Source organism: Chanodichthys erythropterus, chromosome 4 (genome assembly GCF_024489055.1).
Source record: "Chanodichthys erythropterus isolate Z2021 chromosome 4, ASM2448905v1, whole genome shotgun sequence".
In the NCBI taxonomy this organism is placed as follows: domain Eukaryota; kingdom Metazoa; phylum Chordata; class Actinopteri; order Cypriniformes; family Xenocyprididae; genus Chanodichthys; species Chanodichthys erythropterus.
In genome coordinates this window covers 38,880,221-39,024,399 of record NC_090224.1, presented here as the reverse complement: position 1 = coordinate 39,024,399, position 144,179 = coordinate 38,880,221, and the positions used below count along the sequence as shown (strand labels likewise).

Genomic DNA, 144,179 nt, shown 5'->3' with positions numbered 1-144,179 from the left:
GCAGTGGGACAGGCTGTGATTCAGATCGCTGCGGCACTGGGCCTGAAGACCATCAACATCATCAGAGACAGGTACAGAAGGCCTTGAGAGCGGAGGAAACGATGAAGACGTTCTTTGGAATAATCGCATGTGGTATAATGGCTCATATCATGTATCGTATTTCTTGAACTCAGACCAAACTGTGCAGAGCTGATCGATGAGCTTCAGTCACTCGGAGCTGATTATGTCATCACAGAAGAGGAAGTGATGTCATCAGGGTTTCATCGGGTCTTTGAGGTGGGGTATTCTGCTCTTCTGCAACCGTTCGGTTTCTACAGAATTGCTTAAACACAGATATTGCGTTTCTGTAGGAGGTTCCCAAACCTAAACTGGGCCTGAACTGTGTCGGGGGCTTGAGCGGAGGACTTGTGCTGTCCAATCTTGAGTAAGTTTCACACGCACAGTGCAGTTTTATGAGAAATTCAATGTGTTGATGGACATCCTCTTTTATTTCAGTTATGGAGGAACGATGGTCACATACGGAGGGATGGCCAAAAGACCCCTCCAGATCCCTGCTGTGAGTTTATGATGTTCAATAATAATACTGATTAACACAAATCACGTGTAATCAGCAACAGCTGCTATTAATACTTCATCTAAATCTATTAACTAATATAGAGGATTAACAAAGATTATAGAACTTATAGTAGCTACTTTGTGTATACTTTTTAAAAAGTGCACTTGCAGATAATACAATATAATTAAAATTAAAGGCCACTTAAGTGTACTTAAATAGAATATACTTTAATGACAATATTTATTATCATGCTTAAGTGCACTTTTTTTTCACAAGGGATGTGACTCGTATTGTTTTGAATGGGAGAAAGTGTAATATGGCGGAATAAGTCCCGCCTTCTAAATAAGAGCCAATCGCCGACTGGTAAAGTCATCGCGTGACTTCAGCGGCCGTTAGAATCACCGGTTTCTATAGAAACAGTCAGACGCGCGCCTCCGAAGAGACGCGCATTTAGGTCTGCGCATACGCATTAGCTCGATCCAGCCTGAAAAATAGTTTTTTTTTTTTTTTTGTCATGATTCGAGCGTTTAGAAACTAAATTTATGAGCCGGTTGTTGTTAGATTTCATTGGTGATTTCAAATATGAAATTTAATCGTAAGGTTGCCGAACAGTTTTGGAGAATTTGATGTTTCCCCATTCAAAGAGATTGCATGATGCCCAGAATGCCCGAGAGGCGTTTCAAAGATGGCCGCCGAGTGAAATGACTTGTCTTAAAGGGACTTTGAGATTAACTAATCAGTACATAATAGCAAATCTGACAGTTCTTTATTGGCTAATCAATGATTACTGAAAGAGATTATTATCATTAAGAACTACTAACCAATTAAGAATTACCAAGTGTTATGATGTCACTGTCGCGACTGTAAGTGATTTTTTTCAGACTAGTCCCATGTTGACATAATACTTCAAGGCAAGTTGCGATTCTTTTAAAGTTTTGATCCATACGTCCAGTAAAAGTAGTAAATTACAGCAAATAAGTGTAATTTCTGTGGTAATCAACAGCTTAAAGGCGACCTATAATGTAATAATACACAGATCATTTATTATAGCTTGTCAAATTTGCCCCTATTTGGGTGTGAGCAAAACCACGCCGTTTTTGTGTGTGTCCCTTTAAATGCAAATGAGCTCCACTTTCCAGAAGAGGGCGGAGCTTTAACAGCTCAACAACAACAAAGCTGGAGAATCTCACGCAGACAAAATGAGGATTGTCAGTAACGGTGTTCAGCGTTACAGTCGACACTGATGGTTTATGATTGCTCTCAAATGCTGTGAATGCTCTAATATTTTTTTCCAAAATATCACTCGGACAGAAACGCTCCTTTTTTAGCAATCGAGCTTGCCAGGGTCAACTTTAGGCTATCCAAGCTAACGAGACTCTAAATAGTGTTCAGTGCTCATCTGTGCAGCCAGTGACAGAACAGTTAGCATGCTTTGCTCCAACTTTTGCCATGGTGTTAGATGCCATGTTTTCTGGGTTGATAGATGCACAGGAGACCCGATTATAGCAGTTGAACACAGAAAAAGTCACATTTTCATGATATGTCCCCTTTGTATTTAACCCAAAGCATTCCTCAAAAAAACAAAACAAAAATCTGACATATTCTGTTTCCTCCTGAGCAGAAATCCTTCATATTCCACAATGTGACTCTGAAGGGCTTCTGGCTGACCAAGTGGAAAAGACGCCACAGAGAAGGTAAAGCAAAGATATAATGTCAGAGCAGCTGCAGGCCATATGGTTTCACATCTTAATGTTCTGTGATGCGTTTCACCTGCAGATAAAGCCCAGCTGAAGGCCATGTTGGATGCTGTGTGTGACCTCATGAGAGCCGGACAGCTGTCCACACCACACTGCGTCCAGACGCCATTTCAGCACTACACACACGCGCTGCGAGCTACTGTACAATCACACCGCCGCAAACACGTTCTCATCATGTAGACGCTGTGTTCTTCACATTAATGACATAAAACGAGGAACTGTAACAATATAAACGTGTCAGTGGTGCGCTGTTTGCTAACACCACAACAGGAAAAAGCGCAGAAGAAGAACAGACGATCTATGCATAGATATGTTCACATGTAATCTCAACCAGTGTGCAGAAAGACATCAATAAAACAGCTTTAGGATGATCTCATTTAGCGTCACATCTACCTCAGGTCAGTCATTCAGTGTCCACATGTTAGTTCACTAGAGAAATGAACTCTAGAGGAGCATTTCACTACGTATATGCATCATTATATTTACTTTACTTGTTAGTAATGTCTTATTCAATATATGTTTAAATAAATTTGTCATGAAAAGAAGTTATGAACCATGGGTTAACCAATCCCAAAAGTCCTTTGAGGAATGAGTAGACCAAACATGTTATGATTCTTCTTCTCTACGCTACACAACATCACTGACCAGAGCAGAGAATAAAACACACCGGACAGAGATGAGGAATTACACATTTATTTACAAAAACATTTAGTGGTTATTTTAGAAGCATTAAATCATACAGCAACATTTTCGGCCATGTTCACAGTTTCCAGCACAATAAAAGCATGACATTAGACATGTAGAAGTAAAAAAATCACACCTCAAAACTACTCATTTAAATGACATCTGCATGACTGTAATTAACAAGGTCAGTTTAAGTGCCAAGTGTTTCCCTCCATTGAAGTACTTTATGAGGTCTGTGTTGAACTGAGCTCTGTTGTTTTCGGTCATGAATCCTACAATATCCTCTGACTTGCAGCAACATTTTTTTTCTCCAATATTGCAAAACAGGAATACAAAAGTACATCCAAGATCCCTGGGAGTGGCTGAACAACTAATAAAGAGACATTTATTGGCAGTGAGAGCTAAAGTAAGAGTGGGGAAATTATCATGTGACTGATTTAAAGTAGGGATTGCTATAATACTAAGAGATCACTCACATGAAATCGCAGAAGGAAGAAATGAATATGAAGGAGGAAGAAATGTACCTCAGTACTTCAATGATCTGAGACCATTTTTTCATTTGATATATATATAAAAATTAAATATGAATGAGATTTGTGGCTAGGTGCATCTCACAAAATCTATAAAGAACCGGTCATATTTCACCCCAAAAGAAATAAATTGTATATTGTCATTTTCTATATATATATATATACCATTCTTTGCACATTTTTCATGACAGTTAATCATGTTCCCTGGTCCTCATTAACATAATGCAAAAGAATGCTTAATGCAGCAATAAAAACAATGTATTATTTATATTGTGAAGTATTTACAACAAGAAAATTCAAGATGCATTACAAATGCATGAGAAATTAAAGAGTAATGTGGTGAAAATAATACAAAAACAATGCAAATCTATCATTTCTTCTGATATGAAATATGACCTGGACATTTTTTAAGAGAATTTTGAGAAAACATGAAATGATTCTCATACTTAAACAATCTGTCCTCCAAAAGCGATGAAATGTGATAAACCTGACTACATTTTGGCTTCTCGTACAAATGATGTACGAACAACTGCCACTCGAGCGTGTGATGAAAACCACATTAGTGTAAGTGATGGTTTAGGATTCTGTCATGGGAGAGAGGTGCCGTTTGAGCAGCAGCGGAGGACGGGGTGGACCGTGCGCCTGAAGAGTTGAAATATATTCAGATTGTTCATGTTAGGCTCTGAATCCCAGTTCTGCTGTCTTCCCTTTACTCGTGGTCTTTAAGGCACGTGGCGTGACGGGGTGATTGGCATGTGTTGCTGTGGGTCAGTGCTGGACGGATTTAATGACCCACTCCGCACTGGGGTTGAGCTCCAGGAGAGCTTTGATGTACGTCTCTTCATCCAGACATCTCTCCTCTAGACAAACACACAAACACACACGCGTCAGATGCACGGGCTTCTCTTCAGCGGCACGATTCATGCTGATCTTTTCAGGGAAGAATTGTGTTAAGAGTTGACTGATTAGTTGCACATGCATTCAGTATTCAGGCTCATGAGATACTCACTGATGTTTCCTCCCATCTCATAGAGACACAGATCTTCTCTTTTCACTGACAGAGACCTGTAACACACACCAAACCTTCACATCACCACTACTTTACACTTTTCTGGTGCCTGTAGATGTGTGTAAGTGTGTATTAAAGCTGCATGAGTGTGTCCGCTCACCTCTCCTGACTGAGGAAGCGTGTCAGAACATCTGAGGCCTTCAGATCCTCCGTCAGCTGTACGGCCATGGACACCATGGAGAACTGAGGGGCCTGAACCCGTATGAAGCCTCCATCAGCCTGAACACACACACATCTACACTACAGCCAAACACGTACCAGTAAAACACTCTGTCCGGGGATTCCCTAGTGAGAAACTTGGACATTAACCCTGTAAAGCCTGAAAAACTGACTCATTTCATAAACCTTTAGACAAAATGTGTTTCAAGTATCATATTCAATACTTTAGGCTTTTATGGCTCACATAGTCTGATAATATGAAGGAAAAAACAGCTCAAACTGAGCAAAAATATGCAATTTGCTGCAATTATGGACAAAAACTGTAAATCTGAGATTAACATTACAGCAGATACTTACATAAAATGCATACATCAATATCTGCCAATAGTGTGTCTTAGTAAGATGATATTTAAATGCTTATTTTTATGTAGTTTTAAAACACACAAAGATGATTGAGATAAACCTTCATCAAGTAAAGCTGCTTCAGTCCAGCTGAAATATTACTAACAATATCAAAGTTATTCTTACGTTTACTTGATAAAATCAGTGCAGATTTGACAGCAGAAAGACACGAGAAGCACGAGCTGAAGGATGTTCGTACTATAAGACTTTTACTTGATAAAAGAGTCTAAAATATCAATCAGAGGAGACTGGAGGAGATTGTGTGGGACAGGTTTTTCAGATCATTTAGAAATATGAGTATTAATTATGAAACAGTAGCATTATAGGGTTATAACCAATCACATCATGTGTCTGTACCTGCAGGATGTATTTGGTGTTTAGAAACGACACATTTTGAGAGCCTGTCCATGCGATTATAATCATTTAAAATCAAACCGGCTCTGCATGCAGTTGTCCTGTGTGTCCACCGGGTGTCAGAGTGGAGCTGCTGCTGTTTCAGTCACTCACATTCTCAAACTCTGATTCACTCAGCTGGGTGGGAAACACTGACACACACACACATGACTGCAGATGTCTAGCTACACTTGGGTTTGATCCGTGCCTCAGTTCAGTGTAATGGACTGTGTGACTCTCTCTCACCTCAGTGTTCTTCTCCTGTTTGTCAGAGGCTCTCTCGCGGTCGTAGGCCATCTTCTTCAGTAGTTTCTTAACCGCTCTGTCTCGGTTCATCTTCCTCTGGTTCTCCATGTTATGCTTGCGCACCTGGTTCAGGATGAACTTGGGAATCTGAGACACAAAAAGACTCATTTGAGTTAGTCGGACATAACAAATGCAAGATATTACACTTTCCAAGTCACTTCTCAAGTAAATGTATCTTGATTTATTCATCTGTGAGGAGACGCACCGTCCAAAGGAGGTTCTGGTAGCGGATCAGCAGCCTGACGATGTTGGCGGTGCCGGCGGCCATGGCGAACTCCTGCTGCTCGCTGATCTTACTGCGGAAGCCCTTACACATGAAGATGTTGGGCGCCATCACCACTGCAACGTTGTTCAGGGTCATCTTATTCCTGTCCTTACGGTCGATCACTCTCTGGAAGAACTCCATCAGAGCCTGGAACACACGCAAACGAGGTGAAGCGATATGAACGTGGAATAGCGTCACGTGAGGTGTGAACGCGCGCTGTCGTACCTTGAGAGTGTCTCTGTTGGGTTCGGGCAGCAGGAGCACCAGCAGATTGAGCGCCTGGAGCTGCTGTTTCTTAGTGGGCAGCTCTGCTCAGACACAAACACCATCACAACAATCAATTACAACACACTTTATACTCACAGTGAAGTTATGTTCACTTACGGGTAAAAAGAAGTTTACAGTTATATACTGTTAGCAGACAGGATCTGCGATTCAGACGCTTATTTCAATAGATTGCTTTAAAGCAGCAGATTTACAGTATTAAATGTGAAAATCAGCTTCAGTTTCTACTAATGTTATTTTAATGTGATGACCACAAACATTATTTGTTCATCCTTCTGAGATTGTCCCCATTTGTAGATGTAAGAAATCCAACATTTGATATAAAACACTTTTATTTAAAAAATAAAAAAGACATTACCAATATAACCATCAGATGGCAGCAGAGGAGCATTTAGTGGCTCATATCAGCCATTTCCTGTAATATTGTTTCACTCAGTTTCACTTTTGAATAAATATTAAACATTATAAAATCACTAGGTTTAAAAATACATTTTGTCAAAGTGAAGCATGAACAGAGTTCCCACTCTAAGCCAAATTCCCTGACTGTCACTGACTAAAAAGCTGAATTTCCATGACCTATAATGAACGGGAACACTGAGCAGACAAAAATCAGCCTCCTATTTTAAATCCATCCATTTGCAAGCTTTATTTACTTGTACACAGACATTTTTAGTACAAAACTAAGTTAAACACTCGTACACACTACTTCTTTTGCACTTTTACCCATTAAATGCACTTTCATATTTTCTGTACTATTTCAACAGAAATTAATTAATAGTTTTTATGCTTTCAGGGGTTAAACGCTTTAGAGGATTTTCTGTTTCTCATAAATTTCATCATTCAGTCTTTTGATTTCTTCACATTTAGTTTTTGCAGGCCGTCTCAGTCTGTTTGAATCGAGGCTATTTCTGTAAATGGTTGTTATCATTATTTAAATCTGAAATAAATAATTAGTAATGTTGGTAGTTTATCCAATGTGCGTTTATTAATTTATTCATTCTACCATGGTGAGTAAACGAAGGTAACGGCTACGCAAGACCAATTTGAAAATTCTGTGCGACTGCCAAAATGCGACAATCGTGCAGTGAAAAGGCGGCTTACTGTGTCCTACCAGACTTGATAAAGCTACAAGATGACAAAGTCAATCATAATTCACAGCCAATCATAACAGCGTGTGGGCGGGCTCTGTTCGCAGCTGAACAGGAAAACCAAACGAAATTAAACTAAACAAAGTTAAACTATATATTCAAAATACAGTGACCGATACAATCTTTGTCATGAAATACACTTGTTTGAGCTTTGCTTAATATTAAAATGGTTTGAGCTTGAATATCATTTTGCATGACTATAATAGCCACAGAAACAAGAACATTCAAGCTGTAAGTAATAAATACTTTTCTTTGTGCATTCATGTCCTTGTTCCCTCTCTGTGTGACCTGAACTATCAGCTGCAAAATCCCAGAAATATAGAAACCATTTCAAAAACAGAATCCTGCAGTCGTGGTTAGGACAGTCCAAATCTCTTGAAATGTACATGTTCCTGCATGTTTGCCGTAGTTAACATGTACAGGTGACTGCATTTGACTTAAGCTGACGAGCGGGAAGGGAATAAAATGCTGCTGAAAAATAGTCTAACCATAACAATACGCAAAACACGTGAAACAACTCAAAAAATGCGGTATAGAAAAATTACATTTTGATAAATGGAAACTAAAATTTAAAGCGACAAACAAAAATCCCTGATATTCCATGACTTGGACAAAAAAAATATAGAATTCCCTGATTTTCAATGTCTGGAATAGACCTTTTAAAATTCCATGATATTCCAGAAATTCCATGAGCCGTGGGAACCCTGTATGAAGTACTCAAAACATCTCATGAAAAACAATAACTTTTCTTGTGAATGGCTCATAATCAGCCATTTCCTGTAATATTTTTTCACTTTTGAATAAATATTAAACATTATAAAATCACTAGATTTAAAAAAACATTGAGTCAAGGTGAAGTATGAAATACACAATCACATGAAAAACAATAACTTTTCTTGCGAATGAATTACACAGAAAGCGAAAACTCTTGCTTTATAATTGCTTTATAATAATTAAAGTGCGCAATAAATCTTCAATTTATAGTGTGTTGACTGCACTAAAGTGTTCGAACTGAATTTTTCTGAGGAGGAACTGAGAGACACATGTTTTTATGTCATCTTACGTTTGAATAGCTAAATTAACGCTAGGCCTGACTATTTAAATGACTATATTCTGATTATAAACTAAGTATTACACTAGTGATGCTGCTAAAGCTACCTCGAGACACTGAAGATACCGACACCAACAAGTGACATTTCACCGGAAGTTTTCCAGCTGGCTTAAATGATTGAGAAAGTTCCGCGTATATGGTCAAGTATTTCGGAGCATTAAAGAAATAGTTCACCCAAAAATTTTTTTTTTTTTTTTTTTACTAAGAACCATTACACCCCTAAAACACACACAGCGTCATTATGCGACAGGAAACTTGTGCTCCAGACTGTCGTGAACGCGCTCAAAACCGTTTGGCAAGGCGGATTAGAGGTAATTATGCTGTAAATAATGGGTGAGTAAATGAAGAGTTGATGTTAATTTTTGAGTGAATTATCCCTTTAAGCTTCACCGTACAGGGATATGCCGCACACAGAGCGAAGTGTCCGAGCCGTGTCCTGGTGCGGGACTCACTCAGCACAGAGATGAAGGCGTTGAAGTATTCGACGGTCAGCAGAGGGTACGGCAGCTCCCTGATGAACAGCTTCAGCAGACTCGCGGCGTCATGCTGTTTGAGACTCTCCCATGGAAACATGCCTTCATAAAACTTGTGTTCCAGTTCGTGGCAGACTGCCTGGGAAACACACACCAGTAAATAGGTTACAATGATGTAATGACTACAGAAATAACACACGCGAGCATCATCGGCAGCTCGGCGTCTGACCTTGACTCTGGTGGCGGCTCCAGGTATCCGCAAAACACCCTCTGTGTCCAAACCCTGCTCCTCGATGTGGGAGATCAGCTGAAAAACGACAGTTTAAAGTCATTCTCACTCTTCTGGAGCTCACAGTCACTACTGTTCGAAGGTTTGGGGTCAGTAAGATGTTTAATGTTCTCTTCTACTCAAAAATGCAGCACAGGATCAAAAATTTAGAGAAATATTATTACTAGGGCTGTCAAAATTAATGTGTTAACACATTTGATTTTCAGCTTAACGTTTAAAATGATTTAATAACACAATTCATCCTTGAAACATTCAGATTATAGAAAATTACATTTTGATAAATGGAAACTAAAATTTAAAGTGACAAACAAAAATCCCTGATATTCCATGACTTAAATAAATAAATATTTTTATAGAATTCCCTGATTTTCAATGTAAAATTCCATGATATTCCAGAAATTCCATGAGCCGTGGGAACCTTGTATGAAGTACTCAAAACATCTCATGAAAAACAATAACTTTTCTTGTGAATGGCTCATATCAGCCATTTCCTGTAATATTTTTACACTTTTGAAAACATTTTAAACATTATAAAAATCACTAGATTTAAAAAAAACATTTAGTCAAGGTGAAGTATGAAATACACAATCTCATGAAAAACAATAACTTTTCTTGCGAATGAATTACACAGAAAGCGAAAACTTTCGCTTTATAATCACAAGATTCAGGCACACTTGTGAAAACTCACATTTTATTCAATGAATCTAACTAAAGTGCACAATAAATCTTCAATTTTAAGTGTGGTGACTGCACTAAAGTGTGAAACTGAATTTTGCTGAGGACACGTCTCTCGTTACGAACGCCCCTGGTCTCGACTAGTTTGTTTGGTTGGTTTTAGTATCTCTGCTCTCTTACACGCTGCAGTATGAGAGGCACTTTGGCTCCTGGCATCCTCCGTTGGTCCTGATCCAGCAGCGTAGAGAGAGGAACACCGAACAAACCCGACTCTACGGATGACAGAGCAATATTCATGATTCAGTTGCATAAACATGTTAAGCATTTGTCTCCAGCATGTACATGTGTGAATTAAATGGCAGATATCAGAGGCACTGACCTCTCACTTTGACCCTGAGAGCTTTATGGGCCTTCACCTCGATCCCACAGGTGTCGAACAGAGCGCTCATCTCAATGAGGACCAGTCTGCGAACTTTCTTCATGTCCTCAGCGGAGAGATCGCCCACTTTTGTCTGTCCGGTCTTATCCTGAGACACTCTGAAATCCTGCGAAAGACGAGCAACAGAAAGGATTCAGTGGACGCACGGCGCTGTGGCTGGTTGCCAGGGGGTTGCTAGGGTATTCGCAGTGGTTCTGCTATAATATTCTGAGGCCGGATTCACCAAACATTCTCAAGAATAAAAATCTTCTATTTGTTAATAGCTATTGTAATCCCAAAAACATTTATAAAGAATGTTGTAAAGATAAAACCTGATATTTTCATCTTAAAGACAAAACAAGACAGAAATGAGAAAACACTGGAACATTTATTAGTCTCAGTTAATGGCGATCTCAATGCTGTTAGGAATGCAGTTCCACAGACTGACCAGCAGAGGTCACTTTTACTCAATAAGACATGAGTGGTTGTTCACTGATGCTTTAAATCTTTCATTTGACATTTTTGCAATCTAATATATAAACACTGACATTTGCTTTATCCTCAAGCAACCAATCAGAGTGAGCTGCACACACACACACACACACACACGAGTGAACGCTCAGACTGCGCTGGACTCACGGGTAACCTGTCGTCGGCTTCGCTCTGGGGCTGGGTAACCTTTAACCCTTCTTTGTAGATAAGCGCTTGCTCGGAGAACGACACCTCCAGGTTAATGTCCGTCTCTGCATCAGCTCCGCCCCCCGGAGCGTCAGGCCCCGCCCCGTTACCTAACCAAACGATAAACACACAATAACATTTCATGCTGTGAAACTATGACCAACATTTATGGTCACAAACACACAGTTGTGCTGGTGTACTTCAGTGACCTCACATCACTCTCTGCTGATTAAACTAAATCAGGCTAGTCAAAGTCCAGCAATCAAGGACGCCATTATTTGGCAGTTACTGCAAGCGCACGACTTCCACACTATGATGATGTCCTGATGGGTTAAAGACACTTTGATTTCAGTGACGTTTCACATGTAGATGTGAAAGAGTGCTGCATTTAACCCTGCGTTATGAGCAAAGCAGTGTCAAAACAGCACTGGAACGTCACGGCGAGTTGTTTAGCAACAGACAACCAATCATTAACTAAAATAGTGTCTCATGTGCTATTTTAAGATGTTCACATGCTCGGTTTAATTTCAGCAGTGATGTGAAACGCCTTCGGTGATGAATATAAATGTCATTAAAGTTCTAGAAAAACTTTTGAATTTGCTGCTTCTGTTTTTGTTGTAGTATGTTTCAGTGGATTTAAGCATCATTTTCCATAGATGGTGTCCTCAACTGATGCTAAACAGTTAAATAAGAACATTAACCCAATGTTTACAAATGTACAGTGTGAAATCTCAAAACCTTACAGCCAGGATTGATTGCTAACCCAGGGTAAAGTATGAACACTGTAAAACAAGATAGCCCAGCACTAAAAATGACTTTCAAAATTCTCATACGCTTACGAGAAATGACTTTACAACACCTCTATCGTGTTCATTTCCACTAGTCTATAGTTGGCTATCATTTACATTCAGAAAAATGAGCCTGTATCTCTACAGGAGTGTATGATTAGACAGCATCACGTGAGGACGCTGACAGACGCATTTTATATGAAGCAAAATGTTTCATTTTAGTGGTGCTGGATGTTCTAAAGAACAAAAGGAGTGGACATTCCAGCAGTTCCTCTGTGCGTTGCTGTCGATTCGCTCTGCCTTGCAGTTAAACGCTGAATGTTAAATGCATTTTGAGGAATGCCATAAAACACAAGCTTCAACTCATGACACATACCCAGTCCTTCCACTTCCAGTTTACTGCTCCCACTTCTTTCTGTGGATTCCGCCTCATCCTGCTTTGTCAGAAAGCGTGAGGAACAAGAGAAAGAAGCAAACTGTTAGCATGTGTGGTGAATAAATTAACACTGAACCACACACTTACACATTGCACAAAACATGATCCCAGGGGAGAGTGTGATGTCATGTTAAAAACAAATTCATTCAGTGCCATTCATCAGTATGTGTGCAACACACAGAGACCGCACTGAAATCTGGAAATCTTTCAGATTCTGCATTTTAAGGTGACTAATCCAGTGTCAGTAAATCAGTGACACTAATCATGTGACTATTTCTATCAGAGGTTGGAGCAAGTCACAAGTCAGTACATCAAGTCTCGAGTCACACAAACCGAGATAGTTAGAGATCAAGACAAGTCAGAGTACCAAATAACACAAACAAATACTAGCAGCTCAAGTCGAGCCTCGAGTCATTGGTTCTCAAGTCAAAGTCATTTTCAGTATTTAGTCAAGCAAGTCACAAGTCCTTAAAGGTGCCCTAGAACTTTTTTTCACAAGATGTAATATAAGTCTAAGGTGTCCCCTGAATGTGTCTGTGAAGTTTCAGCTCAAAAAAACCTTTTTTAATTCATTTTTTAAATTGTCTATTTTGGGGCATCATTATAAATGAGCCGATTCAGGGTGTGTGGCCCTTTAAATCTCGTGCTCCCCGCCCACGGAGCTCGCGCTTGCCTTGAACAACATAAAGTTCACACAGCTAATATAACCCTCAAATGGATCGTTACAAAGTGTTCGCCATGCATGCGGCGGATTATGTGTTCGTCATGCAGCATGTCTAATCACGTAATTACAGTATTTATTTGGATGTTTACATTTGATTCTGAATGAGTTTGATAGCGCTCCGTGGCTAAAGCTAACATTACACGCTGTTGGAGAGATTTATAAAGAATGAAGTTGTGTTTATGAATTATACAGACTGCAAGTGTTTAAAAATGAAAATAGTGACGGCTCTTGTCTCCGTGAATACAGTAAGAAACGATGGTAACTTTAACCACATTTAACAGTACATTAGCAACATGCTAATAAAACATTTAGAAAGACAATTCACAAATATTACTAAAAATATCATGATATCATGGATCATGTCAGTTATTATTGCTCCATCTGCCATTTTTCGCTGTTGTTCTTGCTTGCTTACCTAGTCTGATGATTCAGCTGTGCAGATCCAGACGTTAATACTGGCTGCCCTTGTCTAATGCCTTGAACATGAGCTGGCATATGCAAATATTGGGGGCGTACATATTAATGATCCCGACTGTTACAGTCTGTGTTATGTTGAGATTCACCTGTTCTTCTGAGGTCTTTTATACAAATGAGATTTACATAAGAAGGAGGAAACAATGGAGTTTGAGACTCACTGTATGTTTTTTCCATGTACTGAACTCTTGTTATTCAACTATGCCGAGGTAAATTCAATTTTCAATTCAATGGCACCTTTAAATTTGCTACTCGAGTCATGTGACTCTAGTCCCCCACCTCTGCTTTCTTTAGACAGTCAAATGTTCTTGCTGTGTGGATCTTCTCAGATCAAGCTGGAGAACATCAAGGTTTGTTCATGCAGCTTCATTTTCACGTTCACTCAATTTTGTCACCAGTTTCTGTTTGGTTCATTTCCAGTGTTGCATCTGCTTCAGTGAATACATCTGACTGCATTTGTGGTCATGGACGTTTTCATGCACCGTTTCCATTACTTTATAAATCGATTATTTAGTGCAGCGTTCAGCAGAAACATAAATCACCGCTCATGGCTTTCCTTAATAAACCTCTCAGAATGGCACAGTAAATGACACTGGTGATTTATCACAGATCCATCAAACTGGAATTTTCTCAGTTATTCATTACACTGTTCTGAAATGTTTATTAACAGGGAACTACTGTGTAATTGGTGACACTGTTAACAGCCTGTAAAAAAATGTCCGAAAGCTCCAGTCATTAGTTGGATGTCCTGCATGAACTTCCTACTGAAGCTTTAACACATTGCAATGCTTTAAACCATTTTTGCCTGTTCTTTAATAACCGCAGCACAGCGACACACACTGATCTGAATTAGTTCACCGATTCAAAATGTCTCTTATTACATTCATCCCAGTCAAGCAAATCATTGTTTGATAGCTTGTTTATGCATCTAACAGAGATGAAAAAGCTCTTCACCATTTGCACTGGTGCAAGTTCAGTTCTTCTTCTCTTCAGAAGGTCTATGTTTAAAAGAATTGCCAATCCATCTTAAGGGGGTCCTATTCTACTTCTTTACATGTTCATCTTTCTTTAGAGTGCGATGTTGCTGTTTGATAATCAAGAAGTTCCTCCAGTTTGAGTTCTTCTCTACATCAATCAGAGTTTTCTTCACAATATTCCTCATTTAAATAATTAATGCGCAGAATAAAGGGGCGGGGCCTGGTTCAGTTAGTTAGTAGTGTGTTGAAACTGGCGGTTATGGTAAGGGGCGGGACATTTCCCAAACACCAATCACAACACACTGCTCCAGCCGACCAATCAGAGCACATTGTGCTTTTCAGAGGGAGGGGCTTCATAGAGACAGGAACTAAACAGAGCGTTACTGACAGACTGGGAAGAGAGGAGCTGCAACAATGGAGAATATGAGGAACATAATCTAGTAGAGCACAAAAACAACTTTGTACTTTTATATATTGAAGGATGAAATTACTTTCTCTTGTAATTGATGCTGTTCATAAAGCTAAATTACACTGAAACTGTAATGCACATGTTCAAACATCTTTGTTCTAGACGTATGGTCATTCATACACACATGACCTGCTGTATTTGGGGAAGGAACAGCATTAATGTGTGGCATTTTGTGATGACTTACTTTACTTTGTGAATCAGGTGATGGTTTAAAGATCTCTCGGACATCTGGGACACTGTACGGTTTGTTCCGCTTGCGCAGCGTCTGTTTGAGCGTTTCCACACGCCTCTCCACGGCGGCCGCTTGCGTTCGGGTCAGAGTAGACAGCAGCACGATGCTGTCCTCGCCTCCTGAAGCGGATTCGTCGAACAGCGTCGCTAGCCCCGCCTCCATCAGCCACGCCTCCTCCTGCTCACCCTCTGCAGAACAGAACATGAAGATATGAAGATAAGCCTGGACATTTCTGACAGCTGATCTGAGGCCATCCAAGATGGTTTTATTTTCATCAGTGATTTAAAACCTCGTATGAATCACACATTATAAATGACATATGTGTCATGATGTGTTATTTTCATCACAGCCGTGGTGAGGAGGAAGGCGTTAATTCAGCTCTGACAGGAAACAGAAATATCTTCCTCTTCCGCTAACTTAGACGCTCCAGGAGTTGAGGAAGTCACAGTTAGCTGTTCCTTTAGGGACCAAACAATTCCTGCTGATGTCATGACCGATCTGTGTCTGTGGTTCTTCCTGTAAGTTAAGCCTATTGTCTTTAAACATGGAGGAATATAAACATACACTGCCTTGTGCAAAGCGTTTAGATTAAAAAAAATTAAAAACGTAGAAAATATTAAACACTTTGCTTAATGGTGGTGCAATATTATATATGTATTAAATCATGACAAATCAAACACATTTTAGAAAAATTAAAAAAAGTGCAAAAGTCTCCTAAGAGCCCACTCTGCAGACAACATGCAAGACTTTTCTCTAAGAAATGATTATTTATTTAAAGGTAAAAGTGAATGTAAGACATGCAATATGAAGCTTAACACTTAAGATCAGGATTCACGCGGACCGTCCGGCTCGAGCGGAGCGGTGTGTGCCAGGAGTCTGTTTTAGTCATGTTTTAATCTTGCTTCACATGGCATGCTGAACTCAGCAGAAAATATGTTGAAAATGGACGAGAAACCCATTTGTCATCACAATCTTCTGCAATAAAGGCTTTTACATGGAGCAACTAAAATAATGTGAATGACTCACCAATGGTTTAAAAACAGCTGCATACCCACCAACACTTCCTATTCAGACTAAACCAACAGCAGGGTCTTTCCATGTCAAATAAAAATAATCATTCCTGAAACCTTCCTGGCTCAAATTTGATTTTACAAACATAAATGATGATAAAAATATATATTAAATGTCATGCATGAATGATTATTGAATATACTATTTAGTGGAGGAGGGTCAAAATGTCAATTTTCACCTGAGATTTGGAGTCAGATTACAGGGTGTTAAAATAACATTAGAATCATTATTTTATTTTTACACAGAGATTGGAAGGTTTATTAGTCAAATCTGTTGACTTTTGCAATCTTTGTTGCATTATAGGTCAATGGTGACAGTTCAAAATGGAAACTTTTTCCTCAAGTCTGCATTCCTATAACTCAAGAAGTATTAAAGATACCTTAATATCCTTTTAGATTTTGGTTTTTAATAAACTTTTTTTTTTTAGTATGTTGATTTTTAAGGTCCTGTATGGTTAAATCCCAGAGATATGGGGATCTCAATGCGGCTCCATGAGTAAATTGTTAAACTTTAACCATTATCAATGGTCGGAAACTTTGCATACATCTGATACTTATTGTATTTAAAGAGGAATGTCTGAAGAACAAATATATAATATAAATAAATATATTTAAATATGTTACAAGTGAAAATGTGCAAAAAACTGTCACTGCTGGCATTTAATGCAACAAAAATAGCTAAAGTCAACAGATTTTACTAATAGACCTACCAATCTGTGTGTACAAATAAAATAATGATGCTGCCATCTTTCTAAAGTCATTTTTACACCCTGTAAATTGCCTCAATCTCAGGTGAAAAAGGTCATTTTGACCCCTCTCAACAAAATAGTGGATTACTCAGTACATATTCATCCATTACGTTTAATATTTTGTTTTTTTTCTTCATTTATGCATGACTTTCACCAGAAAAGAAATGATTAAAATCTAATTTTTTCTGGTTGAGCTGACCCAGCAGTACTATTATCATTTACTAAAACTAAATTGTCATTACTTGAAATAAAATAACTAAATAAAATAACTAAATGAAATAAAATATAACTTAAACTTGTTTTATTTCAGCTAGTTGCTAAGGCAACATTTTTCATATACATTTAAATTTGAAGTATTAAAACAACTAAATAAATGAATATTATTATATAATAAATAAATATTAAATAATAAATAGTATATCAGTGATCGTATAGCTGCGTTGATTAATTATCATCTGAATTTAAATGCGATCGTCCTCCTCATGTAATTAGATTCAATAGCTGTGTTTCCATCCAAAGTTGAGAATTTAACTTATGTGCAAAATTTGAATAGTGCATAAAACATCTGTGAATAAAGCAGCGTTTGCATCACATGTGTTCAAGAGAACAAATCTTCACTTTCTGATAAACTGGCACTAAATATCAGTAATAAAAATGGAAGTTGCTGCAGTAGGAGAAGCCACTGTATTTAATAATTTTAGCATGTAATAAATTACTTGCACCTCAGAGTGCGCAGACCAAATGCAATAAACACAGTCATGTTATCTTGCTTTCGGAGACGGATGGCTGCTGTTTGGGAACGCAGTCGTGTGAGAGACTTCTGGGTGGGAATTGACGATTTGGCTCAGGCATTTCAGAACAACCAAAACAACAGATGCTTTTCAACGAGATCGGTCCACTGATTAGTCCAGTTATGACTTTTTTGATGTGCATCAAGGGATTTATTTGGTTTCCATCATAGTTTATGTGCATGTCTTCTTTTATCCGACTCATTTGAGCGCATTATTATTTAGAATTTATGCATTTACGATATCCCAAAATTCACATAAAAATAGGTGGATGGAAACATGACTAGTGATGATACGGTTGGTCATAATTAAAGGTCATCATGCAGTAATCCAGAAGCTCCGCAGCCGAAACACACTCTCAAGTGTACTGCAGCTGTAGTGCACTCACCGTCAGCCACCTTCAGCTGCACGTCCTCCTGCGTCTCTGCGTCTCCACTGCGCTGGATGATCTCTACCTCTTTGAAGTAGTCCACCATGACCTGCTCGTCCAGAGAGTCCTGGGAGCTGCAGCGCTGGTACGGGGCCTTACCCGAGCCGGAGCCTGACCCCGGAGCCGCCACGGGGCCTTTGGACCTCTGAACATTGTACTGACCGGTTTTGCGGCTGCATCAACAGAGACAGAGAAGAGACAGAGATGTCAAACAAACCAAATCATCATATAATAGGGGTGTAACAGTACATGTATTCATCCCGAACCACCACGAATACAGTCAGTCACAGGTGATTCACACTCCAGTCCAGAAGGGGGCGTGTGTGGTAATGCAATGCTGTTTGCTAACTGCCACGACAAGAAAAAGTGCGAGAAGAACAGACAATCTATGCATAGATATGTTCACGTGTAATCTCTCTGCAGAAAGACATCAATAAAACAGCTGGAGAATAATATCTCACGTAGCGTCACATCTACCTCAGGTCAGTCATTCAGTGTCCACAGCATGTTAGTTCACTAGAGAAATGAACTCTAGAGGAGAATTTCACTAAATATATGCACTTATATATTCATTATATTAACTTTACCTGTTAGTAATGTCTTAATTAATAGTCTTAATAGCTCAGGCAGCCAAACAGACAACAGCAGGGCTTCAGCATGAGCACTTCTCTGTTTGACTTACTCTGTTCTGACAGGAAATGTATTTTTGATGAGGGAAATTGTGCTTTTGAAAAGCCTTTGTGATTGTAATGATGTTTCTGATGATTGATCACCCACTGAACTGAACACCAAGACTGCAAATATCTATCAAAAATAGTTGGTAACACTTTAGTTTGGGGACCAATTCTCACTATGAACTAGTTGTTTATCATCATGCATATTACTAGGATGTTGGCTGTTTATTGGTACTTATAAAGCACATATTAATGTCTTATTCTGCATGATCATATTCTACATCCCTTAATCCTAAACTTAACAACTACCTTACTAACTATTAATAAGCAGTAATTAGGAGTTTATTGAGGCAAAAGTCATAGTTAATAGTGAGAATTGGACTCTAAACTGACCATAATGTTTTTTACAATGTGATTATTATACGGCTCCTCAGGTTCAAATTATTTTTTTGTGAAGCAAAGTTTGCACTAGGGCTTCAACTAATGATTGTTTTGATAATCAATCAATTAATCTGTCCGTTATGTCTTCAATTAATTTGATGACCGTCCATAGAAATGGTTTATTCACAACTGTAATGTGCGTGACTGATGTTTTCCAAGCACAGCGAAGTTGTGATTAATCGATAATCAAATTCGATGACGATTATTATGCATTTTATTGATTAGTTGTTGCATTCCTAAATTGCACGACTTTTTAACTATGTAAAAGCAAGAAAACTGCTTCAGATTTCGTTCATTCATGCTGAGAACATTGAAAGTGGAAGTGCGAGAAACCTTGACTAGCATTGCACTAGTGTGGAATATGACGCTTTGAGTCTTTTCTTCTCATTGGATGAATGACACAGCAGGAATGAAGAGCTCCCGCTGCTTATCCTGCCAACGGGAGACAGGAAGTCCCAAAAACAAGGAAATAAAGATGCTATTGTGAGGCTGATTGCTTGCCTGTTTTCTGGGGCAGGACACGCTCAGCTCGGAGTTTATTCAGGATCAGGATGAACGTATAAATAAAAGCTCAGCACTCTTCACTGCTGCTGGACATGAGAGCTACTTGATGTCGGCAAGCAGTTTTCTGGTTCATATCAGGCTTGTATCCAAAGATTACAGTACACTGAGGATGCAATGAGGGCAGTCGCTCTTGCTCCTCTGGAAAACGGTGACCAAGCAGAAAGTAACTCCAGTTTCTGGGTCACGGCTGCTTTACGTCTGAACCTGCAACTGTGCACTCGTGCATCTTTTGATTTCTGTCAAACATTTACTCTTTAACAAATCCCACTTCTTCACGCTGGTTGAGGTGATTTGCATTTGCAGCTAATAGTGACGTCTGAAATCATTCATTTCAAATACACGGATCTAGAATGAAAGGGGGAAAATCCACGACCTTTCCTCGGTCATAAACGCTGACGTTCATGGTTTAGCTATTAACCCAGGGTTGGAGTCGTGGGGAACTGGGGGAGTGAGCTCTTCTCTCAGTGGACTCTACATGCTAAAGGTCAGACAGAAATGACTGAAACGCTGCAGATAAAGAAAGAGAAAGAGGACGAAAGGGTCAAGCGTCACCGTGTTTCTTGTTTTGCATACACAAACAAAGAGGCAGTCTATAGCAGACAAAACACTAACACATTGTGTGTCCTCACGGCGCTGTACGTGTGAATCGGGACAGAATGATGGTGGTTCGAGTCGAGTCCAGAGGCCAGAAGCAATGCAGGAGTATAAGCTGTTGCTATGACGACCGAGAGTGTACCTGTGGAATGTGGCAGCTTGGAGACCGCGAGAGGCCACGACGTGTTAAAACATGTGCTTTCATGATGAACTGCTGAGATCTGCTCAAATCACACTTAACTTGAATAATGTGATGCGTTTCAAAGCGAAGAAAATGGGATATAATGTAGGACAGGTCTCCGATTTAAATCAATATTGCATATACAGGTTAAATTGACTTGTGTTCCCACTTTTTGGGGGTGTTATTTTTTATCTCCTTTTTAAGTTATAAGGGAATTTGTATCAATAATACTTGTGCGAATACAGTACATAGGTCAAACATCACAGTTTACAGTAGGGCAATTCCACGCAAAGGTCATCTTTACCATGAAAAAAAAAAGTTTTAACCAAAAGAACAAAACCCTTTTTAAATTGTCCATTTAGGTCTGTAATATACTGTATTAATGTGCTCTAACAGAAATTTTAAGAAAATTGCCTTGTTTATCCACAATATATGTGGTAAGCAACAATGCTTAAATTAAATTTTCAACCAACCATATTTCATGCTTTCAAAAAAGGGATCAAAGACCCCATTTTTTAAACTTTATTTTAGCAGTAAGCATTGTGTAGAAAGATGGAGGCATGCCTGAGAAATAAATACACTCATTTAGTCATAACAGCACTGCCTGATGAATTTATAAGAGCTAGAATAAAGAGGTCAGGACGCTTCAGAACTCTGTCACGTCCGTAACGTTTTAAAGATTAAGTTTATGTCATATAACAATTATAAATGCAAATAACTTGAAACTTTATATGCAAAGCTAAATTATGTTTATGCTTATTAGGATCAACAATTCATTTCACTACGTTGCTCTGAACAACCATAATAAGCGTTACGGACGTGACCGTTACGGACGCTTCATATTAAATCCTATGAGTTTGCTTCTTTATATTGCTATCATCTGTTTCAGGCTTACCATATCAGAACATATCCAATAATCGCAATACTCTTTGTGCTTTGTTAGTTTTAATATGAAAAAGGTTTAACTTTCAAATTCAGTCGATTTTATAACAAAATTTAAACAATAGATGTCGCTCTTTAATAGCCTACGGCGCGTGACAGATTAGCTACTGCAGCGCCTGTAAGCGGCGGATCAGGTGCACATGAACCGATCTTCTCTTCCTCTTGCCAGAGAACGAAATATGAACATCAAAAGGTAGGCCTATATGATACAGTACAACTTATAGAAGAGCATTGTGTCTCATAGGACACTTCCCTCGAGAATTGGGATGTCGCGTTACCGGTTGGTTAAAAATGAATAGCCTAGCCTATATTGATCACAATCCGCGCGATCAAGCTGACAAAATGAAAATAATAAGATTGCAATAATTTTGACTTGAAATAAAGTTTGATCATTTTGACTCAAGACTCCGCTTTAAACTCTGAAAACTAGACGAAAAACCGTGTGGTCATTTAGACACAAAACATAAAACTGACATGATTGCGATTGGCAATAGTGTCAATCGGTTCACCTGACTGTGGGGAAAACATGCGATTTTAAACTGCTTTATGATAAACATAAATATTTGTCAATGTATTTTAGCAAGCAGTTCTGTAAGAAGGAAAATCATGGTCTCTAAATTGATTCTTGAACAACGCACATGCTGGTCAACATGAGAAATAGGTCTAATCCATAACCTTTTGCACTACAGAGTATAACGTTACATTTGTATAAAGTTTAGTAAAAACTTGATAAATTGTGGAGTCTTACCATACTGGTATCCCAGATTTCAGTATTTGGTGGTTTAAATGCTTGCTTGAGGTCTCTGTGAAAGTTTTAAAGCAGTTTTAAACCAAGTCTTTTGTGCCGCTTTCAGACCGGTCACATCCGTAACGGAAAACTGTCACATCCGTAACATTGTTTTTTCCTCATTAATGCGAACATGAAAAATTAAATAAAATTATTATTTTATGCTCTGTGGAGAGCCAACCCTTCTTCATTCAGTGGGCAGTATTACTTTTGGTTTGCTCAATGTAATTCACAGAATTCTTAAAAAATATGTTGTCACCCAAATCTTAGTGACTTTTTTTGTCACGTCCGTAACGCTGTATATTTCCCTCATCTAAAATATAAAACAGTTGAATAGACTGACATTTTTCTAATGTCTGGACTCCTTTAGTAAGGGATTATGAATATATAAATAGACGGTTCAATATGTTACTATTAAATGCATTCTTTGAGCGTTTATATTTCAAGTTTTGACTCCAAATGTCACGTCCATAACGCTGGAATTGCCCAGTACTCAATTAAACTAATATTACAATAGTCATACATTTCTAATTTTCCATCTGTTATGTCATCTTGTGTTCATATTATTTATATTTAGTATGCATGCACTAATGTTCATATATGTAGAACGTAACTAGAGCTGTGCGATTAATCGTTAAAAGATGACGATCTCAATTAAAACACCCAGGCTGCGTCCGAAATCGCATACTACATGAGTAGGTACTACATTTGAATTTGAACATACTTCCCGACCGTTAAAACAGTACGTTCTATATAGTATGAATATGGGTAGTATGAATGAAATTCGGACGTACTACATCCGCCATGTTAATGTTGTCACTTGTCATGCGTCGTCACAACAGCGCGAAAATTTAAATATGTCAAAGTATAATCACCTATTTAGCTAGGAAATTTTACCTCAGAATAAAAATACATCTGTGAATATCACAACAGAGGCTGATTTGAAGCAACGAAATTAAGTAATTTATTGTTAAAAATGAATGCATATAAAAATACACAAGAAGCAAAAGACATCAAACAAACTTGAATACATTATATATAAATAAATAATGTGTAGACAGAGAGGGCGAGAGAAATACACAACATAGCCTAAATATTAAATACAATATACAAATAAATACAATGATAATAATATACATATTCTAAAAAAACTACAGCCTATAAACTACTGCCGCCTGAATGTTGCTGTCCGTTAAGTTTTCTAATATCATTAAACTGCTTAACAACGAACGTCTCCGTTAAATAAAACAGTGTTAACAAGCGGATGTAACGTTTATATCGACCTGTTCGTTAGCTTGATGTGCTGTCAGTAATAACATCTTTTTACAGCCAACTCTTAATCTTCTCATTACAGTTTTTAAACTTTCAATAAGTCAGCCGTTTACTTACATAATGTTAAACAAGTGCAATTTAACCACAATAAACACCGTTTTTCCCTGAGGTACTGAAGGACTTGAATGAGCTGCATATCGCCGCTTTCCGCCATTTTCGAATATGAAGAATCCTCTCCTGTGGCATCACGGGATAGCGCAGCGTCCATCGAATGCCTACTACAGAATTCAGGCGGAAGCAGTAGGTCATCCGGGTACTTCTCGCCTACTGTTTTTCGAATACTATGAATTCGGACATACTACTCGCCTCGCATACTGTTTTTCGCATACTATATAGTAGGGAAGTATGCGATTTCGGACGCAGTCCCACACAATCTTATTCCTGAATCCTAAATGACAGCGATTCGGCTCTATGTCTATTAAACCTTAGACAAGTATTATCACAGTGAACATTCGGATCTTTTCATGTTCAGATATTAAACCGCTTCACAAACACGCAGTATCATTATTTCTGTCTTACAATCATTCAGATCATCACAGAAGTACTGGATAAGTTTATAGTTCAGATATAAACACTGATGTCTACGGTAGTGATCAAAATTAAACCAGTTACACCAGTAGGTGGCGACAAGTGACTGAAAATACATTTAAAAAAATGTATTTGTCAATAGAGTGAGTTTTAGAGTTGACTTTAAGAGTGAGTCATCAGCTGTGTTTAAAAACTTCCCTGAGCACTTCCTCTCTTATATATATAAAACAGACCAAGCATATGCCTATAGAATGGTGCAATTTATAAATATAAATAATAAATGAGTTCCATATCTACGGAGCCCCGCACATGACGTGCATATAAATCATCATGTGCATGATTTATATATCGAGGGAAAGAAATAGTAAATCATGCACACGTTTTAGCATACTATTTTCTTCCTGCATGTCATGTCCGGGGCTCCATACATATCAGATTTCAGTGATCAAGGGTTTTTTCCATTTAAAAGGGTTTCAAGGGTTTCACCAGTAGTGGGCGCTCATGCAAAGTAAGCAATGATGTACATCCGAGTAAAAGACATGGAGGGAAGCGAAAGAGCATCAAAAATTTGCCTTCGTCCCAATGTGCATACTATCCATCCTAAATAGTATGTAACATTAGTAATATTTAATACTATTTAGGGCAGATAGGGGGGTTAGTACGCACATTAGGACGCAGGGGTGGACTTAAACACAGCCATGGAATATTTTATTCAAGAGATTTGTTCATCCAGTAATGAAACAAGTCTTTATGAGTGAGTCATTGAATCATTCACTCAAACCGATTTTCAAAAAAATAATTCACATTATTTAAAAAAATTTAAGACTGCAGCAATTAACATTTTGTCTGAATCTCTAGTAAATTACATGCTATTTTGTTTACTTCAGAATCATGGAAGAATCTCCATTTTAAACAAAAACAAGTATGATTCTCAATTAATCCAGAATCATGCATCTCTATATGGAACCGATTTATTTTTCTTCATCTCGTCTCACTACATTCATTAGCAGGTTTCATATTTTGGTTAATAAGGCATGTTATTTTACTTGTTGATAAGTAAGTTAATAGTAAGAAATTCTATATAGTCTTTTGTACTTCTGTATGTGTTCATTAAATGAGAAATTATCATTATGATTAATATTCATTGTGTTTTCTAATTTTCGCCAGGGCTTTTTTTTACCCAAATTTAATAAATAATAAACAGAGCTGCATTTAATGGTAGTAAAGTCACTGAATCACACTCCTCTACAGGAAATAAGTCTCTTTTTGGCTGTGGAATATGAGTTGGGCTTCCTGATCCTATGGGACTCACTGCTGGTGTCTCCATGGGAACGGCTCAAAAAGCTCAGGAGTCGGAGCGTGATCTGAGGAATCACGCCAGTGTAACGCTGATGCGTTAGGACCGCGTAGAGCAACCTTTACTCCATTCAAGAACGACGGAAAAATGTGATGCTCAGGTTATGGTTTATCACATCTGCACAATCAACTCAGCGTTAAACTATCTCTCACAGCCGTCTGAGAGTTTACATGTCTCAGCATGAGCGGAAACTATTTCCAGCCTACTTTTGTTTCTTTGCTTCCTGCAGGAAGAACTCAAAGCTAATTCTCAAGGACAGAACCGATATGCACACGAAACACAATGATATGACTTGATTTCCATGTCACACATCACACATAATCTCAGCTTTTACTGTGATGAAGTAAACTTCTCAAAGCACATCTGTGTGCTGTGTCAATGGAAAAGTGATAAAGGCCAGGCTACGATAGCGCTTGTTGACACTGCTGTATGTATAGTGTCTTATGTTCATTTTTCAGTTCTGACCTGCTGAATGTCCACCGCCCATCACAGACGTCACACACAAAGCATGCCGCGCACTATGAAATATTCATTATGTAATGATGCAGACACACAAGATGGAAAGACAAGCGATGTTTACCATGTCAGCACAGGTTAAACCATCAAACACAACAACACAAAACCAACACACACCCTTCCTCACAGAGATACTCCGACATCATGTGATGATCCCCGGAGCAGTTTGCCTTTAGATACTTTACGTTCATTATAGAGATGCCTAAACTCAACCACATTATGAGTGTACGCACACCGACTGCTCAAAATGAAACGTGCTTTATTTTCTCACAACTTCCATTTTATTTTTTCTAAATTCTGTGTTTTCCATTTTTATGATTTCCGTTATGCATAGCAATAATCTTATCACTTGAATTCATAAAACTTTAACAATGACTTTTCTGAAATTCAGTGTTGTCCATATTTATTTCTCTGAATTGTTTATATATAATTTATTGCAAATTTATCATCAAAAATGGTGGTAATCAAATGAATACATAAAACTTTAATTTAATTTATCGTTTACAAATTAATCAAATGAAATTTTTTGGCAAAAAATGTTGCCCAACAGTTTAAATTTAAACATGGATAAAGAATTGTGTGATTTGTGATATTTCTTAACAAATGTTTTAATAAACTGTATTCTTATTATTAATACTCTGAGATGAAGTACATTCTACTGTACAACACTAATATATTTGTCACAATTTCTTCAAGTTAAACTGAACTTTTATTTTGGCGGGTTGCGGTGAAGATTTGTGTGTGTATCTGTTGATATCTGCAGCCCTATTTATTCATCCAAATTTTGTGCATTCCAGGAATTCCATTTTTATGACTGGATTCTGCGATTCGGGTCCTGTTCTGCCACCTTGAACTTTAACATAAGAGTGCTGAAAGATGCATGAAATGAAATCGATCAATGAGGGTTTGGTGGGGAAATAAATAAGAAAAATACAGCAATGTCGTCACAACACAAAACAATCTTAATACTAAAAAAGTTTACTTATATTGGTAGGCAAAATATAATTTCTTCCTTTGATTTTGAGCTGAAGTATGACAGTCATGTCTCTGTGGGGCACTATTCTCACAAACAGTCTTCTGTTAGATCCAAATATAGAAACTCATTTTTTAAACATGCTTTCATGCTGAATCTAAACCGTCTGCAAACAACTAGCAAAAAGCAGATGCCCGAGCAAACAGCCAAAGGCCAGTTGGCAGAGCCACACACACACACACACACACACACAGAAACCTTCTCCTCAGGCAGCCTGCGCTGCTGTGCTCCGGCCGGCACAATCCACGCGGGAGTTCAGCTCGCAGCTGCGGAGCGAGGAGGACACCTGTGCTCCATCTGAGGACACAAACAACAGCCAGCGTCCCGTTTCACCACCCGCCAGTCACGTCCAGACACATCACTGAGCTGTCTTTTGTTCAGCTTAAAATACCCATGAAATCAAATCTGACTTATTGTTTATGCGTTTAATATAAATTATATAGTTGAACATCATTATTGTTTCATGTTCCTCATAATCTTGAATCAGAATATCTTCCTCTTGCAGCATCTCTTCTCTTCTCTGATGATGAGGGCGGGGCAACCTGTCACTCACATGAGATCCACCAATAGCAAACCACAATCATCCAATCAATTCGCCACAGACTAAATCAAGCCGCGCCCTACATTTGTTCTTGTTTGAGAAGCGTTTCACTCAGATATACCACACAATAGAGAAGACTTGTGTAACTTCCCTTTCATGACGATTTGTTGACTCAAATATGTTGAGAGTGACATCACAAACCCTAAAATTTACATAAACCCCGCCCCCGAGAACACTCAACAAAGGGGGCGGGGCCATGTTGGGCTGCTTTAGAGAAGAGGAAGAGTTGTTGTAGTTGAGTGTTGTTGTCATGCCGTCATTTTACGCCGGACTGCTTCACAAACGAGGGTCAATTCAACACAAAAGATGAACATGACGGCACATGCTAGTGGATGAGTTGAATCAACTCCACAGCAACTACATCAATTTATCCACTAACCATTCAGAAACGTCTAAAAGTTGTAACTTCTTCCTGAGTCTCTCCATCAGTGTCGACTCCGGTTTGAACAATGTAAGGATGAACACTTTCCTCATTTTGGCTGCGTGAGATTCTCCAGCTTTGTTGTTGTTGAGCTGTTAAAGCTCATTTGCATTTAAAGAGACACACACAAAAACGGCGTGTTTTTGCTCACACCCAAATAGGGGCAAATTTGACAAGCTATAATAAATGATCTGTGGGGGATTTTGAGCTGAAACTTCACACAAACATTCTGGGTTTGGTTTGAGGGGACTAAAAGTCATGTGATAAGTCCAGCTTAATAAAAATATTGGTTTTATTGGTTTAAAAAAAAGTAAACAACCCACTCACTTGATATCACTGCTTTATGTCACGTGACACGTCACATTCAAACTTGAAATGGCTTGAAAATTAGATGATAGATAGATAGATAGATAGATAGATAGATAGATAGATAGATAGATAGATAGATAGATAGATAGATAGAGATTTGTTTGTTTTCTTTATGGTTTAAGCAATGCTTTTAACCTGAAAATTGTGTCAACATTAAGAGCAAGTGGAACAAGAATTTACATTCTTTTTTTAAAAATGCAGCAAACACAAAACAGCCTGTAGTAGAAGTGACACGATCTGGTTTAAGAAAGCTCTAAAATACTACACGATCCCTGAAAAGCAGATCTGACCACACAAAAGCTAAAAGCTCAGCATTATTAGGTTTCCAGCTTAACACAAACTCTCCACAGATCTGTCAACCTGATGAAGCCTTTCAGAGACGAACACTAGGCTAGTGAGCTGCCTATCTAGTGACGCTGCGCACTAGGTTTGGAGACACAGCCCTGGGATACGGTTGCCATAAATAGTGCACACTGCTCTGGGTAATAAATGAAGCGATCCTCACCTCACTCCTGGAAACTCCGTTTGCTCTCTACAGCCGGCGGTCAGCACGGCTTCAGTGTTGCTGGTGTACGCGGTTAACACGACACCCTGGTCGTCCTGCGGGCGACTCATCTTCAGCTCCACATTATTGAGGAAGTTTCGGTGTAACTTCGGACTAACTGCCGCTCGACTCACCCCTAACAACTAAATAATAATCAGAGTCATGCAGCTCCACCCCCTGGGCGGCGTCATGGCCAATCCTAGCGTGGCGAAGACTCGGCTAATGAATATTAATCACGTTATGTCACGCTTACCCACCTGATTGGCTGAAATGCATACATTGAATATTAATAACGTTACGTACACATAATGTCCATCGTAGTAGAATTCAATTCGGTGGATGCTGCTCTAAAAAAACTGATGAAGCGTTTCAGTAAACTTCAGTCCCTCAGAGATTAAATCATGTTTATATACTGTTGCACATGATCCCCAGTGATTTACCTCAGCTGATGTGTATTAATTTAATGACCTTGGTTCCATTAATAACATATCTATTAAAAATAACTTATGAATAAAGCAGTATTCTCTCAGTACTATTATTTCATAATTATAAATGGGATAAATGAGAAAGTAAGGCAGGCTGCATTGTTTTGAATGGGAGAAAGTGCAACTCGCAATAGGCGGAATAATTCCCGCCTTCTAAATAAGAGCCAATCGCTGATTGGTAAAGTCATCACGTCACTGCAGCGACCGTTAGGCGCATTAGCTCGATCCAGACTGAAAAAAAAATACCGTTTTTTGTCATGATTCGAGCGTTTAGAAAAAAAAATTTATGAGACAGTTGTTGTCAGATTTTATTGGTGATTTCAAACATGAAATTTAATCGAAAGCTTGGCAAACAGCTTGGAGAATTAGATGTTTCCTCATTCAAAGAGATTGGAGAGCTGGAGAGATTGGAATGCCCGTTTCTAAGATGGCGTCCCAATTTGCGTACTTGTGCACTATGCCGTTTTTAAGTATAAATAGTGCGAGTAGTGCGTTCACACTGAAAATACCAAAATGAAAAAGTACATTTTAAATACCCGGATGATGCACTATTAACGGAAAAAACGAAGTGTGGAATATTGGACACTTCATGCACTCAACTGTCGCAGCTTTAATAACGTAGAGGGGGGGGGGGGGGAAGGGGCATAGACTCTGATGTTAAATGACAAAATAACCTTATACAATTCACGCACTACATGGATGAGTACATAGTGCATAAGTACATAGTGTATAAGTGTATTGTACATTATTTGGGACACAACTTTTGGCTCCGCACAGAATATACACTAACAAGAAGCAAAGAGCTTAGAACCCAAGAGGCGACACTTTGATACTTTTTGGGTAACAGCCACTAGATGCCGCTCCGGTAGCGCGGCCGCCATTATGGACCATTGAATCCTTCACATCTTACACACACAAAATTGGTGAATTTCACTGCCAAATCAGAAGTGCAATAGAACAGTTTCTTAAATTAAGTCACCAGTAAATTGTATGATCCTACAGTAAATGTTGTATTGTCTTATATATATTTTATTTTACCAGTTGTGGAATCCAACCACTAGTTTCTTTGGAAATATCAGCTGCTTTGTTAAAACAAAACGCACATTAAAGCTGAGATCCTGAATGATGACAACACAGAATAAAATACTATCACTAGTGATCATCTAATCCTTTTACACACTTTGTGTTTAAGTCTTCCACTTTTTTCACAAAACCTTTGCTCTCTAGATTCTAGAAACCCAGTCAGTTTGGGTTAAAATTCTTTAAAAGGCTTATAAACACTGAATTATTACCAACATATGAAATTAAATTAAATTAAGGACATGCATCAGAAAAATTGGGAATGTTGGATAATAAATATATGAATATAACAGCTTGATTTTGCAGTGTTGTCTAATGTCCGTTAAAGCAAAAGTGTCCAAAAGTGTGAATTATGGGATAACGGACACAGCAATGCATGCGTTATAAGATCATTACTCCACTAGGTCTGAAATATATTGTTCACTGCAAACATGATGATCTTAAATTTATCATTAATTTACTGTTAATGAATGTGTAAAGTTGTGTAAATACTCAATAAAGTAGGCGAATTACGTTACCTCAGATGGTTGATTGGTTGGATTCCACAACTGGTAAAATCAAACATATATAAGACAATACAACATTTACTGTAGGATCATACAATTTACTGTTGACTTAATTGAAAAACTGTTCTATTGCGCTTCTGATTTGGCAGTGAAATTCGCCAATTTTGGGTGCGTAAGATGTGAAGGATTCAATGGTCCAGTTAGTATTTTCACCCCATAATGGCGGCCGCGCTACCAGAGCGCCATCTAATGGCGTTTAGCCAAAAAGTATCAAAGTGTCGCCTCTTGGGTTCTGAGCTCTTTGGGCTCCGTGGTTTTCCGGTGGAATTAGGCTACTTTTACACTGTTTTTCATGTCCGTGGGTTGAATCAACCCAAAATAACATGATATTTAGTCAATGGAATGCAAATTTTACCAGGGGAGCCCCGCCAAAAGAGCTAATTTTACCCCCGGAACGCAATTTTTACCATGGGACCCCCCCTGAAATGCATTTGGGCTCATTTTGGCCCAGTTTTGAGGAGCAATTGGGTGGATTTTGTTGTGAAAACCTGACTGTACTCTGTAGAAATTGGAGACAAAATGATAACTAGAATATTTTCAATCTCAGACACACCTGGGGATTTTCCAGTCAGAAACACACTTTTCCTGATGTCATTGTTATACAAATGTAGATAAAGTCAAGAGCATTTCACAAAAGCACTGGGCATATCAGAAGATTTGGTGAGTCAATACAAACCTAAAGTTGAAACATGTAAGCGTTTTGTTGGAAGGTTTGAAGTTTGCCTGTAATTTGCCTTTTGTGTGTCAACAAAGTGCCCCAGGGTCAAGATTAAATTACATCCTCCTTCCGGAAAAACGTCCCACAGTGAAGTTCCCATGAGCGCTGATGGCTGCGTTTAGGCCGAGCTGAGAGTGGAGGTACACACAGGTACACTGGACACCATTATTTATTTAGTTTAGTTCCTTAACGCTCTTCCGAACACAATCGCACGTTTCCATTACCATCAGAGCTGTTTGTTCAGCATGTCTGTCACTCTGTGAGCGTCTGCAAGCTGCTGGAGTTGTCATGTGTGAGCATACGGTCCAGTGAAAACAGAAGAGCATGCTTATTTTGATAGCTGATCTGTTATCAGACCGATTCTCAATAATAATGCCTGAGAGAACACTGAGAACGACAGAAAACACACATCGTCTCGTACGGTTTTACGATTGTGTTTATAATAACTAATCATAAACACAATAACTAATTTAAAATAAGTAATTTTTTTTTTTGAAGACAACCATGGTGTGTTAGTGACACAATTAAAATACTGACTAATTAATAATTAAGCATCAATTGCCTTAGGTGAACTGAAAATTTGTAATTTTCTTTTCACCTGATAATGAAGTGCAATAAACTAACAGGGAATGTTCTCAGAACTTTGTTCATGTTCTGGCAAGGTTTTCTCAAAGTTTTGAACAAACGTAACATTTATACAGCGTTCATGGAGCCTTTTTTCCTGAAATGTTTTAGTTGGATGTTCGTCTAACATTTTTTAAATGTTTACTTGTTTCAAAACGTTCAGAGAACATTCAAAAGTAACGTTCGCATAATGTTGAAAGAATGATAAAATGGAATGTTCCCTTAACGTTCACAAAACCAAGTGATTTTAAAACTGGATGTTTTGAACATTCAGAGAACTTTCAGAAAATATATCTGCGAGCAGCGATTATCGGTGTTCAAGCGCTTTTAGGTCTTTAAGCACATGCGTAAAAAGGTATTATGTTTTAATTAGCAAGTAACATCTCGATCATGGAAAATAGAAAAGACCATTGACAGCAAATACAGGCAATTTACCATAGGAAACAGTGATCGAGGTTGAGGCAAAAATCTAGGACTACTTTGCCAAAGTTGGTTTTTGAAATAATCTCCAATATTTAATGAGCGATTCGATGGACAGCGGCGGTCCTAGAGGAAAAGTCGCTCAGAATGAGGAGTTCTACCATGTGGTGTGAATATCGTGTGTGTGTGTGAAAAACTCGCGTGATACACAATCCTATACGCGTGTGAAAAACGTGAAGGCACCCCCTGGTGGCCGATTTCTCTGTACTCTGTAGAAATTGGCCGCCGAGTGAAATCTTTGGCTCAACAAAGAATATCCAAAAATTGTGAATGTTGGACAATAAATATATTGTCCCCCTGGTGGCCGATTTCGTATGAATTTCTAACAGGCCTCTAGTGAGTCAAACAGGCCCAGCGAGTTTCTTTACGATCGTTTTCTGTTAACCTTGTCTGATAGATGCTCAAACTTCATTGGCCGCCACTGGCTGCGTTTTTCAAGAAACGCTAATGTCCTCAAAGACAGTCTTGGCACCTTGGACAAAGACACCACATGCCAATTTTCATGTCAACGTTCATGTCCATGAGACTTTGGGGTTGCGTAGTTATAGTTTTTTTTTTATTATTATTAAGTTTATTTATTTATTTTTTCTGTGTTATAGCGCCACCGAGTGGCCAGTTTCCACTTCCTTTTTCACGTGACCACAGAATGAGCTCTTACACAGGTGTGCTGAGTTTGGTGAAAATATCTCATTCCGATCACAAGTTATAGCCATTTTAGTAAAAGAGGCTCTGCCCACTTTGAACATTTTGGCGGCCCCCAGGGAAATTGAAATTCAAAAATCAACTTTTTTTTTTCTTTTGATAATTATTTACAATCAGACGCCAGAGAATCTTGTTATTTTTTGTTTAGCACTGTCCTGAGTAAGATATTTTACATAAAAGATGTTTACATATAATCCAAAAGACAAAACAATAGCTGAATTTATTAAAATATCCCCATTCATAAGTATGTGAAGCATTGATTCTCAATCCTGTGTGTGGTCACCTGATGATCCACGACTGTTTGTGTGTTTTGTGATGGTTGTTCATGAGTCTCTTGTTTGTCCTGAGCAGTTAAACTGAGCTCTGTTCTTCAGAAAAATCCTCCAGATCCTGCAGATTCATCCGTTTTCAAGCATTTCTGCATATTTGAACCCTTTCCAGCAGTGACTGAATGATTTTGAGATTCATCTTTTCACACTGAGGACGACTGAGGGACTCAAACTCAACTATTACAAAAGGTTCAAACATTCACTGATGCTCCAGAAGGAAACACGACGCATTAAGAGTCGGGGGGTGAAAACTTTTGAACAGGATGAAGATGTCACAATTTTTCTAATTTTGTTTAAATGTCATTGTTTTTCATTTAGTACTGCCCTTCGGAAGCAACAGAAGATACTTCCATGTTTCCCGGAAGACAAATTTAAGTACAATTTAACTTAATATTTTAATTCAAAAGTTTTCACCCCCCGACTCTTAATGCATCGTGTTTCCAAAATATGCTTGAAAACTGAAGAATCTGCAGGATCTGGAGGATTTTTCTGAAGAACAGAGCTCAGTTTAACTGCTCAGGACAAACAAGAGACTCATGAACAACCATCACAAAACACAAAAACAGTCGTGGATCATCAGGTAACCACACACAGGATTGAGAATCAGTGCTTCACACACTTATGAATGGGGTTATTTTAATAAATTCAGCTATTGTTTTGTCTTGTGAACTAAATGCAAACATCTTTTATGTAAAATATCTTACTCAGGACAGTGCTAAACAAAAAATAACATGCATTTTATGTGATCTCTCTTATTTTGTTAAAATTATTCACATTTTCACAGATTCTGCAAGTGGTTCACATACTTTTTCATACAACTGTATATGTTTAGTTGAAAGTATGTGAGTAGTTTGCATACAGACTGACAATGTAGTGAGTACGGACATGCTACTGTACATGCACCAGGTTGAAATCGTCATGTGACCTCCAACATCCGTCATGATGCGATTCGCTGCCATTTACAAATGTGATGGATGTGACAATAATAACCATTAACCGCAGGGAGCATTCAGATATGCACTGGGTGCTCAGCAGAAGTACTGTAGCTCATCAGGGTGCTTGCCAAATAACGTTGTATAAATACAGCACATTTGGACTCTTTTTTTTATATTTACTTATTTTTATATGTATGCGTTTTAATATAGTCTTCCAGTCTCAGTGATCTGCTCTGTTCGTGTTCCTCCTTCAATGTGCATCTGTGAGATCTATTTGGATTATTTTGGCTAATGCATTTGGTCTGTTTTTTAGGTGCAGTGAGTTTTTGGTGTTCTTCAGTTAGGCCAGATGTGACATCTTGGACAACATGAATCAGTGCAATATTTTGACAAAACCCCAGTGTTTACAATCGTCAGTAGGTCAATCTATCAATTTCTTATTTATAATTGATTGATCGTGGGAAAAACACAGAACTAAAGGCACATTTGACCTGAGGTTGAGACTCGTTCAGCTCTTCAGCTGTGATGCTGCCCTCTAGTGTTCACAGCTCACATTCTGACAGCAGGAAACAGTGAGATTACAGCTTCTACAGATCTTCTTATCTATATCCATTCTTATCTATATCCGTTTTTCAGTCAGAAGCCACAACATGGTCAGTTTTAGAGAGTAACAGGTCAGTTTTATCATAATGGTGCGTCGCTGAGTCCTTATCATACTTAATAGGCTTAAATATATTTGTGGCTGTCCACATCATAACCCTCATGACACGAGCTCTGAAGCTACATGTGATCACAGCATTTGTTGGGTGTTGTGGTTCGAGGGTGTGTGTTATTGCTGTATCAGCTCTATAGATGCTCTAGCTTCAAATTCAGGGCAGATTTAGGAGAGATGTCACCATCATCATCATCATCATGGACAGTTCAGAAATGCTCTGAGCTCTTGAGTAAATACGCTACAGCATTACCAGCATCACTACAGGCACTTTCCACAGCGAGGAAACAAAATAGAGCTTCAAACTCTAAATAATGAGGTTAAACATTGTATTTGACATTGGTTTGCCATTTTTGCAACCCTGTTAACAACATTTCTGACGTGTCTAAATACAGTTAAAATCCTGATTTGTTTGATTTCATTATTTTCAAGTGATAACCCTTAAATATGTGTACATTTTAAATAAACATATGGTAACACTTTACTATAAGTCTTCTGTGTTAACATGCGCTGTTAACCAGCGTAAACAAATAATGAACGACTGTATCTTTATTAACTAACATTAACAAAATAAATGCTGTAAAATATATTGACACCTTTTAGTTCATGTTAACTAATGCAGTAACTAATGTTAACAAGTGAGACTTTATTGTAAAGTGTTATCAAATATATGAACGCAGTCCTATGTTATTGGTTCTAATAAAATATATATTTTATAATGAGTGGTAACCGGGTTAAGTAAAGGGTTTAGATTTTAATTAAATTAAGCTAGTTATAGAGACTAAGTGTTTGTACTTACTGAAAACTATTTGTCCTGTAGTTGTACTATTTTTGTATAATTTTTCTTTAATAACATGTGTAACTGTGTTGAATGTTTGAGCTTAATGAATGCAGACAGCTGTAGAATTAGTGAAAAAATGGAATTAGATTATTTATTTGACTTCCTGTCACGCTGCAGAAACAGTCCAAATGATTCACTTCCTGTGTGTCACAATTTTATGGAACACTCCATTTTTTTAATAGGGGGAACATTATGTTGTAACAGGGTTGCCTGCTCAGTTAAGGACACAGCTATTGTACACATTTTTGGTCATTACATTAAGTTCATTTCAAATATCTTTTTCTATACTGAATTGAATTTCAGTGACATAATCATTGTATTATTTGTGAAGAGCAACCCTTTTTTTGTGTAAAGTGGAAAGTGCGTTCACTAGATATGGCCATTAACAACAGTTAGACTCAAACTCAACAGTGCAACACATCACATCACAAAAGAGTAAAGCTTCGCAGATTCACATCACAAGGAAGACGGCTGAAATATATAAACAGCACAGTGCGTTCAGCTCAAACGTAGAAATCTTTCTGCTCTGCTCGAGGAAACGGCGCTTCTCATTTCTCAGGATGAAATGGATACAGGCCGGCTGAAGAATAGACTGAAATGTTATCTGTTAATAGCAGAGGTGTCAGTGCTGGAGCTGCTCGACACATGCTGCAGCGCTAGATCTGCTGGTTTTCATGCATTTTCAATGAGCGTTTTTTTTTTTTGGTGCTGTTTTTGCAGACTTTTCTTGTTGATAGAGTATGTGCGACACCTTTCGTGAAGTTTACATGTAGTTAGCACATTTCATTAACATCATCAAATACATTAATGTTTGTAATGATGTCCGACAATCAATTCAATTGTATTTACAGTTTCAGCCAGAGAAGAAGTCATAGTTATTTCACACAAACACTGCTGTAAAGAAAAAGCTTTGGTAATAATATGTCGATATTTGAAGTATTTGTCTGAATGCTGTTGCGGTATATAACAATAGGCCTATATCAAAACAAGTGTTGTTGATAGTAAAGAAACATGGACAAACACACTTTACATTCATAACATCTTTGACTCAAACAGCCAGAAGTGTCTAAATAGTTTTTGCGCCACTGTACATAAACCTAATTTTCTAGATGATCCCAGCAGAATCACAGAGAATAGAAAAGCCCGGCGTACTCACCAGAGCTGCAGGTAGCACACCAGTTTGGTCACCATGACCTCAGGCCGGGGTCAGAGGGCTTTTTGACCCCTGTATAGCAGCATGTAGTGAGCACAGTCCACACGCACCTGACCTGCTTCCAAACGCCCTCCCCTTCGCTCCGCCTATGCATAATCTTTTTAAATGTTTAATGAAATTTTGACACCAAGAGAGAACCCTCAGTCACAGGATGCCACAGAACCTGAACACAGACTGCATTGCGTGCAAGAGTTCTTTGCTATTTTACTTTTTCTCAACTTTATGTTGAATCAATCATTTAATAGCTGCTTGAATGTATAAACCCTCTGAAAGACCTGAATGTGTGTGGAATCTCTTCATATGTAGATATATATATATATATATATATATATATATATATATATCTCGGGTGCTGAGATCACCAAATACACCATATAATGGACACTTTCCACCATAACTATCCTGAGGCGGTGGCGTGTTCCTGAGGAACTGCTAATACTTCATGCACTTAATCCAACCCGATTAGAGGACAGCAGCTGTTCAGGATTAGAACAAACTATAACTGCATCTATAGTTCCCTTCTAAAACTTGTTCAGGTCACATTTCACCACAAAATCAATAGAAAAACAAGCCTATTTCAGTGCCTGTAGATCTTTTGCATTGTGACAGTAAAGAGTTCAACTTTGATGTGGAACTTCAACGCTGCGTCATGCCATTGGCGCTATGGGAAAGCTCCTGCATGAGCCGGTGTCTGAAGCATGTGTGTAAACACAATCTGATTGGCTGAACGTTTTGACGTGGCGACATAGTGATTCTCAACCTTTTTTGAGTAATGGACCCCCATCATATTTGGAACCATCTTCAAGGACCCCAGAATAAAATTGACTCATTGGTATCATTAATGACTTTGTGACGACCAAATGTAATAGACTATAATTTACTACTACGTTAGTTGATTTGTCCTATATTTAGTCATAGTTATATTATACATATATTAACTTATTTTATGGGAACATGTCAAATGTCAATATATACAAAAATTCATATTCAGATATTTTATAAGGACCCCCTGGCTTTATGTCAAGGACCACTAGGGGTCCACGGACCCCTGGTTGAGAAACACTGCCGTAACATGACAATGAGACTACCAGCCATAGCCTGTTTAGAAAGTCAGACTGGTAACCTGAAGGTTGCGGGTTCAATTCTCAATACCAGCAGGAAAATGTAGGTGGGGCAGTATTCCACCCTCACTACTGAGGTCCCCTGAGCAAGTCGCCAGCTTCTTTGTCTTCAGAAGTCACGTTTGTTGAGCATGTGTCTGTTCCTGTGTTTGTGTCTTTAGTCAGGAGTTAGAGAATCTATGTCAGCACTAAAGTACAGGAGATGTGTGACGCTGTGCCCTTGCTTCATTACAGCCGACAACTCAGACAACATGCGCGTGATGTGTATGGGTGAGGATCATGCTAGGTCAGTCCTTGAGGGGGCTAACTGTGTTCAATGCGATAAGTTCAGCTTGCGTAAGCTCCGATCACACTTGACTCCTCCTGAGAGATGAGAGTCAAGTGCCTGTACCCTATGGCTCGGGTCTCACTGCTGCCGAGTCAGTGCGGCATTTTAGGCCATAGGGATCGCAGGGCGAGTTAGCAGAGTTTGAGACTTGTGACAACACTCTCGCACTCACCACTTTGCGGATTATCTTCTCCCCTGCTGGTGCATCATTGAGGAGGAAACCTGCATTACCTACTAAACCACGCAGAGTAAGGTTATCTCATTGGTTAGGCATGCGGCAGCAGGTCAGGCTGGTTTGTTTCTTCACACCATGGCAGTTCTGCAGCTGACCTGCTAAAAGAGTTGGATCAGGGTGAGGGGATTAGTCCCGAGGCAGTTCAAGAGCTCTGCTGGGTCACAGATCTTGCACTTTGTCTGAACAAGCAGACTGTCTGTGCCATTGGCCGTTCTATGGCTGCTTTGGTCACCATGGAGCAGCATCTGTGGCTCAATCTAATCTTGACACCCTGATTTCGCCCTCCGGCCTGTTCAGTGACGCAGTTAACACCCTTATCGACAGGTATCAGGAGGCAAAATGTCAGCTGGTGGCATTCAAGGAGCTAATCCCTTGCCTTGTCCAGGAGCCCACAGCGTCAACTAGTTGGGCTTGACCAGGGCCAAGGACCCGCCAAGGATCTCCTCGAGGGCAGCCAAGAAGAAAACCTGATGCCTCTTGGCCCTGGTCTCTGAGAGCAACCCCTCCCAAGGGAGATCTGTGCACACCATGCCATCTTGTGCCTGACTTCCTTCGAGGCTCTCAGGGGGCATCTCTACTGATACCGCCACAGCAGGTAAGGTAGGGACGTCTAACGGGCTATCCATCTCCTACTCTCGGTCAGTTTGGTTGGTCCCTGCCAGTCAGCTGTTTCAGGGCCTTGAGCAGGTCAGACTTTGCAGCGTGGCAACTACTGCCCATTGTATCTCAGTACCGTAAAGAAATATTACAGGATTCAGTTTCCTTTCCGTCCGTCTTGTTTCATGGTGTAGTAACAACTATCGTGTGTTAGGAAATGGGGAAACAATTTCTAGAGCAGGAGCTGCACTGTCTTATGGCCATACAAAGTGTACCCCTCCCAGACAGAGATGTAGGGTTCTACTGGTGCTACTTCTTTGTACTCAAAAAGGATGTCCGGTTTTAGATATTTGAGGCCTGAATTGTACTCCTCTGAGTTCAAAATGCTAAACATCAAACTCATGTCACAAGTTCAATTTGAGGACTGGTTTGAGACAATAGATCTAAAGAAAGCATATTTTCACATCAAGATATTGCCAGAAAACAGGAAGCTCCTCAGGTTTGCTTTCGTGGGGTGAAGCATACCAGTACATTTCTTTCAGCCTAGCCTTGTCCCCACAAACCTTCACCAAATGCATTGATGCTTTAGCTCCTCTGCAACTCCAGGGCATTTGTGTACTCAACAACATAGATGACTTAATGCACAGCATCAAGATGTCATGCTTGCCCACATAAAGAGTTTGGGACTCGGGACTTGGGACTTGAGGTTTGGTTAAACCTCAAGAAGAGTGTGCTTTCTCCAAATCAGAGAACAACTTTTCTAGGGGTAGTGTGGGATTCAACCACGATGGAGGCACATATGTCACCTGCATGTGTAAACTCGAACCTAACCTTCAGGCTAGGCCAGAAACTTTCAGTGTTAGAAGTACAAAGAGTGCTTGGTCTCATGGCAGCAGTGACTAAAGTTATTCCATGGTTCTGCTGCATACGAGACCGTTCCAGTTCTGGCTCAAGAGCAAGGGTTTTCGTCCTCTGAATTATCCTTCCAGGGTTGTAAGGGTCATGCGGAACTATGTGCTCTTCAGCAGTGAAAGAGGCCACGGTTCCTAATCAATTGCCTCGAGCTGAGGGCGGTTTTTCTAGCTCTGAAACTCTTCCTCCCACAGCTGAGGGTCTAACATGTGTTGATCTGCACGGACAACACTACAGTAGTCTCGTACATCAATCACCAGGCTGGGCTGCATTTTTACATTCTGGAACAAAAGAGTGTGGGAGCAGATATCCTGTCGAGGCAGGGGCTAATGCCCGGAGAATGGCCACTCCATTCTCAAATGGTGGAGTCCATACGGCAGAGGTACTGCTTAAAGGAAGTGGATTTGTTTGCCTCCAAGGAGTCAACCCACTGTCCTCTCTGGTTCGCTCTTACACCTCCTGCTGCCCTGTTGTTGGATCTCATGGTACAGATGTGGCCAAGGCTTTTCCTCCATTATCTCTGCTCGAAAGAGTTCTAGCAAGGGTTTGCCAAAGCCGAGTTCACCTTCTTTTAGTGGCTCTGCTGCAGCTGGCTCAAGTTTGGTTCGTAGGCCTAGTGTCTCTCCTAGACGGCATCCCATAGGAGATCCCCATACAGAAAGATCTTCTATTTCAAGTTCTGGGGATGATATTTCACCCCCGGCCAGAGATTTGGAAACTTTGGGTCTCCCTGAGGGGCACCAGCTCACAGATTCTGGTGTCTTGGCTGAGGTCACTGAGACAATACTCAATTCTAAAGATTCGCTCACCAGGAAGTTGTATTCCCTGAAATGGCAGCTGTTTGTTTCATGGTTTGAGCAATGTTATATTGGCATGTAAGTACAGACACCATCATATTACAGGCATAGGAGTCTAAATCAAATCCATTGGATTATTGTGGGAATTTGTTGAGAGAAGATTTCACCACACAAAGTTAGAAAGGCCACCAAAACGACATGGTTTACTGGATTTTTTTTATCAGCAGTTTCAAAACAAATCCATAATGCAAAATATTGTGTATAGGAATAACAAAACCATTTCAAACTACACCATGATGTAAAAAAGAAAATACAGTACAAAACCGAAAATATTCATCCCTGTACATATTCCACAGTGTGTCAGAAATTTTGAAGATCTGCAGGATGAACAAAATTATTTCTGAAGAGTCGGTAAGCCAGGAGTTGTCCACCAAAAATCATCATCAATAAACCAGAGCCTACAGGAAGAGAAGACAGATGTACAGTCATCATTAGACAGCTTTGAGAATGTGTTCAATACAAGATGATTTCACACTGATTTTAACATCTGTCACTAAAGTGGTGACATTCTCCCAATCTGATGTCTAATTGATATTGTGTGATGATAAACTACATGACAGAGGCTAAAATGATCGGTTTCTCTGTCAAAACTGAAAGCTTTTCCAAAAAGGAGAGCTTACCGAGAGCAATCCACCAGTGCTCTGTTGAGGGAAAATCAGCCATAACTGAAACCAGAATAACAGACAAAACAGGATGAAGAACAGCTGACATATACTTTCAAATATACAATGAAAACAAGGTGACATTTCAGAGAAAAAAGATCAAAATGAAAAACTAAGTGTGCACACCCTTTTATTATTGGGTATGTGACTGTATTCAGAATGAACTAATAATCAGCACAACTAAATCAACAGAAGAATGATGATATCCTGATATGATTTATCTTTGATTCATTGTTTACGTCACAAAAAAACGGGTGTGTAGACTTTTTATATTGCATAGGTTGTAATTTGTACATTAATCGTACAAAAGTTCTGATATAATTTACAGCAGTGGCCAAAAGTGATGTTGGGCATAGAAAAATTGACATCATTTTATAAGTCTGTTACGTAGTTGTGCTTGGAGTAGATTGTTTTTATTTGTGATAACAACATCATTTTTGGTCAGGCTGTCATACAAAGAAATTATGAACACATGCAAAAACAAGAAAGAACCAACTAAATATTAATAACTGATTATGTTGTAGTTAATGTACGCTTTTTGCTGTCAGCTTATTGTTTTTTTTTGTTTGTTTTTTTGCATAATAAAATAAAACCTGTAGCTGTAGTTTGCCTTTTTTGGCCAAATAATTTAGTTGAATAAATACCTTAACAATTTTTTATTCTTTCCTTATTTAAAAAATATAAAATATTTTAATCACTTTATCAATTTTTGCTGAAACACGCTCTCAAATAAAGATAATGAGATTAATAAAGAGATTATTTATACTGTACATTATTATACCACACAAATTAAGCATTAAGTAGAAAAATGCTCCAGAAGTCCTAATATTTCTTGCCTGGTCACTGACCATCACACCACAGTAATCCATTAAATCCGTCCAAGGTGGACTTTCAAGATGTTCACACGGGACATGTATTCCATTTGCAGTATTTTTAGATGTTGGTTTATGCACATGTGCATCAGACAGACATTATAGCCTCTCTGTGTTCTTCAGTGTCTCAGTAAGTGTGTTTTGGTGAGGTGTGTCGCCTGTAGACTGCAGACTCACAACAACATGAAGCTGCTACTTCAAGCTTGATTATAGAAATTTTATAACAGAATTTAAGTACAACCCAGGGTCACAATTCATTATATTGGCCTTGTTAAACATACTTTATCACTGAGCATTATTATGTCATTTTCTAGAGCTGCAACTCCAGTCCATAGATTAAAAAAAAAGACATAATTCTCTGTATTCACAAATCATTCAAACTCCACAGTACCGGTCATTCACTGTTATATACAGTAAAAAGAGCTTGTTTTACAGTAGAGGCTGACAGTGGTGAAGATGTTTTTTCCACTAATGGATGTTATTCAGTAGAGTTTGAGGCTCTCAGCACTGACTGACACACACACAGTTTATCTCATATGTTAATGCTGTTCCATGAGTATGAACTTCTGCTAATGCATTACCAAAGTAATTCACATGAATGGATTCGTCTCCATGTAAACATTGTCAGAAGCAGTGTTGGGTAAAGTTACTTTTAAAAGTACACATTTCAATATTGCATTACTCCCTAAATAGTAACTAATTGTGTTAGTTACTTTTTATGGAAAGTAATGAGCTAAGTTACTTTTGCGTTAATTTTTTCACCTGGGCTGGGCTTGCTTGTTTTTTTTGTTTGTTTGTTTGTTTTAAAGAAAAAAAGTTCTATTTTTGGCTCTTTCACACCAAAAGTGAAATGAATAAGCCTCAGGGTGAAGGAAATGCAAATTCATACACATACATGCGGCAGCCATTGTAAGTCTGCAAGACCGAAAGTGCATAGAAGTGTGCCATTTGGGATCCAGCCTTACTTTCAGCAATAGAAACCAAAAAAATAAAACACAAATATGATGTTTATCTAAAGCGATGTTTCCTTATTCGTATGGTTGAATTGGATCATCGAAGGCCAGCAGCAAAGACAAAATTGAAGTAAAAAAAGAAGTAAAAAGCTTGCACCTGTCAGTTTTCTTTCCTTTAGTACCTTAGACATTAAAAAATTTGCTAGGATTTTTTTTGTGAACATCCCTTCTACGTAAACAGATAACTTAGACATGACAGCTTAAGTTACTCACAGTCAGTAGATGAAGTTACTGCCATCGGACTGTGGAATGTAAATCTCATTTAACCAAACCTCTTTCCAGACACCTTGGCATTGGTGTATATAATCAGTATATGAATTCTAATTTACATTAGAGGCATTTAAGCTGATTCTAGTTAATAACAAATAATCTTTCATTTATTTGTTGTTTATTTGTTTGGTTGATGCATTATAACCGTAAGGGACCTGCCAACTTATATTTACATAGACATAAGTGACACCAGGTATAAATCAAATGAAACAGTAATAAATAAAAATGGGTTTTTGCAATTTAATATAAAAGGATGTAACAAAAATAAACCAGAAATTTGACGGGAATGACGGGAAAAATGGTCAGTGCGCACGGCGCATGATCTAAAAGGGTTGTCCCTAGCCTCTTCTGGGCATAACATGCAATAAACAAATCAGTCTCATCTCCCATTCCCTTTAAAAGCCAGTTGTGATTCATGATTTACATGGCGGAATTTGCAAGTGGAAAAACGGAATGCTTCTCTAGCAAGGAAACTTTCTTCATCGTACCCAAGAAATTTGGTGGGTTGCAGCCAATCTTAGATCTGCGAGCGTTGAACCAGACCCTGCACAAGCTCCTGTTCAAAATGCTGACACAGAAGCACATTCTAAGGCTAATTCACTCTAGCAGACGCGAGATCTATTGTGTGCACACAGGGACCTGGTGCTTGAGCATCTCAGCTGTCGGACTCACCAGGGAGCATGCTGAACTGAAACTCATTCAGGGGAAAACAGTGGTTCCACTGAAATTTTCAGGCTCCTGGGGCATATGGCACAGAGGTCAGGTTCCAGAGGTCAGTGTGCCAAATTTTGCCCTGCCTCTGAGAAAGAAGGTCCTTCTTCAGAGGAACTTGCCTGGAAGGAGCTGTCACGAGAAGCGTGAGCTCCGAGGACCAAGTCCGGTTGGGCCAGTAAGGTTCAATCAGCAGGATTTGTTCTCCCTAACCTTACAGAGTGTTTGTGCAATCAGGCTCACTGGGAGGAATACGTACTTGCAAAAAACCCCGGAGCCAGCTATGTGCCAGGGAATCTGTTCTAAGCGGAGCTTCGGAAAGGGCATACCACAGATTGAGGACTCCTCGTTCAGGTTGATGCGTATGAGGCACTGGCTCAGACTCGAGTGCCAAGATGGGCATGGTGCTGCAGCACACATCGCGTGGCCATCGCTCCGATCTGTCGCCACACCTTCAGTCATTGAACGGCCTTGCATTTCTACGGGCAGGGGTTCCCCTAGAACAGGGGTAGGCAAGTTCAGTCCTAGAGAGCCTGCAGAGTTTAGCTCCAACCTTAATCAAATACACCCGAACAAGCTAATCAAGCTCTTCGGGATTACTAAGGCTAAAGGCAGGTGAGGGTTTTTTTCAGGGTTGGAGCTAAACTCTGCAGGACAGCAGCTCTCTTGCCTACCCCTGCCCTAGAACAAGTGTTGCAGCATGTTGTTGTCACAACAGTGTCCAATACAAGCGTAAGTGCTATATGCAATGGGTTCGCAGCTTCGGGACCCTGGACAGGGCCTTGACTACATCAACTGCCTCTAGTTGCTGGCTGTATTGCTGGTCCTGCAGAGGTTTTGACCGTTGATCCATGGCAAGCATGTGTTAGTCTGGACTGGCAACAGTTGCAAATATAAATCACCAGGGTAGTGTTCGCTCACGTTGCACTTCAACTTGCCTTCCATCTCCTCCTTTGGAGTCTGCAGCGACTGAATGTCACTCATATTTTAGGCAACCTCAATCAAACAGCAGATGCATTTTCGTGACAGGTGATGCTCCGTGGAGAGAGGAGACTCCATCCCCAGGCGTTCCAGCTGATTTAGAGTCAATTCAACGAAGCACAGGTAGATCTGCTCGCTTCCCAGGAGTCCTCAATCTGTGGTATGCCCTTTCCGAAGCTCCGCTTAGAACAGATTCCCTGGCACATAGCTGGCTCCGGGGTTTTTTGCAAGTACGTATTCCTCCCAGTGAGCCTGATTGCACAAACACTCTGTAAGGTTAGGGAGAACAAATCCTGCTGATTGAACCTTACTGGCCCAACCGGACTTGGTCCTCGGAGCTCACGCTTCTCGTGACAGCTCCTTCCAGGCAAGTTCCTCTGAAGAAGGACCTTCTTTCTCAGAGGCAGGGCAAAATTTGGCACCCTGACCTCTGGAACCTGGACAGGATGCGAAAGACCACCAGCGGTGATAGACACTATCACTCAAGCCAGTGCCCCCTCTATGAGACGGCTCTATATTTTGAAGTGCCATCTTTTCACTAGTTGATGTTCTTCCTGAGGCAAAGACCCACAGAGGTGTGCTATTGGGTCAGTGCTTTCCATCTTACAGGAGAGGTAATGTGGCAGAGATCACATTAAAGGGATCAGGGATCAAGTTGTGTACTTGCGAGTGCTCCATCATATCGAGGCAGACCCAGAGTGCATGTCCTGCACATTTATTTGGACTGCATGGAGAGCTTTGATGCTCTGACCAGCTCTTTGTCTGTTCTGAGGGAAAATAGAAGGAGAAGGCTGTCTCCAAACAAAGGATTGCTCATTAGATTGTGGATGCCATTTCTTTGGTATTCCAAACCCAGGGTGTGCAGTGCCCCCCAGGAGTGTTAGCACATTTCACCAGGGGCAGTGCATCCTCCTGGCTGCTAGCGAATGGCGCCTCTCTGGCAGACATCTGTAAAGCGGTGGGCTGTGCTACACCTAATACAGTCGCAAGATTTTATAAAAAGTTGAGCCAGTTTCGTCCCAAGGGTTATTAGGTACAAACGGGTAATTTTCGGGAAACTGGCTAGGTGTAACGCTTGCACATAGCACGTTCCTCTCCCTGAGGTGATAACATGCACTCTTTTGTCCACGTTAGTTCCCCATGTCCGGCTAACCTTGGATGCCTTGTACTTAGGCCCCATGTCTTCCCCTGGGCCATGTCCTCTTTGGCGGTGCTGCTGCTGCTGCTGCTGCTGCAAAACCTCCAAACCTTGTAACACAGTTTAGATGGTTGTGGCATTTTGTAAAGGGATCCCTATTGTCACTACATCAACACAACTTCAAAGTGAGTGACAGATAGGAAATGTCTTGGTTACTGTTGTAACCTCCATTACCTGATGGCTAGGACACTGTGTTGGTTCCTCAGCACAAACCTGAATGAGTGTTGCAAGCCATCTCCTTTTATACCAATATGTCCAGGGGTGTGGCATGCAAATTCTGCTAGCTCATTCTCATTGGCCTTTTCAAGTATCAGAGGTGTTTGGGGCTCCCAAGTGTGACCCCTAGTGTCATCAACACAACATCTCATTTCCTCCACCAGGGAACGGAGGTTACAACAGTAACCAAGATGTTTTCATGTCTTTTATTTTGAATTTCTCATAGTCATGGTTCCTGCTTATGTCATGTGATTCCCTTGCCCCTCATGTGATCGTGTCATGTGCGTCCTTCTGTTTAGCTTTCATTGGTTCATAGTGTTTATTGCTTTCAATTGTAACTTATGTTATTAGTCCTTTAGTACAGAGCCCTCATGTTTTCTTGTTCCTAAGCTTTGTTTATCTGTATATCGGCCGTTCAGTCCATGGTTCATGTTTCAAGTTTAGTTCATGGTTCACGTTCGAGTTTTGTTCATGGTTATTTGTAGTGGTCGACCAATATATTCGATGTATTGGCCGATGTTTGGCATTTTTTAAATATTGGCATCGGCCATTAAGTTAAGCGAGACTTTTATTTTGACAGAGCTGAGATAGAACTGTTAAACAAAGAAAGTAAACTGTATATGAAAAAGTATTATAGCATTGGCTATAAAAAAGGCAAACACTATAATACTTTCTCATTTGATGGATGGATGCACTTTCTTGAGCTTCATACTTGTTGGTCCCGTTCACTGTCATTATAAAGCTTGGATGCACCAGGATATTTATTAATATAACTCTGATTGTGTTCATCTGAAAGAAGAGTCATATACACCTAGGATGGCTTGAAGGTGAGTAAAGCTTGGGGTAATTTTCATTTGAAAGTGAACTAATCCTTTAAATGTCCTAATTAAACTAAGGCCTAATCCTGGCTTAATCTAAACCCTGTTTGTGAAACCAGGCCTATATGTTCTCACCAGCGACGGTCAGTCCCACGTGCAGCAGTGTGACAGTGATGGCGTAGTCCCACACCCATTCCTCCACGATCCACGCGAATATCAGACCGCCCAGAACGTACGTCACCTCTGTGGAGATCACACTCACTGCACAACAAACACACAAACACATCTGAAAGACAACTGCCAACATGTTTAATTATGCACATTATACAGAAGTAGTATAAGAAGCCTACCTAAATATTTCGGACTTTGCCATGATGGTTGAGTCGTGTAGTCAAAAGGAGCTAACAAGCTGTCAACCTCCTCCACCCTGATGACAACAAATAAACACCCAAACAGCTTGATTTACTTCTGTAGCACCTCTTTAGTTCAGATCAAGAATGTGAATTTGTTATAGTGTTAATGGTATTTACTACTCTTGGCATAGGACATATGCATCAAAAACTGATCCTGCTCCATTACAGTGAATATCACTGGAGATTCATGCCTATTCTAATGTTGCATAGATCACAAAATAGGACCTTTCGGTCTTTTTTATGAAGATGTGTGTTAAATGATCACTGCAACTTAAATAAATGCATGGTTGTGAGTTAAAAATTCTAATTTATTGTTTTAATTAAACCTTTTCAGTTGCAAACATTATTTTGTAGAGTTCTGTTGACATAATAATGTTGATCATTACATCAGCTTAAAATCGTCTGTAATTTAAACTTACATTTCTGCATTAATTGGCTTAAAAAGACTTAATGAAATTGTCTTGATAACTAAGGATTTCTAATTTCCAACATGCTTCGCACAGGACTGGATAAAGAGAATAAATGTTGAAATTAAGTATTAATTTAATTGTTTTTAGTGAAGGGAAAGACCTGTTAGTGTTTAATGCTGTTATGTTTGACATTTAAAAGAGTTTTTGTGATGTTGAAGTGTTTGTGGTTACCATTATGCTGAAGTGTAGATATATGAAAGTAAACACTGTTGACTCTATAATCAATGACTGCACTAATGTCAGTGACAAGTACTATCTTACTTGCTCGTTAAATGAGTTATGTTAGTGTTTGCAATGATAGCTGTTGATTGAACCTGAAATAGATTAGGCCTAATTGGTTCCAGGGCTACAACTCTGGTAGTTGAAGTGACTTAAGTTTGTTGAGTAATCGACTACAAATTATCAAGTTAATCTAACTCAATGTAGCTTGTTGGCTGAACGTAAATTGAGTTGTAATAACTCAAATAAATTGATGCAAATGTAAAAAAATGTATTTTTTTAGTTGAGCCAACATCCAGTGCACTCTAAAAATGTTGGGTTGTTTTAACCCATGTTTGGGTCAAATATGGACAAACCCAACGGTCCATATTTGACCCAAACTTGGGTTAAAACAACCCAGCATTTTGTTTAGAGTGTATATAGAACTCATGGGTTTTTGACTCAAACGCTTTCTGCCAGAAAGTTATAAAATATAAAATTAAAACGTTATAAAATATGTTTACAAGCTGTTTGATTAATAAAATTTAATTTAAATTAAAAAACTAAAACAAAATTAGTAAAGTAAATCCATACTAAATCAATAAAATGATCCCATGATGTGAATTTTTTATATGAAGTGTCTGACGGAACCCTTTATGGTTCCATATAGAACATTTTCTTCTAAAAGTGTGGGACCTCATTAGTGTGGGATCCTAAATTCCATGTATTTTATCCAATGTCAAAAGTGAGGAGCAAATCTTTTTTGTGCTCATATAATAAAAATAATTTGTAAAGTTTGTACCATTAGGGGGTTCTGTAGACTATCGTTCTGTGGTTTACAAAGCGGGAAGCATTAAGGAACATTTTTTTTGTGCACCTGGATGTTTTAAAAAATAGATTGTAGGAACATTTCCTAAATTATTGTTCACATAGAACCCCACAGAACCGAAGATTTTACATCACATATAACCCGACGCGGTAGCAAAATTGTTTGGTACAAAAATGTCCAAACCTTTAAATGTTTTAAATATAACATGAACCGCATAGGCCCAACAACATGCTAATAAATAACATGATATTCATGGTTTGAATATGAGAAATTACTATTTTGTGAATGCATACAGAACAGCAGCAGTGATTTACATAAAACAATCCCTGGGATAACATTACCGCTGAGATCCACTGACGTAGACTATTTTTTTTCTGTACAGGAAGTCAGATGCATCACCACATAAGAGAGAGAGCGAGAGAGAGAGAGGAAGTTGTGCCTCTCAGTGTGGAGAATCTCACCTGAGAATGCCGATGCAGAGACTGACCACAATATAGTACACCGAGTAGAAGCACACCATACACATCAACAGGTTTTGAAGAACGACCTGTCAATAAGCACACAACAACACAAATGGACTCAGTGCGTTTCAGTGATGGGAAATATTTCTACACGAGTTAGTCCTAGTTTTGTTAGCATTATTGTTTCTGCAGTGTCAAACATGTTCTATTGTTCATAGAAGCCTGAATTACTCATCTATAAGGAGTCACTCGTTCACAGAATAGCTCCATTAAGAGTCGTCTCAAACTAATGCATGCAGACATGTGGCTACTGTTCTGAGTGAACTAAGCTTCTGCACCAAACGCAGATGATACGACTTTACCCAGGGGTCATGGATCTTGCTGTTGATTGGCAGCTGGCCATGGCGTTTGATCAGAGTGGTCCCACAGCACCGGCAACAGTAGTCCAACAACATGAATGGCCGGCGATTCTTTGATCGACGCTAGCAGGTAGCATAACACTGAATCTGCGCATCTGTCATGGCTGCTCTTAATAGGATTAGCAACTCTGTAAAACGCTTCCGTAAATCTCTTCAGGATAAAGCCCACCGTCAGGCCTGGGCTACGCTAACTAATTGCCCACACACACTTAAAATACTCCTCGTCGAGTAAGGCTGTGTTAGAATACTCGCATTAGCACCCGGCTAACACAGGATATTGTGTTGAATCTGTTCTTTAGCATTGCTAATTTATGAGCGCATTTAGAAATGGTGCAGATTTCAGATAAACACCAACTGGAACACATGCACACAATTAAGGCCTACTTGTTTGAAAACCCAGTCATTCATGTTAGGAAACACCTTTTGGATCATTTTTAAAAAGTGAACATGATGAAATTTAAGGAAGAATTTGATTAAATAAAGGAAATTCTAATGGCAAAAAATTATAACATACACTGTTGGGTTAAAAACAACCCAAGTTGGGTTGAAAATGGACAAACCCAGCGATTGGGTTGTTTTAACCCAGTGATTGGATTGTTTTAACCCAGCAATTGGGCTGTTTTAACCCAGCGATTGGGTTTTTTAACCCAACAATTGGGTTGTTTTAAGCCAGCGATTGGGCTGTTTTAAGCCAGCGACTTTTTTGTTTTTTAACCCTGCGATTGGGTTGTTTTAACCCAGTGAATGGGCTGTTTTAACCCAGAGATTGGGCTGTTTTAACCCAGCGATTGGGTTGTTTTAAGCCAGCGATTGGGCTCTTTTAACCCAGCGATTGTGTTGTTTTAACCCTGCAGTTGGGCTGTTTTAACCCAGCAATTGGGTTGTTTTAACCCTGCGATTGGGTTGATTTAACCCAACGACTTTTTTGTATTTTAACCCAGCAATTGGGCTGTTTTAACCCAGCGATTGGGTTTTTTAACCCAGCAATTGGGTTGTTTTAAGCCAGCGATTGGGCTGTTTTAAGCCAGAGATTGGCTGTTTTAACCCAGCGACTTTTTTGTTTTTTAACCCTGCGATTGGGTTGTTTTAACCCAGTGAATGGGCTGTTTTAACCCAGAGATTGGGTTGTTTTAACCCTGCGATTGGGTTGTTTTAACCCAGTGAATGGGCTGTTTTAACCTAGAGATTGGGCTGTTTTAACCCAGCGATTGGGTTGTTTTAAGCCAGCGATTGGGCTCTTTTAACCCAGCGATTGTGTTGTTTTAACCCTGCAGTTGGGCTGTTTTAACCCAGCGATTGGGTTGTTTTAACCCAGCGATTGGGTTGATTTAACCAAGTGATTGGGTAGTTTTAACCCAGCGATTGGGTTGTTTTAACCCAGTGAATGGATTGTTTTAGCCCAGTGATTGGGTTGTTTTAACCCAGCGTTTGTGTTGTTTTAACCCAGTGAATGGGTTGTTTTAACCCAGCAATTGGGTTGTTTTAACCCTGCGATTGGGTTGATTTAACCCAACGACTTTTTTGTTTTTTAACCCAGCAATTGGGCTGTTTTAACCCAGCGATTGGTTTTTTTAACCCAGCAATTGGGTTGTTTTAAGCCAGCGATTGGGCTGTTTTAAGCCAGAGATTGGCTGTTTTAACCCAGCGACTTTTTTGTTTTTTAACCCTGCGATTGGGTTGTTTTAGCCCAGTGAATGGGCTGTTTTAACCCAGAGATTGGGTTGTTTTAACCCTGCGATTGGGTTGTTTTAACCCAGTTAATGTGCTGTTTTAACCTAGAGATTGGGCTGTTTTAACCCAGCGATTGGGTTGTTTTAAGCCAGCGATTGGGCTCTTTTAACCCAGCGATTGTGTTGTTTTAACCCTGCAGTTGGGCTGTTTTAACCCAGCGATTGGGTTGTTTTAACCCAGCAATTGGGTTGTTTTAACCCAGCGATTGGGTTGATTTAACCAAGTGATTGGGTAGTTTTAACCCAGCGATTGGGTTGTTTTAACCCAGTGAATGGATTGTTTTAGCCCAGTGATTGGGTTGTTTTAACCCAGCGTTTGTGTTGTTTTAACCCAGTGAATGGGTTGTTTTAACCCAGCGATTAGGTTGTTTTAACCCAGGGATTGGGTAGTTTTAACTCAGCGATTGGGTTGTTTTAACCCAGTGAATGGGTTGTTTTAACCCAGTGAATAGATTGTTTTAACTCAGCAGTTGGGTTAAATGTTTGCCCTATCTGCTGGGTTGTTTTAACTCAAATATTGCTTAAATTTACTGTGTTGCTGGCTTAAAATGAACCCAAAGTATGTTGGAAATTAACATTTAAGATAAACAAAGGTGCAACACTCACTCTTACAGAGCTCAAACTTTATTAATTAATTAACATTTATTAATACGTTTAGTAAATTAACATTATTAATACGTTTATTGAATAATAATTAAACAATAAAGATTTATTAAATTGCTTGTTAATAAATGTTTACCTTTTGATTATTATTGTTGCCTCTAGTAATCATGTGTCTGATTTTTAATTTCCAACATATTTTGGGTTCATTTTAAGTCAGCCATATAGTCATTTTTAATCAATAGTTGAGTTAAATAAAACTACTCAGCAGGTTGGGCAAACATTTAACCCAACCGCTGTGTTAAAACAACCCAATCGCTGGATCTGTCCATTTTCAACCCAACTTGGGTTGTTTTTAACCCAGCATTTTTGTGTTCAGTTGTGGTTGGAGCTGAACTCTTCAGGACACTGGCCCTTTAAGAGCAGGATTGGACACCTCTGACATAGAAGAACCATTTTTGGTTCCCCAAAGAAGCTTTCAGTGATCAGTTCTTAAAAGAACCATTTTCTTAAAATCTAAAGAACCTTTTTCCACTATAAAGGATCTTTTGTGTAATGGAGAGCGTTTCTTCATGGAACCATCAATGCCAATAAAGAACCTTTATTTTTAAGAGTGAAGGGTAAGGTAATAAAGTTGCTTATAGATGAAGAAATATATTTCAAGATTAGTTGACAAGCTTCAAATTTCAGTGCTGATGACGATCTTCTATGATCAGTGCATAAGAAATGTAATCTGTAGAGATTCAATAAGAGGTCCAGCGCTAAACCTGATGTGTGTATAGTGTGGCTGTGATTAGCCTGCGTCTTTTTGACCTTTGAACTCAATTTGCAACATACATTCCGTATGTTAGCATTTGCTGTTTGTATATTTGACACGTGACACTGCACTACTGGAAGTGGCAAAACTAAAACCAAAACCACATACTGCAGCTCCAGTCCACACGGACCAAACTGCTTTAATAAATCAGAAAACAAAATATTCACATCTCTAGTGGATTACCAGATAAATAACATGTTTGATCAGATCAAGTGTGGATGACAATATTGGATTGCACTAATAAATAGCAGTTTCAACTACAACAAATTGCTTAATAAAATTATTAAACCCATCTCTAGATGGCTTCATAGGGTAACCTAATAACACGGCCGGTTTATTTGATCAGTTTGTCATTTAGTGTTTGAGCCAAAGAAGTAAAGATAAAATGATTGCTTTAAAAGTGTCAGCAACATTTACGTGTTGTGAACGCAAACAGAAGTGTGAAATATTCATAAAAACTGTTCAAACACACTCATTTAAAGATTGGACTAGAATATAATTCAGTATATTTTCGTTAAGTGTTGATCTAGTTCAGTTAACATATTGTTATATAGTCTATTGTTGTGTACAGCTGAATATAGTGTGTTTCTTTAGTATAACTCAATATTTTTGTTGATCTAAAGCTAAACAATAATATTCAGTATAGTTTAATGTATTTCTAGTAGGCTATTTTGTTGTTTTGAATGTTCAGAAATAATGTTTTCATAACTTAACTTAGCAAAACATGTTTTAACCCAGACATTGGATTGTTTTAACCCCTGCGATTGGACTGTTTTAACCCAGTGATTGGGTTGTTTTAACCCAGCGACTGGGTTGTTTTAACCCAGCAATTGGATTGTTTTAACCCAGAGATTGGGCTGTTTTAACCCAGCGATTGGGTTGTTTTAACCCAGCGACTGGGTTGTTTTAACCCAGCAATTGGATTGTTTTAACCCAGCGAATGGGCTGTTTTAACCCAGCGACTGGGTTGTTTTAACCCAGCAACTGAATTGTTTTAACCCAGCAAATGGATTGTTTTAACCCAGCGACTGCGTTGTTTTAACCCAGCAATTGGGTTGTTTTAACCCAGCAATTGAGTTATTTTAACCCAGCAATTGGATTGTTTTAACCCAGTGATTGGGTTGTTTTAACCCAGCAATTGGATTGTTTTAACCCAGCGATTGGGCTATTTTAACCCAGTGATTGGGCTGTTTTAACCCAGCGATTGAATTGTTTTAACCCAGCGATTGGGCTGTTATAACCCACTGACTGGGTTGTTTTAACCCAGCGATTGGATTGTTTTAACCCAGCGACTGGGTTTTTTAACCCCGCGAATGGGCTATTTTAACCTAGCGATTGAGCTGTTTTAACCCAGCAGTTGGATTGTTTTAACTCAGCGGCTTGTTTAACCCAGCAATTGGGCAGTGGGCAGTTTTAACCCCTGCGATTGGGCTATTTTAACCTAGCGATTGAGCTGTTTAAACCCAGCAGTTGGTTTGTTTTAACCCAGCGACTGTTTTTTTTTTTAACCCTGCAGTTGGATTGTTTTAACCCAGAGATTGGACTGTTTTAACCCAGTGATTAGGTAGTTTTAACCCAGCGATTGTTTTTTTTTAACCCAGCAGTTGGATTGTTTTAACCCAGCGATTGGGTTGTTTTAACCCCTGCGATTGGGCTTTTTTAACCTAGTGATTGGATTGTTTTAACCCAGTGACTGGGTTTTTTTAACTCAGCGATTGGGTTGTTTTAACCTAGTGAATGGATTCTTTTAACCCAGCGATTGGGCTGTTTTAACCCAGTGATTAGATTGTTTTAACCCAGCCATTGGGTTGTTTTAACCCCTGCGATCGGGCCATTTTTACCTAGCGATTGAGCTGTTTTAACCCAGCAGTTGGATTGTTTTTTTTAACCCAGTGATTGGGCTATTTTAACCTAGCGATTGGGTTGTTTTAACCCAGTGATTAGATTGTTTTAACCCAGCCATTGGGTTGTTTTAACCCAGTGATTAGATTGTTTTAACCCAGCCATTGGGTTGGGTTGTATTGTTATATAGTCTATTGTTGTGTACAGCTGAATATAGTGTGTTTCTTTAGTATAACTCAATATTTTTGTTGATCTAAAGCTAAACAATAATATTCAGTATAGTTTAATGTAGTTCTAGTAGGTTATTTTGTTGTTTTGAATGTTCAGAAATAATGTTTTCATAACTTAACTTAGCAAAACATGTTTTTGTTAGCAGGGCTGTTGTTTAGTGTGCTATATAGTGTAGTAGGCTATAGGCTACAGCAGTGTGTGTTGTTCAGTGCAGACAGCATCACATTTCTCCATCTCCCTCAATCAAACCACACTTATCACTCGACAGCTCGATTGTTTGTATTTACTGAGGCGTTTATGCGCATTTTAGACGGCTCGGTCGCATGCAGGAATTTATTTTTAGTAACAAAACAGCAATGGCGATGTTTTCCGCCATCAGACCCCCTCTCTGCACCTCAGAAGCCGCTCGGGCAGCGTTGAGAGCAGGCTGGAGCGACACCGTCGAGATCCGTCGGGATTCTTTCAGCGCAAAACTTTCGATATTGTCATGATGGGCGAGTGTGAAGCGCGACGGCTGTGCGCATGCGCACTGGAGTCCGCCTGGCCAATTTCTCAGTACTCGTGGGAGAATTTGGGTAAGAAACAGACAAATTAAAACAATCGCACGCTAGGATAAACTGCTCGTGTAGCATTTTATATTGTGTAATAAACCTTGTTAGACTTTCGCGGGAGGTTTAATGTGACGGAATAATAATGAAAGTTAGATATAAAGTAGAAAACGCCTGGACGTGTCATCAATAATATGAGCAGCAGGAAGAGAGAGAGACACAGAGTATGAAATAAAGAATAACGCTAATGAATGACTCTCAAAATAGCCGCAGTCGATAGAAAGGATCAAAGTGTTCATGATAGCACGAATAAAGCGTGTATTTGTGAGTCTGAGGGGAATAATGTAAAGCAGGAGTGTGTAAATGCAGGAACTGATCGTGCGAAACAAAACATGTCTCGATCAGCTCCTCGATCAGCTCAATCATTCACTTTAAATGTCATTGATCAGCAATAATGACGCGATTCGCAGGCCTGTGTCTTTCAATTATATAGTGAATATAATTCCTGCTCCGCCATTTTGAGAAACTGCCTTTAAAACACATTAAAGAAAGTGTTTAATATGTGATTCTGTGCGTCTCAAATGTGTCATGATCGCTCGCCGTCGTCGATATTTGAGGGAAAATAACACAATTTCACCGCATTCAGAGGAAACTATTGTAATGCAATAGAGAAATGCACATAAAACAATAAATAAACGCGATTAATAGAAAAAAAACCCGGTGCGTTAAAACTCGAGGTGGAAAATTAGCATGCGTTTTATTTTATTATTATCATCATTATCGTCGTCGTCTGCAAATTTAAAATATACAAATCTACAAATAAAAAAAATAATAATAAATGAAATAGCATTAGTAAAAATAAAACTGTTAGGTGTGAAAATATTGTACTTCACACTAAAAAAGTAAAGCATTTGCTCTGAGATTGTAAACATTCGTTCAGAAAATGTACTTAGTTTAATTATATAACATAATAAATACCTATAAATATCAAATACAGCTGCGAAAATCGTTTCATGTGCAGATGTATGACAGTTATTCAACTGTGACTTTAGTATTTAATGCTAAACGATGTTAAAATGAGTCTGAAAATGTTGTAATATGTGACATTATTGCTTGATTTTATTGTTGAATTGAAAGTTTCCAGCGCTGCGGATGGACGCGGGCGGCAGCGGCCTCTGGCGGCGGCGGCGGGAGCGACACTCGTGCTGTAGGCCTCATGCGGCACTGACACAAACTCGAGTTAAACTGGCCTAGTGTGCTCTAAACACTGCCTGATCTGAGTATATCTGTGTGTCCTGCCTGATCAGCTTCTTATTAAGCTATAGACACAGGAGTGACTGATGAGAAGAAACAATACTTCTTCATCTAATATTTTTTTTATATTAAAATGAGATTGCAAATGTGTACTATCTAATTGCACAAAAACAGTGCAATGCATTAGCTGTTAAACCAGTTCTGGACTAAAAAAAAAAAAAAAAGAAAACATAAAGCTTTCTAATTGTTAACTGGGATTGCTTTAGAAAAAATCCTTAAAGAATAACCTGTGAAATAATGTCAAGTGTTGTTTTAAATGATTTTTCATTAGTATATGGATGAAAAATATGTCTGGGCTGCATTTTACCCCAAAATCTAATGGGAAAAAGACATTTAATGCTGATTAAATTGTCATGAATCTCCATTTGCACACACAAACAAACATGCAAACAGCATTATAGCTACTAAACCAGCATTTAGTGTGTTTATATGAATTACAAAATCGACAGTGTGGTGTTTATACTGTGAGGTGTTGTCTGGCGTTTCAGGTTAGCTGTGTGCGGGTGTGATGGAGTCGTCGGGCCCGAGCACAGCCGCTCCAGAGTTTGATGTGTACGGAGCCATGGACTGGAAGGACGGAGTGGGAACACTGCCTGGCAGCGAGCTCAAGGTGAGGGAACACATACTAAACAGCCTGCAAACTGCATTCAGTCTTTACAGTAGCTATAGTGATATAATCATCTCACCTGTAGTGTGTGTTGTAGGGCTGCACGATCTGGTCAAAAAATATAATTGCGATTTTTCTGGTTAAAATCACGGTTTGCAATTTAAAATGCATTTTTTTAAGACATATAAATATATATATGAACACCCAGTTTGTTGTGCTAGTTTTGGCATTTGGTGCTTATATGACTAATAATAATTAATATGATTATTATTATTGCTAAATAAAAATATTAAACAAAATAAGAATTATTATTGCATTATATAATAGTATTATTGTAATAACACTTTCATTATTAAAAGTTAAAAAAAAAGTATTGAAGAATAAATATAACATTATAAAAATAAAAGTAAAAATAATATATTTATTTTACAAAAGACTGCTCATAATTTATTATAAAAGTCTAAGAATTTATTATAAAATATTATTAAGATAAAAATCTGTATGCAAAATCCCCCCCAAAAATAATAAAAAAAAAAAATATAAAAATACATACACTGCCCTTCAAAAGTTTGCAAACGCTCTAGAAAAGTGGAGTTTTGGACAATATTGGCATGAACCCTTTTTAATTTGTGATAATTTTTCACTGATAAGGGGTAACACAAACTATGAAAACATATTTTATTACATAAACAGTTTATACATAGACAAAACTTAAATTTTTGATGCATCAAAATATCCAGCATTAGCAGCTATCTGACCTAAACTGGGTTCTGATTGGTTCATTGTATTCTAAACTTAATTGCCAATCAATTGTTGAAGCTATTAAGATTTTTTTGTAGAAAAATTTTCTACAAACCTGGGCCAAGTTTAATCCAGTAACACACAGCATGTCTGACTTTGACATGAATATATTGCCATTATTATGTAATCAAAACGCAAATTATTATTGCTGGTCTTCAATGATAATGTCAAGTTACTGTAATGTATTTGCACCAAAAAATGATAAGGATTTAAGCTGATATCGTCCAAAACCACACTTTGCCAGGGATGTTTCCAAACTTTGGAGGGCAGTGTATAAAGTTCTTTAGAGAGAAGTATTATTTTCCTACTTTTTACCCAAGATAGGATGAAGTGAGCATTGCTAAGCACTAAACACGCCAGTTTCATTCATACTGGAAGCCAGAGGGCGCTCTCACATATGCCTCACAGACAGTGTTGCCAAGTCCGTGGTTTTCCCGCAGAATTGGGCTACTTTAACACTGTTGCCGCGGGTCGTTTTTCATGTCTGCTGGTTGAAGCGAGTCCAAATAACATGATATTTACCCCCGGAACGTGGATTTTACCACTGAAACATGATTGGGCAAGTTTTTGTTTTGTTTTGAAAACCTGGCAACCCTGATCACAGAAGTAATAACGTACGATTTCCAGAAAATCCCTAATAGAGCTATCGCTGTAGCTGAATAAAAAGATGATAGAAACACTTCGATTAAACATGTCTGCCACAATATATGATGCATTTGACTTCCCGGGTATTTTCATAATAATAAAGTGTATTTATAATTCAATGCTAATCAACATATCACTGTATAGAATACTGTAAAATAATATATTGTCTGAAGCACATCAGCTCACAGAAGGAAGTTATTTGAGCACTCGACTGACGTTATGAAGCGAGTAAAAACATGTTATTACAAGTTTGATGTGTGTCGCTTTTTCACATGCATTTATTACTGATCATCACAGAGCCATATTTATTAAAAAAAAGCACAAATGGCCATTTCAGTTTAACCTTGAGTCGTGCAGCCCTATAGATTCAGCAGTGCAGATGCGTGCAATGAGCGTCTCTGTTGTGTGTGTGTGTGTGTGTGTGTGTGTCAGTTCCGGGTGAATGAGTTTGGGGTCCTGGAGGTCATAACGGACGAGATGGAGGAGGAGAGGGGCAAGAAAGCTCACGCCACCACCACATGGAGCGTCCCCACGGCTCAAGAGGGTAAACGCACAATAATACACTCGCGTTTGGTGTTCAGAGCCCCTTCCCTAAGCCCCGCCCCCTCGGCTACTGTCTCTAACTCGGACGAGTTTTACACAAAAACATCCCACAGCTGCAGATTCACTACATTGAAATGAACGGATGTTATTCTCAAACGGGCTGGAATTAATTGTGAGATTTTTATCTGCTAAATTACACAGAAATGGGATTAAAAATGGCACAGACTCAAAGTCAGATGCTTCTCACAGTCTCCGGAAAGAGAAAAGACAGCTGATCGTGAACACGTTCACTACAATACAATATACACAACACCTGACTCATTACATACATGCAGTGATGTTCAGTTCAAGGTCTATTTCAAGTGCAAACATTAAAACAGGAAGCTGGAAGTACACTAAGGGTTTGTTCACACCTGTAGTTCGGTTCAGTTGGTTCTGTTGGTCCAGATCAAAACATAAAATGAGTCCCGGATCACTTTGCAAACCTACAGATACAAAACAAAAATCAGCTTTTATGGCACACATGATCATTCTGTCCTGTTTAGGGTCACATCTTGTGACATCACATCCTGTTTATGGTTAATTTAGATGCCTTTTGTTTGGAAGCGAGTCTCGGTCCACTTGTTTGGTTCAGATGACAGCGTTCACACTTCATGAAATGGACTAACAGAGCAATCTAACCATCCACATGTGAACACAAGCTTAAAGTGCAAAATAATATAACTGCTAACCTGCAATTATTCTCTTAAAGTGCTACTTCAGTCTGATTTAACCAATGTAAATTAGTGTTGTCGGGACAAATGAATGTGTTTAGGTTGATTCAGTGATGTTAAATAATATTTTTGACTTAAAACCATTTGGATGTAAGTGTATAAGTATGATGTTAAATTCACATAAAGAAAGCTAAGTATATTTGCAGCATAAAAACGATCAAAATAGCAGTTTACTGAGAATACCCCAGTGAAAAAATACTACAAGCTAAGTATACTACACATACATTTACATATTTATGTACTAAATAAAAATACCCTGCAATTGTACTTTTGGTATAGTAAACTGATATACTTAAAAGTCTGCTAATTTTGTACTTTAATTGCGCAGTAATAGTGCTGAGGTCCAACTAAAGATATACTGAAGGATAAAGTGGAACTACTGCAAGTGTACTTTAGGTACACTTTCAATATCTTACATTTAAAGATCGATATTGTACAGTGATCATACAATCCTTATTAATAGTGATTATGGTTGCAAAATTCCAGGAGTTTTCAAAGCTGGAAACTTTCCATGGGAATTAAGGGGAATATATGGGAACAGGAATTTATGTGAATAAACAGGGAATTTGCAAAATTGCAGGTTAGCCTATAACAGGGTACTTAAATGTAGTTGAAAAAAACATCTTGCAGCATGATTTCGTTTAAAACAAACAGATTTAATGTAACTTCCGTTGAATTTTTCCCCTGCACATTCCTCAGTCACAGTCACACATTCACACTTCTCACTGCAGGGATATTGGGGACACACCCCCTGCATGCACTGTGCATCCCCCAGTCCATAACATGCACATTTGATCAAAAATACAGAAAAAAGCAGTAATATTGTGAAACATAACTACAATTTAAAATAATGTTTTTTTTTTTTTTTTTTGTTTTTTTTTTTAATATACATTAAAATATAATTTAATCCTGTGACCAAAGATGAATTTTCAGCATCATTTCTCCAGTCATCAGTGTCACATGATCCTTCAGAAATCATTCTGACATGCTAATTTGATACTCTGTTATCAATGTTGGAAACAGTTGTGCTGCTTAATATTTTTTATAACTTGTGATACTTTTTCAGGATTCTTTGATAAATAAAAATTTAAAGAACAGCATTTATTTAAAACAGAAATATTTTGTAACAATATACACTACTGTTCAAAATTTTGGGGTCAGTAAATTTTTTCTTTCGTTTTTGAAAGAAATTAATACTTTTATTCAGCAAGGATGTGTGAAATTGTGAAGTTGACATTGTTAGAAAAGATTTCTATTTTGAATAAAATTCGAATAAAATTTTGAATAAAAACTCTGTATTAATCAGCGAATCCTGAAAAAAGTATCACAGTTTCCAAAAAAATATTCAGCAGCACAACCGTTTCCAACATTGATAATAACTGAGTATCAAATCAGCATATTAGAATGATTTCTGAAGGATCATGTGACACTGAAATAAATAACAATTGCTGCAATAAAAATATATTTATTTTACATATTTACTACATTAGAATTAATTGAATGCAAAAAATAAATAACTGTTATTTCATGTTTTGACTAAACAAAATGTTTTTATATGATACATTTTATATAAATGTTATAAATTTAAATAAAGTTCCCAAAATTTCCAATTAATTCTCATACATTCCCGTAAATTCCCATAAATTCCTGTTAAGTTTCCAAATTGGAATATTTCCAAAAAGTTAAGTTCCTCCGGAAAGTTTCTGCTACTTTGCAATCCTAATAATCCTAATAAAATACTTTTTAGGAATAATATTAAGAATTGTACGTTGTGCAATAAAGAAATACTCCAAATAAATTCCAAATAAACTCCAAATATTATTTAGTCTTAAGTTAATATGTTAATGGATTTGAATTATACTTAGTTTGAAATAAATGTATTTTAAATAGATTTTGGTGTATTTTTTGCTAAAAAGTGGGATAAAGTGTATAAACATAAGTTCACTGGTAGTGTAGTTCACATAGTTGCAATAGAAAAGAAAAACGTTCTTAGTTGTGTTACACTTAAAGTACACTTTTATAAACTAAATAGTAGTACAGCCACTATACTACTAGTATATTGGTATTAGTTTACTCACTACATAAAGCATACTTGGAAAATATTCTTGAACTTTACTTACGTTTGCTTAATAAAATGAAGTTTTGTAAGGGCTGTGACATTCATTGACACCGGAGCAGATGTGGAGCTGTTAATAATGAAGAAAACGTCTCGGTTACAAAGGTAACCCTCGTTCCCTGAAGGAGGGAACGGAGACGTACGTCGGACAGACCGACGAATAGGAATCTCGCTAGAGAGGCCAATCTACTTCGAGTGTAACTAAACGAGCCAATGCACATTGGCATGCAATCATATGCATCAGCTGCTCGCCTCGCAGCGCGGGTATATAATGAGCAGCAGGTGCGTTGCATCTTCAGGTTTTCGCTGAGGAGCCGAACCGGATAGGCGGCAGCATCAGCGGGGTACAGCGACTGTGGCGACGGGACGTACGTCTCCGTTCCCTCCTTCAGGGAACGAGGGTTACCTTTGTAACCGAGACGTTCCCATTCAGTCGGTCACGTTCGACGTACGTCGGACAGACCGACGAATAGGAATCCCTACCAAAGCGCCACAGGAGCTGCCCCCTTCCAGCGCTCTGTTGTAAGCCACCTGAACCCCCTTGCCTGAGGATGGTGGGACAGGGCTAACACAGAGAGAGTCGATCACTGCTGTTCCCCAAAACCCATTCAGTGAGACTATTGGATAACGCTGGGAAAGCGTACCCTTCGCTGGGAAGGAACGCTGCGGAAGCCACATCCTTCCCCGAAGGAGTTATGTGGAGAAGTACATATGGACTAACCCTGAAGGGCTGTGCTACATATGGAAGAGCTGGGGTGACTCCAACCCGATGAAGGGTAGGTTCTCCCAGAGGGAAAGACACGGGCTTCGTTTAGGAGCAACCGTGGAACCAACCATATGGGATCCCCGTAGGGTCACACATATGGAACCCAGCCTAAACCCGGTTCTCAAGGATACAACGGAGTATAGGCCTGGCGCCAGACGCTCCGCCACGTCGGCTGCCGAAGGGATATCGGAGGACTCGACAGGGTCTGCCTTGTAGGGACTCTCTGGAGAAAAGAAGCGCATGTAGCGCAGCAAGCCGACACTAAGCCGGGGCCTCTCCGTGCCTCTGACCTGTGGCGAGAACATGGGAGGAGACCGGCTCGACACGAAGGCTATAGTATCTAGCGAACGTGTTAGGTGTCGCCCAGCCCGCAGCTCTACAAATGTCTGTCAGCGAGGCGCCACGAGCCAGCGCCCAGGAGGATGCGACACCTCTCGTGGAGTGAGCATGCAACCTGAGCGGGCAGGGCACACCCTGAGCTTGGTAAGCCAGGGCGATGGCATCCACTATCCAGTGGGCCATCCTCTGCTTGGAGACAGCCTTTCCCTTCTGCTGGCCTCCATAACAGACAAGAGCTGGTCTGAGGTCCTGAGGCTTTAGGTTCTGTCTATGTACAGTCGCAAAGCGCGGACTGGACAGAGTAAAGCCAGGGCTGGGTCTGCCTCCTCCGAGGGCAGCGCTTGCAGGCTCACCACCTGGTCCCTGAAGGGAGTGGTAGGAACCTTGGGCACATAGCCAGGCCGGGGTCTTAGTACCACGTGGCTATCACCCGGCCCGAACTCCAGGCATGATTCGTCGACCGAAAATGACTGCAGGTCCCCTACCCTCTTGACGGAGGCCAATGCCACCAGCAGCAAAGTCTTCATAGACAGAATCTTTAAGTCTGCTGACAGCAAAGGCTCAAAGGGAGCAATCTGAAGTGCTCTCAGCACCAGAGTGAGGTCCCAAGAGGGTATGGAGAGGGGATGAGAAGGATTTAACCGTCTCGCCCCCCCTAAGGAACCTGATGACCAGGTCGTGCTGACCAACAGATTTGCCATCTAAGTGGTCGTGGTAAGCGGATATAGCACCAGTATGGACTTTTGAGGGTGGAGGGGGGACAGCCTACGCTCCAACCCTACTGCAAGAAGGAAAGCACGACTCTGATCGAGCATCTTCGGGGGTCTTCCCGGCGAGAAGAGCACCACTCGACGAACAGGTTCCACTTTGGAGGCGTAAGCACGTCTCGTAGACAGTGCACGTGCCGAAGTGATGGTGTTAAGTACCTCAGGGGGTAAGTCACCTAGAACCTCCGCATCCCGTCCAAGGGACCAGACATGGAGTTTCCAGAGGTCTGGACGCGGGTGCCAAAGAGTGCCCCGTCTCTGAGAAAGAAGGTCTTTCCTCAGAGGGATGGGCCAGGGAGGGGCTGTCGCGAGGAGTGAGAGTTCTGGGAACCAGGTCCGGTTGGGCCAGTAAGGCGCAACTAACAAGACCTGCTCCTCGTCCTCCCTGACTTTGCACAGGGTCTGTGCAAGTAGGCTCACTGGGGGAAACGCATATTTGCGCAGGTCCCGGGGCCAGCTGTGAGCCAGTGCATCTGTCCCGAGTGTCCCCTCGGTCAGAGAGTAAAACAACTGGCAGTGGGAGGTTTCTGGTGAGGCAAACAGGTCTACCTGAGCCTTTCCGAATTCTCTCCAGATCAGCTGAACCACCTGGGGGTGGAGTCGCCACTCTCCTGGCAGCGCAGCTCGTGATAGCTCGTCGGCCACACGGTTGAGCACACCGGAGACATGAATGGCGCGAAGCGACCTCAGATGCTTCCGACTCCACAGGAGGAGATGGCGGGCGAGTTGTGACATGCGACGGGAGCGTAGACCACCTTGACGGTTGATGTACGCAACGGTCGCAGTGTTGTCCATACGGACCAGTACATGCTTGCCCTGAAGCAGGCCTTTGAGGCGGCTCAGAGCAAGGCGTACTGCCAGCAACTCGAGGCAATTGATGTGCCAATGCAGATGGGGTCCCGTCCAAACCCCTGAGACTGCATGCCCGTATTACGTGGCACCCCAGCCGGTGGCAGAAGCATCTGTGAACACCACAGCATGCCGGGACACCTGTTCTAGGGGCACTCCTGCCCGAAGAAACAAGGGGTCCGACCACTGACTGAAGGTTCGGCGGCACTCCTGAGTGATTGGCACCCGGAATGTGCCGCACTGCCACGCCCATCTCGGGACTCGGCCGTGAAGCCAGTGCTGAAGCGGTCTCATATGAAGCAGACCGAGCGGTGTTACAGCCGCAGCAGCCGCCATATGCCCCAGGAGCCTCTGAAAGAACTTCAGTGGGACTGCTGTCCTGCCATTGAATGTATTCAGGCAGTTCAACACTGACCAAGCACGTTCCTCTGTGAGGCGTGCTATCTGCTCGACCGAATCCAACTCCATACCGAGAAAAGAGATCCTCTGCACCGGGGCGAGTTTGCTCTTTTCCCAGTTGACCTGAAGCCCCAACTGGCTGAGGTGTCTGAGCACCAAATCCCTGTGTTTGCACAACTGATCCCGGGACTGTGCTAGAATGAGCCAGTCGTCGAGATAGTTGAGAATGCGAACACCCCGTTCTCTCATGGGAACAAGGGCTCCCTCCACGACTTTCGTGAAGACGCGGGGAGACAGGGCCAGCCCGAAGGGTAGGACTCTGTACTGATATGCTCGACCTTCAAACGCGAATCTCAGGAATGGCCTGTGTCGCGGAAGAATTGAAACATGGAAGTACGCGTCCTTCAGGTCAATCGCTGCAAACCAATCTCGGGGACGGATGCACTCGAAAATGCGTTTCTGCGTGAGCATTTTGAATGGTAGCTTGTGGAGGCTCCGATTCAAAACTCGCAGGTCCAAGATCGGTCGTAACCCGCCGCTTTTCCTGGGTACAATGAAGTAGGGGCTGTAGAACCCCGACCTCAAATCGGCTGGAGGGACCGGCTCTATCGCGTCCTTCGCCAGTAGGACTGCGATCTCCGCCCGCAGGACAGGGGCATCTTTCACTGTAGTGAAGAGGACGTCCCTGAACTTGGGGGGGGGAGCCGGGCGAACTGAATCGCAAAGCCGACCCTGATGGTCCGAAGGAGCCAGCGAGACGGACTGGGGAGCGCTAACCCGGCTCGCAGAGACCGTACAAGCAGGACCAAAGGGACCACCGGTGTACCCGCAGCAGGGCAGCGAGGTGGAACACAGGGACGCGGCTCGGGGGGCTCTCTTTGTGAGGCGGCCCGAAGCGGCGTCACAGTGTGCTAGGCAACACTTACCTGGCTCCACGGATGGACAGAGGGAGCAGTCGAGGCTTTGGCTGCCCGCTGCTCGCTGCTGTCCGCTGGCGACAGAAGAGGGGGATGAGAGTGGTGAGGTTTTTCTCCTCCCACTGCTCTCCAAACCCTCTTCAGACCTGGAAATGGAGGAACTGCTCTTTAAAATTTGGGTACCGCTGCCTCTTGGGTCAGTGGCGGAACAGAAACAAACCCAATAAAGGATTTACCACCTGGCCCTCCTCCAGGGGTGGAAGAGCAGCCCCACCCATCTCTGGGTCGCCCGTCTCAGGGGTGATTCTCACCAACCAGTTAAACAGCTGCAGAGACGGGAGGCGTCATCTCCCCGCAATGGATACAGCAGAGCCTGCTGGGCCGGAGTTTCTTGCAGGGGACGACACCCTTGGCGACGAGCAGACTGAGGGGCGGCCCAAGAGGAACTCAATGGTTTGTCATGGGAAGCTCCCCTATCCGCTACTAACTGAGGAGAACCGCTGGGCTCAGTCCTCGACAGTGTCACCGAAAGGCCACCTCGTAAGATGGGAGCATTGAGAAAGCATTTAGCTTGACAACCTCTCACACCTCACAAGGTAAGCCAGGGGGCACTTCTGGACCACGGAGGTGGACATCGTCTGGCTGAGGGCCTGCGCCGTGACTTTGATCACGGTTAGTCAACAAGCGCAGCTCAACCCCAGCACAGAACTACCCTCATGCAAAAAGAGTGCCTTGGCCTCACATGCAGGGTGGGTGTGGTCTGTGTACAGCCACCCCATCCAAGAGGGTAGTGAGAGAGGAAAAACTTATGCAGATTGGCACCTTTGGCATTCCATATTTATGGCACCAATATACCCCCATACTGCCAAGTTTTCCATGCACATCTGGAAGACCCAGGAAAGCATGGCTGTAAACTCTGAATCTGAGTCAGCATAAGCACACACCATTACAGTGGGCAGCGTCACCCTCATTTCCAGAGCATAACAGCACTCTCTCCGATGCTGCAATCGACGTCTGTCCCTCAGCTGGAGCTCTGAATGAAATGCTAGGTTCCCCTATGAAAAGGACCAGCAATCCAATCCAGAAACTGCACAGCTTGCAATGCGCTAGAGAGGGAGGGGCCCTAGGGGGTTGGTTCCCCGAAGGAACCCCTCAACCTCATGTCACCCAAGCCATATCAGCAAAGTAGACCTCTTCTGGTGCACCAGAGAGGGCGCTACAATGGAGATTACGCAAGGGAACCGCGCATCTAGAGCGCCGAGCGAGCGCTGGGTTGCCGTGACAACCCGCGCTGCAGCCCGGTACACGACACGCAGAGGAGCGAGAGGTTTGCTCTCGCTGATCTCCGCGGTCTCCCAGAGTGTCGGGCAGAGCCGCGGCTGTGCTTTTACACACAAGCGGCAGCTGGCCAACAACAGAGGGGACTCAAGCTTCCCGGAGAAAGAAGAGTCACGACCGGCGTGTCGACGTGATCATGTTCTCATATGAAAACATGAACACCCACGAACATCATTTCAGCACGCGCCCAGACATGCGAAACGGTGATCGTGGCCGTCAGTGAGGACAGGAACGATCGCATCCAGAAACACAAGTAGGATGTCGTCTTTAAAAAGACGCGAATCTACTTGTGTAAGCTCTTTCAGGGACTTTACTCTTTTAGAAGTGCTGAAGCACGCAGGGGAACGGCCACCGCAACACAGACAGAGATTGTGTGCAGCCTGTCATGTGCTTTCTCTCTCTTTGAAGGCGCTCACTCTTACCAGCCGTAAAAACGGCTTTTCAGCGCTCAAAAGCGCACCGTACCGGCCGTGAGAACAGCCTTCTGACTCTGTCAAACAGCTATTTGCTCAAAAACGGCAAACGAAACAGAAAAAGAGAGGACGTCGACCCCGCTGCTGTGCTGTTCGCCCGCACTCGGAAAAAAAGAGAAGTTCAACCAAAAGCTTGACTCGTCTTCTAGCAGACATTAGCTTGCAGAGAACAGGAACAACACCGTTCGGCTCCGAAGCGAAAAGCTGAAGATGCAACGCACCTGCTGCTCATTATATACCCGCGCTGCGAGGCGAGCAGCTGATGCATATGATTGCATGCCAATGTGCATTGGCTCGTTTAGTTACACTCGAAGTAGATTGGCCTCTCTAGCGAGATTCCTATTCGTCGGTCTGTCCGACGTACGTCGAACGTGACCGACTGAATGGGAACAGTAATTGTGTAGATAAAGCTTTAAATTTAATTTCTTTAAAAAATGATTCCATGTGTTTTTAAATGATCATGCACATACAAACAATCAGCATGATCGATACTTAATCAACATTTAGCTTTGCTTTTCTGGAGTAAAGAGTTTTCAAGTTCCTTTGGGAATGATTCAAGATTCATTTAACCTAAAACTATCCAAACGCACATTTAGACTTTCATTTGAAACAGGCACAGGCTCGTCTGATTGGTCAGTAATGTTAGGCTCGGCCAGTCGGTTGTGATGTGAATGATTTCCCTGCAGGATGATTGTGAAGTTTCTCTGTGTTGTCTTCATTTTTCTCAGCTCTGACCGAGCCGCCCGTCTCGAAGGAGGAGACGTCGTGGGCCCAGCGCGGCCTGGTGTGTGTGCGCTGTAACAGGAAGGGCTCCGTGGTGGACTTCCTGTCTAATGGACTTCACTGCAGTGAGCGCTGTCTGCAGCAGGAGCAGCAGGAGTAAGTCGAGCATCACTGGTACTGCAGATCACACTTAAGGACTTAAAACCAGACTTAAAAACCGTTCTCAATGGTAAAGAACAGCAGAATGGTTAGTTTTTATCCAAAACTTTTACAGCTCTCTTATAAAGTGATTTTATTATCTTAAGAGTTGTGCCACCTATAAATCATCAACTAATAAAACAATATTCAATATGTGAAAAACATCATCAGCACCAGCTGTCAAAAATGGCTTAAAATATGCTTAAAATTATTTAAATTCAACTTTACAAAATTCAACAACTTTTTTTACGTGACTTTTAAAAGTTAGAGAGGAGTCCAAAGTAAAGCCAAGATATGTAAACTCGTTAACAATGTCAAGCTCCTCCCCTCTCAGGAACACATGTCATCTCTGCTAACTGTTTTGTAAACATCAAACACACGGTTTTCTTTGTATCCAGTAATAAACCTGATTTGAGCCAATCCTGAACACTGGTTATAGCAGAGGTCAAAGTAAACGAATATCTTAAACATCAGTACATCATCTGAACATTTACATCTTTACATACTTCAGGTAAATCATTCATTTAAAGTGAAAATAAAAATGGTCCCAAGATAGAGCCTTGTGGAACCCCTTTGGGGCAAACAAGAAGATTTAGTGCCATCATCAGGGCCAGGTTTTCCCAACAAAACCCGCCCAATTACTCCTCAAAACTAGCCCAATTGCATTCCCACAGTAAAAAATCACGTTCTGGGGGTTAAATATCAAGTTTTTTGAGGTCAATTCAATCAGCGGAGACCCGCGGCAACAGTGTAAAAGTAGCCCAATTCTGCGGGAAAACCACGGGCTTGGCAACACTGACCATCGTTTCCTATTTAAAAGATATGATTTTATCCAATGTGTTGCCTTTTCAGAAAAATTAACATTTGTTAATTTAGATAAAAGAACCTGGTGTCAAATATCTTCATAAGATCTAAAAAAACAAAAAAACAAAAAACAAAAACACTCTTATCTAGTAAGCCTTTAACTTTTTCAGCAAACACACAGTTAGCTGATTCTGTTGAATAATTACTATGAAATCCAGATCTAATACTGCCTCATATTAAAAAAAGCATGTAAAATAATATGCAGTATTATTTAATGATAAATATTTCAAACAGCAGCATGCTGAATTATAGTCACATGACCTTCTTATTACAGTAAGTGGCATTCAGTTAGGTTGGAAATATAACAGTTAGTGTTTTACTGTACTTCTGTGTAAAAACATCCTGAAATTTGCAGCTCTGGTCAAATGAGTCAAGAGGGAAATTACAGGCAATATGGCTTCCGGAACATTTATTCATGAAAAGGGAGGTCATCTTGAGTGCATTGCATTGTTGTACACACAAGATTCCCACAGTCATGGAAAACCTCGAAATGTCAGGGAAATTTGAAAGTCATGGAAATATTCCACGGCAAGTCAACTCGATAACATCTGTTTGTGAGTTCAGGGAAGCGCTCGCTGAACTGAGAGATGTTGAAGCTGAGAGCGGTTTCTCGTTTAGTTGGAGAAAAGTTGCTCACAAATATTTTTTTTATAACTGCAAAAATTGATACCTGGCATAGATGGAAATCTGCACTGTAAACCCAGTGGGATTTCTCCCTAATATCTGCAATCACAAACAACCGGAGAAGTCACGGAGCGTCAGAATGAGCAGGAGCCCTGCTGCAGTATTTCAGTGTTCTCTGTTCTCAGCCATTAGAGGTCATGCACAACAGTGATTTAGTGTTTTTAGGCATGAAGTCAAATTCCCATAACCGCGATAAAGACATGTTTGGTAATGCATTTATTTGCGAGTATTTTTTGCAAGCATACAGTTTTCACAATGTGCATCGCACACATAATGCATGCTTTCTTCGCTTTACATGCGTCTCTGTTGCTGTAACGCTCGTCGTGTTGTGTTTTCCAGTCAGATGTAAAAAGGTTCAAGATTATTTGCTGTGAGCTTAACTTAGAACCGCCTGAGACTTGTGGGATGAATGTATTTTTTGCTGTCTGTTCTTAAACATAGGCCTGGAGGAGGTTTCAGACAGTCTTTCAGTTGGTTTATTTATACATTTATATATTAATACACTTAGAAAGCTTTAAGCTTCGGTTACACCAAGCATGTGTAACACACTGTTATCCCTTGAATATAGACTGTTGTATATCCTTTCATTAAAGGGTTAGTTAACACAAAAATGAGAATTCTGTCATTAATTACTCTCCCTCATGCTGTTCCACACCTGTAAGACCTTCGTTCATCTTCAGAACACAAATTAAGATATTTTTGATGAAATCCGATGGCTCCGTGAGGCCTGAGCACTGACATTTCCTCTCTCAAGATCCATTAATGTACTAAAAACATATTTAAATCAGTTCATGTGAGTAAAGTAGTTCAATATTAATATTATAAAATATTTTTGGTGCACCAAAAAAACTAAATAATGACTTATTTAGTGATGGCCGATATCAAAACACTGCTTCAGGAAGCTTCAGAGCATTATGAATCTTTTGTGTCGAATCATGATTCGGATCGCGTGTCAAACTGCTGAAATCACGTAACTTTGGTGATCCGAATCATGATTCGATAAGATTCATAACGCTCCGAATCTTCCTGAAGCAGTGTTTTGAAATCGGCCATCACTAAATAAGTCGTTATTTTGTTTTTTTGGCGCACCAAAAATATTCTCGTGGCTTTATAATATTAATATTAAACCACTGTACTCACATGACCTGATTTAAATGTGTTTTTAGTACATTAATGGATCTTGAGAGAGGAAATGTCATTGCTGGCTATGCAGGCCTCACTGAGCCATCGGATTTCATCAAAAATATCTTAATTTGTGTTCTGAAGATGAATGAAGGTCTTACGGGTGTGGAACGACATGAGGGTGAGTAATTGATGACATTATTTTAATTTTTGGGTGAACTAACCCTTTAGACGTTATTATTAGGACTAAAATAAGTAAAAATTATACTTATTGAGGATTTATGGAAGAATTCATACTTGAATTAAGAGAAATTTTGCTTATTTGTATGCTTTTTTTATATTACAATTAAAATGTTAAAATATTTTTTTCTGACACAAAAACACATGTTATTAAACAGAGATATTTATCACATTTGTGGTAGAGCTGGTGCAACTGTTTGCAAAAAATCAGAATGCGTATATACTGTCTTAAGAAAGAGGCCACAGGATGTTGTGAAAGGGGTTTTCCTGTTCTCACACACTCTTAACCTGAGAATGAATGCAAAGTTATTGAATGAGACAACTCTGTGTGAGATAAACATCACATGTGTAATGAAGACGAGCACTATACCACAGCCACTACACACACACACACACGAGATTATTTTGAACATTATTTTCTTATTCTTGATATCTGCAGGACATGTCTCAGATCAAACAGTGTGGTTATTCAGACTAAAGTAGCTCAGCTTCTATACATTCAAAAGATCTAATAAAGTTAAAACATTTAATAAAGTAGTCTTTTAAAATAGCAGTTTTATATTATGCTGCTGTAATGTTCCTATCATTGACTCACAGGGAGCTGAAGAGAGAAAGCTCCAGGACGAACGGAGAGGTGCTCGGGAGGAAGAGATCCCGCCTGACGGAGAGACCCACTGAAGACGTGGACAGCTCCATAGAGGTCGCTGAGGAGGACGACGAGGACTATGTCAGTTTACTTACTTTTGCTCTTCTTTCCATTTTGAAATTCTTAGTGGTGTTTTTATAGAAGGTAGGAGAGAGAGAGGTCATTGTGTTAACATTTTAACAGTATGTAGTGTATAAAACAAGTTATCATAATGTAAACATGTGCCTTTTAATACACAGTTTGTGGTACTCACACACAGTGCTCTGTGCAGTCAGTATTAGGCCGATGATCATAAAAAACAGCTTTTCCATTTCCAACATGAAATGACTGAAAAAGATGTCAGGGTGAAGTTTGTTTCTGTTCTGTGAGCCACTGCTGGTGAATAAGCAGATTTCACTCTAGATTCCTGTTTTGATGTGTGTAACAGGAAGAGAAAGAAAGCAGGCGGCCAGCACGCGGGGCTACGAGAGGCCGCAGGAAACGCCGAGGAGACGCAGCGCTGCTCAGATACAGTGAGACACACACACACACACTCGCTTATGGCCAGCAGATGGCTTTGATACTTCCAGGTGAGAGTCACGTGTGCTCTATGACACCTGTGATTGTTTCCCATGATGCAGCGGTTCCGTATGGAGGCAAGAAGAAGGCATGGTGTTGGGCCTCGTACCTGGAGCAGGAGAGAGCCATCGCTGCTCCAAGTAAACTGTTCAAAGAGGTGAGACAACACACGCTCGTAGTCGATGTCGCTATTATTAAATGAAATTCCCTTTTGATTGCACCCTCACACACACATAAATATGTAAATAAACTCACACCCAGCTGGAAAAATTTTTTTTAAGAATGTTCTACCAATACAGAAAACGTGAAAAAGGACAACCTATTAAGTTACTTTCTCTGCAAGCAACAATCTGCTCAGATTTCACTCCCCTCGTGACGTAGGAAGGGGATCTTATTATAATATTAGCGCTCCTTAATCTGCACGTTTCCACAGTTCCACGCTTTTCACAAGCAACATCGGTGATGAGTTGAATCAACTCCACAGCAACTACATCAATTTATCCACTAACCATTCAGAAACGTCTAAAAGTTGTAACTTCTTCCTGAGTCTCTCCATCAGTGTCGACTCCGGTTTGAACAATGTAAGGCTGAACACTTTCCTCATTTTTGTTGTTGTTGAGCTGTTAAAGCTCCGCCTTCTTCTGGAAAGCGGAGCTCATTTGCATTTAAAGAGACACACACAAAAACGGCGTGTTTTTGCTCACACCCAAATAGGGGCAAATTTGACAAGCGATAATAAATGATCTGTGGGGGATTTTGAGCTGAAACTTCACAGACACATTCTGGGAGACTTATTACATCTCGTCATTATAGGATCCCTTTAAAAAACAGCCTCTGGTTTTCCTAACTGTGTCCCACAGCTTTAGCAGGCGTTATGCTTTTTTTGCTAAACTTGCAGGCTTGTCTTCAAGTGACCAACTGCCACTTCCTGCTTGTACAACGGCAGCAAGCACAATGACAAAACAAAGTTCTTCAAAACAAGAGTCAGAGAAAATTACGCATTTTTATATTTAGGAAGAAACTAAGCGAAATCAGATACTAGTAACACTTCTGTGGATATAACAGACACCAGAGCGTCTCAAGTGAAAGCTGGGTGTTTTTCAGCTGTCTAAAAACACTTTGGCTTGAGGCTGCAACATATTTTGTACCAGAATGATCAGTCATCTGTATTAGCGAACATTTGTGTGCTGGTGCATCTGTGTAAGGAGTGTGTAACTCTGTGTGTGTGCAGTATCAGTCATTACCGCAGTGTAAGAACGGCTTCAGGGTTGGCATGAGACTGGAGGGTATCGACCCTGAACACCCGTCCATGTACTGCGTCCTCACCATCGCTGAGGTAACGACATATCCTGGCCAGAGCGTGTCAGTGTTGATTTAAAGTCACGTTACTTTTCACAGAATCACTTTCATCCATCGTTCGGTTGACTTGTGCATATTTTCAGGTGTTGGGACATCGAATCAGACTGCATTTTGACAAATACTCCGACTGCTATGACTTCTGGATAAATTCCAACTCTCCTGACATCCACCCTGTGGGATGGTGTGAGAAAACCGGACACAAGTTGTATCCACCGAAAGGCAAGAGACACCCAGAATTCAATCCAAGTGTTCCAAGTCAGAGTAAATCCCATGATTCCAACAGAGCAGAAAACAAAAGATGCTCTTGTTACTTTATCTTGGAATTTAGGTCAGGAAAGATGTTTTTGAATTAGTCCTAAATATGTTCTTTTTTTCAGTGTTTTCTCTTGTTCTTGAACTAGTTTTGATATTCTGATCATTGATACTCTGTCTCTCGTTCCTCACATGACCTGTGTTTGTGTGTCTGTAGGGATGAAGGATGAAGAGTTTAGCTGGTCCTCCTACATCAAGCTAAATAAAATACAGACGGCACCCAAAGCCCTCTTTCATAATCAGAACATGGTGAGTGAGTGTGTCACATGACTCCAGATGAATCCTCATGACATTTATCTAATTTTCCCCTAGATGGCGCTGTTTCACTTCATTTAATAAAGCACTTACACTAGGCCAAATGAAAAACAATGACACCTTACATTAAACACTTTTTCTATTATTGAACAGTAATTTGTCACAGCTGCAAGTGAAACAGAATGCTCAATTAGAACCGGACTTGATTTTAACATCAGGATTTGATTGTAGATATTAGATATTATTTAATAACATTGTCATTTATAAGCAGGAGCAAGTGATTACAGTTGAACTGATGTGTTGGTTGTGTTTTTCAGACAGTGACGCCGTCAGGGTTTAGGGTTGGTATGAAGTTGGAGGCCATCGATAAGAAGAATCCCTCGTTCATCTGTGTTGCCACGGTTACCGACATGGTGGATAGTCGATTCCTGGTGCACTTTGACAACTGGGATGAAAGTTATGACTACTGGTAAATTCACAGCGACGTGTCTTTGAATTAGTGTGTTTATGCGAGGATCCTGCTGTGCTTTTATCTTTGAAAAGGAGATAATTTTATGACAATGTATTTTTATCGAAACATGCACTAACTTGCTTAAAGCAAATGCACAAAAACCTTTAAGAAAGCTTATGCTTTTATATGACCACATAAATGCTTTTTAAGAGCAGATTCCTGAAATTCTAACCCTAAACCAGTAAATGTTGTTTCAGTAAAGCACTAAAAGTGATTTTTACTCACTATCCCTAAAGCAGGATATTATTCCAGTCATTCATACAATTGAAATTCTGCAAATATCACTCAGTTTTGGCCTTTCTCTTAATTTACCCACAGAATCACCACAATCACTCTATAAAAATATAAAAAAATATTAATAATTCAGGACATTTAGTATGGAGACATCAAGTATGGAGAAACTCACATCTTTTGAAACCACGTGGTGCAAAACCAACATGAAAACATCATATTTTAATTTTAATGTAAGCATCATTTGGGTAGAGTTATTTTTTTATTCTATGTAACTCCTGCAAACACATAAATTTGATGAAATTCTGATGAAATTGATGAAACTGAACAGGCGTAAATCTATCAAATGACAAAGTTGAGTGTCGTGTTAATTATCAGTCATAAGTCATGAGGACACAAATGGGGCACATTCTCATTCTTAGAAGTGACCCAGTTATTCTGTGTGTGTGTGTGTGTGTGTGTGTGTAGAGCAGGCAGAGTGCTTTTAACTGCTCATCTATTACTCAGGAGGAGGAGGATTGAACCACCGGCACAAACTCTCTCCTGTCTGACTGTGTCTTCAGCTCAGTTCAGATCAGATCTGACAGCTCTGTGCTCTGAGCCAGTAAACAGCACGTCTTCTCTGAGCATTATGGGCCCACAACTCTTCCCAAACATCTCATCCTCACATATGTTTCAGTTTATTCAAACACAGTTTGAATAGTTCAGAAGAAACTGTTCTGGCACATAATTCTGTTATCCCATCGTACCATCAGATGTTAGTGTCCGTGAGCGATCTGATAACAGATTGTTAGATCACTCATTCTCAACTAGCTTGCTTCAGGACCAAGTAGAAACCCAACAGTCATTGCCACTAATGTTTATCCTACAAAACTACAACAAAATGCCATAAAATCCAATACTGAAATTTATTGAAGCAAGTCAAATTATTGAAAAGCACCAACAGCATTTAAAGCCTCTAATTCTCATCAGATCACGTAAATGATGGTTCTGTCTAAAGAACTATGAAGTAAACATGTGTAAACAGCAATATTTCTCCTAATGTGCTCACTTTTACACTAAACGCCCTAATGAATGTTGTTCACCTGCGCAATGTGAACACAAATAACCCGGAGCGGGTATGGAATGGATGCGTCTCGTTATCCTATTGGAATCGATTAATTACACACACCGATCATGAGACAATAAGAGACACGAGACAATAACTCACTGGAAAAGAAGTATTTGTGATGCCTACATTTAATGGAGACAGTCTTCCACATCAGCAACAAGAGACACATTTCTCTTTTTGTTGCTCATGATTGTTTGGTTATTATTTATCATCATTGTTTTGTAAATAGTTTTTTGGTTCGTGACCCACCAGTGCAGACGGAATGCAATGCATATTTTTTTTTTTTATTACAAAAATATGATTTTTTCCCCAAAATGTACATTTAAAGAGCTCAATTTTTATGAAGAAAACTTTTTTTTTTCAAAATGCATGACATTTTGCACTTGTGTATTTCTTCTTTCCTGCAGGTGTGATGCAACAAGTCCTTATATTCATCCGGTTGGCTGGTGTCAGGAGAACGGCAGAACGCTCACCACTCCTCCAGGTGATGAAACTCTCTGACATCACACTCAACGCGGTTATCACAAATATATTATTGTTTTTTTTCCCTCAAATATATTCAGATTAGAAACACTTTTATGCAGCTGCTCCAGAAGCACTAGAACAACAGTCATATATTGGCTCTTATCACACAGCTCTCTGGAATACTGGATTCTGATTGACCAGTCACAGCAGTCAGCATTGAAATATTAAATGATTCAAAATGAGCAAAAATTGAGTACCAGTAGAGTTCTGGTGTTGTATTTCGTTCCTCCTGCAGAAACTCAAAGCGTATAGTGAATGATGGAATCGAGTCGGCCTCCCTACACTCCCTGAATGCTCTGAATGTTTTGGAATACATTACTACAGTAATTGTTGTATTTAACATATTTTCCTATTTGATTATATCATGCTGCGTTCAAGCCATCTCATAATTACCATAATTGCAAGATGGCAACCCGTGACATTCTACTCGGATCCGTTCACATCCTCGGGCTGGGAATGATGCGTTTCTATGGCAACACTATCAATGACAAAATGGATTTGCAGTGGTCAGTGGGTACAAGTCAGAACTCTTGTGCACGTTGTAATTATGAGTTCTACAAGGACATGAATGTTTTCGCTTTCAGAATTTTGCAATTAAGGTAAATTCCAACATTGTTTCATCCCAATGTTTCATGGGACAAGTAGTTCATTCCTTGGTAAAAGATGTCCACGTGATTGCTCATCAGCTTCTAAGTTCAGTAGGCATTTTGAGGACTGTCCCATTGTCACAATTATCCCACAGTGCACTGTAAAAACCAGTTAAGAAATACCAGCATGCTTTCTTCAGTCTCTGAACCGACAGCATTGAAGGAAGACTGCATATGTAACTAGATTGAACCGTTTGTAGAAAAACTTAGATGTTGGCTTGACAAAGCCGTATGAAAGTTTGAAAGTTTTATAGGCTTTAAGTTTAATGAAGTGGAAAGAGAAAGAAAGACATTGATAGCATGTATTAACATTGTTAGCATGAATTAGCATGTTGTTAACCTGTTTTACCACATTGTTAACATGACTTAACACTTTACTAATAGGAATTAGCAATGTTAAAAGCATTATTTAACATTTGGTTAGCATGAATTAGCATTTTGTTAGCATGTTGATAACATGAATTAACCTTTTATTAGCATGATTTAACATTTTTATAGTATGTTTTACCATGTTTGTTAGCATGAATTAGCATGGTGTTAGCATGTTTTAACATATCGTTAACATTAATTAGCATGTTGTTAGCATTATTTAGCATTCTCCTAGCATGTTTTGCCATGTTAACATGAATTAACATGTTTTGATAGGATGTTTTAACACATTGCTAGCATAAATTTGCATTTTGTTAGCATGATTTAACATGTTAGCACGTTTTAACATGTTAGCAGGAATTACAGGAATTTTGCTAACATTATATAACATTTATCATTTTTTAATATGTTGCTAACATGTTTTAACATGTTGATAGCATGAATTATCATGCTGTTAACATGTTTTAGCATGCTTCTAACATGAATTATTATAATGTTAAATCATGTTAGTAATATGTTGTAGCATTTTTTTGTATGTTGACATGAATTAGCATGCTTTGCTAACATGTTTAACACATTGATAGTATTAATTAGAATGTTTGCTAGCTAGCATGTTACTAGCATAAATTAGCATGTTGACATGAATTAGCATGTTTAGCACATTGATGGCATATTTTAGCACACGTTGCTAGCATTACTTAGCATGTTGCTAGCATGTTTAACACGTTGATAGCATTAATTAGCATGTTTGCTAGCTAGCATGTTTTAACATGCTTGCATAAATTAGCATGTTGTTAGCATGTTTTAGTATGTTGACATGAATTAGCATGTTGACATGAATTAGAATGTTTAGCACATTGATGGCATGTTTTAGCACGTTGCTAGCATTTTTAACACATTGATAGCATTAATTAGCATATAGATAGCATGTTTTAGCATTTTGTTAGCATAAATTAGCATGTTTGCTAGCATAAATTAGCATATAGCTAGCATGTTTTAGCATTTTGCTAGCATAAATTAGAATGTTTGCTAGCATAAATTAGCATGTTGCTAGCATGTTTTAGCACTCTGCTGGCATGAATTAGCATTTTGTCCTAGGATAGTCGTTAAGCTTTGCCAGTGACAGACAGCTTAAATACTCTATAAGTCTTATTGTACAACAGTTCTGATCCCTCAATGAAAGTCTGTGGGACTTTTTCATAGTTTTGATTGTAGGTCGGATCAGTTGGAGAAGATACAGCACACTGAGTCAGATCAGTCTGAAGGTCTGCGCCGAGTTTGGTGGTTGAAGCTTGAAAGCTCTAGGAGGAGGTCCTGTTTAAGTTGTAGTTTCAGAAGAAGAAGGAGCTTGAATAGTAGATCAGTATATTGTCTTTGTCAAAGTAACACAATGACTTCATCTCCTCTTTCTGTGCTGCAGGATACCCTGATGAGAAGAACTTCTCCTGGGAGAAATACTTGGCAGAGACCAGCTCATTACCAGCTCCTGCTCGAGCCTTCAAAGTGGTGAGTGTGTATGTGTGTGTGTGAGAGTGTGTGTGTGTTGCCAAACATCACCAGCTCCTCCGAGAGACCCCTGGCTCTGAGTGCTGTCATGCTGAAACATCTGTCTGAACAAGTCTCTCTCTCTCTCTCTTCAGAAACCTCCTCACAGTTTTCAGCCGAATATGAAGTTGGAGGTGGTCGACAAGAGGAATCCTGTCCTGATCCGAGTGGCCACAGTGGTTGATACGGACGACCATCGTCTCCGGGTGAGAAACCTCACATGACTAAACATCCTGGTGCGGCGCTATTTTACAGATTGTGCCCTACATAGGGACTGAACATGATCTGCTCCCTTTGGATCAGAGCGTTCCTCGTCATGTATCTTCATCACTCTAATGATGAGTGAGGATGGAGTGCTGATTCAGCTCACGGGCGATCCCGTGACCGCGTCTGATCTCTCCGCCGTCTGTTTGGGAGTTTAGAAGCAATCAGGATGAGTCATCCGTGCTTCTCCTTTCCCGTGGGCTGGAGGGAAGCTTTGCTCCATATAGAAACATGATCTCTCAGTCCTCTGGCGCTCTGATGGAGCTGAAAACGCTCTTCATGCACACGAGTATGTGTAATATGTGGAGATTTTTGCGGTTGTTATTTTCCGGTCGTCACTTCTCTGCTGTCAGAGGCAGCGCTGAATGAGTCAATTCAACATCACAGCATTGGATTCGATTCACAATACCGAAAAATGACTCAGCTGGTGATGCGTGTTTATTGTGTGTATTTTTGGGAAACTATTTTTTCACTCCACACAAATCATTTAAATTTAAATCAAACATAAATTATAGTGGCATTCATTATAATCGTGTCACCCGTGACTAACGAAATGAGCTTTACAAATAAACTTATTCAGCACAAATCCAAATATGTACGTTTTGCGCGCTTGACGTCAATATATTTTGTCACAGCATGGTTCAGAGGATTTAAAAAAAAAAAAAAGTGATTTATATTCTGTAAAATATGGTTATTTATTGGTAAACTAGCAGAACTGCAGGGTTTTTCAAAATGTTCAGAGCAAGACTCAGTTTATTCTGGCTAGGCCAAGAACAATTCACGGCTGTTCACACTGAGTGAGCAACAAAACCACTTGAAGTCGTTCATTTTTAATGAGTATTGGCTTTGAGAGTTGGTTTGAGGCAACATGAGCGACCGAGCGATGCGAACGTTCACTTCTGACTAATGTGCCATGAGTGTGCAGACATTATTCCTGTAAGCCTCAGTGAGAGAGATCCTCTGTTATTCATCAGTAAGACATTGCAACACACTTCATTTTATTTAAAGAGGTCATGAACTGTGTTGTTTTATTGTTGCATAATGTTTCCTGGCATGCACTTAAAATGTTAGTATGTTTTTACATCAAAAATTGTCATAATTCAGAAATAAAAGGCATTTTAGCCTCTGATTTGAGTGCTCTGTTTTAAGGGGCGTGTCTCTGTGAGACTTCAGTGTAAACGCCCACTGCTGTGATTGGCTGACATCTTTGCATATGAAATAGCTGAGTATTACTCTCTCTCTCTTTCAACATGTTTTTACTATTACAGCTCTCAAGGTTCACTAATCGTTAAAAAGTGCTGCATTATATTGAGATCGTGGCATGAAAGGTTGCAGTGATGAACACTGCAGTCGATCACAGACGTGTTGTTGAGATCATGAAAGCAGTGATCTCGTCATTCTGCACACTAACGAATGCTTTCATCATAACTAACAGTGCAAACACGATGTAAATAAGAGATTTGTTGAATAAAACGGGAGTTTTGACGCGAGTCCAGAACTCAGTCACTGATAAACTCAGACTGTTTGATTGACAGCTCCAGCGATTGTAAAGGGAGCGTTCTCTGATCGCTGTTTAAATAACAGATTATTTTCATCCTACTAAGAGAATCAAGGTGAAGTTGAGCGTTTAGTCACTGGTTTGGTTTACTGACACACAGACAAAGATCATGTGACTGTACATGAATCATTAATATCAGATCAGGCATTAGAATGAACTCAGTTACTGACATGTTGTTGCATTACTGTCAAGTTCATGTCGTAAAAGTCTGTTTGCGTCGAAATGCGATTGATTTACACAGTGATTTTCCACAGTGAAATGAACCGAACACAAATAAGGTAATGTTATTTTAGTCCTGTATCACTCTTCTCTCCTCCTCATCTCACTAACACACCAGTGGGCGGGGCTAATGATGCAGTGATGAAGTAGGCGTTGATTTCTTCTGTGGAGGCGGAGTTTCACCATCTATAGACACATTCCAGGATCAGTCGTTCTCTGGATCTGGTGTCAATAAAAGCTCTTATTGGACTAACAAGGGATGTTGAAAATTATTTTAATATGCAAAACTGTTACCAAATCACAGCTGTGGGCGTTTCTTCCAACTCTTGAATGAGACATGTCCATCAAAACTGAGTGTTTGAAAGAGAGGGTCAAAAACAGGAGAGAAAATGGCTTATTACTTCAAAATTAGGGTGTTTTTTGATGTAAAAATAACATTATAAGTGGACTCAAGAGAACATAATTCATTTTTTAAATGCAGTCCATGACCCTTTTAACCATTACCAAAAAATAAAATTGATTTAGGGCCCTGAGAATCTGCTGCAACCGCTCGAGTGTAATTGCACTTGTTGGTTCCAAGGGGGCAGCAGAATCCACACACATCACTGACACTGACTGAGAGAAGTAACAGATGCCTGTCTCACACTCACAGAGAGCTGTCAGATCTTACTCTCACACCCATCATTCGTGATCCTCCACAGAGAGAGAGAAGACTTTCGCCCTTCAGTCTTTCTCTTACACGCACAATCAATACTTGGTTTACACGAGTCCGTCTTGTTCCCGTGTTAAAGCCGTATAGTGGACGACCTCTCTCATCACCTGTGTTCGCTGACATTCACCGCAGCTCCGGTGCCGTGAACTGGATGGATTTGTTGGATTCCCACTGCGTTTCAGAATCCTCCATCAATATTTCCTGAAGCTGCTGTAATTGACTTTGAGGAAAAAGACCTTTACTTCCAAGACTTTGATGGTTCCCTGAAACGCCCTCGACTTTCCCACAGGACAGAGACGAGAGGTTTTGATTTTCTGGCATGTCTAAAACCCTTACAGTGTATCTGTGGACACTTGGATAGTTTAAATAGCTTAAATAGTCTTAAATCCAGGCTGTATAAAACTAAAAGATCTAAAATCTTAGATACCCTGAATTGCATAGAGTTAAGCCTGATAACATTTTTTAAGTCTAAACTTTAAAACCACAATTGAACACCACAGAATGAGTAGATCTTGAGCATCAAACCCTAAAGATACAGAAAATGTACAATAAAAAGTAAAAAAAAAAAGTGCACTGTGAACCAGAGTTATTATCTCTGATTAAAACTAAAACCATAAAAAATCAATTACTTGAAATAATATAAACATTAACTGAAATAAAATAAAATATTAAAAAAAAACGTATTTTAATTCAGCTAGTTGCCAAGCCAACGTGTCTCATGTTGTATTTCAATTTAAAGTAAAATACAAAAACAACTTAAACTACAAACTTGAGAACTATATAGACAAATCTAACAAAATTACTAAAACTTTAACGCCCTGAACCCCTTCATTTTTGGGTCACAATTGGTACCTTCACGTGGCTGAAGCCTTGATTTTTTTTTTAATAATTTTTTTTTTAATATTTTTGATTATTATTTAGAATTTTGAGGGGATTTTTTGATACTATGCAATATCTATACAATTTTTATGAGTTATTTTTATTATTATTTTTCAAAAAATGCAATATTTCAGATTAACATAGAGTGAAGGCCTTTAACATATTCAAATCATTTCCATGATTTTTGCATGCGTTCACTTATCTAATGTCACAAAAGTCACCAAGTTTCATCCAATTCCGATACAGCCAAAAAATATAAAAATTCAAAACGTAAAATTTTTTTGGTCAGTTCTGACCGAAGAGGCCCAGAGGGTACTAAACTTACAAATATAAATATACAAATAAAATCTAATTAAAAATATTAACAAAAACTATAATGGTATCTCAGTGATGCTAAAATAACACTGGTGTGATCGAAGCGAGATGTGGTGAAATATATCAATGAATTCAGAATGATTTAGTCATGGATGAAGGTGTGGAAAAAGACTGCAAGGAGATTAACAAGAGAGCGACTGTTAGAATGCAAATGAAACATTTCTTTATCTCAAACTGCGAATCACAGTATCCAGTCTGGTCAGGATGGGCGGCACAAAGCCAGTCCACATGATGACTGTCAGCTGTGCAGTGAACACCACTAAAAACACTGCTCGCCTTTAGCCCGTCCCTGTTCCTGCTCCCCGGCTGATTTCCCAGGAACCCGTTTTATCAAATTCCCGGAGACATGCTGTCATTTAAGGGCTGTTGCTCTTTTCTTCTCATTGTTGTGATCTCAGCAGCTCTTTTTAAAGAGTTCTGAGCATCTAAAACTCAATATGACCAGATCACCCTGCCAGCAGTCTGCGCTCTGCCAATGCTCCTTTAAGATTCCAGCTCGACAATAACGTCTCTAGAGATGTGCTTTGCAATATGAAGATAATCTTCTCAAGGGACTTTGAAATGCTACTAGCCCGGCTGTTCCTGCTTTCATCCGAGTGCCGTGGGGTGTTTTGTGCCTCATACAAGAATAAGATCTTTATTTATCACCACACATCCTGCTCTGTGGGCATTTGTAGTGAGTTCCAGGCAATTTCACCAGAGAAAGACACTGCAGGAGCAATTCCTCCTGGAGTAACCAAGTGCATTTATTAAGGGCATGATGTTGACAGCTCATGTGGGGATCAAACCCAACTAACTCACAGCCTTAACCACTACACCACACCACACATGCTCTCCATCAAATGCCTCACTTACTCTCTCACACGTCTCTCTGATCTTGGGCACTTCAGGTGAATTTAACCACCACTGCACTACAGACACTATCAAAGCAACTGCTGAAAGGGTTTTCATTTTCAGTGTTTTCCAGCTAACTAAACTCTGCTCTAAGAATGTTTGGCTGATGTTTCCATTAGGTTATAAAAACGTTATTTCTGAATGTTCTCTGAACGTTCAAAATGTCCAGCTTTCGAAAAAATGCTTTAAATTTTTTTCTTGGTTATGTGAGTGTTAAGAGAACATTCCATTTTACAAACATCATGGGAATGTTACCTTTGAATGCATTGTATGCGTTTCTCTTTTTTTGCATTGTAAAAGAGTTGTGAACCTATCAGAGTGACCTGCATTGCTCTTTTTTAGGTTCATTTTGATGGCTGGACGGATGAATATGATTACTGGATAGATGCAGATAGCCCAGATATTCATCCTGCCGGCTGGTGCGCCAAAACTGGACATCCACTGCAGCCTCCAATCAGTGAGTACAGACACACCACCATCGTCCTTCCCATGACACGTTAATTAGCAATACTATGAGGCCTTAATATTCCAGTGACAACGTTGTGGATTGTGAGCCAATCAGAAGAGAGTGTGGGCGGAGTCTCTCTGCAAGCACACTGCACTCGCAACCAAATCAATCCAAAATCACAGCCAATCAGAAGAGCGTGTGGGCGGAGTCTCTCTGCAAGCACACTGCACTTGCAACCAAATCAATCAACAATCACAGCCAATCAGAAGAGCGTGTGGGCGGAGTCTCTCTGCAAGCACACTGCACTCGCAACCAAATCAATCCAAAATCACAGCCAATCAGAAGAGCGTGTGGGCGGAGTCTATCTGCAAGCTCACTGCACTCGCAACCAAATCAATCCAAAATCACAGCCAATCAGAAGAGCGTGTGGGCGGAGTCTCTCTGCAAGCACACTGCACTTGCAACCAAATCAATCAACAATCACAGCCAATCAGAAGAGAGTGTGGGCGGAGTCTTTCTGCAAGCACACTGCACTCGCAACCAAATCAATCAACAATCACAGCCAATCAGAAGAGAGTATGGGCGGAGTCTCTCTGCAAGCTCACTGCACTTGCAACCAAATAAATCCAAAATCACAGCCAATCAGAGGAGAGTGTGGGCGGAGTCTCTCTGCAAGCACACTGCACTCGCAACCAAATCAATCAACAATCACAGCCAATCAGAAGAGAGTGTGGGCGGAGTCTTTCTGCAAGCACACTGCACTCGCAACCAAATCAATCAACAATCACAGCCAATCAGAAGAGCGTGTGGGCGGAGTCTCTCTGCAAGCACACTGCACTCGCAACCAAATCAATCCAAAATCACAGCCAATCAGAAGAGAGTGTGGGCGGAGTCTCTCTGCAAGCACACTGCACTCGCAACCAAATCAATCCAAAATCACAGCCAATCAGAGGAGAGTGTGGGCGGAGTCTATCTGCAAGCACACTGCACTCGCAACCAAATCAATCCAAAATCACAGCCAATCAGAAGAGAGGGTGGGCGGAGTCTCTCTGCAAGCACACTGCACTCACAACCAAATCAATCCAAAATCACAGCCAATCAGAAGAGAGTGTGGGCGGAGTCTCTCTGCAAGCACACTGCACTCGCAACCAAATCAATCCAAAATCACAGCCAATCAGAAGAGAGTGTGGGCGGAGTCTATCTGCAAACACACTGCACTCGCAACCAAATCAATCCAAAATCACAGCCAATCAGAAGAGAGTGTGGGCGGAGTCTCTCTGCAAGCGCACTGCACTTACAACCAAATCAATCCAAAATCACAGCCAATCAGAAGAGAGTGTGGGCGGAGTCTATCTGCAAGCACACTGCACTCGCAACCAAATCAATCCAAAATCACATCCAATCAGAAGAGAGTATGGGCGGAGTCTCTCTGCAAGCACACTGCACTCTTGACCAAATCAATCCAAAATCACATCCAATCAGAAGAGAGTGTGGGCGGAGTCTCTCTGCAAGCACACTGCACTCGCGACCAAATCAATCCAAAATCACAGCCAATCAGAAGAGAGTGTGGGCGGAGTCTCTCTGCAAGCACACTGCACTCGCGACCAAATCAATCAAAAATCACAGCCAATCAGAAGAGAGTGTGGGCGGAGTCTATCTGCAAGCACACTGCACTCGCAACCAAATCAATCCAAAATCACAGCCAATCAGAAGAGAGTGTGGGCGGAGTCTCTCTGCAAGCACACTGCACTCTTGACCAAATCAATCCAAAATCACAGCCAATCAGAAGAGAGTGTGGGCGGAGTCTATCTGCAAGCACACTGCACTCGCAACCAAATCAATCAAAAATCACAGCCAATCAGAAGAGAGTGTGGGCGGAGTCTATCTGCAAGCACACTGCACTCGCAACCAAATCAATCAAAAATCACAGCCAATCAGAAGAGAGTGTGGGCGGAGTCTCTCTGCAAGCACACTGCACTTGCAACCAAATCAATCCAAAATCACAGCCAATCAGAAGAGAGTGTGGGCGGAGTCTCTCTGCAAGCACACTGCACTTGCAACCAAATCAATCCAAAATCACATCCAATCAGAAGAGAGTGTGGGCGGAGTCTCTCTGCAAGCACACTGAACTCGCAACCAAATCAATCCAAAATCACAGCCAATCAGAAGAGAGTGTGGGCGGAGTCTCTCTGCAAGCACACTGCACTTGCAACCAAATCAATCCAAAATCACATCCAATCAGAAGAGAGTGTGGGCGGAGTCTCTCTGCAAGCACACTGCACTCGCAACCAAATCAATCAAAAATCACAGCCAATCAGAAGAGAGTGTGGGCGGAGTCTATCTGCAAGCACACTGCACTCGCAACCAAATCAATCCAAAATCACAGCCAATCAGAAGAGAGTGTGGGCGGAGTCTCTCTGCAAGCAGACTGCACTCTTGACCAAATCAATCCAAAATCACATCCAATCAGAAGAGAGTGTGGGCGGAGTCTCTCTGCAAGCACACTGCACTCTTGACCAAATCAATCCAAAATCACATCCAATCAGAAGAGAGTGTGGGCGGAGTCTCTCTGCAAGCACACTGAACTCGCAACCAAATCAATCCAAAATCACAGCCAATCAGAAGAGAGTGTGGGCGGAGTCTCTCTGCAAGCACACTGCACTCGCAACCAAATCAATCAGAAATCACAGCCAATCAGAAGAGAGTGTGGGCGGAGTCTATCTGCAAGCACACTGAACTCGCAACCAAATCAATCCAAAATCACAGCCAATCAGAAGAGAGTGTGGGCGGAGTCTATCTGCAAGCACACTGCACTCGCAAACAAATCAATCAACAATCACAGCCAATCAGAAGAGAGTGTGGGCGGAGTCTCTCTGCAAGCACACTGAACTCGCAACCAAATCAATCCAAAATCACAGCCAATCAGAAGAGAGTGTGGGCGGAGTCTATCTGCAAGCACACTGCACTCGCAAACAAATCAATCAACAATCACAGCCAATCAGAAGAGAGTGTGGGCGGAGTCTATCTGCAAGCACACTGAACTCGCAACCAAATCAATCAACAATCACAGCCAATCAGAAGAGAGTGTGGGCGGAGTCTCTCTGCAAGCACACTGCACTCGCAACCAAATCAATCAGAAATCACAGCCAATCAGAAGAGAGTGTGGGCGGAGTCTATCTGCAAGCACACTGCACTCGCAAACAAATCAATCAACAATCACAGCCAATCAGAAGAGAGTGTGGGCGGAGTCTATCTGCAAGCACACTGCACTCGCAACCAAATCAATCAGAAATCACAGCCAATCAGAAGAGTGTGGGCGGAGTCTATCTGCAAGCACACTGCACTCGCAACCAAATCAATCAGAAATCACAGCCAATCAGAAGAGAGTGTGGGCGGAGTCTATCTGCAAGCACACTGCACTCGCAAACAAATCAATCAACAATCACAGCCAATCAGAAGAGAGTGTGGGCGGAGTCTCTCTGCAAGCACACTGAACTCGCAAACAAATCAATCAACAATCACAGCCAATCAGAAGAGAGTGTGGGCGGAGTCTATCTGCAAGCACACTGCACTCGCAACCAAATCAATCAGAAATCACAGCCAATCAGAAGAGTGTGGGCGGAGTCTATCTGCAAGCACACTGCACTCGCAACCAAATCAATCAGAAATCACAGCCAATCAGAAGAGAGTGTGGGCGGAGTCTATCTGCAAGCACACTGCACTCGCAAACAAATCAATCAACAATCACAGCCAATCAGAAGAGAGTGTGGGCGGAGTCTCTCTGCAAGCACACTGAACTCGCAAACAAATCAATCAACAATCACAGCCAATCAGAAGAGAGTGTGGGCGGAGTCTATCTGCAAGCACACTGAACTCGCAACCAAATCAATCAACAATCACAGCCAATCAGAAGAGAGTGTGGGCGGAGTCTATCTGCAAGCACACTGCACTCGCAACCAAATCAATCCAAAATCACAGCCAATCAGAAGAGAGTGTGGGCGGAGTCTCTCTGCAAGCACACTGCACTCGCAACCAAATCAATCAACAATACATACTGAGTGACTGAAATTATCTTCCATAAAAACATTTGTTTGCTCACATTTAGTTCACAGTTTGAACATTCTTGTCTCCTTTAATTTATTTGAATTATCATTCAGTACAGCTATGAAGGTCACGCAAAATGATATTCAAACTCACATTAAATTCTTTTAACATTAAATAAACATTAAATAACATTAAATCAGTACCTGAGAGATTATCATCATCATAGCTTGTATGTTGTTCCAGCTGCTACATTACAGAAATAAAAACGGTTTCTGAAATAGAATCACCAGCTCTCGCTGTCACAGCTGGTTAGAACAAAAACTCTGTTTAACATGGAAAGATGCCTTTCATCACACGTCACTGTGTCTCATCGCGTCTGAGAAGGAAGTGCTGAACACAGACTATTCAATACTGCAAATATCAATAAATAGTTGTGTCTACTTAATATATTAGTGTTTTATGGACTTAATATATACTGTGTCTTTTTATTTCTGAATTCACCGTGCCTCTAATTCTCTGTCTGTGTGAAGCGTGGAGATGCTGCTTCATAAATGTGATCCCAATACGAGCTTCAGTTTCCTGTCATAAGCGCTCTTCCTTCAATATTTCTTTCAAAAAAACAACAAAACAAGACACTAAGATTAGTTTTTTTGCATAGTATGTATAACGCAGTGCAAACGTTCGGCTTTTTTACACTGATGTTTTTAGATTTTCAGAGTGCTGGCAGTTGTCAAGAGCGAGTTTCAGCGATTCAGTCAAAACTGTAAATGTTCAGATAATGGCCGCTCTAACAGCCCTCTGTATCATCTGTAAACAGACCGACTGCCTCAAACCCTCTAAATGACAGCCATTTTCCTCGTTGTTTCACGGAGAATTGTCGCCGAGAGAGCGAGGAGGAATTATGTGGATATAATAGAGGGATGGAGGTCTAACAGACCTCTCGCTTCCTCTCCTGTCAGTGTCTTCTATTAGCTCCGGAGGATGCTGGGAAAATGCTGTTGAACAATAAGCTTTTCTTCAGTCAGTCTGGCTGATAATCTTCCTCTCGTTCCCTTCCTCTGTGTCCATGGAAACGGATCGGAGCAATGTTTAGAAATCAGCAACGGGCATCAGGATGTGACCGACTTACTGAGAGAGGAACAAAATGAGTGTGAGAAAAGAGAGAAAACCCAGTATATCAGTTTTTGTGTCTATATATTCTTTAAACATGAATCTATATCTAAATGTATATGTTATACTCTATTAATACTTTTATGTGACATTTATCTCACGCTCTTCACTAACCGTTTTAATTAAACTAACTTCTGATTATATCTTATTAAGGGCAATATTTTTATCACACAATAAATATTGTAATTTTTATATTCTTTGTTTAGATTGTCCAATCACAGTTGACAGCTGTGGGATTCTTATAAAGGGCCTTCATCTTTGTTGTATTGTATTTATATATTCTTGTAATTGACTCTCACTGTATGTGTAAGCTGATTTTGCGGTTTCCAGAGTGCGGATGATATATAATATATGTGTGTGTGTGTGTTCATAGCTCCTCAGGACATGTTTGAGACGTCGGAGCAGGGCGGCTGTCCCACGGCAGGCTGTAAGGGAGTGGGTCACATCAAAGGAGCCCGCTACTCTGGACACCACAGGTGTGTGTGTGTGTGTCCTGTCTTCAGCATCATTGCAGTCTAAAGCCTGTTTATACATATATACACACTAGGGGTGTAACAGTACACAAACATGATGGTTCGGTACGTACCATATAAACATTGAACATAAACAGATGCTCAACCGAAATTGAATGAATCACGAGATCAAACCTCTTTCTGTAAAAATTTGGACTAAACCACTCAATTCATATGGATTAGTTTTACAATCTCTTTATGAACTTTTTGAAGCGTGAAAGATTAAGTTGCAAAGGCAGTCTATAGAGGGAGCTCAGATTTCATCTTCATCTTTGTTCTGAAGATGAACGAAAGTCTCACAGGTGTGGAACGAGTAATTAATGACATTATTTTCATTTTTGGGTGAACTAACCCTTTAAATTCTCTTATCATTTCTGTCCCTCCATTGATTGCCCGCATGACCAATATTTTCAAGCTTTAAAAAGTTCATAAAAACATCATAAATGTAATACTTATGAATAAAGGGGTTTAATCTGAATCTTATGAAGGAATACAATCACTTTATATGAACATTTAATTTGGGATTTATTCACATAGAGCCCATCAAATATGGTTAACAGAAGCTCAGCTGTACTTGTGTGACATGCAAGAACCTCACCGTGTCTCGCGTATGAAGTAAGCATGTCTGAAAATCCCTGAATATCATTTCCAGCAGCGTATAATTGCTCAGGTTTACTGGACTGGAGCTTTCTGTTCCCAGATCAGTTCAGAGCACAGCTATCAGCCTGAGGAGAGGTGTTGGACGTCACTGATGTTTCTATTTTTAAAGTCAGTCTGAGAATAATCTCCCAGAGGGCAGGAAAATCCTTACTGATCAAAACATCGCTTTACCCAATCAAACATGCTTCGTATGTGTAATTTGTACCCTGAGGCAGAAGTTCTAAACTTTCTGTCAGACAAACCCCTGAAAATATTATAGACGTAAAATATTTTCTTGGAAGGAGCTGCAGTCTGACCGAATATGATTGGTTCACTGAATGTAAAAACAAAATGTAATCAAAAAGAACTTTGTGATATCGACTTGAATTTCATACTCAGTATGTTTGTCTTGTTTTCCAGAACAAATATTTCAACATTTTTGTGTCATTTTACTACTCAAGTAAATGTATCTTGACTTAAAATCTAAAATATTTTTTTTATTGATTATAAAAAATGGTCCAAATTAAGTGAGTTTATGCTTAAAACAAGAAAAAAAAACACCTGCCAATGGGGTCATAAAAAAAACTTTTCCATTAGAATTTTTCATTTTTTGTTTAATTTTCTGACATTTATTGGCATGTATTTTGTCTAGTTTTAAGCTTCAACTCACTCAATTGACTTCATATCTTCAGTCATTTTGCTTCTCCAGTAAAAGATTTAAGAATGTTTATATATTTGTGCACAAAATTACTGAGGAAGAACATAACTTTTTGCAGCAAAGCAGCTACTAAACTCCAATGATAGCGAGTCGTGTGTAAACCGACCGTGCGTTCTGGTGTTTCAGTGCTGTGGGCTGCCCGTATTCTGATATCAACCTTAATAAGGACTCGGTTCTGCCGGATCGCTTGAGCGGAGAGATGCCGGGAACCGGAGTGGGTCGTCCCCGCAGAGCAGAACCCAACGCAGAGATTCCAGCCGACGCGAATGAGTAAGTGTTCAGTTCTCAGAGGGAAGCTCTTTAAATATTTAAAATGATGGAAAACTCCTTGAATAATAGTTTGATGTACAGTACTGTGAGACATGCAACTCCCGCTACAGCCAACCCTAACTGACCGGGAAATATGGATGATTGTGACACTAAAAACATTTCTTGCTTTAAAGGGTTAGTTCACCCAAAAATGAAAATAATGTCATTAATTACTCACCTTCATGTCGTTCCACACCCGTAAGAGCACAAATTAAGATATTTTTGATGAAATCCGATGGCTCAGTGAGGCCTGCATAGCTAGCAATGACATTTCCTCTCTCAAGATCCATTAATGTACTAAAAACATATTTAAATCAGTTCATGTGAGTACAGTGGTTCAATATTAATATTATAAAACCATGAGCATATTTTTGGTGCGCCAAAAACAAAAAAATAACGACTTATATAGTGATGGCCGATTTCAAAACACTGCTTCAGGAAGCTTCAGAGCGTTATGAATCAGTTCTATTTTAGCATGTTTGCTAGCATGAATTAGCATTTTGCTCGTATGTTGTTAGCATATCTTAGCATGTTTGCTAGCAATAATTAGCATGTTTGCTAGCTTGTTTTAGCACATTGTTAGAAAGAAACTTGAAAATGTTGAATAAGTGGACTGTAAAATGCGGCACAAAGGTGTAACATGCCACTGAATTATATTCTGTGAGTTTAAATGGGTGCATTCATTCATTTACTATAAGGTGAGCTCAGTAAAGAGTAACACATGCTCTTGCAAACAAATTAGCATAAATTAGCATATCCACACTTTTGCTTATCACGTCATGTCAGCCACACCTGTGCTGTCTGAGATAACGCTTTTGCACACCTGTAGTGATGCTCATTTATCACCGTCTCTCCAGCAAACCCGTCACCTCTGCCCCATCTCACCCGGAGAAACCCAGCACGGCAACCGTCGCCATGGAAACGACAGTAAAGAAGCCTGTTGTCACAGAGACCAAGCGAAGGTTAGAATCACTCACTCTCTTGGTGGAAGAAAGTCAAACTTTTATATTGTTTTTCAGTGACTTTTAATAAGTACAACAATGACGATTTTACAGTTTAACTAATAAACAAATAATTACACAGTATATTACAGTAATGAGAATGTGTAATAAAACATAATGCTCCTAACAAGGGCTTAATTGTCTGTATGCTAAATGAAGATCTGAATGTGCTCTCGACAGATTCGCTCTGACACACACATGCAAATGAACGTGAAACAGCTGTTCTCGACACGTCTAACAACTGATTCACTGTTTACTGAGAGTCCATCATGACCTGTTAGTCAAAGCACACGATCCGCTGCGGTCCGTACTATCAAGACAACATCTCTGAAGATACACTGGCTTATTTATTCTGAGATTGCATTTCTCCTGTTCAGCTGTTCAGAAATAGCCTTGAGGATTTTCTGTTTACTTTACAGAAAGGATTTGCATAATGAGCTATATATTACACAAGAAATATATGCAGAATCATCCCTCAGCTCAAAATATATGTGCCGATTCTGCTCAACAGATGATCCGTGAGTCTTCCCAGAAACATCGTCTAGTGAGCCCTTCAAAGCCATTGGCTGTGTCTGAAATGGAATACTAATGCACTACATACTGTGCAGTGTACATTTTATACTGCCTACAGAATCTGAAACTAGGCGAGCGCATACTGTTGTCACATGACTGTGTGTTGCGTGTTTAACTCATGTTCAGTTTTTATATTGTAATTGTTAAATTTTCCAAGGATCAGCATTCTCCCCTAAAAGTGATCAGGCAGACCAAACCGTTAGTTGTAGAGACTTGAAACTTTGAGGGCTGGTAGTACTCAAACCATTTACAACGTCACCGAGGCTCAACCCGATTGGCCTGACGGGGGCGCTACAGCGCTCAGAAGTATGAAATCCCTCATAACTCCTAAACCGTTAGTCACAGACTCAAGTGTCTTATATCGTTGGAACTCTTGGCTTGAGGATGGGACTTTTCAGGTATTTAAAAACCCACTTTTGCAAACTACTCCCAGGTTTTTGGCCAGATTGGAACCAAACCAGTGCAGTGAGATTTTCTGGAGTCTGATTGTAAATAATTATAAAAAAAACGTTGAAATTCCAATTCACGGCCTCTTAAGGGCTGCCAAAACATTCAAAGTGGGCGGAGACACTTTTACTAAAATGGCTATAACTTGTGAACAGAATAAGATATTTTCACCAAACTAGGCACACCTGTGTAGGAGCTCATTCTGTGGTCACGTGAAAAATGACGCAGCGACTGGCCACTTTGTGGCGCTATAACACAACAAAAAAAACCATGAAAACGGCTATAACTACTTCATCGTTTGTCCGATCGACTTGACAAATGGCATGCAGTGTCTTTGTCCGAAGTGCCATGACTGTCTGAGGACATTGATGCGTCTTGAAAAACATGTCCGCCATCGGCCACTGAAGTTTGAGCAGCTACCAGACAAGGTTAATGAAAGCCGATTGGAACGAAACTCACTGGGTCTGTTTGACTCATGGCCCTAGAGGCCGGTGAGAAATTCAAAAGAAATCGGCCACTGGGGGCCTTCACATTTTTCACATGTGTAAAGGATTATGTATCGCACAATTTTTCACGCTCGTCCGCAACATTCATACTGCATGGTAGAACTCCTCTTTCTGAGCAACTTTGCCTCTAGGACCGCCGCTGTCCATCGAATTGGTTGAATATTGGAGATTATTTCAAAAACCAACTGGAACGTTTTTTTTTTTTTTCTGAAACTTTTTAGTTGGACATTCATTTTTTTTTTTTTTTTTTTTAATGTTACTACTTATTCCAGAACGTTCAGAAAACATTCAAAAGTAACACTTCTATTATGTTTGCAAAATGATACAATGGAATATTTCCTAATGGAATGCTTTTAGAACATTTTTAAAACTGGATGTTTTGAACATTCAGAGAACACTGAGAAATAACGTTTTCGTAACTTAAGGAAAAGTTATTAGAACACAAGTTATCTGGGATGCTGTTCTGAACACAGCCACCGTCATATATCCCATACTACCTCTCTGATGATGTCATGATGATATCCTCCCACAGGGTTGGCCGGCCCTGTAAAGTACGGAAGGTGGAGGAACTGCCGCAGGAAGAGGAAGTGGAGAGCGAGGTGTCATCAGTTACTGAAACCAAAGGTAGATCTACACCACCCTCAATATATCGTCATATTATATTTGCATGCATAAACTATTATTTTATAGGTTAAATCAGGTGGAAGTTTCTCTTTAAAGGGGACCTATAACGCTCCTTTCACAAGATGTAATATCAGTCTCTGGTGTCTCCAGAATGTGTGTGTGAAGTTTCAGCTCAAAATGCCCCTATTTGGGCGTGAGCAAAAACACGCCGTTTTTGTGTGTGTCCCTTTAAATGCAAATGAGCTGCTGCTCCAGAAGAGGGCGGAGCTTTAACAGCTCAACAACAACAAAGCTGGAGAATCTCACGCAGCCAAAATGAGGAAAGTGTTCAGCCTTACATTGTTCAAACCGGAGTCGACACTGATGGAGAGACTCAGGAAGAAGTTACAACTTTTAGACGTTTCTGAATGGTTAGTGGATAAATTGATGTAGTTGCTGTGGAGTTGATTCAACTCATCCACTAGCATGTGTCGTCATGTTCATCTTTTGTGTTGAATTGACCCTCGTTTGTGAAGCAGTCCGGTGTAAAATGACGGCATGTCAACAACACTCGACTACAACAACTCTTCCTCTTCTCTAAAGCAGCCCAACATGGCCACACCCCCTTTGTTGTGTTTTCTCAGGGGCGGGGTTTATGCAAATTTTAGGGTTTGTGATGTCACTAACCCAGGAAGAAGCTCGTTGAAGTCCCTACCAGCCATTAAAAAGCGATTTCTGTAAAAGAAAATATCTCTCTTTGCATTGAACTTTGAACGTCGTAACTTTGCAGATGTTGTTTATGATCAAACAGCAACATTACACACTAACTAAAGTTAAAAAAGTCAAATCATAATCAACAAACCCTTTAAGGTAACAGTTAGTGGAGAATGCCCAGAATCAGTGTCTGAAGCATTGAAACGCAATGTTGATGTTGTGATTCATATTTGCAGATGAACTAAAATCATGTCTTTCTGCGATGACTCACTCCATCTCTCTATCTGCCTTCCTGTTTCTTGCTGGGATTGTGTCTCCTTCCAGAAGGATTGGTCTCTCCCTCTTCCTCTGTGACTGCTTCTCTAAAGGTTCAGCGACAGTCACTAATGAGGAAGAGGGCTGGATTCAAACAGCAGGGTCTTTGTTCCTCAGCTTAAAAGCTTTTTAACTCCATCCGGTCATGGGCGTTAAAGGCAGTCGGAGAGTGAAAGATGTGAGGCTGTACTCGGAAGCATCGTGGGCGTTGCGAGGGATAATCTTCAGGGGCTTGAGCCACATATAATTGTAACGTAAGAAAAAATGATGAACCGTTAATGAAGAAGTTTATTGCAGCTTAGCAGTGTCAGAGTACTTGAAGCGCCTTGGGTTCAGCAGAATCTGGATAAACACCGAACAAACTCAAACCCCAAAAAAGTGTTGACTTTTATCTTCTCCATGATAAATCAAACTCTTTTAGCTGGTGTGTTTATTCTACCGAAAGCAGATAAAAGTGGAATCAAATTTTAGGCCGGGGGACTGTAATTTCTTACTCTTTATTCATTCCGGATCATGTTGTATGTTTAGAGTGGGTTTTAAGGCAGTGGAGATGCCCGAGCCTGCTGGAGTGTGGTGGGAAAGTGCCAGTGAGCACAGATGTGTTGATGATGAATGTGATTACGGACTAGAAACCTTTAGATTAAGCCATAAATGTGTTGGACTGAACTGGCCAGGAGCAGGAGCCTCTTAACACATATGAGAATATTTGGAAACACTTCAGTATGGGGAACACATATTCACTCTTAACTACAATTTATGCCTCAATAAACTCTTAATTTACTGCTTATTAATAGTTAGCTAGGTATTGGGTAGGATTAAGGGATGTAGAATATGGTCCTAAAAACACTAAACTGTTTATAATACTCAGTAATATTATCGATTTAACTGCACTGACACTATCAAATGAGAACAAATTTGAACTGGATAATGACACTAACTTTGCAACAGCGACACTGTTAAAGAACTGATCTTAATCAACACTGAACTGAACTGATGTGAATAATGACTCTGTTTTCTGTTTTAGAGCTGCTTTACTGCATTTGTTTTTTATAATTGATGAATTTTGGAACGCTTAACACTGTTATTTTCCTGTTTATTACTATGAAGCTGCTTTGAAACAATCTGTGTTGTATAAAGCACTAGATAAATAATGTGACTTTTGCACTGGCATCCCATAATGCACTGAGAATGAGAAGCATACAGATACTCATCGCTCAGTAATGTAATTATATGAAACAAACACACTGCAGAGACATAACCTGATATCTGCAGTCTCGCTGCCACTTCATTTGTCTTTTTGAGTTTCATGTCTTTTTTAACTTTTTCACTAGAAAACATTCGAGGAGGATTTATGAGAATTTGATCCAGGTTTAAAAGACTGCAAGAACAAACATACGTCATTTCCACTTAGATATCTAGATGCATGGTTTTTATGAATTCCCTTGAGGAAGTGCTTTTATTACAGCTAATGACATGGATAGGGCCATTATCCGAGACATTTATGTGTTTATATAACAGACATCAGATGGTGCCCACTGGCTATGTGCTCCGCTAATTCATGTCAGAAACTGAGCAGCCAAAGCCTCATAACTGCAGTAATTATCCAGAATTGACTGCACTCGCTCACCTCAATGTCATTACATGAGCGCTACTTACACTGAAGCACAAGCATGTTTTCTTGCGAAGTCGTGAAGGACTAAATATAAGGGTGCTTTCACACCTGAAACCAGAGTTTGATTGCGTCCCCTTCCTCTGCCCCCGCTGGATTGTGTTCACACTGTATTTTTGTGCCAGAACCAAGGTACATTTGCATCATCGAAGTGGAAGCTGTTGCTATGTAACGACGACTGAAAAATGGATAGCGTTGTTCATCTCACTTTTATACTTTTGTTTTTGATCCTTTGAATTGGTTCAAAGCGTCAACACAGAACGTCACTTGTATCTGTCTGCAGCGAAAGTATTGCAAAGGTTACACTGAAGGGCGATTGCACTCATATTAACAGTGAGTTCAAATTAAGCGTACATCCACACACTTTGTCCGTGTGCAGCCCAATTTTTGTGTCCGAACAGATGACAGTGCATGTGTAAGGTGAATGTTTAGATGGAATAGTCCACTAGGTGGCAGTACACACAGTTATGTACTGTGCAATAGTCGAGAAGAGTGTGGAAAGAACAATATAAAACAGTAAACATAGCAGCATATCCTTCTCCATCGTTTTTGTTTTGGTTCTTGATCTAAACTTTGCATGCAGTGGCGGATCCACTACTCTTCTTCTTCTATCATTCCGAGTGAATGTCCTGTAAACTCGGTGCTTCTAACATTAGGCCCTGTCTCCACCTGGTATTAAGGTTTTGGTTGATCGAATCACAATTTGACAATGCTAAATACAGGTGTAAATGGGGTGTAAAACATTCTGAGTTGTCCACTTTTTGACCACTTCTAGAGGTATTTGAAAACGCATTCAACCGGATTGCTTTAGCAGTGTAGACTCTCAGGTGGTCAAATGTGTTCGAACAGCCGCAAAAGACCATCTGCGCTCCACCTACTAACCTAATGCATAAACATTATGGGAAGCGCTCTAGCCAGATGGGATTTAACTTTGTCAGCTGAAGACCAAAGTTTGGTTTGAAGATGAGAAATGTACGAAGCACAAGGTTCTCACACCATTCCTGAATTTTAACATGCGCACAGCGTTCGGCTGGTTTTGCGGCTGTCAGAACAGATACGAAAGCTGATGCTCTCTGAGTGTTTTTCTGTCGTCTCCGGGCAGGTTCATTTGTAAATTGTGCAAGCTTATTCGTCCATTAGATTGAAAGATCTGAAAAAACCCTTACATGTAAATCAGGACAGAAGTGGTTGAAAGTGGACAAAAGAGACACCAGGTGTAAACGGGTATGTGTCTCCCTTGTCTACTTGTGATCCAATTGACCAAAACGCATCTTAATACCAGGTGGAAAAAGGGCCTAAGATACACAGATATGCTGTTGTGAGCCTGAAAGATATTCTGCTGCTGCATGAATCCAGAAGCAGATCTAGGCAGGTGGAGCTGGGGAGGTGGAGGAGTTCAGAGGAACTCCAGACTATTTAAATGTTGAGCAAGCAATCTCATTGGCTGCAGAATCACCAAAGGGGCCAATCAGCCATGTGGTAATAGTGAGATAGCTTTCAGATTGCATTAAGGAGCTGCGCCATCATCGGTTTCATGACTGAACTAGATATTTAACCCTTATGTTATGTTGGGGATGTTTTCATCCACTATGGGGTGATTTTGAGTCTTAATTTAGCCACAACTTTCTCTGTCTTTCAGCAAATGGAATGATTTTTGGTGACAAATCTTATTTTGATATATATTTTGGGAAAATGCTTTGAAAATGTTCAAAACCTCAAAAATACACTGTGGGCAAATTCACTACCCTTTCATTATGTTCGTGGCTGAAAACATCCACTGAATTAAACTGCTGTAAAAATGTATCAGATAAATATTTTTTGCATAAATCTGTTAATCAACTTCATATTTTCAAGGTAAGTGCGCAAAGGTCTTACTCTCTCTCTCTCTCACACACACACACACACACACACACTATAATATGCTGTTATACTCCATATAATTCCATATAAAAGCCAGTAACTAAGCTTTTTTTCACAGGCCTATCTAAAGGTTTAATGGCGCCACCTGGTGATCAACTGTAAAAATGAGAAATTTTACCTCTTCCCAACAGGGAAAACCCCCACCAATCAAGAATGCATGATTTTATGGTGTCATGGCTTTGCAATCAAAAAATTTCGTTATAATGGAGGTCAATGGGGCAAAAACAGCCACAAACAATAAATGAGGAAGAAAAAATGTAAATCTGATGCTGCACAAAAACTAACAATGCATCAAAACCAATGTTGTTACTAATCTTTGACATGTTCAAGACTGTGATAAAAGGTTAAAAAAAATCCAGTCCACAATCACTTTTTATATTGAAAATAAGTTATTTTGTGTTTTTTCCCCCCAAATCAGTGACATCATTTATAAACTTGACAATAAAAAAGTAAAAATCTTGATTTTTTTTTTTTTTTTTTTAAACATTTAGTAGTTTTGATCAGGACAGAGGTTGATTAACAGATTTATGCAAAAAAAATTGAAAAAAAATATTTATCTGATACATTTTTACAGCAGTTTAATTTAGTGGATGTTTTCAGCCACGAACTTAAGAAAAGGGTAGTGAATTTGAACAATGCACAAGGGTTAAGAGTGCTAAAAAACCTCCTTACCTGTATTTAAATGCTGCATTAGCACCCCTTGGCTAATTTATAGAAGATCACAACTTACTTCTTATTCGATGTAAGTGCATAATAACCTTGTCTTCAGATATTTATTTTCCTGAATTGATATTATCTTGAGACAACCTAGCTTTCTTAAATGGTTCTGGGCTGTGTTTCCCAAAAACAACATGAGCTAAGTTGGTCTTCTCTGGCTGTGGTCTTCACAATCAACTCGGGCTCACGATGCTTTTAGGAAACGCAGCCTTGTTCCTTTTTGTTTCTACTTCAAAGAAGGGCTCTGTCAGAGTGAATTAGCCATGAAAGGCCAGCAGTGGGGGAGAGTGTTATCTCCGAGTCTAACCTCCAGCGCGGAGCACGACGGCTCATGAGTGCTGTGCGTGCCGCTCTAAAGTGGACCAGTTGAGAAGCTGACGAATTTAAATGGCTTTTGGCACTGCAGGAAGGCTACTTTATTCATAAGGCTGTTCCGAACAAAAGAAATAATAGCAACCTCCACAAGGTGAAGTGCACGAATGAAGGAAGTGATTTTGTAATTTCTGAACAAGGTAGTGGATTACTGGTTTACCACAATTTGCTCTAACAAACATCACTCTACAATGAAACCAATTAGACCTGCCACTGAATATGATGTCATCAATAATAATGAATCATTGCTCGTTTGTCACGTATAGCGTGGTATTAGTCAGATGCATGACGCAGGTTTCAAACATTGTTACTTTTATTGAAGATCAATCCAATGGGAGAAACGCATTGACATTTCAAAACATAAGATGAGAAATGACAATGAACAGAACAAGGAGAATAATTCAATTCAGTTCAATTCAAAAGCTTTATTGTCTAGCCCCACAGGGGTAGAAAATTGTCTTCAGACAAGGCTCAACAAAAACAGAACACACAACATTAATTTAAAAAGTAACAACTCATCTTAAACTGCTTTTTAAAATATCAATGGCTGTCGGAATGAAGGTCTTCCTATACTTAGCCTTTTTAATCAAGGGTACTTTGTACCGTCTACCTGATGGAAGTACTGGAAATGAACTATAAAGGGGATGAGAAGTATCTGCCAGAATAGCGGAAGTTTTTCTTTTTACTGCAGCAGTATAGAGATCAGACAGAGAAGCTTGTTTCTCACCAATAATTTTACCGGCCATGTTTATAATCCTTAAAAGTTTGTTCTTGCATTTAATAAATACACAGTAGCAAACAAGAGAACTAAATGAGACACAGGTGTAACTAATAAGTGACCATGGTAAGAAATGGAGGAATAAGTAAGGAGCCAAACTTTAAAAACAGAAAACTTTTTATGTGTTTTGGCTGTTCATTTACACGAAAAACAGCATTTTGGGGGACTGAAAATGCACATGTTTGAAAGTGAGTTTCAAAGTGCAATTTTTTGAAAATGATACTATGTAAGTGTAAACTACAAAAACGCGAATATGTGAAAAAAGTAACGCCATGCGCATGCGTATTACGTGTTCAGTCTATAGGCATTAGTGTTTCTTTACAAAGGGACATTGCCAACTACTGGCCTGGCAGCAGAACACAGCATTTTGCAGGACTTTTATCCTCCTCCCTTTGTGTTGGCGGACCAAGAGAAGCTAAACTTGCTTTGCCCAGTAAGGGCTCTTGAGTGTTCTTCAGTGGCGTGAGACTGGCCAGCTGCTGGTATGCTTTGGTTCACCCAGGCAGGGTTCCCCGGCTTCCAAGCAGACATTTTTAAGTAAATGGATCGTTTAGGCTATCTCTATGGCCTATGAGGCCCGTGACCTTCCTTTGCCTCTGGCTGTGAGGCGAACTCTACTAGAAGTATGGTGGCTTTACTTTCAGGGGTTTCCCTCCAAGAGGTTTGTGATGCGGTGGACTTCTGGCATGCCTGTGAGTGACTTGCTTCAGCCAATCAGAAGCTGACACTGTTGTGTTTCAGGTATTCTTTATTGCAGGGTGACGTTGAACCAGTGACATTGGAGTTTGTTGAACATGTGCTTCAGACGCAGTCACGATGGAGCGCTCCCATAGCATCATAACTCAGACGCAGCGTCCTGTTCCCTTCTCAGGGAACCATGGTTACAGTCACAACAGAGTTGTTTTCTTCCAGGAATGAAATAATTAATACGCAGAATAAAGGGGCGGGGCCTGGTTGAGTCAGTAGTGTGTTGAAACAGGCGGTTATGGTAAGAGGTGGAATATTTCCCAAACACCAATCACAACACACTGCTCCAGCTGACCAATCAGTGCTTTTCAGAAGGCGGGGCTTCATAGAGACAGGAACTAAACAGAGCGTTACTGACAGATTGGGAAGAGAGGAGCTGCAACAATGGAGAATATGAGGAGAATAATCAACATTGAATCTAGTAGAGCACAAAAACAACATCAAGACTTTGTAAAAGAGCATAAAATGGCCTCTTTAATAAATTTTCTGTCTCTCTCTCTCTCTCTCTCTCTCTCTCTCTCTCAGAGTTGACTCTTCAGCAGGCTTTGCACCAATCTGTATTCATGCCATGTTCCAGCCCATCTCCCAGCATGCCTCACTGCTGGGATCAGCACAGCAAGCTGCTTCCAACAGTGGCGGGCATCACGGCCAGTAAAGTGGCAGCGTGGAGCGTAGATGAGGTACATAGATCTCCATATCCCACCTGCTTTTCAGTTACGCTTTCTTGCAAGTTTTGTTTTAGGTCAGCTGATTTGCTTTGGACCCCGCTGTTGTAAACTGCAGTGCTGTACCTCCTCTAATCCTCATTGTTATTCTGTAGGTGATTGAGTTTATCCAAGGACTCCCAGGCTGCAAGGAACAAGTGCGCACCTTCAGAGAGGAGGTAAACTATTCCCTTTAATCATGAGTGGAATTAGAATGACTGAATCCTCGAGGAAATGCATAACCATAACCATCATGAGGTTTGGCAGCTGGAGTAACTGGAGCATTTAAGGAACAGAATCTCATGGTGCATAAGGAAGAGAGAGCATGATGGGATATGTCAGAGGATCTCATTGAAACCATTTATAGGCATGTCAAGTCATCCCACGTCACAGCATCATGCCTGTTTACCACTAACAAGAATGTTAAACAGGCCAGAGGGCTGGTGCTTTAAATAATCCTGTTCTCACTCTGTTTTCTCTGAGCTGCTGTCTATCTGCTCTTCCTCCTCTTATTTTCCATCTCTCTCTCCTCCTGTTCTCTTCTGCCTCTTTTTTGTGCAAATGGGAGCTGCATTAATGAGTCCTGTTGTGCATTGGGGTCCAAAAGTCTCAGAACACTATTGAAAATTTCACTTTATATTCTTTTGTATTATGAAACCGTTTATTTTGGTCCACTGGTGTTTTCGCAAGAATGCTGATAGGAGTGTATGATGTTTGTCCAATTTGCATACAAAAATTTGCAAAATCAGGCAGAGTAGCTGGTAATATTGAATCTAAAATGGAAGTTACTTAACATTAAGAACTTCTTGTTTATTGAACTGAAAATAAAATAATACATTGGATAAACTTAGAGCAAGTTTATACCTCTAGAGAGCTCAAATGTGAGATTAATCATGACAATCTTATTCCTAAATTACAGCGATTTGTCTCTATGTCTATTAAACCTTTGTCAAGTACGATCACAGCGAACATTCAGATCTGATCCATAGAGAGTCGTTGTCATGTATAGATATGAAACAGTCTTTTCAAACACACAGTATCAATATTTCTGTCTTACAATAATTCAGATTATCACAGAAGTACTGGGGTAAAATTTTATAGTTCAGATAAAAACACTGAAATAGAAAATAACTCGACGCTTCAAATAAAGATTGCATCAATTACATCATTACACCAGTAGGTGGAGACAAGTGACTGTTAAAAATGTATTTGTTACTGAATCATTCATTCAAGAGATTCGTTCAAAAACACTGATTCATCCAGTAATGAAACAAGTGAAGTCTTTATGTAGGAGTCGTTGAATCATTCACTCAAACGATTAAAAAAAAAAAAAAAAATCAAATTAGTTTTATTTTTATACAGACTGCAACAATTAACATTTTGTCAGAACCTCTAATAAACATGTTATTTTGTTTAGTTCTCTATTCAGAATCATGGGAGAATCATGATCTCTGTTTTAAACAAAATAATCATGATTCTCAATTTTTCCAGAATCGTGCAGCTCTAGAATCTGCAGATATATAATATATACTGGTCAATATGGCATATTTAATTATGCATCCTCATTTCTATGCGTTCCAATTTCAAAAACAGTATCCATTTTTAATTCTGCAAATGATATTTTGATGCCTAAATTAACTTGTAGCATTTTAAGGGATTTTTTTTTTTTTTTTTAAGAGTTTTAATTTCGATTTATTTAAACAAATTATTACTTTAATATTGCCCATTAATCAGTCATCATTAGCTGGAATTGTAATATTGGTGTATCCCTAGTTATGGATTATCTGATCTACAGTAGTCAACATTTGAAGTGGATCAAAAAAGAAGAAGGTTTTAGGACTTTGATGAAAGGTTTTGATCCACTTCAAATGTTGACTACAGTAAAGATGAAGAGAAAATAATCAAATGAGATGAAGCACTTTTGATTTGTGCAGTATAGGATTATACAAGTCCACATTAACACATTATTATTATTATTATTATTATTATTATTATATATAAATCATTTTCCATTGAATTCCCAGCAAAAAGAACTACATGGTGATGTGTAATCGCCAAATAAACAAAAATGAGATCTTTCAGCAACCAGTAGTTTGACACTCTGCTCTAACACTGTTGTAGAGAAAGACCTTGAAATGACAAAAGAATCACGTGAGAAATGCATCTTCAGCACTAACAGCTGTGTGTGTGTTTATCAGCTGACCTATTGATGTTTGTTTCAGCAAATCGACGGAGAGGCCTTCCTGTTACTGACTCAGGTGGACCTGGTGAAGATCCTCAGCATTAAACTAGGACCTGCGCTGAAGATCTACAACTCCATCCTGATGTTTAAAACCACAGAGAACTCGGCCTGCAACGAACTCTGACCCGTGGAGCCGAGAGCGATCATTAGCGCTTCAGTCCAAGGGCTCGTCATGAAGATTCATACAGTATACGCGACACTATGGAGAACAAGATGTAGATTAGGTCACAATGAGCAGGTTGAACACTTACAATAACATTCAGAATTCATTTAGACAAGTACTTCTCTGCACCATCATTTATAAACCTATATGTATGCGCTTATTAAGTCACATGACGGTGTCGGTGAGAATGTATATTTTGCTGAAGGGTTATCGGAGCACTTTTCTGAATTCAGGTGCTAAACAAATGCAGCTACATGCACTGAAGAGCCGCACAGTTTCTGTTTCCAGGTAGAGTTTCTCTTAAAACTGATATTTCTCTCCTTTAATTCATAGCTGTAGATCATTTAAGGAATATCCCTGCACTTCATCATCTTTCCTGAAAATGCTTCCATTCGAGTCAGTCTCTGTCATGATCAGATGATCTGAACGATCATCTTTACAGAGCATGTGAAGTCAAAGAGCCAATCGAATGAACTCGGCAGAGCAAGTGTGAGGTTAGAAAATAAGACGTTTTGCAAAATCCATCATCAACACCAGTGAATGATTGATAAACACACCGATCCTCTTTGATTTTCTTGTGCTGTGATGTCATATTAATGCATCATGTGACAGTCCTTCTCTTGTTCATTACGACTGCAGTCTCTAGTCATGCAGTGTGTAAAGTATAAAGGCCAATTCATTTTTTTGTTCTCTCTCTTTTTTGTTTTGAGACGATGGATGTAGAGATGGAGGACGGAGGGTAAAGCTACACTCAAGGCACAAATAAACATTGCGAGAGCCATATTTGGTATTTTGTAATAATAGAATGTAACTTAATACTCAGAACGCCTTCATGTGCACAGTATAAAAGTGTCATTGTCCTTTAATATTCAGACATGAGTATTCATTTTCTTTCTGTTGCTGAGGCATGCAGCATTAAATACAGTTTAATTCAAGTTTAATACTATTTAAAATGAAGTGTTGAGCGTATGTCAGTGTGGACACGTTTGTTAAATCTGAACCGTTGTATAGTGTTGAAAGCCTGGTTTTACTCACTCTTGAGCCGTATGATTTCCCATATTCAGAACTCATTTATCATGAACATTTTTTCTTCTTGTCATGGGAGCTTATAATGAACGTTTTTTTGGGGATTTAAAATGAAGAATAAAGTCGTGTAAATAAGGAATGATTTAGTGTGGATGTGCAGCACTGGTGGATGGACTACTATAAACGTCACTGAAATTCATTTGCAAATAAACTTGATGATCCAAAGCTCTGTGCCAACACTGGTCTCTTTAATGTTTGCATAATTTAGATTAAAATGTGTTGTTTGCTGCTGGTTTTAATGATTTGATTTCATTAGTATACTATACTGCAGAATACCACTGATTGATTTCAAAATCCCCCACAGATCATTTATTAGAGCTTGTCAAATTTGCCTCTAATGGGTGTGAGCAAAAACAAGCCATTTTTTTTAGTGTGTGCCTTTAAATGCAAATGAGCTGCTGCTCCAGAAGAGGGCGGAGCTTTAACAGCTCAACAACAACAAAGCTGGAGAATCTCACGCAGCCAAAATGAGGAAAGTGTTCAGCCTTACATTGTTCAAACCGGAGTCGACACTGATGGAGAGACTCAGGAAGAAGTTACAACTTTTAGACGTTTCTGAATGGTTAGTGGATAAATTGATGTAGTTGCTGTGGAGTTGATTCAACTCATCCACTAGCATGTGCCGTCATGTTCATCTTTTGTGTTGAATTGACCCTCGTTTGTGAAGCAGTCCGGCGTAAAATGACGGCATGACAACAACACTCGACTACAACAACTCTTCCTCTTCTCTAAAGCAGCCCAACATGGCCCCGCCCCCTTTGTTGTGTGTTCTCGGGGGCGGGGTTTATGTAAATTTTAGGGTTTGTGATGTCACTAACCCATGAAGAAGCTCGTTGTAGTCCTTAAACAGATTTCTGTAAAAGAAAATATCTCGCGTTGCATTGAACTTTGAGCGTGCTGCTTAGTCTACACAAATTTGGATACAAATGTGAAACCCTATTTTTTATTTTTAATCACTCTTAAAATGCGTTAAAATGACCTCCAAAAAATCTGGTTCTGGGAGAACAGATAACAGTCTGTAATAAAACCCTGAGAGAACAAGCATTGTGAGCTCACTGAACTCGATCTGAACCAGTATGAATTTGTTTGGTTTTGTGAACATGAAACACTCTGAAACTCAGAGTTTGTTCAGCTAGCTTCAGGGAACTTACTCAGACAAAAGCTGAAAGAAAATAACTGCAAACGAAATGTGACAGCTGGAGCCACTTAAACATGAGCCCACATCGAAGAGAGGAAGATCTAATTTCTGATGCAAAATGCCATTTAGTGTAACACTGCAGGAATCTAGTAGCTCCTACTTGCATCATACAGTCATGTCTACACTTACCAATGACTCATTTTGTGTTGTGTTGAGATGTTGAACAGACCTCGGCTGCCAAATGGATCATGAAACAGGCGACAGACTTTCATACACCAGTTCTATCTTAACATCGTCAAGTAACGCATGTTTCACACAGAATTTATCCAGTTTGTTTGAGAAAATGTTGTCTCTGCTATTGTAAACAGTTCCAAAAGAAGCCAAAGCATCAAGCGTTGCGTGTCATCAAACAAGTCATGGAGACATTTTATAAAACATATTGTTCTGGTCTTGGCTTCTGATTGGTCAGTAGAAGAATTTGTAACATAACAACAGCTATGATGTGAAATACCCAGCACAGCACCCAGATCAGTATTGTTGTCAGTGCATTTGCTTAATAAAATGTGTCAATGACAATTAGTAACCTTAATATTTTCAGTAAATGTTTTATGAAATCAATAAACAGTAAATGCTGTCGAGGCTCTTGGCTCTCAGGTCAGGTGATACGCTCACGTTTGCTTTGTGGCGTATGCAAATTAATAAGAGGATAATGTAGATCAGATCTGTGCTCACGGTGAGTTTTCTGCCACACTGATTTATTAATAATCACACATGCATTAAATCATAACAGTCTGTGTGACATAATAAGGCATGAAACTGAAACAATAACAGATGAATTTGTATATTAACATGAGCAACTTCAAATATATATATAGTTACATATTCAGTGGCATAGCAAGGGTTTTTGTCCAATAATCGAAAATTAAGCATCAAAACAGATTGGAAATATGATGCTTCCGTTTGACTGCAAAACACCTTAAATGGATTTGCTCCATTATGGATTTATAGGTATTCATCATTGCATTATTAATTGTAAAATCTGATATACAAACCTGATTCCAAAAAAGTTGGGACACTGTACAAATTGTGAATAAAAACAGAATGCAATGATGTGCAAGTTTCAAATTTCAATATTTTATTCAGAATTTTATTCAGATGACATATCAAATGTTTAAACTGAGCAAATGTATCATTTTAAGGGAAAAATAAGTCGATTTTAAATTTCATGGCATCAACACATCTCAAAAAAGTTGGGACAAGGCCATGTTTACCACTGTGTGGCATCCCCTCTTCTTTTTATAACAGTCTGCAAACGTCTGGGGACTGAGGAGACAAGTTGCTCAAGTTTAGGAATAGGAATGTTTTCCCATTCTTGTCTAATACAGGCTTCTAGTTGCTCAACTGTCTTAGGTCTTCTTTGTCGCATCTTCCTCTTTATGATGCTCCAAATGTTTTCTATGGGTGAAAGATCTGGACTGCAGGCTGCCCATTTCAGTACCCGGATCCTTCTTCTATGCAGCCGTGATGTTGTAATTGATGCAGTATGTGGTCTGGCATTGTCATGTTGGAAAATGCAAGGTCTTCCCTGAAAGAGACGACGTCTGGATGGGAGCATATGTTGTTCTAGAACTTGGATATACCTTTCAGCATTGACGGTGCCTTTCCAGATGTGTAAGCTGCCCATGCCACACGCACTCATGCAACCCCATACCATCAGAGATGCAGCTTCTGAACTGAGCGCTGATAACAACTTGGGTTGTCCTTGTCCTCTTTAGTCCGGATGACATGGTGTCCCAGTTTTCCAAAAAGAACTTCAATTTTTGATTCGTCTGACCACAGAACAGTTTTCCACTTTGCCACAGTCCATTTTAAATGAGCCTTGGCCCAGAGAAAACGCCTGCGCTTCTGGATCATGTTTAGATATGGCTTCTTTTTTGACCTATAGAGTTTTAGCCGGCAACGGCGAATGGCACGGTGGATTGTGTTTTCTGGAAGTATTCCTGAGCCCATGTTGTGATTTCCATTACAGTAGCATTCCTGTATGTGATGCAGTGCTGTCTAAGGGCCTGAAGATCACGGGCATCCAGTACGGTTTTCCGGCCTTGATCCTTACGCACAGAGATTGTTTCAGATTCTCTGAATCTTTGGATGATATTATGCACTGTAGATGATGATAACTTCAAACTCTTTGCAATGTTTCTCTGAGAAACTCCTTTCTGATATTGCTCCAGTATTTTTGGCCGCAGCGTTGGGGGAATTGGTGATCCTCTGCCCATCTTGACTTCTGAGAGACACTGCCACTCTGAGAGGCTCTTTTTATACACAATCATGTTGCCAATTGACCTAATAAGTTGCAAATTGGTCCTCCAGCTATTCCTTATGTGTACATTTAACTTTTCCGGCCTCTTATTGCTACCTGTCCCAACTTTTTTGGAATGTGTAGCTCTCATGAAATCCAAAATGAGACAATATTTGGCATGACATTTCAAAATGTCTCACTTTCAACATTTGATATGTTATCTATATTCTATTGTGAATAAAATATACGTTTATGAGATTTGTAAATTATTGCATTCCTTTTTTATTCACAATTTGTACAGTGTCCCAACTTTTTTGGAATCGGGTTTGTAAATGGATTGAGGAGAGTTATACATAAAAAAGCAGTGTGGGTCATTTAAATGCTGGAGACAACACCATATCACAAAATATACTAAAAAAAGAAACATTGATTTCCTTTTTCCTACTAGGCCTCATTCAGCACAGACACGGAGCAGACAGCCCATAGTAACTGTGAACTTGTTTTCCTTCTCCAGCGTCACGGCAACATGCTTCAGCGTCACCATGGAGACCTCACATTCGAAATCTTAATGTTCTGAAAAGCTTCCCGTGACATTCTGTGTGCTCAATCATATTCAAATATGTGCTAGAGAGCTTTATTATCACTGTATGATTTATTATTGTCTGAAGATGGGTTTTGTTACATTTATGGCAAAATTTGAAAGCTGTGATTGCCAGAACTTTACAGTAAAAATATATAATGACAATGTTACAGGCGTTATGGGATGCTGACTGTATTTAATGTCACTAAATGATACATTTTTTATTTACTGTCTGATCTGCACTATTAAGTGCTGTAAAATAACTAATGATGAAGGAGAACAATGGAAGGATACGTGATGACATTATGTCATTATTTTGGTTTTGTTTTTGTGCACAAAAAGTATTCTCGTCTCTTCATAACATTAAGGTTGATCCACTGCAGTCACATGACTGTTTTAACGATGTCTTTAGTTCCTTTCTGGACCTTGAAAGTGTTGATTATAGAGATTGAGTCATAAACCTCTTGGATTTCATCAAAAAGGTCTTACGGGTGTGGAACTACATGAGGGTGAGTAATTAATGATTTATGTTGTTGTTGTTGTTGTTAAACCTACTAATATTTGAACAGTTAATCTTTTTTCCGTATGTTAACATTTGTTGTCAGACGAGAAGTGTCTCCCACTGTTTTGTAATGGATATGGAAAATATGACTGGCCTTTTCAGACTGGAAGCAGATGGTATTCCATGGCTGGTGTTCCGCTGGAGCAGAAGATGTTTTGAGAAGAGAGGTCCCGATGTCTGATCATGAGACACAGATGTGACGAGAACTGACGCTGCCTCAGACCAGATCCGTCCGTTCACACTGCAGCACAAATATCTCAGCACAGAAAAGAGCAAGAGAGGGAGAAGAATCATTTAGATATGTCCGATGAAAGCCTATCAGATCTAGGGGGAATTCAGGTTGATTGGGACACATTTTCCTCGTCATCTCAATGGCAAAAAGAGTCCCAATCAACCTGAATTCACCCTACAGTAAATCTTCTTTATCTCATGTTCTTTATTTCATAATGTAGAGTCTTTGTTATATGAATATATTAAGCACTATAAGAGGCCATGTGGTTGACTTTTCCATAATCTGATATACCTGGAGTGAACTATCCGTTAGTATTCCGACACATCTCAGTGCTCAGCGGCCACATGCAGCTCCAGATGTGACTAATCACTCCAAGAATCATCGCATGGCTGGTTTCATGCTGCTACTATATTCATTTGGGTACTTGTGAAGCATCTAGTGGTGATTTATATGTTGCTAGCAAGATAATAATTATAATAAATTTGTTGGAATACTTGTCTACTTTTGAATGGCCATTAATGGAGAAAGATTCAGTTTCACCCTACCTGAAACACACACTTCGGCTATGTTCAGGCTGCAGGTAAATCAGTGATCAATTGAGATTTGTGTGTCTAGACATAACTAACTGCATGGGTTGCTTTGGTAATGATGTAGTAGGGGTATCTGTCTGTGACGAGGCTTTCCAAACAGATGCAGGAAAAATGGAGGTGCATCATCTCACTCTCTAAATAAGTGCCCTGTTGAGTCGCGGTGCAGAACTCAAGAAAACCTCAGCGATGGAGGAGACTGTGTATATATTGTGATGTTTTGTGCTCGGACATACCGCTTGAATACCATATGAATTTTGGGGTGTAACGGTACATGTGTTCGTCCCGAATCGTCACAGTATGAACGTCGCGGTTTGGTGCATACAATCAGATGATGAACACAGTCAGTCACAGGCGATCCACACTCCAGTCCAGAAGGGGGCGCATGCGGTAATGCAATGCTGTTTGCTAACCGCCACAACAGGAAAAAGAGCAGAAGAAGAACAGCGCCTGTGCAAATAACATGAGCGCCTGAAAACATAGTCCACTACATAGTGTGCATGTTCCCAAATGCGTCTTTCCGAGCTCACGGACAAAGGAGAATACTTTGAAGGGATCAAAAAGGAGCGGAACATGGAAAATAAAGTATAGGTATATTAATGGTGCCACCTGGTGATCAACAGTAAAAATGACAAATTTGACCTCTTCCCAACAGGGAAAACCATCAACAATCAGAATGCATGATTTTATGGTGTCATGGCTTTGCAATCAAAACATGTCGTTATAATGGAAGTCAATGGGGCAAAAACAGCCACGAACAGTAAATGAGGGAGAAAAAAATTTTTAAATCTGATGCTGCACAGAAACTAACAATGCATCAAAACCAATGTTGTTACTAATCTTTGACATGCCTAAGACTGCGATAAAAGGTAATAAAATATCCATTCCACAATCACTTTTTTTCATATATGAGCTTGGCAATTAAAGGGTGTTTTTACATTTAGCAGTTTTATCAGGACTGAGATTGATTAATAGGTTTATGCAAAAAAAAATTGAAAAAAATATTTATCTGATACATTTTTACAGCAGTTTAATTTAGTGGATGTTTTCATCCCGAACATAACGAAAGGGTAGTGAATTTGCCCACAGTGTATTGTTGAGTTTTTTTTAATTTTCAAAGCATTTTCCCAAAATATGTTTCAAAATTAGATTTGTCACCAAAAAGCATTCCATTTGCTGAATCATAGAGTTGTGGCCAAATTAAGACTCAACAACACCCCATAGTGGATGAAAACATCCCCAACATAACACAAGGGTTAAGTAAATTAAGTATAGTTTATTGAGGCAAAAGTCATACATCATAGTGAGAATTGGACTAAAGTGTGAGCGTATCGAACCGTGACCCCAAAACCAATACCGAACCATGACTTCTGTGTACCGTTACACCCTTAGTATGAATACTTCCGGCATTTCCGTCACCAGTTTTGATGCTATCGGCGTGTGTCGCGTTAAGAGTGACGCAAGACCAGTTAAAATCCGGTTTGAGCAGGCAGAGCGTCCAGACTGAGATGCATCTGTAAAGATCTGATTGGAATTCCAATTCAAATCACCTCCAAATTGAATCAAATTTGAAGAAAAAAAAATCTGATTTTATGTTTTTTTTTGCTGTCCAGACTTTCAAAAACCCATCTGGATAAAATCAGGATATGCAATAAATCATATTTTTGCTGGCAGTCTGAACATGGCCCATATTCCAGTGGTCGTGGATGGGTTGGTGTGTGTTGAGGCAGTGTGAACTAGTCTTCTGTTTATGTTTAACAAGCTCCCACAAACACCTTTTCAAGGGTTTTATCTGTCACGTGTGTTGGCTTGAAACGTAAGATACCGCTGGAGCATGTGCTGAGCTGATGAAGGGAAATCCATCTGCTGTCTGAATTACCCTGATCTGGACTCAAACATTATGTAAAAGAGATTCAGAGATTCAACACAGAGTTATCAGCACAGTATAATTCCTGCACTTTACATAATCTTAACTCATTATAAGTGGAGCATTTACCCATAATTACCTAAAAACCTGACTAATTGTATGTACAGTATGTGTGTTTCTAATGCAAGAAGCATATGAGCATATCTGGCATTCATGACGGCATCAGGCTTTCCTCAGCGCTCTTTTGAGATGATCGTCTTTTCATGAATAATTAAATGCGAGAGCAAATACCAAAATCCTGCTTCAATGCCAGGTGGGATTCTTGATATTTCCCCCTCCATCATGTGCAGAAAAGCTCTCATTAAGAGAAGAACGTGCCTATTTTTAGACTCTCTTTGACTATAGTGATCACACCTACGCTGTCTGCGGCGTCAGATTCATCCTCCACTGCTCTCAGACTCACGTCTCTATCCACCTTCTGTAACGCTGGCTGAATTACACGCTTGTGTAGAAAATGAAGCTGTTGTTGTAAAGTGCTACAAACCCAAAGGTTTAGCACACGTTTTCCCAACAATTATCTTGTCATCTAGTCTTGGCACTTAAGTAGCAAAGAATTTCTGTGCTTGAAGGAGCATTTCACTCTTAAATTATATCATCATCTACTCATTTCTTTCCATGGAGCACAAAAGGAGATGTTGGGCAGAACGTATAAGTAAAAGTATCATGAGTATCAAAAGTATCAGTGTTATGTGAAGAACTGATCTAGATATTGTTATAGCTACACTGAACATTTACTCCTCCACCGTAGCTTTCAAACGTTATTCACACAGTTTGTATACTCACACTTGGCACCTCATGTTTAGTTGTGATATAGGTGGGAAATCATCACCGGGTCATTTTTCACAGGGGCGATTAATTTCTCCTTATTTACCAACCCGATGTGGCAGACGACTTGTGTTGGACTCACTTTTGACAATAAAAGGCATTGTTTTTGAAGATTTAAGATTTGAGAATCCCAGAAGATGAGAAGATTATCATGGAAAAGCAAATTTATGTCTATTCTTCTATCATAAGCTAGACTCTTAAAAATAAAGGTTCTTCCCATGAAGAACCTTTAACATCCATGAAAACTTTCCGTTCCACAAATGGTTCTTTATAGTGGAAAAAGTTCTTATTTTATTATTATTAAAGGGCTGGTTGATTATGATTTGACTTTTTTAACTTTAGTTAGTGTGTAATGTTGCTGTTTGATCATAAACAACATCTGCAAAGTTACGACGCTCAAAGTTCAATGCAAAGGAAGATATTTTCTGTTTAAGGACTACAACAAACGGCTGGTAGGGACTACAACGAGCTTCTTCCTGGGTTAGTGACATCACAAACCCCAAATTTACATAAACCCCGCCCCCGAGAACACACAACAAAGGGGGCGGGGCCATGTTGGGCTGCTTTAGAGAAGAGGAAGAGTTGTTGTAGTCGAGTGTTGTTGTCATGCCGTCATTTTACGCCGGACTGCTTCACAAACGAGGGTCAATTCAACACAAAAGATGAACATGACGGCACATGCTAGTGGATGAGTTGAATCAACTCCACAGCAACTACATCAATTTATCCACTAACCATTCAGAAACGTCTAAAAGTTGTAACTTCTTCCTGAGTCTCTCCATCAGTGTCGACTCCGGTTTGAACAATGTAAGGCTGAACACTTTCCTCATTTTGGCTTCGTGAGATTCTCCAGCTTTGTTGTTGTTGAGCTGTTAAAGCTCCGCCCTCTTCTGGAGCAGCAGCTCATTTGCATTTAAAGGGACACACACAAAAACGGCGTGTTTTTGCTCACACCCAAATAGAGGCAAATTTGACAAGCGATAATAAATGATCTGTGGGGGATTTTGAGCTGAAACTTCACAGACACATTCTGGAGATGCCAGAGACTTATATTACATCTTGTGAAAGAGGCATTACAGATCTCTTTAAAATGTTCTTCACACTAAGAAAAAATGGTTCTTTTAAGAACTGTTTGCTGAAAGATTCTCTGGGGAACCAAAAACAGATCTTCAATGGCGCTGTGAAAAACCTTGTTTTAGTATCTTTATTTTCAACAGAGCTATAGTTATCATTATAGCTATTGTCCTTGGTGTGAGCGGCCCTTTATAGTGTGTGTGGATGTACTGTACTCACCTGAAACATCACTGAAAAACACATGAATACAGCAGGAATATGTATTACACTACACAAGCTCCTGCTGCCTACGCTCCGCTTGAATAAAATATTCATCAGACACAGGCTATGCATGCTATGAGATCCTGTTCATGAGCAGAATTCAGCAATGCTTTCATGGATACCAAGAATACTGATGTCAAACTTTTGTTTATTCCGTCTTGTTTAAGAGTAGGGATAAGGGCCTGTGTTAAAAAAAGCAAAGAAAACTCATCCCAGATGTGCAGATTTCCTTCTGAGATAGCATGTGTGTACAGATGTTTGAAGAGAGGACAAAACATGTCATTTTAACAGCACTAAACTGCGAGATCTGCTCCATCCAGTAGGTTTATTAGACGCAGGTCTCCCTCTCAAAGACTGTACAGCGATCCATTATTTTCTAAACAGCTCATTGTTTCTCAGTTAACCACAGTGTCAATCAAATAAAGGTGAGATAGAGAAGAGAGTGGCAGGAAGACAAACACACAGACAATTACTGTAATTCATCATTGAAATTAAACAATGTCTCGTGGGTAATGCGGTTTTCACTTTGCTGTCTGTCAGTTCTTTCTGTCTGTCCCAGTCCAGTCGTTCAGTCGACATCCAAACGCTCTTTCCCGAAAGCAAGTAATGAGTGTTCCACTCGTGGTGTGCTGTAGTGCTACGATCTAACCTTTATCTCCACAGTGAAATCTCATTTGGCCAGACAGTGATTCATCATTCAGCTCATAAACGGCTGTTGAGATACGCCACAATTTAACGAGATAACAAAACATCAAAAAATAAATCTTTAAAAGCTGTTAATGAATTAGATAAATATCTTATCACCACAAAAGGGTGTCAAATAAAGAAGTTTTAAGAGAAAATAGCACATGTTGTCTGTTAGAGAGTGAGAGCGAGGAGAGATTGTATATTAATGTGTGTGAGAGAGAAAGCCTGTGAACTCAGCTATGCACAGCATAAACACAGGAAACCAGACAGATGCCGACATCTGTAGTCTTTTAGATAACGGATTTTAGTACATTAACTCCTGAACCGCCATGTGCAGGAGGAACTACTGCCCAAGAAAACCCTGTCAACAGATTGTGTGAATTTTACTGAAAATAAAGAAGTGTCTAATTCAGTAATTGACTTTCCCAAAGCTTAAAGGATTAGTTCAGTTCAGAATTATTTTATTCATTTTATTCATTTATTCAGAATTATTTACTCACCCCTATCCATCATCCAAGATGTTCATGTCAATGAAGGTTTTTGAGGAAAACATTCCAGGATTTTTTTCCATATAGTGGACTTCACTGGGGTTCAACTGAAGAAAGAAAGACATGAACATCTTGGATGACATGAGGGTGAATAAATTATCAAGAAATTTTTATTCTGAAGTGAACTAAACCTTTAAAAGAAAGAAGTGATTGTGTGTGTGTTCCTCTGACCTTTTGTTTTCTTTGTTATCTGTAATCTACTGATTTAAAATGGTCTTTCAGCTGCGGACAAACAAGCTAGACACAGTTTACATTCTAACACTACAACTTTTTGTCTCAGAATAGAAAATAAAAATATAAATGTAAGATATTTTAGATTATTTTTCTTTTTAAAATAAATTGGCTTAAACAAAGTGGGGGCCCGGGTTAATTTTGAGGTCTGCTAGTGGTACAAATGTGACATTGAAAATAGGCTATATAATCCCATATGTATGCACGATTAATCATTAACAGATGGTGATCTCAATTCAAACACACACACGATTTTATTCCTAAATGGCAATGATTCGGCTATGTCTATTAAACCTTTGAAATTATGATCATCCAGAATATTTAAACCTGCTTTGCGCTGCCGCTGAGCCAGAGAGAGTCGCGGTCATAAGCTATGTCTGAAACAGCTTCACAAACAGTATTTCTGTGTTGCAAACATTAAATAACAATGAAAGTACTGGGATGAACGTTTATAGTTTACATATAAACACTGACATCAAAATGAGATTAAAAAAATATAGAATCTATTACATTGTTATGCCAGTAGATGGCGACCAGTGACTGTTAAAACGTATTTGATGTGTCAATTAATGATTCATTCAAGAGATTCGTTCAAAAACTCTGGACGAAACAGGTCTTCATTTATTAATTTCAAACGATTTTTATATTATGAATTCATTTAGCGTAGTAACTTGATTATGTCTGTTTCGTCTGTATCATCAGTGAGCTTTTATGAGGTTTTACGCATGCGCAGAAAGGGGAATTTGGCTTTTTCTGATGTTTCAGTGTGGATAAGAAACGTTTGGAAAACACTTCCAAAAGTTTCTTATCTATTGAGCCCCACATATGACATGCAGGAAAAAATAGTAGGCTAAATCATGAGCATGATTTATTAATTTATTCCCTCAATTTGCTAAATCATGTGCTCTATTTATAAATCGAGGGAACGAAATAGTAAATTGTGAGCACGATTTAGCAAATCAAATCAAGGAAATGAAATAGTGAAATAGTAAATAGTGCGCATGATTTAGTTAATTGAGGGAACGAAATAGTAAAACGTAAATACAATGAAATTGTAAATCGTGTGCATGATTGAAATAGTAAATCGTGGAAACTAAATAGTAAATCAAGGGAATGAAATAGTAAATTGTGGAAACTAAATAGTAAATCAAGGGAATGAAATAGTAAATTGTGGAAACTAAATAGTGAATCGAGGGAAAGAAATAGTAAATAGTGCGCATGATTTAGAAAATTGAGGGAACGAAATAGTAAATCGTAAATACATTGAAATTGTAAATCGTGTGCACAATTGAAACAGTAAATCGTGGTAACTAAATAGTAAATCAAGGGGACGAAATAGTAAATCGTGGAAACTAAATAAATCGAGGGAACGAAATAGTAAATTGTGGAAACAAAATAGTAAATCGTGGAAACGAAATACTAAATCGAGGGAATGAAGTAGTAAATCGTGGAAACTAAATAGTAAATCGAGGGAACAAAATAGTAAATCGAGGGAACGAAATAGTAAATTGTGGAAACAAAATAGTAAATCATGGAAATGAAATACTAAATCGAGGGAATTAAATAGTAAATTGTGGAAACTAAAAAGTAAATTGAGGGAACAAAATAGTAAATTGTGGAAACAAAATAGTAAATCGTGGAAATGAAATGCTAAATCGAGGGAATGAAATAGTAAACAGTGGAAACTAAATAGTAAATCGAGGGAACAAAATAGTAAATTGTGGAAACGAAATACTAAATCGAGGGAATGAAATAGTAAATCGTGGAAACTAAATAGTAAATCGAGGGAATGAAATAGTAAATCGTGGAAACTAAATAGTAAATCGAGGAAATGAAATAGTAAATCGTGGAAACTAAATAGTAAATTGTGGAAACGAAATAGTAAATTGTGGAAATGAAATAGTAAATCGAGGGAACGAAATAGTAAATTGTGGAAAAAAAAAGTAAATCGAGGAAATGAAATAGTAAATCGTGGAAACTAAATAGTAAATCGAGGGAACAAAATAGTAAATTGTGGAAACAAAATAGTAAATTGTGGAAACAAAATAGTAAATTGTGGAAACGAAATAGTAAATTGTGGAAACGAAATAGTAAATCGAGGGAATGAAATAGTAAATTGTGGAAACAAAATAGTAAATTGTGGAAACGAAATACTAAATCGAGGGAATGAAATAGTAAATCGTGGAAACTAAACAGTAAATCGAGGGAATGGATGGTTGTGGTTTGCTATTGGAGGATCTCATTTGATTGACAGGTTGCCCCGCCCTCGTCATCAGAGAAGAGATGCTGCAAGAGGGAGGAGATATTCTGATTCAAGATTATGAGACACATTAATTTTAAAAAATAATGTGCACAAATAAATTATTTAGAACAAATACTGTAATGTTCCATAAAAGAAGAAGAAGAAAAAATGTGTCCATTTTGATTTCATTGCGCATGGGGTAAGCTATTGAGACGAAATTAAATATGAGTAGTTGGATCCAAATAGTGTGGTGTTATTAAACTTACTCGTGTCATCGAAATCCCCCTCCAGCTCAATCAGAGTTCTAGACCCTGTCAGTGTCTGTACAGTCTCAGCTCACTCCTTCACTCAACCTGTTATATCGCTGAGCGAGACTATATTTCAAACAAAGTGCATCTTCAGTAATAAAAGCTGCACACATGGAGAGATTCTGATGACAGCAGCTGTGCTTGTTTAAATACTCTGTACGTGTAGCCTACAGAAATATTTACATCCAAGAAATGATCGTGTCAGTGTTGTGTTGCTCTAACATACTGTGTTTGCGAGATTTCTTTTCAATCCCACACAAATTAATTATTAAAAATCGCACGCTCTCTCTCTCTCCCTCTGTCAATGTGCGTCATCTGGAATGGCGTCACGTGGGAGTACAAAGGCGAAGCTCGCGCGCTCTGCCCATTACAAACGATTCGACCCTCGGTCTCGAGGAGATACTTCACAACGCGTTTATTATTTAATGCAATAATGCAACCATATATGAGTGACTTTTATCGACACGACCTCGTCTGTTTGATAGGATTATTCAAACATCTGAGGGAAATCAGGGAAATCCCGCTCGCCTTTGAATTGTTTATTGTGGATTTATAGACGAGGAAAGACGTTCGACTGGAGGGACTGAAAGAAAAACAAGAAAAAGAAGAGAAACTTTTTTCGTTTTGACACATTCTCATTCAGACCGCATTTTCTGCCTGCTTAAGAATCGTGAAGTTTGTCTCGAGCGCGTATCCAGCTGCTGGCGCGCGCTGGGTTGAGATGGAGAGGACGCGCGCGCTCAGATGGAAGTTTTCTCTCCAAACATCCAAACACAGAGAATCCGATGGACTGAATTATGAAACTACAAAAAAACAGCTTTTAAAGCAAAGTATTAGTTAAATCGTCCTCTACGGTGGAGCGGAAATATGATGATGATCGTGAGATCTACTTGTGCGTAATGGACACATAACACCAGGAGGAGGATCTCAGCAGACAGGTGTGTATTATTGCTCAGTAAACATCAGCTTTATCATCCACTGCATCGCAAATCAGTACAAAAATCTGGATCTGGTGGTCGTTTTTTGTGAATTACATGGATTGTTCGTCATTACGCGCAGACTTCAGATGTATTTCTTCACGTCTCCAGTGTTTTTCTTGGTTCTGTTTATGATGCGATAAAGGAAATGTTCAGCAGGTTTGTTAAAGGTCAGTATCTCTCCATCAGATGAGCAGATGAACACAAGACCAATATTGGAGAGCATATGTATGATCGATATGATCATTGAGCTGCAGAGGACTTTATTACTTCTGCCACCCACACACACACACACACACACACTGAGCTGTGCTTATGAACAGCAGATGATCGTGGGTAGTCATATATATATATATATATATATATATATATATATATATATATATATATATATATATATGTATATATATATATATAGATATATATATACATTCATACAGGAATCTCGTCACAATCAAGACAATCTCTCAATATATTCTTTGATTCTAACTCAGAACAAAATAAAAAAAGAAAAGTATACACACTTATAATTATACACATATTTACAAATGTATGGATACATTTTAGGGGTTATTAGCGACACCGGTGGCCATTAAGTGAACTGCAGCAGAACTTATTGCTTATGTAACCGTGATTCAAGACTCCGATATACTCATGGCGAAGTTATTTTTGTTATTCACTTAGAAGTAAATAGAAGTTGGAAGTACCTTTGCAGCGATATACTGTTAACGAACATCTCAACTCCACCCACATTTAGATTAATATACAAATATGTGCTGCACGCTTTCCTCTCAATAACAAAATAAACACATCAAAAATGAGAAAACAGCAGTTCAGAAAGCATCTGATCATACTGATGCGAATATGTTTGAACCAGCTCTGAGATTCAGGTGTCATGTCGACAAAATTACATATTATAGTTTGATTATAAAGTATATGAGACTATAGACTATATAGATCAGGCTACGTGAGACTATAGTTTTAATTATTTCCTTGTATGACATGAATCAGCATTATCCTGAACATTGTATAAGCATTAGTTTCATGTGCGATTGAACTGAAGAGAGTCTCTCGGGAGCGTAAACGTCACATCCTTTTGATTTTCCTGGCAAAACTGGTCCGAGTTCTTCACATAAAATCAGTCTAGACAACCAAGGAAGGTCTTGGATTTTATGTTTCGTTAGGTGCTGTTCACATTGACATTAATACATGGAAATTCTTACATATAGCCACTTTAAAAATATTGCATGTTTTTGTATTAGAACAATGAAGCAATGTTTTAATAAAGCCCTAAATATATTATATCTAGGCCATAGAAACATCTGTTTCAGGGTTCAGCACAAAACATCTCTTTGTCTAAATTACTTTGCTTTGCTTTTTCTTTTTCTTTTTTTTACACAGTTTTTAGCATGAAATGAAAATTAACCCTATTTCTTAATCCACCATTTTCCTCACTTTTCCGGCAGCATTAAAGGGATATTTCACCCAAAACTGAAAATCCTGTCATCATTTACTCACCCTCAAGTTCTTTCTTTCTTCTGCTGAACACAAAAGAATGTTGGTAACCAGACAGTTGATTACTCATGTTCTTCAAAATATCTTCTTTTGTGTTCAGCAGAAGAAAGAAAGAACTTGAGGGTGAGTAAATGATGACAGGATTTTCAGTTTTGGGTGAAATATCCCTTTGAGACGAGAGGCGTCTTGTTGGATTTTGTTTAGTTTTTGTAATCGTTTAGACTCTGTTACTGACGATAGCGAGCGGTGGAGGCTCTGGAACAGTTTTTCTGTTAGAGAGTTCATAACAGTCTCAGTTGTGAAGTGTCTCACCATTGTGCTGCTCTAGGCGAGATCGGCATGTCTAGAAACAGCCTTGAGAAAGCTTAGGAAACTACTCTAATCTTACATTACTACAACAAGGCCAATACAAGAGCTCACTGGCAATTATCATACTGAATGAGATTTTGTTTTTCAGTGCAATAACCGTCTTAATTTTATCATGTTCTTGTGGTATAGCTTGACAGTAGACCTGCTTTAACAGTATTTTGGTGGAAAATTGCTTCTTGTTACAAAACTGGTAAAATGCTATAGCTTTCTATCCACAAAAATATTACTGATTTTAAAAAACAATCCAAATTACTGAAATCTCAGCCACTCAAAACACTTTATTATGAGCCGCTTCTTCAGTTTACAACACAGCACAGCTTCAGTTGGGTTTAAATGTGAAATATTTTCAGCCTGTAAATCCTTTAATTAAACTGGTTCATGTTGTTTGATTAGGGTTGGAGCTAAACTCTGCAGGACAGTAGATCTCCAGGAGCGGGGCTGAAGATCCATGTTTCAAAATATGATTTCTGATCATGAGTTACACATTTGTTTGTCAAATGCACAACTATGACAGCTTTGTAATATTTCACCTGACCAGCAGAGGACTGTATGGATTCTGTCACCTTTACACTCTTTTAAACTTATGTCTGTTTCACACTGCAAGTGTCATATTTTTCCTTCATATTTGCACACTGGAAAAAAAAACACATGCTGCTCAAAACACAAATGTGCATTAAAAGCACAGCCAGTATTGCCATCTATTAGAACTGTTCAATTAAAATGTGAACTTTGACTATTCATTGAACTTAAGATAAAAATGCACATTCAAATGCAAAAGATGGAAGGACGATTTTTTTGTTAGATGTTATATTTTTAAATCATTATTTTGGTTTAATTTTGCATTTTCTTGTCAGCTAAATCAGTAAAAATTACAAAATTAACATTTTTGAAGCTGTGTGTTGTAAAGTGTAGTGTAGTGGTTCACAACCAGGGGGAGAAATAAAATAGGACAAAACTAAATTTTAAATTAGCTAAAACAACTAATATTTGAAATATTTCTTATTTTAATATTTTCAATTCTCAACAACTGTTTGAACTATGAAGTAGTCTAATTTTCAAAATGTGATTTCTAGAACTGGAAAAATCGTATAAATATTTGGGCATTTTGTAGCAAATATAAATGTTTCTAGTTCTGCCAAGGTCTCAAATATTTTATCAAAAAGAAAATGTGAATACAAATATTTTTTTAAATATTTAATACTGGGCGAATGGGTAACTGCAGTATACACCAATTTGACATTAAAATCTCTATGAAATCAAAATTGCAGTTTTTTTGCTTTAAAGTATGAATATGTTCGCCTTACTGTTATCTATAAGCTAGTGTGCGCCAAAACAATGACAACATTCACATTTAGACATAAACATTTACTTCATAATCACTAACTTCCGCCGGTATGGATCAACGATTTTGATGACATCACTCTGCACTTCAGCGTCTCATTAGATTTTCTGTCCAATTCAAAATCTGAAGTCATATGTTTACGGGTGGGACATGCCACACCACTTTTCGCCACATTCCAGCGCCAGATGCATCTAATAATAATTAAACATCTCTAGTTGACTAGCAGAGTTAAATAAGACGCGATCTGGCGCTGGAATGTGTTGTTTCTGAAATCACGCTGAGTGGTCATGAGCGCTCTCTATTCGTTCCGGCAAAATCACAAAACAAAATGCACCCTGTTCTTGTTATACAATCACTGCTGATCATCTTTGGTTTAATGAGAAAAAAACTATACAAGGGCAGATTAGAACCCAGAACCTCTGACACGCTTAACAAAGGTTCTACCGCCAGACCATTAGCGGATCTGTATGTTTATTCACTGACGTGGTCACACAATTACAGTTTTCTATATGGTGAAATGCCACATAGTGCACTCTATAGGGGATAGGGAACAATTCAGAGTGCAAATATGCTTTCCAATGGGGTGAATGAAGTCTGGTTTTACATAAGTGTCACGGAATGAGAGTGAAGTGTGTGTGTGTGAGAGAGAGAGAGACCTCTGGCAGAATAGAGCAGGATTTCAGCAAAAACTAGTGTGATATATCCTACCCGAAATCGAGTTTCAAGTCAACTAGTGGGTTGTTGCCTGTTATTAGCACTTTGTGAAATGTTCTTAAAAGTGCTTTCTTGTGTCACAGTTCCTCTCTAGCTTTACTGAAAACAATGCCTAAAATACTGATTAAGAGATAGGGGATTGTGAATGTGTTTTTGCAGTGTGTGGAACACACGTTTGAAGATTAGATGTCTGAAGCTGCTGATAAACACACAGGCGATTAGAAACGGCTCATTGAGAGTTAAAGCATTCTTCAGAGGAAAGTACCCGTTTCCAGATTGTTGGCTATGATCTCATAATGTGTGCTTTTGTTCTTATGTTTGTTTATATAATCTCCACCTCTTCTATCCTCAAGCTTCCAACTCTGTTAACATTTTATTTTCACGGCTTTGTTGCCTTTTAGCAGAATAAGTTTGTGTATGTATCGCACCGCTCACATCAACAATCACTGACTTCACAACCTTCATTCTCTTGGATTATAAACACAACACCATCCTAGAGCCAGCTAATAACAGGGCCTGAGGCACCACCTGTTTAGTGCTGATTAAAATTCATTTGCATATAATTAGATGTGAAGCTAATAAAGATTCGATAAGGTAAAATACAGTGAAAATGTAATGCAAACAAAGGAAATGAAAATCCCAGTGGAAGTAGACCACGTATAATCTTTGTCTCCTCCCTAATGATTTCATAGTGGACTGACCATTTGATTTATTTGTAAATTCATCTATTCAGTCATTTATTAGACGAGTTTAGAAGACAACGTTTCACCTCTCTCACAGATATTTGAAGAGTTTACCCAAAGAGTCAACACCAGAAGAGAAAAAAACGCCACCGATATCTCTTCCTAGACTCTGAATGTGTGGGTTCAACTTCAACCTCAGTGTTTTGACATTTACCATCACTATAGTCATCAAATGATCAATCAATAAAAACTGGCCTCTTGACAAAAGCTGTCCTCTTATGCCTTTAAACTCTTTTGGCTGTTTCATTTGATGAAATTTGTAAGTACTTTTTCAGGCGCAGGTGGCTAGTATCACTTGGGCAATAGTCTGAGCATGAAATCAGATCCGTTTGTGCTACAGATGCTAATGCTTTATTAAAGAAAGGTACTGTAGATACAAAACAAAGCCCATTCACTGCAAGAACGATAACTGTAAAGATAACTATATCAGCGTCCACACCAACAATATCTTTCTGTTGATTATAAGCGCTCTGCAGTTTTGTCATCTGCTGCTTTAAATGCTGGAGCTCTGATGGATTCTGATTGGCTGATTTTTATCGATCATCAGCTGGAAAAAAATCGCTCTGAAAGTGATTCATATGATATCCCTCTAGTTATTTTTAGAATGATTTAAAAAAACTAGATCTTTATCATTATAGTTATCGTCCTTGGTGTGAAAGGACCTTAATAAATCTATATTTATTTCTTAAAGGCTTTAAATTATTTTTACAAAACTTTTTTCTTCAACTTTAAATGTTTAAATAAACAAATAAAAAGAGTGTTAAAGGGTTAGTTCACCCAAAAATTCAAAAAAATTATCCCATGATTTACTCACCCTAGATGTATATGACTATCTTCTCTCAGACAAACACAATTGGAGTTATATCCTGGTTCTTCCAAGCTTTATAATGGCATTGAATAGTGTCTGGGTTTTTGAAGCTCCAAAAAAGCACATCCATCCATCATAAAAGTAATCCACACGGCTCCAGAGGTTAATAAAGGCCTTCTGAAGTGAAACAAAGGGTTTTTGTTAGAAGAATATCCATATTTAAAACTTTATAGACCATAATCACTGGCTTCTGGCCATCCGCGAGTCGAGTTCCGGCAGAAGGGTGTCCTCTGACTCGATGCATGATGTAGCTCCTATTAAATCGAAATCCTCGAACGTTTTTCTTTACAACTCTTAGTTTTAGAGATCTAATTCGTGGCCTTTTGTTTTGCTCTATCCTCTGAGTTTCTGCGTTTGTAAGTTCTCGCCTTACGCTACACCTACATCATACGTCTATTCCTAATTTTCTTCTTTCTCTCGCTTTCAATTTTTACTGATGGTAAATGAAAAGAAATAGCCTATGACATCTGAGCAGGACACAATCTTACAGGAGCAAGACTGAAAAATCCTAATACACTTCTACCAGAGAACGCCACAATGTGAAAGCTGTGGGCAGGCAGAGGACAAATTATGATATTTTTTGCCGGAGCATACTGGAATCAATCTTATGGTTGCCAAGACATGTAGTAACATAGTGCATTAATATAGAACTCAAGAATGTGCTGTAATGTCACTCATGTGTCTCAAAATGCTTATCCAAACTACCAAAAGTCAGCTCACTATAAAAAATACATAAATAAATACAAATTTTAAGTTCTATTTTGTTTTGGGGTTTTTTTTGCCTTTGTTTGGCAGGAGAGCTTGAGAAGGAAAAGGAAGCAATTGGATAGGAACAGACAGGACTGAAATTCAGGTCAGCCAAAGCATTGCTGACCACAAGGCTGTCTCCAACATAAATATGTCATTATGGACAACATGTAAAAAAAGAATAAGGATTGGTGTAGGATTGCACATTGTAGGTGTAGAGGGCCTAGTGAGCAGGTTTATTATTAAAGGTGCCCTAGAACCCTTTTTCACAAGATGTAATATAAGTCTAAGGTGTCCCCTGAATGTGTCTGTGAAGTTTCAGCTCAAAATACCCCATAGATTTTTTTTTATTAAATTTTGGGGCATCATTAAATATGCACCGATTCAGCGTGCGTCCCCTTTAAATGCTCTCGCTCCCCGCCCCCAAGCTCTCAACTCTATAATACATTGCATAAACAAAGTTCACACAGCTAATATAACCCTCAAAATGGATCTTTACAAAGTGTTTGTTATGCAGCATGTCTAATTGCATAAGTACAGTATTTATATGGATGTTTACATTTGATTCTGAATGAGTTTGATAGCGCTCCGTGGCTAAAGCTAACATTACACACTGTTGGAGAGATTTATAAAGAATGAAGTTGTGTTTATGAATTATACAGACTGCAAGTGTTTAAAAATGAAAATAGCGACGGCTCTTGTCTCCGTGAATACAGTAAGAAACGATGGTAACTTTAACCACATTTAACAGTACATTAGCAACATGCTAACAAAACATTTAGAAAGACAATTTACAAATATCACTAAAAATATCATGATATCATGAATCATGTCAGTTATTATTGCTCCATCTGCCATTTTTCACTATTGTTCTTGCTTGCTTACCTAGTCTGATGATTCAGCTGTGCACAGATCCAGATGTTAATACTGGCTGCCCTTGTGTAATGCCTTGAACATGGGCTGGCATATGCAAATATTGGGGGCGTACATATTAATGATCCCGACTGTTATGTAACAGTCGGTGTTATGTTGAGATTCGCCTGTTCTTCTGAGGTCTTTTGCACAAATCAAATTTACATAAGGAGGAGGAAACAATGGAGTTTGAGACTCACTGTATGTCATTTCCATGTACTGAACTCTGATTATTTAACTATGCCGAGGTAAATTCAATTTTCAATTCTAGGGCACCTTTAACTAAAACTAAAAATATTTTCATTACTTCAAACTAAATAAACATTATTAATTACCTAGTTCCGGCATGAAACTCTAGATGAGACAGGCTGATAGGTCTTTAACTCATTCGGTATCAATCACGTCTTTATCTACATAGCACTGCTGATTGGTTGCTGTTGCATCAGCAGCCAATGAGCTGCGGCTCAACATTTTCCTTGCAGATTAGTAAATTGATACATAATATGTCTTAGATTTGATAAAATATTTGGTCCCACTTTATATTAAGCGGCCTTAACTACTATGTACTTACATGTAAATTAATCATTTGATACAAGGCACTTATTGTGCACATGTTTTTACATTGTACTTATATTTGAAAAACACCTGCATGTAATTACATCTGTAATTAATTTCTGTAATTGCATTTATAATTACACTGTTGACCCATGCCTTACACCTTACCCCTACCCTTAAACCTACCCATACCATCAAAGCTTTCCCTAACCTTACCCGTATCCCACCTCAATAGCTGCAAAAGTGTTTTGCAATTCAATATGAACCCAATAAGTACAGTGTACTTATTTTTTTATTTAAGTACATAGTAGTTAAGGCCACTTAATATAAAGTGGGACCAAATAATTTATTTGTATATAGTTTTTTTGTTGTTTCAGCATACTTGATTTCCCTTGGCTGTCAAAATCACATTGCCCAACTTGTAAATAGGGCAGTCACTCTTGACTAATGCTTCAGCCTTTTATTTATTGAATTATTTTATCATTGATTTCAAACATTTGCATTTACAATCATGGAGAGATCTTCTTAAAGCTCCATCATGCTGTGATTTGCTACATTGTAATGTTGATTCATTGTTCTCTTTCTTTTGTGTACCTCGTAATTATGCATGACCTTGTTTTGCTTGCTCTGTGAATAAAGCAAGACAAGGGTAACAACATAATGCTGTGATATAAAAATATTTAAAAAGATTCACAATAGCCCCAACAGTGCTTATACCAGCATTCAGTAAACACATTTCCCTAACGCCTAGAGCTGTACTGAGATAGGGATTAAAGATAAGACTGGCTGAAGCCTCCAGCTTACTTAAACACTTGTTTATTCCTTTATTTGCAGGCTTGCATTGCCATAGCAATGATTGCCACAGGTGGGGTGATCACGGGGCTCGCGGCACTGAAAAGACAAGACTCCACCCGCTCTCAGTATCATCTGCCGATCCAGAGCCCAGCCAATGCACCGGAGAAGAAAAGCACCAAGCGTAAACCTAGAGCTGATGTGGTGGTGGTGAGAGGGAAGATCCGCCTGTATTCAGCCTCAGGATTCTTCCTGGTTTTGGGAGTGCTGATCCTCATGGCAGGCATTGCAATGGCTGTTCTTGGATACTGGCCTCATAAGGACCCCCAGAAGACACCAGAGAGCAAGTTGTCCGTGAACGATACGCAGGTGGGCTCCATCGCGCAATTCTTGGAGCAGCACCTGCATTCCGAGAAGATGAAAATGTTGGGTCCTTTCACCATGGGAATTGGGATTTTTATCTTCATCTGTGCTAATGCAATCTTGCATGAGAACAGGGATCGTGAGACAAAGATCATCCACATGAGGGACATGTACTCGACCGTCATAGACATTCACAGCCTGCGGATTAAGGAGCAGAAGTGTACGAACGGGGCCTACGTGGGTCCCTACGCGGACACGGAGATCCGTTCCTTTGGTCTGGATGGCCAGTTTGCCTCACGGCTCGCAGCAAACACGCTAATGTCCTTCTCCGGTCTGGATGGTGACATCCGGTTCTCCCACAGGACCAGCTCGGCTGAGGACGATGAGGGTCTGATGAGCGAAGCCCGAGGCGGGTTTGGCCTGTTGTCGCCTACCTACAAGGACCGTTCTGAATGTATTTTTGGGTTCCAGGATGAGGGTGTTCGTCGGTGGGAGGACAAGCGTGGCGCGCTCAAGAAATGCCAAACGCGCTCCATCGTTTCTTCTTCCATCAGCGCCTTCACGCTGCCCGTCATCAAACTCAACAACTGCGTCATCGACGAGCCTGACATCGACAGCATCACGGAGGAATTGGAGCAGAACAGGGTACACTCCAGACCTCCGTCAATGGAGTCGTTGACGGTCCCCGTTCCCGATGTCACCAAAGCTTTCAAGCCTCGGGGCGTCCAGCTGCTCCGGAGCAACTCGGCCACCGAATCCCCTACCTCCACATCTTCCCGTTCCTCGCTGTCTCCTGGATCCACCAGCGGTAGATACCTGTCACCTGGAGCGGCGCGTAAAGACTTCGGCTCCAATAACTCCCTCCACATGTTGTCAGCCCATTCCAAATCTCTGGATTTAGAGAGAGCGCCCACAATGCTGACTGTCCAACCCGAACAGAGGAAACACCCTAGCTGGCCCAGATTGGACCGAAGTAATAGTAAAGGATACACTAAACTGGAGGACAAAGAGGACCCTATGGACAGGCTTATAGTGCCCCCATTGGCCATGAAGAAGGACTACACTAAAAAGGAGAAGCTTCTAATGATCTCCAGGTCTCACAATAACTTGAGCTTTGAGCATGATGAGTTTATGAGCAGCAGTCTGAAGAGAGGCACCTCAGAGACCAGATTTTAAAACTGAGCCAGTGTCAAATGTCAGTCCTCTGGCTTTTGGCCTTCACTGATCGCCTGCAATAGTTTTTGAACAGAAAGCTTCTTTCACTGGATATTTCACCATGAATTTGAAATACAAAAAGTGAGCTGTAATGGTAAATAAAAGTATGGGTAGAGCAAACAATTCAGTAACTAACAGGTTAGTGCAACTTGTTCAAATGTGTTTGTATCGTTTTTGTTATCATTCAGACAGGATCTATTGTCTGTTTGAGTACAGTATGTGTGTTGTACCAGCACTGCTAGTTATTTTACTTTAAATAATTTATTGTTTAAAACACACACACTGATATTTTTGAAGAGAACTTATCTATGTATAATTTATGTTTCTCAGAATAAACACGACCTTTCCAGATAACGTCCTGCTTTGTTGCACACAGTTTCATCATAAGCATAATTTAATTTAACTGTAACTAGGTCTATTATAGCACTCGCATTAATGAGATAACTCACACAAAACTGACCATTCTGTCATCATGTACTCATCATCACGCTCCTTACAGTTCATATGCTGCTACTTTTTCTCTTTTCACACAGCTCTCTTCCTGAAAACAGTACATAGATTGTATATGTCAGAAAAGGACAAAAATAAAAGTAGTCAGTACAACTCATTTGCTTCATGTGATAGACTAAAACGTTTTCATATTAGCTGATAGTAAATTCTGAGATCACGTTCACAGAATTTGAAATTTGGACTGCTTTTATTTTATTGCATTGTTTGTTGTTTTGTTTTGTTTTTTGGTCCTTTTTGGAGCATAACACTATGAACTGTGCTCGTATATAATAGAGTTTTATGAAGATTTTGCTGACTTTCTCTTTACGATCCACTGAAAATGAATAGCATACGTGAAGGTAAATAATGAGATAATTTTCTTTCTCACTTAAGTCTCACTTAGGTCTGTTTTAATTTACACTACAAAATGTATTGTAACTTAAATTTTTTCTGCAACTCTGGTTGACAGTAAACTACTATAAACACCATTAATAACCTTTCTGAAAGAGCTTTAAATGAAAATTCACCTTATTTTCTAAATGCATGATATAAATCTTATTGTGATCAATTAATCTATGCACGTTTATTTTTTAAATTTGTCCTAAATTTAATTTGTAATGTTTAATCAAAATGTCATAACTGGATCTTCTGGTAAAATGTCAGACTTCTCTTTTGTGACGTGTACAGGATGCTCCAATCATTTAGTCTGTTAAACCCCGCCCCTACAAGCTCACGCTCATCTACATAAACATTGAGTGCCACGTCCATGTCTCGATATCCAATTAACAACTGACGCATAAAACCACGTCTTTTTTACTCTTCACCACAACTTTAAATATACAAGTCCCAACAAAATGTAACACTAATCACCATAATGGTGACTTCGAACACAACAATTGTCATTACAACAGCATTAAATGTCCATTAACAATTATGCAACTGGCAGCACCTTTGTAAGTGGCCATATGATGCTTTTAATGTTTTCCTTTTCCTTTATAGTGTTTTGCAGACAAAAACCTTAATTTCTTTTTGACTGAAGAAAGAAAGACATGAACATCTTTGATGACATGGAGGAGAGTAAATTATCAGGAAATTTTAATTCTGAAGTGAACTAATCCTTTAATGCATGTTATCTATATTACACCCAATAAACAAAATAAAGAACTTTTAAAATAGCATCATATGATAAACAGTTTATCAGAATGTATGTTTCTTGGGAATTCAGTCTATGGCACTGCCATTGTTAGTGCCATACAGGGAAATATCATTTCTATTTTCACTTATTGTGTCATGAATAAAATGACCAAACTTGCAGTGATTTCCATGTAAAAATTCTGAATATAGCATTTGATTACTAAAAACTTACACATGGCTTTAAACCAGGGTGTCCAGTCCTGCTCCTGGAGGGCCACTGTCCTGCAGATTTTCAACCCCAATCAAGGTTTTTAGGTATACTAGAAACTTTTGTGGTAAGTTAGAGCTAAACTCTGCAGGACAGTGGCCCTCCAGGACCGAGTTTGGACTCCCTGCTTTAAACTGGACCTTTTTTATTTTTTGCCACCACAGCACAGTCTATGAGCAGTTCAGTGTTGTACATCACTGCACATCTTTCTCCATGACTTGCTGTACAAAGACCAGTCAGCAACCCCCAAAATTCAAAGAAAACTGGAGAAAAAAAACACAAACAAGCTTATTTTATCAGCCCTAAATTCCTAGCAGCTCATGTTTGAGCCCAGCCCCACTGTCAATGTGAACACGAACAAATCTAGGAGGATCACTGAAAGTACTGCCAAATTCTGCTCCCAGTCAGAGAAGATCCATCTGGAGTAATATGACCAGTCAGGGTGTGACTGACAATCCACTCCATCCTGTTTCCATGGAAATCAAGAGTACTCCATATTACAGCTCATGTATGGTAATATTCTCCAGGACGCAGCCACACATATCCACACTTTATTACTCGATGCCATCATAACATTACACGCTTACCGTGGTGTTACAAGTTCACATTAATATTCTGCATGAATATTCAACAAAATCTTTGAAAGCAACCGTAACAACAAGGTTATTTTCACAGATTCTACAGATATAAGACCAACTGTATTAATGCAGAGAACATGTCCATTATTGAAAAATGTGCAGGATTAGGGATAGGGAAACACTAATGCCTTCCATGCTGAATCACATACGTCATATTCAAAGTATGATTATTACAAACACTTTGATTTTGTAGCTTATTTAGTGTTTTTTCCCCCCAAATTTCAGATGAAAAACAGTAAATATTTTATCGTATATACCATGTATAATCAAGCCTTTTATGGCCAAATGTGACAGCAAGAAATCAATAATGAGCTAATGACAAAATATTTTCATTAACATTCCTTTAATGTCATCCTTTGACGTGTCCTCCTAATTAGAGTTGTCTCTCAGAGAGAAGAACCTTTGTTTGCTTGCGTGCCTCATTAAGGTCCTGTCTTACCGTCACCCGCTGTGACTGGGGCTACAGGATCTCACCATAGCAACACAAGAACCCCTGCCAGTTAGCAAAGTGACGTCAAAAGACCCTCACAATAGAAACACCAGCTGCAAACGACAGCCTGGACATCTAGACAGACTCAGGGTTCATCACCCGTTTCATACTATTCATTCCTAGTAGCAATCCAGTACTCATATCTAATACATATTGTACAAATATTCAGTCTGCATCAGTTTATATTCATATAACATATTCCCAACTTCAAAACACCTCTGTTACAATCTTCATGTTTGTGTTGAACACCAGAACAAGAGCATTATTTTGTCCCAGTTACACTCAACAGCAATTAAATACACAGCATGTCTGAGATCATACTTTTGAATCACAATTAATATTTCAAATGCTGAAAAATCCCAAAACGGGCACAGGATCCAGGACAGGCCTAACTCAACTGAGACTATGAATCCCTATCACGCCACACTGTTTAAATATTTCATCACCGTGTAAATATTTCAAGCTGAAAGCATTCTTGTCTGAGGAAGTTTCTTATGGATTCTGAGCATTATATTACTCACAAACATAAAAAACACACGCTTGGTCAGCTGAGCTCAGCACATGGTGGTACTCAATTAAAGGATTAGTTCACTTTCAAATCAAATTTTCCTGATAATTTACTCCCTCCATGTCATCCAAGATGTTCATGTCTTTCTTTCTTCAGTGGAAAAGAAATGAAGGTTTTTGGGGAAACATTCCAGGATTTTCTAAAATAGGGATAGAATAGGGAAGGTGTAGAATACGGAAAGCGGAAGCACGTGCAAGGAGTTAATTTGTGTTTATAAAGCACATACAATTGTATTTTTTTTAGAAAATGAGCGATGGTTTCTCTAGATTAGACTCTTTCCTCGTCTGGGATCATGTAGAGCTCTTTGAAGCTGCACTGAAACTAATTTTGACCTTCAACCGTTTGGAGACCATTGAAGTCCACTATAAGGAGAAAAATCCTGGAATGTTTTCCTCAAAAACCTTCATTTCTTTTCCAGTGAAGAAAGAAAGACATGAACATCTTGGATGACATGAGGGTGAGTAAATTATCAGGAACATTTTATTTAAAAGTGAACTAATCCTTTAAGAGTCTTTTTATTGTTTTTCAGTTATTTATCTTTCTTGATCACCAAGCATTGAGAAAGAGCAAAAGACAGATATATGAATCCATATTTGGTTGTAAACAGAAGGAGCCTGTGCAGTCTTGGAGATAGTAGTTGAGGCATGGATCTACTGAAACATGAGGAAACTCCAGGAAAAAAACAATCCAGTGGATAACACAAACATGACAGCTTCAGCAAAATAACCAAACAACAGAACTGACAAAGAACAGAATGGAAAATAAGAGCTTTATATACACAAAGAAAATGAGGAACAAAACAAGGCACAAAGAAACACATATAAACAGCCAATTAAAAGAGAGGAAGTGTGAAAACGGATACATCGGAACTAACAGAATACATGTGGCATTCACATGCTGTGAGCAGCTTGTCCTGAAACCATCTCTCTGCCTTTCCGTCTATAATGCTTGAGCTCAGAGTGACTGAAATCATGAGTGATGTACCGTAAGTTCTTTATGAATCTTGAATTTTTGCTGTTGGTGTATTGCAACAATCTCTCCACACATGTTGGAATCTGCATTTTTGGTGAAATTCGCATTCCAGGGGCTAAATATCATGTTAGTTGAGGTCGCTTCAACCCGTGGACATGAAAAACAACCCACGGTAGCCCAATGCTGTGGGAAAACCGCGGACTTGGCAACACTGCCATTATGCCCCCTTGTGGTTGAATCAGTATATAACTCAAAAAACATCAGTTATAGCAACTCAAGTAGTGTGACATTTAACTATAACAACTCAATATTGTGTTGTTTATTAGGGGCCAAGCACCAAAGGTGCGGAGGCACCCATTGTATCTGTTGGCGTTCTTTTTTTTAATTCTTTTATTTTTCTTCTTCTTCTTCTGCTCTGAAAGTCTATGACAGCCCATAGAACCGCTTGTAGGAAAGTTATGAAATTTGGCACACAGTTAGAGGACAGTCTGAACTATGCCCATAGCAAATTTGGAGTCTCTAACTCATTCCCTCTAGCGCCACCAGCTGTCCAAAGTTGCACTTATGTTTATGTTAATAACTTTTGAACCATAAGGGCTAGAAACAAAATTCCTCTGATTCCTTGGGTCAAGACGAATCTATTGCACCCTATGACGTCATTTTCCGTCATGAAAATTTTTCCGCCATTTTGAATTTTCTGAAAAACCTACTATTTCGAACTCCTCCTAGGCTGTTTCTCCGATTTTCACGAAAATTGAACCAGATCATCTACAGACCATGCCGACAGAAAGTTATGGAATTCAAGTCGATTGCTCAAACCGTTTTCGAAAAACATGTGAACGAATTGTACATAGCGCTTCTGAAAATAGAAGTAAGGCTGTATCTCTGCAACACTTTATCATATTCAGACCAAACTTGGTACATGTCATCACAAGCATGACCTGAGGCATCATGCAGTGTTTCGGCGCAGCGCCACCTACTGGTGCGGAGATATGAAAAATGGCTATTTTTGCTTATAACTTCTGATGGCTCTGTCCAAAAATCATAATCGTTGGATTCGGGGTATCATGCCGAGTCGAATGATATCCAATTTTCCCACTTCGGCCATTTTGGCCGTCGGACATTTTGAATTTTGTGCTAAAATGCTGTATTTTACGAGCGCATTAGCGTATCATTACAAAACTCGGTATGGGTCATCAGCACAATGCCCTGAAGGAGCCTGAGAAGATTTGGACCAGCGCCACCTTGTGGTCAAAATTTGCAAAAATGCTAATAACTTTTGACTATTTTAACTGATTGTAATGAAACTGGTCTCAGTTGATTCCTTGCGTCATGCCGAGAACAAATATATCAAATTTGTCATAGTTGACTGAACTTCCTTCTGCCACATTGTTTTTTAAAAAAAAACATACTTCTTCCAATTCCTCCAATTTTCACCAAAGTCGAAGCATATCATCTTCAGACCATGCTGACAAAAAGTTATTGATTTCAAGTCGATAAGTCAAACTGTTTTCGTATACCGGAGCAAAGAATTTGAGGTATGATGCAAAACCCAGTCTTGAAGCTGTATCTCTGCAATGCTTTGACATATTGACACCAAACTTTGCAAGTGTCATTGTCACCTCACTCTGACCATAACACATTAATTTGGTCACAGCGCCACCTACTGTTTGAAAGTGATGAACCAGTAAATCCTCATTTTTGATCATTTTATAGCTCTTTTGCCTAAAATGATCTTAATAGGTGTTTAATTGCTCATTGTTGCAGTTGGTCTGATGCTCCCAGCCGTGTTAGCTTGCTTGTTGTGCTGTTTTTGTGCTTGGCCCCGTAATTGCTGCTTGCAGCTATATTTGTATTTAGTGTTGATATTTTCATCTTACTCATTCTTCATCATCTTCTTATTATCATTTATTATTTCTAATTAACTCATTGTTTCGCCATGTACAGCACAAGAGTTTTCCTCTCTTAACCCTTAAATGCATGACTGTTTCGCCAATCATTCTTACATATTCGGGTCTTTATCGACCCGGATCTGTATCTAACACGGAAGGATCTCTACCTGTCGCGATAATATAAAACTCCTCTGATATTAGAGTAACAATTACAGAAGAATAAAATAAATCATATTTTGTTACCTTTTGGAGCTTGAAAGGACTCAGTTTGAGCAGATGTTTTATGCCATCATTACTGTCCTCGTCAGAGCTCATTTCCCAGGAAATTCAGCAAATAATAGGCTAGTTTTATGTTTGAGGTCACGGAGATGAGCCCATTCGTGATCTCAAACGTATTCTCAAAACTATATAATTTTCAACATCTTCAAAATCAATATTTCGATTGCTAACAGCTTCACCAGATCCATCCAGTAAGAGTTACAGTCATATTTGATTGCGTTCAGTACTTGTTCTGCAGTAAATCGCTGAGCCATTTCATGTTTCTCTTATTATTTCGTTTTCTGTCTGAATGAGTCGTCACTTCAGCATTGTGTATCAGACATTGCCACCTTGTGGAATAAAGGTGAATTGCACTTATTATGTCATCTAAGATTCAATTATTGTTGTGCAGAAAAAATATACATACACATATACACACCTCGGGTCGTTTGCGACCCTATACAGTTTTTACAAAAAATGAATACAAAAATAGGCAGTCTTTTATAATTGTATGATTTTTTTCTTGTTATATTCTTTATAATGAATTGATTGAGGAATACCAACAAGGTTGATGTCTAATTTAAAAAAAATGAACGAGGAGGAGGGTAGTGAATGATGTCCCGGGTCACTAAAGACCCGAGGTATGCATTTAAGAGTTAATTCAGTCAGATATTTGTCACTCTCTCTCTTGTGTTGTTCTCAGACTCTTTCTTTTATCCTTCACTCCTTACCCTCTCCAGCCAGCATTCTCACCTCCGACATGATGAAAGTGGAGTGTATCATCACACTGATTGATATAGCTGCCTTTAAATTGGTTTTAAAACCGCATTTGCTTAATGACTGAGTGTAAAGTGGATTAAATGTGTGACTCTAGTCTCTCTCTCTTAAATTAACTCTCTCCCTCCCTCCCTCTTGTGTCATCTACAGAAGGACCACGCGGATGTTGCAGGAATTTTAATATGTGCTCTTGTGTCAACATGACAACATCCTCGCCTCTTCTCTCACACTATTACTACTAGTGAACATTTGTTCATGAACACTATTGATCATAATATAATAACCAAATACCAAAGTAATCTCTAAAGACAAGGAGCTTCTTTTTGGGGTAGCATGCAATATTTGATGTCAATATATTGGTCTTTTGGTAGATTCCTGCTCCAAGGCTGCTTCCTGAGGCTCTTCTTCCCCATCCTGACGACATCAATCCTCTCTGTTTGTTGGGATTGTTTTTCTTCCCTGTGGAGTGTTTTTGTTTGCTTTTTGTTCATCTCGGAATTAATAAAAGTGCTCAAATGGGTTTAGCGCTGACAAAAATATATTTAAATATACAGTGCTGCATGAATGTTTGTGAACCCTTTGCATTTCTGAAAAAAATATGACCATATCACCAGATGTTCACAAAAGTCCTAAAAGTAGAACCCAATCAAACAAATGAGACAAAAATATATACTTTGTCAATTATTTATTGAGAAAATGTATCCAGTATTACATATCAGTGAGTGGCAAAAGTATGTGAACTCTGTATGACAATTAAACGTTTCTGGTAACTGCAGATCAGTCCTGCACAACGACTTGACTTGAAGAAATTTTAGTCCATTCTTCAGTAGAGAACAGCTTCAACTGTGGGATGTTGGAGGTTTCCTCACATGAACTGCCTGCTTCACAGCATTTTAATTGGATTACGGTCTGGACTTGGTCATTCCAAAACATGAACTTTGCTCTTCTTTAACCATTCTTTGGTAGAACGACTTGTGTGCTTGGGCTCGTCTTGCTGCATGACCTACTTTCTCTTGAGATTCAGTTCACGGATACATGTCCTGACATTTTCCTTTAGAATTCACTGGTTTAATTCAGAATTCATTGTTCCGTCAATAATGGCAATTCGTCCTGGCCCAAATTCAGCAAAACAGGCCCAAACCATGATACTACCACCACCCATGTTTCACAGAGGGGATAAGGAATGCAGTGTTTTTATTTCTCCAAGCATAACGCTTCTCATTTAACCCTTTCATGCACGGCATGGGTTTTGATGGCATAGTTGCACATCAACCCTAGCGCATCATCCTATACATTGTCACCAAGTGGCAAGCCGTTGTATGTCGATCAAGTTGCTCCAAAATATCCATCCATTCCTTCTATCCTAAAAGACTCTTCCAGGTAAAAAATATTGCAGCTCCAAGCAATATCTAATGAGTCATATTACAGTTACTTTACTCGTAACATCAAAAAGTAATCTAATTATGTTATGCATGTTACTTTACTAATGCGTCACCCTCAACACTGTTCATTTCAGATGAGATGAAAACACCTGATCACTGGGTTTCTCAGAGGAGAGCTATGGTAGAAATGTGTCTATCTTCAACATGATTTGTTAAATACACACAATATTGCTCTGTTAATGTATTATGTTTAATACAGTATCTCTTCAGTTCAAACCAGTGAAAAGTGAACATCTGGAAATCTCTTTGAAAAAATGTGTAAAAATAAATTACATTTCAAATCTTGTTTTTCAGGCCCTATGAGCAATAAAAACACATAGGAAAAAAATCCTGACTGAGGTTATGATAATCCATGCATGAAAGGGTAGCAATTATCTTGAATTTCCTCCATTTGTTCACAATCTGCCTGACTGTGGATTTGTGGAGTCCAAACTCTTTGGAGATCCTCCAGTCTGATAAGCAACAACAACTCTTTTTCTGAGGTCCTCAGAAATCTTCGTTGTCCGTGCCATGATACACTTCCACAAACAGCTTAAATTCACCTTCAAATTTACTGCTAATCCTAGAGCTTCACATACTTTTGCCACTCACAGATATGTAATACTGGATAATTTTTCTCAAAAACTATATATTTTTGTCTCATTGGTTTGAATGGGTTGTATTTGTCTATGTTTCTAAAGGGTTCACAAACATTGAAGCAGCACTATATCAAAGGAAAGCGGTTATGCTGAGAGAGAAGGTTGCTGAGGAGTGACTTGAGGCGGTCGTTAAGTGTGTCTGCATTCGTGGTTATAATAAGCTACTGTGGGTTTTCTGTGTGGTCAACCACAGTCTCCATCTCTCTGTCCAAGTGTGTATGACACAAAATGTAATCGCACACAGTATTTAAAGACGAGGAAATAAAAGACAAGGAAAACACAACAGCGTAATCTGTGCCAGTTAAACACACTGAAAAAGCTGTTAACCACCTACTTCAACTGGTGCTAGAAGCAACATCACTGAAGAGTGAGTATGTGCATTAATCAAGACATGTAATATCCTCCACACACGGAGGAGTCTCACTGCTCATTTACACCACAATAAATCAGATGAACACAGCAGTCTGCATCTATACCACAAGAGAAATAGCGGAGCAGCATGTTAGATGATCTTATCTCAGAAGAACAGTTCAATTATAAATAGGACTGACTCAATAGTTAAGCATTAAACTGTGAAAAAGAATCTCATTTGTTTTGACAGCTCTAAACACTTCATCATGTTTGTCTCAGATTATCTAAGTGACAAGAATGAGGGAAAAAAGCATCCTTTTTAACAGAGACAAGGAGAAGCACTTTAAGAATTCCAGAATACAATAGTTGCCCTCACGAAAACCGGAGGCTGTAACCCATGGCAACCCAATGCTGTTGTTACGTGCGTGTTTCAAAGCATTGTTCAACCGCTGCCACCGTGAATCTCCGAAGCAGAGGGCAGGATTCTTAAACAGAACCACCACTGTAATTTCAACTGCACGGCCACACTCTGCGATGACACCATAAACAAT

General features: G+C 39.4%; 5 protein-coding genes across 16 annotated transcripts in view; 3 read left to right on the top strand and 2 right to left on the bottom strand.

Moving 5' to 3' along the window:
* The window catches only part of LOC137019468 (enoyl-[acyl-carrier-protein] reductase, mitochondrial), a 6,601-nt gene extending 3,743 nt beyond the window's left edge, over positions 1–2,858 (top strand). For 5 of the 7 annotated variants that reach the window (XM_067384962.1, XM_067384966.1, XM_067384964.1 and 2 more), the window contains 6 exons: positions 1–71; positions 174–276; positions 351–424; positions 496–556; positions 2,178–2,250; positions 2,333–2,803. The exon at positions 1–71 is cut by the window's left edge and continues 32 nt beyond it. In XM_067384962.1, the coding sequence (XP_067241063.1) occupies positions 1–71; positions 174–276; positions 351–424; positions 496–556; positions 2,178–2,250; positions 2,333–2,493 (543 nt within the window). In that variant the 3' untranslated portion in view covers positions 2,494–2,803. Of the gene's footprint in view, positions 72–173; positions 277–350; positions 425–495; positions 557–2,177; positions 2,251–2,332 lie in introns of all 7 variants that reach the window. The other 2 variants (XM_067384960.1, XM_067384961.1) reach the window with 2 other exon arrangements.
* Positions 2,859–3,043: 185 nt separating this feature from the next.
* arhgap18 (Rho GTPase activating protein 18) lies at positions 3,044–29,372 on the bottom strand. Of its 5 annotated transcripts, none has more exons than XM_067384954.1 (15): positions 29,181–29,372; positions 18,294–18,508; positions 15,251–15,486; positions 12,363–12,423; positions 11,160–11,308; positions 10,482–10,647; positions 10,283–10,374; positions 9,368–9,445; positions 9,118–9,277; positions 6,347–6,429; positions 6,062–6,268; positions 5,797–5,943; positions 4,697–4,836; positions 4,537–4,610; positions 3,044–4,387 (listed from the first exon to the last, which is right to left on the bottom strand). In XM_067384954.1, exons 1-15 carry the CDS (start codon positions 29,288–29,290, stop codon positions 4,296–4,298), a joined length of 2,010 nt encoding a protein of 669 aa, XP_067241055.1. In that variant the 5' UTR covers positions 29,291–29,372; the 3' UTR covers positions 3,044–4,295. The 5 variants fall into 5 exon arrangements, with proteins under 5 accessions (XP_067241055.1, XP_067241056.1, XP_067241057.1 ...); XM_067384955.1 differs by having other exon boundaries at positions 12,363–12,420; XM_067384956.1 differs by having other exon boundaries at positions 4,537–4,592; positions 29,181–29,371.
* A 12,750-nt stretch (positions 29,373–42,122) lies between these two features.
* On the bottom strand, positions 42,123–59,268 carry tmem244 (transmembrane protein 244). Its single transcript, XM_067384953.1, has 6 exons — positions 59,254–59,268; positions 51,067–51,152; positions 49,046–49,122; positions 48,831–48,956; positions 42,575–42,619; positions 42,123–42,352 (listed from the first exon to the last, which is right to left on the bottom strand). Exons 2-6 carry the CDS (start codon positions 51,129–51,131, stop codon positions 42,255–42,257), a joined length of 411 nt encoding a protein of 136 aa, XP_067241054.1. The 5' UTR covers positions 51,132–51,152; positions 59,254–59,268; the 3' UTR covers positions 42,123–42,254.
* On the top strand, positions 57,212–109,255 carry l3mbtl3 (L3MBTL histone methyl-lysine binding protein 3). The gene is made up of 22 exons (XM_067384952.1): positions 57,212–57,280; positions 59,056–59,177; positions 61,053–61,164; positions 70,629–70,779; positions 74,329–74,458; positions 74,805–74,889; positions 74,998–75,092; positions 76,167–76,271; positions 76,378–76,513; positions 76,764–76,855; positions 77,179–77,330; positions 79,122–79,198; positions 81,676–81,761; positions 81,896–82,006; positions 87,044–87,158; positions 92,737–92,839; positions 94,359–94,502; positions 95,399–95,503; positions 97,601–97,692; positions 105,429–105,583; positions 105,724–105,786; positions 107,830–109,255. The coding sequence occupies exons 2-22, from the start codon at positions 59,076–59,078 to the stop codon at positions 107,971–107,973; spliced, it is 2,355 nt and encodes a 784-aa protein (XP_067241053.1). The 5' UTR covers positions 57,212–57,280; positions 59,056–59,075; the 3' UTR covers positions 107,974–109,255.
* Positions 109,256–122,988: 13,733 nt separating this feature from the next.
* tmem200a (transmembrane protein 200A) lies at positions 122,989–134,300 on the top strand. Of its 2 annotated transcripts, none has more exons than XM_067383518.1 (2): positions 122,989–123,537; positions 132,176–134,300. In XM_067383518.1, the coding sequence occupies exon 2, from the start codon at positions 132,194–132,196 to the stop codon at positions 133,670–133,672; it is 1,479 nt and encodes a 492-aa protein (XP_067239619.1). In that variant the 5' UTR covers positions 122,989–123,537; positions 132,176–132,193; the 3' UTR covers positions 133,673–134,300. The 2 variants fall into 2 exon arrangements, with proteins under 2 accessions (XP_067239619.1, XP_067239620.1); XM_067383519.1 differs by lacking the exon at positions 122,989–123,537 and adding an exon at positions 123,588–123,746.
* Positions 134,301–144,179: the final 9,879 nt, after the last annotated feature.

What these genes read in the sequence shown, in the direction of transcription:
- tmem200a (XM_067383518.1), top strand. Translation starts at nt 132,194, where the DNA reads ATGATTGCCACAGGTGGGGTGATCACGGGGCTCGCGGCACTGAAAAGA.
- tmem244 (XM_067384953.1), bottom strand. Translation starts at nt 51,131, where the DNA reads ATGTGTATGGTGTGCTTCTACTCGGTGTACTATATTGTGGTCAGTCTC. An exon ending in CGTGGGACTGACCGTCGCTG is followed by an intron (nt 42,620 to 48,830) that starts GTGAGAACATAT and finishes TTCTGGTTTCAG; the next exon opens with TTATGGCTGATTTTCCCTCA. An exon ending in GCACTGGTGGATTGCTCTCG is followed by an intron (nt 42,353 to 42,574) that starts GTAAGCTCTCCT and finishes CTCTTCCTGTAG; the next exon opens with GCTCTGGTTTATTGATGATG.
- l3mbtl3 (XM_067384952.1), top strand. Translation starts at nt 59,076, where the DNA reads ATGGAGTCGTCGGGCCCGAGCACAGCCGCTCCAGAGTTTGATGTGTAC. An exon ending in CAAGTTGTATCCACCGAAAG is followed by an intron (nt 76,514 to 76,763) that starts GCAAGAGACACC and finishes GTGTGTCTGTAG; the next exon opens with GGATGAAGGATGAAGAGTTT. An exon ending in TCCACTGCAGCCTCCAATCA is followed by an intron (nt 87,159 to 92,736) that starts GTGAGTACAGAC and finishes GTGTGTTCATAG; the next exon opens with CTCCTCAGGACATGTTTGAG.
- arhgap18 (XM_067384954.1), bottom strand. Translation starts at nt 29,290, where the DNA reads ATGAGTCGCCCGCAGGACGACCAGGGTGTCGTGTTAACCGCGTACACC. An exon ending in TGCCTCTCATACTGCAGCGT is followed by an intron (nt 9,446 to 10,282) that starts GTAAGAGAGCAG and finishes GTCGTTTTTCAG; the next exon opens with CTGATCTCCCACATCGAGGA. An exon ending in TGAGATGGGAGGAAACATCA is followed by an intron (nt 4,388 to 4,536) that starts GTGAGTATCTCA and finishes GTGTTTGTCTAG; the next exon opens with AGGAGAGATGTCTGGATGAA.